Consider the following 110,936-nt stretch of genomic DNA (forward strand, 5'->3'; position numbering starts at 1 on the left):
ACCTCCTGTTTTTTTCCAGAAAGGGTAAAACCTATTCATATTTTTCATCTTTTTTGATTCTGGCTAAAAAGGTCCCGAAGATAAATCACGACTTCTCTACATTTTCAAGCTAAACGATTGATGCATTGCGAAATGCACATTAATACTTTTGTTGTAGAAAACATTGAATAGGAAACGTCCAGAGACTGATGCTGTGGAGAAGAGTTGGTTATTGATGGGACACGGCTAGCGTTGTATGACCCCAAACGTACTGGCGACTGAAGTGCACACACCTCAGCTGCTCTCAACCTCACGCTAATAGTATCAGAGCTCCCTCTACCGGACCCTTTAGCAAATAGCAATACAAAGATCCCCCATATAGCCTAACAGACTGTTGGTGCAAGTGCTCTTAGCTAGCACCTATGAAAGCCGGCATTGTGGCACACGAAGGAGTGGATGGTGAAAAAGCTATACCAACTGGCAAGCATAACATTTTCAGGAAACACGAATCAATAGTTTCGTTGGTTCATTGGACATGTGTAGTGACGCCAACACATGTGGTGACTTCTTAAGAGCCTTTTATTCAGACACAGCACGAACGATGGCCAGGCTTGGTTCATGAGACGAGCTCCGTGTTCTTTCCAACGTTCCCTCTCCTTGTGCTGTCTCCTTTTATACCTCCCAAGCCCCCCTCTCTGGAAGCTTCAACCACCCCACTCCCTTTGGCCAATCCTGACCCTTCCCCACCAAAGGTTCTCAACTGTTCTTCTGCAGTCTACCCTTGCTTCCCGCTTTTTTACCTTTAAAATCTTTCCTCCAATCCCTTTCAATTTTTGCTCCCGACCAATCACTGTGAAGGCGTCTTTGCACCAATGGGAGGCCTTGGACTACTTTCTGATTGTTTGTCTGACCGTACGCTTGTGTCAGGTAAGCGGTCTGTTATCTCGGTTATTACATATGTATAAAACATCCGGAGCACATCAGTGGCATAGATGCCGATACAAATGTTTTATTTTTATTTAAAAAGCAGAATATCGGGGATCTACAATCCAACCCTGCACCGTCCTCCATCACTCGCAACTCGACTTGGAACTGGCCAAGCCCAGGACCTATATCATGTATTGTTCAGTTAATAATAATGATAAATAGTTACATTTACAAGACACATTTAATCTGTATACATATCCCAATTTGGCCATGTATGGAAAGGAGGAAATAAAAACAAAATTAGGGGGTGGAGGCCAGTTTGAAAAGTGAGTTTTCAATACAGACTCAAATACAGCTGATCACCGATAATTACATGTCTGTGTGTGTCTGTGTGTTACAGGGAGTAATTACATGGGTGAATATTAACATAGGGGAGTTATGAGAAGAAGGGAACCATCTGGGAAGTTCTAGAGAGGTCGAGAATGGCGTTGTGGCCGGGGGCGGAGTGAGGGCCACGCCTTGGATAAAAAGGGAAGATAGGCGAGGTTCGGGGCTGCCGTGGGATCGGGGTCGACTGTCTTCACGCCGTCACTGTCTTCGCATCGTCGCTGTCTTTGCGTCATCACTTTCGTCGCTTTCGTCGCGTCTACGCTGTCTTCGCCTCGTCACCACTTGCGTGTCATCCCTGACCAAGTAATCCGCGTGAAGCGAAATAAAGCAACCCTCTACAGTTCGTGTTGTCCGAGAGTCATTAAAGTTGTAACACGCGCTGTGCTGGTCTACCTGCATCTCAAACTGCTTACAAGTGATGCTCGCATAGTTCTGCTTGAGATGTTTAGCAAATTTGAGTACATTTTATTTTCATGATATGGGCAAAAAATTGGAGAGCCAGAATAAACCCACCACGTACACAAGGAGTTCCATGCCCAAAGTCCACACGGATAAGCCTAGATTTAAAACGCATTTCTTTAGAACTGCTTTTCGTGTTTTTATTTTATTGTCCTTCCCCGGTACCTCACTTTGGACGACTTAAAGATAGAACCATCACCGAACACGATCCTATTGTATGCACCAATTCCACCTCCAAAGTGCTTATTACGTGGGCACGTCACAATTCTCGAATAAATTAAACTCCTAATTAACTCGTGTACATTGGTTTTAAACGTGTTGTTTTAGTGCAATGTGCTGAAAGTGCTCAGTCTCATACATTCTCGTATGTGTGATGGTTTAATTTATCGTAAGTTTTCTCTGTGGACGGCTTCAGAGGCTGTGAAATGAAAAGGAGAGATAATTGCATTTTTGTTGATTAATTTGAGTTCATCGCTACAGGTATAATGTACAATTTCGTACTGAAATCAAGTTCCATTTTCTCCCAGCTCAAATGTGGGTGGCATGGTTCTACTCTTCTCAATTGGTTTGTCCCGAACCATGGCTATTATTCCCCACAAAAGCAAAGTTTGTGGGGAATAATATAAATTTTCTATACTTTTTACGCATAAGCAATTAAAAAATAACACTTACTACTCGGGACAAAAATCGTGTTACATAGTGTATTCACTGGGCAAAGACCCCGAGGCCGGCCCAGGACACTCTGGCGAGATTATATCGCTCGGCTGGCCTGGGAACACCTGGAAACTATCCAGGAAGAGCTAGATGCTGTTTATAGTAGTGTATATTAGTGTATTGTGTAGTAGTGTTTTGTAATATGTAGTCGTGTATGCTAGTGTATAGTGTCGTAGCGTATAGTAATGTATAGTAATGTATAGTGGAGTACTGTATGGTAATGTATAGTAGTGTAGTGTATAGTATTGTATAGTGTAGTGTATAGTGTAGTAGTGTATAGTAATGTAATGCTCGAGTCTGTCGCCAGGGAAATGGAGGTCTGGACCAACCTTACTTAACACGCTGCCTACGGGACCCTCACCAGGACAAACGGATTGAGACACGAATGAACGAAATAATATTCAACGAAGGCATCCTTACTTAGCGTGAGGCTTACCTGGTAGTGATCGCCCTCTTGGTTTTGTGGGTTCTGCAATGGCGTAGGTATTAGGTGGAAAAACGCACGCAATTAGATGTTGAATGTCGGTACAAATTACTCAAATGTTATGAGTGGATGATTATTTTCCCCCTGTGTGTCTGTGCCGGTGGTGCAAATGGTTTGCAGCACTGAAATCTGTTTGGCCATGGTTCAATTGTTCGCGGTGAAATCTGAAACTGTCCTGGACCTCCCCTAGGTCAACGCTGCCATAAAATAAATTAGTGCATATTTCTATTTTACCACTGGGGAGCTGATTGTGGTGCTAATCACCACTTGCACCTCATCCCAAATAGATGCTCACTTTACAGCTCTCTCCATGGCTATCTATGATTACTAAACAGGGAATTTTTATGCATGCATAAGGACAAAGATTCCCAAGTGTCGGCTTCACAGATTGTTGTAGCAAGTGCTGTTAGCGAGCAGCACCTATGAAGGCCAGCACAGCACACGAGCGGATGGGTGGCCAGCACCACACTCGGCCGCCTTTTACTCCCTAGCGGTGATGTTCAAACACCCCTGCACCAGGTACTCATTTGACGCCAAGTAAACATAGAGGAGGCCAAGGACTGGTACAGATAATCGTTACCGGTGTTCGCTGCGAGCGGAGATCGGATGGTCGGGTTCATAGAGTAGCGCGCTAACCGCCACACTATAGGAGTGTGTTCAGTAGATGGCCGCCGATAATTCAAAATCGTGGTTAATCCAAAAAATATATACAATTTTCAGCGGATCTCTATGCTAAAATCCACTAATATAGGTAAAGTTAAGAAAATACTCTTTCATTTAAGAAGGAATATCGACCCGATCGATGCAAGTGCTCAGTAATAACACTTTCCTGCTCCCACCCAGCAGAAGACTTGACCCACTAAGTGCCCCTAGAACCACGCCTATCAACATCAATCAACCTCCGCCCACTGTTGTAAAGATATGCAACGACTATAGTGTTGGTGTGATTACATGAATTTCGGATTACTCAGAGCAGATATTTTTGTTCAGTCTAAGCACGTGAAATGTAATAAACATTTCCAAGAATGACAATGTATAACTGGTTTTTAGATTATTAATGTAGGTATTAATGGAAAATCCACGCGTTATTAATGTATGTCAAAATCTCAGGGGCGTGGTTAATCCGCAAATCAGATAAACCACACGCGGATAATCGAGTCTACTGTATGTACGAACACGCACACATGGATATCACATTGCTCAGACACTGTTCATGGCCGAGGCAGGGAGTAAGTTTAGCTTATAAATTCACCCACCGATTCAGTAGAATTCAGGTTGTTCTCATACAGATGTTCTCTGTGGTTGTTCCTAAAAAGAGTTGATATATTTTTTTCGAAGATTAATGCACAAAAATGGAAAACCTTTAAGTAATTGATCATTAGTTATCCGGCTTCCAACATTATCAGGTGGTCCGTGGGCCGATCCGGTGAACCCGGCAAAACCGCTCCAAAGGCTGGAACCAGACTGGCCATCAGCACCGTGCGCATGACAAAAATGTAGTTTTGCTTGATTTCAGTGTCAAATATTATATATGGTACATTATACACTACATACCACTTCAACAATTAAAATGCTGTAGGTTAAAAAAAATTATCTGACTAAGCAAAGCGCCCACGCTTCGCTTCTTTTGTGAGCCCTCAAGATTTGGAACTCTCCCTTGCTCGAAGAAACTGCTCCTAATCGCTGAGATCATTTCCCATTTAGATATAGAGAACTATAACAAGGTGGAACGGGGGGTGGGGAAATACCACCCCCCCCCCCCCGCGCAAAGCTGGACACCTTTATACATTTATTTTCAGTAGTTTACAATTAAGATTTTAAAAAAAAAATTACATGTAGCCACAATTCCTTATGTGGGGGACAAAGCGAAACCCTGTCCACCCCTCCCTCCAAATATAAAAGTCAAACTCCGTCTATACTAAAAACCTACTCACTTCGCCATACGTTAAGATAAACTTAGAGATTTTTTTTTTATTTGTACTGCACTCAGAAGCCCCTTTCTGTTGGATCTACTGTGCCTCTTAAAAAAGAAAACGTAAAATAAAAAAAGAATAATAACAATAATAGATCAGAGTAAACCCATAACAGGATTTCTCCACAACTCTGACTGTCCCCTGATGATGCTGGTTGTTGTTGTAATTACCAGCAAAACGGTACTCGAATTGTATTTGTAGTGGGTTTATTCTCTAACACACAACCGATTAGTGCCAAACTAGTAACGAATTGGCATGTTTTGTTTACGTCACAAACCTTACCTAATTGGCTGTGTCGTTGGTGGCGGGTTTAACGACACATTTATATTTATGCTAAATATAACCCTAAAAAAACCTCTATCATAGATAAAAGTCTGATATTTCAATCGACATAACACTGTTTGGAATGCTTGTACATACCAGTTGGAAGTGATTTCTGCATGCGCATTGTAGAATTCGGCACTGCCAGGGGGTGACTGTTGTGACTCCAGATTGTGGGATGGGAATTTCTCGTCGATGTATTCGTACTGATGATGGTCGTCCTGCTGCTGATGTTGCTGCTGCTGCTGAGAATAGGCATAGGGTGGTGGGGTTAGAAGGGTCAGCATTAAAAGGAAAACATAGTTTAAAATTTTAAACATGCTTTCCCAACGATGTTGGTTCACTTCGATGCGACAGATGAAATCTGCTTTTGTACAATAAACATTTGTTGTACTTATCTATAACTGTTCAACCCGAGCTTATTGATACTTTGATATTGGCATTCCTTCATGCCATTACACCTTTTTGTATTCTCTGGCCTAACACTGGTGAGACGACACCATGAAGGAGTCCATCTCTGGCGTAGGCCAATCATTTGATCCCATTAATCTCCTCTAAGACGGTCACCAACCGAACCCCCTAAAAATTCCATTCAGTTTTCCCTGACAACCAATCCGATTTGAACGTTCTCCACCTTCAAATTCCATTGGGCATGCTCGAAGTCAGCTCCTCCCCCCTCTGACATTTCCTCTCCAATGAGAGTTTAGCATTTGCGGTGGCGAGATTTTAACTACCTCGCCTGGTATACAGGAGTTCATGGGTTAGATTTGGACCCTGACACCAGCTGTGTATTTGGAGTTTGCATGGATTTTTCTCCGCGTTCTCTGTTTTTTTCCTCCACAGTTAGAAACGTGCGTTTAGAATATTTGGCTGCTATAAATTTACACAATGATGATAAATCACTTCTTTGAGCTATTATTTGTGATAGCCAAGTCGCTTCTGAAAAAAAGCTATAAAGCTCAGTGGTCCTTACCTGGTAATATAAAAAGTTTAGCTAGTTTACAGTCGAGCGCTATTTGAAATCATACAGAGCTGTTAAACTGTATAAGTAGATGCTTATTTATTTATTTATTCCTGAATAGGATTTTCTTCTCGGCAACCCTTACAAATGTTAAGCTACTATAGGAAAGGAAAAGTTTATGATGATGAAGGTGGTGGTGTACGTTTTTTACTGATTGAATGTCACCAGAACATTTTGCAGGTACTTATTCATGTATGTATGTTGAACTTCTTTCGCACCATAAATAGCCAACCATGCTAATCGGAGGTGCGGGGGAAGGACAACAAACTACATGAAAAAAGAAGTCCCAAAGAAATGAGTGTGTCAATCTAGATTATTTACAAGTGTCATAGCGCCCAGTGGCTTCCGTATATCAGTTCATGGTGTTCGTGCATCACAGCCCCAACCTAATTCCCACCAGTTTATGGATGATATTCATGCCGGTTTTATCTTGTTGTTTCACTGCTTAATGTGTCTCCTGAAAGTGAGACTGATCGAGCACCACACCAAGGTATATTGGGAGTGCATCACGGGCGATGATTTTAGCACAAAACTCAATCTTAAGTGTACCATTTGCCTCCGCATTGTTGAGATGGAATGGTGAGGATGCTGTCCTCTTTGGGTTTGGCTTAAGTCGCCAGGAGTAGAAATAATCTAGATTTGAAGCTTTCGTGACTCCAAGAATTCATACTCTTTGGTTTTATTCGGTAAAGTCACGTAGGTAAAAACTAATTAAAATAAAATAAAATAAACAATTAAAACACGACGTTTCGGAGGCAACACAAGCTTCCGTCTTCAGGTGGAAACAGTCACAGCAAAAAATCGCTGCACCAAGTGGCGAGGCTCTGGGAACTTTGGGCTTAAATACAGCACATTTTTGCCGATCTTTAATTTTTCTATTTTTCCGTTTCTATTGCACACACACAGTGACCCATCCCCCGCACCCTCTACACAACAAAAGACGGATTAACTCAGCCCCGCACCCCACCAAGGTCCCCCTACATGGCTCCTCCCACTCCCCCTCCCTTAACCTGTATTTAAGCCCGAGGTTCCCAGAGCCTCGCCACTTGGTGCAGCGATTTTTTGCTGTGACTGTTTCCACCTGAAGACGGAAGCTTGTGTTGCCTCCTAAACATCGTGTTTTAATTGGTTATTTAATTTTATTTTCATTTGTTTTTACCTACGTGACTTTACCGAATAAAACCAAAGAGTAGAAATAATCTTCCAATTTCTTGAGGTCGGTGTTCAAGATGTCTTGAGTGTCGTTGCTTGGCTGACCAGTGCTAGATCATCAGCGTAAATGAACTTGCTGCTTAATGTGACCGGCATGTCGCTACTATATAAGAAGAGAGATTGGCCTATAGTTGTGCGGGTCATCATCAGGTTTTCTTTGCTTAAGGAGAACAATGACTTTTGCTTTTCTCCAAAATCTTGGTAGCCTGCTGGTGGCAGTGATTTTTGAAAAAGGGTTTGCCAGCCAGGTTCTTCCTTTGCTGCTGAGGTCTTTTAGGAATTGCGGGTAAAAAACATCTATTCCTGTGGCTTTACCTGCCGCTTGTGCGGCATCTATTTCTTCTGGAAGTACAGCTGCAGACACTGGAGAGTTTTGGTCACTGGTGGAGAGTGTATCTTTTGTGGCTTGTTTTACGGCACATTCTTGTATTTGACTTTCGATTGTTTTTGCATTATCGAGAAGCGCACAACTATCCCATTAGCTGTTTCCTCCAATATCCCTGCAGAATCGCATCTCTGGCAGCTTTCTTCACGAGCATGATGAACTGCTCAAAAGTTCAGGGTTAGTAAGATGTGGTGGATATTATTTTCCACAGCAGCCGTAAAACCAGGCCATTTTGCCCACCCAAAGTTCCAGCAGGGTCTTAGTGTGATTGGTTATTACTGGGATGTCGTCACCAACATGGATGACTATTGGCTTGTACTGGTAGGAAGCAAGGCAGAACTTTTCAAGTGGTGGGCAAAGGCTGAGCCATTCTTAATCTGTAGTTACAAAGCACATGTCTGAGTTGTATTCCCTATTCCATTGTGCAGAGTGGAATTTGCCTTGTTGCTTGGCATCACAAATGAGGAAGAGCTCTTTGCGCAGATGCCCAATCAAGGATTTGTTCACCTGCCAGGTCGTTCACCGGGTAGCCCCACATCGTGTGATGGCTAATGAAGTCACCTATGTAGATTACGGGATGTTGTACCGCTGGCAATGGTGGTAGGTGCCAGGTTGTTGTTGGCGATTTATAGACATTGTACACAGTAACACCAGCGATTATTGTACCAATTGTGAAGTCGTTGTCTGTCTAAATGACTTCCCTTGCGTCTTTGATGTGATGCGCGATGTAAGTAACCAGACCATCTTTAGCGTGGCTCTTAGAAGCAGCGACGATGTACCCTGGAATCTGCAATCGAAGAGAACTTCTTTCCTCCACATGTGTCCCATTGATAGTAAGGATGTCGATGTTTTCTTGCTGAAGGACCTTTGCGAGGACATCTGTCTTCGCTCGGGATAGACCCTCAACATTTAGTTGACATAGACAAACCAAGGGGCCGATAGATCGGCTTGTTTGGCCCTGAGGAGGACCTTTGTTGCCAGGCTTCTTGTTTCTACTATAACCCAGAGGCCGACGGGTGACAAATGGTTTCCTTAGTGATGTCATTCGTGATGAACTTCCTGTAAACTTCGTTCACACAACAGGGTGGGCCACGAGAAGGTTGACATCACCCACCCCACTGGACATCTGTGAAAAATAGCTTCAAAGCTCATCGGATTTTTCCAAGATGAATAATGATTATGATTTTCTATCAGAGTGCACTGGCAGTCTACACATAGCCAGCTTCAAACTGGGTCTGTCTCTGGATTTTTCGAACCCAGGGGTCAGCAACATGCGGCTATTTAAGGACTGCTGCTTCGTGACGTTATTAAGGATCACTGTCTCGTATTCACCAAATACATTGCAGCTCTTGAAATAGGGAGTTTTTATTTACCAAATTCGAAAAAAAATAGTCTCTGATTGTTATTTTTGTTGCCGACCCCTCGCTTAACCAACCGATTAGCACGGTTGGCTGCATACGGTGAGAAAGTAGTTCAATATACAAACATGCATTGAAGGCCTTGCGTTCAATGGGGCGTGCAACAAAAACACTTTCATTTTTTATTTCTATTATGGCGAGAGAAATATTGGAAGGAGAATAACCGTTAGATTATTTATTTAAATTTATAGTCTCGAATTTTTCAGCAGGGTTGTAAAAACGGGCGGCAAGCATCGCGACATTTCGACGCTCGTTTTTCAGCGATTGGGAATCGCTGCGGCTGGGAATCACTCTGGCTGGGAATCATCGTGGCTTGGAATCATTCCGGCTCATCGTCGTTTGTGCCGAGCACGGACGGCCGCTTACCGGTTGGTGTGCGGAACCTACTGGAGCGTCCCGGCCATGTTGTCGCTTGTTCCTGCAGATAAACATTAGACATCGATGACAACAATAACTCGAGCCGATTCGTCCACAGTGAAGCTTAGCGGTGTGCGGGACCGTCATGGTTAATACACTCGCACCTGCCAAGGTACTAAAAATATGGGAGGCCGCTGGATTCAAACTATGAACCTCTGCAATAGGAAGCGACGAATTCGCTACCTGCTGGGACACATCGCCGCCCATAGCATCATTGACGGATGTGCACCGATGGGTGCAGATGTCAACATTAATGACTTTTCTGATATTGTGAACTCTTCTTATTACTTTAGAAAGCCTTTTTGACCTCCTGTATACCAGGAGGTTGTGGGTTCAATCCCGACCCTGACGCCTGCTGTATATTTAGAGTTTGCGTTCTCTCCATCTCCCCGTGGTTGCGTGCAATTTTTTTCCATGTCCTCCGATTTTTCCTTCCACATTTTAAAATCAACATGACGCGTTTAGAGTTTTTGCCTGCTGTAAATTTCCACGTGACAAGCCACTTCATTTGTGATAGCCAGGTTGCTTCTGAAAAAGAGCTATATAGCTCAGTGGGCCTTACCTGGTAAAATACAATTAATCGGTGGCAACACTGCCCTAGCGACCATCCGGCACCTTTTTCGGGTTCGTTTTGCTACATTCTGCTTCAAGAAGTTGACAACACTGGCCCAACCAACCCCTCTTGTCCATGAGCAGTACCATACTCATCACCTCGATCTAAATCAATCATTGGGAACTCACGTTTCTTGAGTCCCCTTCTTCTTGCAAAATAAAAAGACGAATCCAGCCACTGCAGCCAAAACCAACAGTGGCACAATGACGGCGACAGCTATGACCCAGGGCTCAACACCGCCATCATCACCACCATTATCACCACCACCTACAAAAGACACACACATTTGCGGGCAATTGTTAATATTGCCTGAAGGTTAAATCGGGTAATGGTGCAGCCATGCAATTTGCTCGCCCACGCCACGGCTGGCGGAAGCGCCTCCCTCCCCCCGCCACTTGAGAGCCCCTTCCGGTAAGTACGTTGGCCTAGTCTTCGGTGCCGGTGAGACGTCTTGGTGGACAGGTGGGGAGTACCCACACTTTGCCTCTCCGCACGTGATGTTGCCAATCGGTTACCCATTTGTACTGCTGCTGGGTTGACAGAGGTGGGCGGGGAGGCGGGGATTTAACTTGCCCCCCGGTTTCAACTGCCGAGCTGGATTGCAAGTCCAAGTGTGGCTCGCCATTACAACATGCCAGCTCCACCTTTTTTTATAAATAGCTTAAAACAATGCTATAGACTAACCTCGACTTATGAACACCTGCGCTTACGAACACCCACAGTTGCTGCTTTAAATGTCCACATGATAAACCACTTCATTGAGCTATCATTTGTGGCCAGGTCGCTTCTGAAAAAGAGCGACATAGCTCATGGTAAAAATTTTAAAAAGTTTTTTATTTACTTACGAATACTCGCACCGACGAACCAGCTTCCATGATTTTTTTTAAAGATTGACTTAAAACGCGACCTCGCATTTGCAAATTAAACCGCAAAACTATTTGTTCAGCAGAGCAATCCTCTGCAAGGTGTAATGAGTCAGCCTCGCATTGGGAGTAAGTGTTTGGCAGGGGCAGATCGCCTATTGAGCTGTATAGCTATTTTTCAGAAGCGACATTGCCACAAATGATAGCGCAATGAACTGGCTTATCATGTGGAAATTATAGTAGCCAAATATTCTACCAACGCACACCGATTTTAAATGTGGAGGGAAAAACCGGAGGACCCGTAGAAAATGTCACAACCATGGGGAGAGACACACGAAAATTCCAAATATACAGCAGGCATCAAGGGTGGGGATCAAACCCACGACCTCCTGTATACCAGGCAAGGTAGTTAACGTATCCTAGCCATCGTGGCGTCCCTATTTTAAATAGATCCGTGACGTGCGCCGATTTATCTCGTCTTAAGGTTGACACTCGTTCACCTGTGTTTGCTGAGCGGCCTCCCACAGCAGATTGGAGATGCGAGTGTCAAAGTCCACCTTTGAAATAGCCGTTTGTGAGCTGTGGGTTTTACCATCAGTTATCAGTTTACTATGGTTACACGTACACACGAGAGGGCTCGTTTAAGCTAACTTTTCTCATACTCGCATCAAAAATATGTCATCTGGCTCAGAGCTCAGAACTGATCACCCGATCAGCGGGGGCGCGGAGAGAGACGGCCGGAGAGGAGGAGGGGGGAATGGAGGGGGTTGACGTCGTGCCCCGCACGCTCACGGGGAGCGGGGAGGTGGACGTCAGCCCCCACACCGCCATCACCCGACACAGCCAATTAGTAAGGTTTGTCAGGTAAACAACATGCAAATTTGCACGAAATGGGGGGGGGGGGGGTGATTAATGATTGGCTGTGTCGGGTGGTGGCGGGTTTAATGACACATTTATATATTTACACGATCTCTCCCAAAAAAATCTGATTTATGGATGATATTGGTCGCGAAAGCCTACGTGTTAAACTAGTATATTGTTTGACGTTTTTGCGCGTGAAATGAATAAGATGGCGTCGGCTTCGTAGCAAGCTACCTAATTACACGATTTTTGTCCCTGGGTAGAAAGTGTTATTTTCTAATTGCTTATGCCTCAAAAGTATTGAAAATTGCTATTATTCCCCTCCCCACAAACTTTGCTTTTGTAACCAGGACTTTTATGTGAAGGAGTGACACAAATGCACACGTTTTCTCATTCAAATTTCTAAATATCACTGTCCTGGTCACAAAAACAAAGTTTGTGGGGAATAGCCATTTTCTGTACTTTTGAGGCATAAGCAATTAGGAAATAACACTACCCAGGAAAAAATATATACATTTGTTACACAGTGTTATTAATGGAGTGGATTATTCACTTTGCTTTTGTGTCCTGGTCACAAAAGCAAAGTTTGTGGGTAATAATAGCCATTTTCTGTACTTTTGAGTCATAAGCGATTCGAAAATAACTCTTACTACCCAGGAACACGTTTTGTTGTTGTTACACAGTGTTTTATATATGCTAGTGTTAATAACTTATTTATTTTGATTAATCCAACTCGAATCAATCGATATAGCAGAGTTGGAAGATGATAATAGTGTTTTGGTGTTGAAAATCGAGGATGTTTTTGTAATAGTTGAAAACATTTGCCATCATTGCGTTGTGCTGTTCATTAGGACGGCACAAAATGGCTGACTTAGAGCTTGATTTTAACATTAAGCTAACGGGGTGAGCAGAATAGGTGTTTTGCAGAGGTTTCGTTGCATAGGAAAGAATAATCGTGTTTATGTTTACCATCAGTAAAATATGACATATCTAATTTACATATTCATATAATTCGATGTAAAATTTGAATTTATTATACGAGTACGTATTTGTTCGTTTAAGTAGTATTATCAGGAACTAGGAAATTTAGAAGGTATTACAGATATTTTGGGTAGATGTTTGTACTTTAAATGTTATTCGATATGATAAGCGGCTGTATCATTATTGAGATTTGAGCAGACTTCATGCTGAGAGATTGAGCTGCGCTATGACACGGAGGGTCTTTATTATTTCTATAGCAGATATGCAGTTGTCCTTCTGTGAGCCCTTCACGTATGAAGGAGGAAATTAATGTTTGCATATAAGTTACAATGGGTGTTCATTTTTGTTTGGGTTATTCATATGGTAATCAACGTACATTATGCAAGTACATTATGCATATGCATTATTCTTGTACCTCCTGTCGTTTGTGTGCAATACAGGTAATTGTCTGCATACAAGTGTAGTGTTCGATTTCACTCGGACAACTTCTGTCTTTCTTCGAACACCGCTTTATTTACAACTCTCAGCATGTCCTCCACATTCCACAGTATCCTGGTCGCCACGGCTCGCTCGCCGTGCTTCACTCGACTCGCTCGCCACCTTTGTCTCTCCACTCCCCACGATTACTTCGCTTACTCCGCCACTAACTTCTTCGTCTCCGCTCTCTGCTATCACCATCGCTATGCTCACTCCACTGCTAACTGGTTCGTCTCTGTTCACTGCTATCACCGTCACTATGCTCACTCCACTGCTAATTGCTTCGTCTCTGTTCACCGCTATCACCGTCACTATGCTCACTCCACTGTTAACTGCTTCGTCTCTATTCTTAGTTTTTTCGGTAAAGTCACGTTGAAGAGAAACAACAAAATAACAAAATATATATAAAACAATAAAAAATTCTCACGACGTTTCGACCATAACTCAAACGGTCATCATCAGGTGTGTCGGTTTGCATAAATTTATTTTGAAAACGGCATATTTATTTATATATATAAAAAATAACGTTTGCGTCACGCGCAGCGATTGGCAGTTTGCCCAGGACTAGTCCATCTATTTTTTGAAAAGAGGAGGGGGGAGACGAAATTTGTTTTTATGTATGCTGTCTGAAAGCCACTGTAAGCGTGAACAATCAATCAAGAACTGAAATGATTTATCAAATCTTTCCAATGATTGCTAAGATAGAATCCATCTTCTCGGTTGAAATTGTCTCTGTGCTTGTATATGTGGATAGCCTCATGAACGAATCTCTCATGGAAGCCAGATGGCTTACAAAGAACCTCCGTCTTGGAAAAGTCAATGGCATGTGAGCCTACTGAATTAGAACAATGATCTGCTACGGCCGAGGTGTTGGTCCTACCGTGTTTAAGGTCTGCTTTATGTTCACGAATGCGGTCCGAGATATGGCGTTTGGTTTCTCCAATGTAACTACTACCACAGAGGCAACTTAGTTTGTAGACACCAGGGTATTGTATGTCCGGAATCACATCTTTTACAGACGGAACCAGATCACGGATTTTATGTAATGTGTTGAAACGGACCTGGATCTTGTGTTTATTCAAGATTTTGGAGATCTTTTTTGTGATCCCAGCAATGTAGGGTAAAGTGATGGTTTTGAAAGGCTCCTCAAGAGGGTTCTTCTTCATGGTTTGAGTGATAGCTTTGCGGATTGTATAGTCGGAGTAACCATTAGCCCTAAGAGCTTGGTGTACGTGCTTGAGTTCACTGCTTATATGTTCCTGGTCGGATATGCATTGTCGTGAGAATTTTTTATTGTTTTATATATATTTTGTTATTTTGTTGTTTCTCTTCAACGTGACTTTACCGAAAAAACTAAGAATATGAATTACTGCAGTCACGAAAGCTTTAAATCAAAATTTAATCGCCTCTACGGGGGGGGGGTTTTCACATAACTTTAAGATCCTTCAACAAACTCCGGGATAAGAAAGCTCAGCTGATCGAGTCTCTCACCTTCCTGAAGAGATGCCGCGACTCTGGGGTAATACCAATCGCATTTACACTCACCTCTGCTACTGTAACTTCTTCTAATGCGAAACGAATTCTTTTCAAAACTAGCTTAGCTCTTATCTCAGAAAAAATCAGACTTATACGCACAGAACTAGATCAGTTAGACAAGACACTCTACAAATCACACTTATCATTGACGGCAATAATGTCCACATCGGATTGGGAACATGTAGACAATATGACTGCCTCTTCAGCTGCTACTATGTCGACCAAATGTAAGGAAAACCTGATTTCCAAATTTAACCTCCTCTTCAACAAAAGACCGGACCGACACACCAAAAAGTTAGACGTTAATAAAGTCGTAATTAATCGCAGTAACAGTTCTATTTCCGATGGTCTGAAATCCGTTTTAGCTAAAGGTCTAAACTTTGCAGTCACACCTAAACACATACCAGTTAATGATATAATTGCCCAAGTAGACGTTGCTCTCAGGGGCCTGGGTCACATCGCTGCAGACGTAGCAAGATCTGAAATCGCTGCAACCCTCAAAAACGCTAAGATGCCAGCTAGCAACCTCAGCAAAGATGAGCGTTTTGAATTATATAAATTAAAAAAGAGGAATGATATTGTAGTTCTCTCAGCTGACAAAGGCAATGCTACTGTCATCATGGATAAAATAGAATACAACAACAAAATTAAAGAATTACTCGACGATGGTAGTTATACAAAAATAAAAAGAGATCCCACCAACAGCCTCGTCACACAAACCAACAAAATAATTTCTGATTCAACCGCATTAATTGATCAATCTAAACAGTTTTCGTTGAAACCTTCTGCTGCCAGGCCACCAAGATTATACGGCTTACCAAAAATACATAAAGTTGATACACCTCTTCGTCCCATAGTCTCTACTATCAGCTCCCCCACCTACAAACTAGCTCGTTTTTTGTCTGAAATCCTGCGTCCTTTCACTGGAAAGACCACCTCTGCGGTACAAAATTCTACTCACCTGGTATCAACAATCAAGGGTATTTCCCTGTCCCCAGACGACCTGCTTGTCAGTTTTGATGTAGTTTCCTTATTCACCAAGGTTCCTGTACCTGACACCATTGCAATCATTGAAGACTTGGTTCATCAAGGACTAAACACTGAGGTACCCCCCCTGGTGAGACACTGTTTAACCAATACATACTTCACTTGGAATGGAACTTTCTACAAACAAACTGAGGGCACCCCAATGGGCTCCCCCCTTTCTCCAGTTATAGCTAACATTTTCATGGAGAAATTTGAGACTGACGCCATCCAGACTGCCACTCTGCGCCCAACCTTATGGAAGAGGTACGTGGATGACACTTTTGTCATCTGGCCACATGGCCGGCCTGCTCTAGACCAATTCTTCGACCACATCAATTCCATACACCCAGCCATCAGATTTACCATGGAAGTCGAAATAGATGGCAAGATACCTTTTTTGGATGTCCTAATTAAAAAGAGACCTGATGGTTCAATGAGCCACTCTGTCTACAGGAAAGCTACCCATACGGATGCTTATCTGAAACCGGATTCCCACCACCATCCATCACAGAAGAATTCTCTCATCAAGACTCTGTATCATAGAGCCCAATGCATATCCGACCAGGAACATATAAGCAGTGAACTCAAGCACGTACACCAAGCTCTTAGGGCTAATGGTTACTCCGACTATACAATCCGCAAAGCTATCACTCAAACCATGAAGAAGAACCCTCTTGAGGAGCCTTTCAAAACCATCACTTTACCCTACATTGCTGGGATCACAAAAAAGATCTCCAAAATCTTGAATAAACACAAGATCCAGGTCCGTTTCAACACATTACATAAAATCCGTGATCTGGTTCCGTCTGTAAAAGATGTGATTCCGGACATACAATACCCTGGTGTCTACAAACTAAGTTGCCTCTGTGGTAGTAGTTACATTGGAGAAACCAAACGCCATATCTCGGACCGCATTCGTGAACATAAAGCAGACCTTAAACACGGTAGGACCAACACCTCGGCCGTAGCAGATCATTGTTCTAATTCAGTAGGCTCACATGCCATTGACTTTTCCAAGACGGAGGTTCTTTGTAAGCCATCTGGCTTCCATGAGAGATTCGTTCATGAGGCTATCCACATATACAAGCACAGAGACAATTTCAACCGAGAAGATGGATTCTATCTTAGCAATCATTGGAAAGATTTGATAAATCATTTCAGTTCTTGATTGATTGTTCACGCTTACAGTGGCTTTCAGACAGCATACATAAAAACAAATTTCGTCTCCCCCCTCCTCTTTTCAAAAAATAGATGGACTAGTCCTGGGCAAACTGCCAATCGCTGCGCGTGACGCAAACGTTATTTTTTTTATATATAAATAAATAAATATGGCGTTTTCAAAATAAATTTATGCAAACCGACACACCTGATGATGACCGTTTGAGTTATGGTCGAAACGTCGTGAGAATTTTTTTTTATTGTTTTATATATATTTTGTTATTTTGTTGTTTCTCTTCAACGTGACTTTACCGAAAAAACTAAGAATATGAATAACTGCAGTCACGAAAGCTTTAAATCAAAATTTAATTGCTTCGTCTCTGTTCACCGCTATCACCGTCACTATGCTCACTCCACTGCTAACTGCTTCGTCTCTAACTCCATCTCAGCAACTCCGCACACAGCGACTTAACACCCAGCGTCTTCGCACACAGCGACTTTGCACTCAGCAACTCCAACCTCCAACTCTTCACTCCAGCTCCCCTAAGCTCTCCAACGTCAACCCATCTCCAAGCTCAACTCCTTCAACTCAACTCTCTTCAACTCCACTCCCTTCAACTCATCTCCCCTCTGTTGACTCCGACTCCTACTCTTATACCCGCTCTCATTACACCCCCAATTAATTAACCCGCGTCCCAACGGCGCTCCGCGTGACCGTCGCACCTGTTTCTCGCCAGACTTCCAGACGCCTCTCCAACCCCGGCAACAGCACCAACCAATCGCAGCCGTCCACGGCTACCCCAGCTTAATTGCCCCAACATAACCTGCACTGTAGTCGCCTTCACTACAGACTGACCCAAGATAACTCGTACTGTCTGTGTGATCATGTAATCACGCTGTTTGTGCTACGCACCTTCCTACTCCACTACATCACCCCCACCCCCCCGTGATAAAAAAAATCTAGCCGTCCCGGCTACGACGACACTTCGACCTCTGGGTGGTGGAGTACCTCTGACATAACAATGAACAACAAAATAACAACAACAACACCAACGCATCGCGGAAACATATTTACAACAGCCGTACGAGGCGTAAAAGTCAATAGAAAGTTCTTCATCGGGAGCAAGTTCCAGCGGCCAGTCTTCAATGAGTTCGCGTGGCCGAGCCCCCAGGGGAGGCGAGCACGTGCTCCACTCCCCCCTTCAAGTCCACATCCAGCCAGCACAACCGGCGACTCCAAGGACGGCAGGCGCAGGAATCCTGTGACGAGAGAAACCAACCCTCCTGAGGCATCACTCGACGAACACTCGCCTCGGCTCGTCGGACACAACAGTCACCTGGCCAGGGAAGTGGAGATGATCAATTCCGCCCGGCGGAAGGAACCAAATACACATTCTACAATCAGCCCAAAATCACACAAATACCCATGCATACACAAAATGGCAGCCGCATGCTTGGACGGCAATGCCGCAATCCCCGCGCACCCGCATGTCTCCGCGGTTCTCCCCGCATATCTCTGTGGTTCTCCCCGCACTCCCATCCCAGTATACTGCTCTGGGAATTATGACAGACAGCGCATTTCGCACCCTCCGACGCCTCTGCGCGTCGCCGCCATTCATCGCACGAATCGGCCATAGCGGGAGAATTTTAAACCAGTGTTTCTCCAAGACTCGCGTTGCCGTAATCAGCTGCCCCAACCGAGTTGAGAAGACACATCGTTACCTCACTGCACAACATGCACCCTGACAACTGAGGGATACATCTCCAGCCCACTGTTTCAACGCACCTCGGAGTGTCTCGAACTCCGGGCCGCCGGGGCGTGCCTATAGCTCCATCGTATAGTTTCAGACGCACCACGGAGGGCCTCAACCTCCGGGCCATCTGGTCAAACCATCATTCATAGCATGATGGGACCACATACCCGTGTTAGACACTCAACACGTACTGGGCCATCCTGGTCAGGATCTGCCCCCCAAGAGATTTGACAGCTAGCACAATACCAAATCAATGGCAGCATGTCACCATCGCCAATGTCGAACAGGCACGCACAATTTGTGACGATCTCAAATACCCAACGGTCACCACAATACACTTCACATCCCGCATCAGTACTCATAATGTCAGATACTCGCATTGCAGCACACAGCTGTACCAACCGAGTTGAAAGCAAAACAACTATACACAATCCCACGAATCGCCGAATGAGGTAATACAGTACACGCAGCATATACAGTCCGATACAATCTATACCTTGGCAACAATAACGATCAAAGTTTCTCACAGTCTCACATAACCAATTGCAAGTGAAGCTCCATACAGTATAAACAATAACAATCGCGCTCGACACACGAATTAATCATTAACATCCCCATCAGATAACACTCCCGATGCCGTAACCACACACACGAACACAGACATTGCGTTCATCCTACATTCACACAGCCAGAACCTCGTTCAGCAGCCCAGCGGTCAACAAAACCCCATATGCAAAAACAGTAACCCGGCACATGCAAGATGGGTGAGGTGTGTGTTTAGGGCCGGGTGCGTTGTGTCACGACTCGCCTGAGAGGCTGTGAGGAACTTGAACCATGGCATCCTCTTGCGACAGGATGCCACCAAGATGGCTGAACATCTTCCTCCACAGGCGTTGAGAATAGCGGGAACGGTGTTTCGGCGGGAACCATGTCCCGACCGGCCGCCACGATGGCGGTCGCACGCGCACGATGCGCACAATTTTCCCGCCCCAGCACCCACATTAGTGGTGGCGGCATTCTCTCTCCTCCAGCTTCGGTGCTCTCCCTCGCGATGGCGGCGAAGCAGCGGCGTGCTGTGCGTCCTGCTGCCCCGCCTGCAGCGCCGTGGGAGGTGCGGCTCTGTCGTCGACGTTTCCCGGCAGCGCGAGAACGGCAGCGGGCTGGCTTAGCCCCGTCGGCAACGCTCGTTCCGCCCGCCGGGGGAGCGGCACCCACTTGCCCCGATGCGGCAATCACGTTCACCTCGTTGTTGTCGGATAAGTCCGTCAGCACGTCCATTCTCTTGGCCGACGTCTTCCACATGTCGGCGTGGTTCGTAGACATTCTGACACCAAATGTAGTGTTCGATTTCACTCGGACAACTTCTGTCTTTCTTCGAACACCGCTTTATTTACAACTCTCAGCATGTCCTCCACATTCCACAGTATCCTGGTCGCCACGGCTCGCTCGCCGTGCTTCACTCGACTTGCTCGCCACCTTTGTCTCTCCACTCCACACGATTACTTCGCTTACTCCGCCGCTAACTTCTTCATACTCTTTAGTTCTATTCGGTAATGTCACGTAGGTAAAAAATAAAACAACAAAAATCACGACGTTTCGGCCACAACACAAGTGGCCTTCATCAGGTGAAGGGACCGTACTGTCCAGAGGACAGCGTTGGATTGAAGACAGCCAAGCCCAGGTCGCGTCCTTTAAGCTGATTTCTAAATTCAACCACCTATCAAAGAAGAACACAGTTCCACATATAACAAAACTAGACGTCAACAAAATCGTCATTAATCAGAGTAGCACCCCAATTTCGGACAATCTGAAAACAGTACTGGCTAGGGGGCTAAATTTTGCTGTCACCCCAAAACACATACCAGTAGATGATATCATCTCTCAGGTCGATGTAGCCCTCAAAGGCGTAGGACACATCCAAGCAGATGTTGCGAGAGCTGAAATAGCCACTATTCTTAAGAATGCTAAGAAACCCATTAGCAACATCAGCAAAAATGAACGCTCTGAACTCGCGAATTTAAAAAAACAGAAGTGACATAGTCATCCTCTCAGCCGATAAGCGCATCGCTACTGTAATTATGGATAAAGATTCATACAACAACAAAATCCAGAATCTGCTCAACGATGGAAGTTACTCAAAAATAAAAAAATGACCCTACTAATAGCCTACCGATAAAAACCAACAAGATCATCACAAGTTCGACCTCCCTAATCGACCCAACTTAACGTCCCTCCCTAAAACCTTCTAATGCAAGACCCCCTAGATTCTATGGTCTTCCCAAGATTCATAAAGAAGGCACCCACTACGACCCATCATATCCACGATCAACTCCCCTACCTATAGACTGGCCCGTTTTCTGTCAGATACCTTGCTACCTTTCACTGACAAGACGCCCTCAGCAGTACTTAACTCAGCCCAATTGGTCTCTATGGTCAAAGACGTTGTACTGTCCCCTGACGATATCCTTGTCAGCTTCGATGTGGTCTCTTTGTTCACCAAGGTCCCAGTACCTGATACCATTGAAATAATTGAAAATTTGGTCCAACATGGACTAGACCCCGATACACCTGCACTGGTTAGGCACTGCCTCAACAATACCTACTTTACTTGGAATGGCTCCTTCTACAAACAGAATGAGGATACCCTCATGGGATGCCCTTGTCACCAGTGATAGCCAATATTTTCATGGAGAAATTTGAATCAGATGCCATCCAGACTTCCACCCTCAGACCTTCCCTGTGGAAGAGATATGTAGACGACACTTTCGTCATTTGGTCACATGGCCTCCCAGCTATGGACCTTTCCCTAGACCACATTAAATCCAGACACCCCGCTATCAAATTCACCATGGAAGTGGAGAAAGATGGCAAGCTGCCATTCTTGGATGTTCTGTTTGAGAGGAGACCTGATGGCTCATTGGGACATTCTGTCTAAAGGAAACCCACCCACACAGATTCATACTTGAAACCTGATTCCCACCACCACCTGACGCAAAAGAATTATCTCATCAAAACGTTATACCACAGGGCTCATTGCATTTCGGACCAACACCACCTGACCAGTGAATTAAAACATGTACATCTGGCCCTCAAAAGGAATGGATACTCTGACCGTACCATCCGCCAAGCTGTTTCTCCCTCCATACAGAAACAACCACCTGATACTCTGATCAAAACCATCACACTTCCATATATAGCAGGCGTTACTAAAAAGATCTCCAAAATTCTAAACAAACACAAGATCCTGGTCCGGTTCAATACAGTACACAAAATCCGTGACCTGATCCCTTCTGTGAAGGATGTCATTCATGACTTACAGTACCCCGGGGTTTACAAATTGATCTGCACCTGTGGTGACTGCTATATCGGGGAGACGAAACGACATGTCTCTGACCGAATTCGCGAGCACAAATCAGATTTGAAACACGGCAGAACGAATTCTTCTGCCGTAGCTGATCACTGTTACAATGCTGTGGGTGATCACGATATAATTTTCCCCGATACCAAGGTCCTCTGCAAACCCACGGGTTTTTATCAGATATTTATCCACGAGGCAATTCAGATTTACAAACACAGACACAATTTCAACCGAGAAGATGGTTTCAAATTAAGCAATCATTGGAAAGATGTTCTAAATCATACCAAACATTAAACTAATTTTCAATGGTACAGTATATTTATTCAGGTAGTGTATCCCAAACTTTCACAGCAGCTTATTTCCCTTCACACCAACATTTGTAAACTCCCCCCCCCCCGTGCCGGTCCTCGACAGCATTTTATGCTAATTCCTTTGTCAAGGCGTTTGTTTCCTCTCACACAGCTTAAAGGATGCGACCTGGGCTTGGCTGTCTTCACTCCAACGCTGTCCTCTGGACAGTATGGTCCCTTCACCTGATGAAGGCCATTTGTGTTGTTGCTGAAACGTCGTGATTTTTGTTTTATTTTTTACCTACGTGCCTTTACCGAATAGAACCAAAGAGTATGGATCCTTGCAGTCACGAAAGCTTCAAATCTAGAATTAACTTCTTCATCTCCGCTCTCCGCTATCACCGTCGCTATGCTCACTCCACTGCTAACTGCTTTGTCTCTGTTCACCGCTATCACCGTCACTATGCTCACTCCACTACTAATTGCTTCGTCTCTGTTCACCGCTATCACCGTCACTATGCTCACTCCAATGCTAACTGCTTTGTCTCTGTTCACCGCTATCACCATCACTATGCTCACTCCACTGTTAACTGCTTCGTCTCTAACTCCGTCTCAGCAACTCCGCACACAGCGTCTTCGCACACAGCGACTTCGCACACAGCGTCTTCGCACACAGCGACTTCACACACAGCGTCTTCGCACACAGCGACTTCGCACACAGCGACTTTGCACACAGCAACTCCAACCTCCAACTCTTCACTCCAGCTCCCCTAAGCTCTCCAACTTCAACCCATCTCCAAGCTCAACTCCTTCAACACAACTCCCTTCAACTCCACTCCCTTCAACTCAACTCCCCTCTGTTGACTCCGACTCCCGCTCTTATACCCCACTCTCATTACACCCACAATTTATTAATCCGCGTCCCAACGGCGCTCCGCGTGACCGTCGCACCTGTTTCTCGCCAGACTTCCAGACGCTTCTCCAGCCCCGGCAACAGCACCAACCAATCGCAGCCGTCCACGGCTACCCCAGCTTAATTGCCCCAACATAACCTGCACTGTATTCGCCTTCACTACAGACTGACCCAAGATAACCCGTACTGTCTGTATGATCATGTAATCATGCTGTTTGTGCTACGCACCTTCCTACTCCACTACACAAGTATAGTGACATAGAATTGGTCATTGGCAGCATAGTGCTTGTTGCTGGAAGGGAAGGGGATCTGCAGTTACAGCAGCCCTGACTGACAGCAGGTCACGTGATAGACCAGAGAGAGGAATGTAGGGGAAAGGTTACAGAAGGGGCACATGAGGGAAGCCCGGGAACACGCTAGTAGGTTCTAGAAAAGTTGCGTGGCCGGGGCAGATTGAGGCAACGCTGGGAGGATAAAAGGGGGCCCCGAGCAGGAGCTCGGGGCTGTCATTTGAAGTGTGATCCCGTCTTGCTGCTGCAGTCTTCGTTGCCGTCTCTGTCTTCACCTTCTCGGCATCGTCAGTCAGGCAGTCTGCCAGCTGTCCTGACTGGGAGCTGTAGTTACTAAGTGTGAACTGTTAAGGCTGTTAATAAACAGAGTGCCTCCTACTCTTAGTGTCTCTGAGTGAGTCACTACACATGTAATCCCCATTGATGTATGGTGATCTGTATAGGCATGCATTTAAATTGCAGCATTTCTTGTTTAACATGTTTAATTTCACTTCTCAGACCTCTCACCATCTGACAGTTTCTTATCTCGATGTATGAGCATCTTGATAAGAGCGGATTTCTGTGCAGAGTGATGGTGTGATTCTGCATTCAGATAGGCATCATTGTGCATTTTCTTTCGGTTTAAGCTGTGTATTATTTTGCCCGTGCCCGAGCAGAATATCCAGAAATCGGGGAGTTCTGTCAACTTACACTTCCATGGTGAACTAGATGGGTGGGTTTGCAAGTTGAGATGATTTCGAATTTCGTTAAGTGTATATTTGCCGTGTCGTCAGACCACCAGTGTGTCATCCACATATCTAAACCAAGCAAAGAGTTTTAGTGTGCTTGAAGCTATTGCTTTTGCTTAAAAAAACTCCACGTATAAATTTGCAATCACAGGAGACAAAGGAGAGCCCATTGCTGCTCCTTCCTTTTGTTTATGGAAATAATCTTTCCACAAGAAATAGGTGTTCGTAAGACGGTGTTCAGCTAGTCGTGGGATATCTTTGGCAAAACTAGTGTTCGTTTCCAGAGTATCGAGTAATTTAATTTACTTGTTGACCGGAACTCTGGTGAACAAAGAAGTCACATCAAAACGTACAAGATTTTCATTAAGGTTAAGCGTAATATCTTGAATTATATTTAAGAGATGCTCTGAGTTTTTAAAGCCCAAAAATGTGAATTGTATGTATAAAAGCTCTCAATGCATGATGCGAAACCACAGGTTCAAAAGAACTGAACGTGTGGCCATTTTGTCTCGAATACGTTTTTTGAGAGCCTTTGTACATGCAACACAGTGCTCCGTGTGTGTTTGTTTTGTTAAATCTATTTGCTTTTCTGGCCTGCCGTAATGCTTGTTATTGGTTCTCATGATTGAAAGACTTCACAACAAATAAAAAAAACCTACCTCTTATTGCATTTCACAGTTGCGAGCTTTTTCTGCCCGTATGTCTTTAAAATGTGGCTACTGTTTTAAAAACGGTGACATCAGTTTTTGGGCAGCAATTCGTTTCTTTGGTTATCAACGCATCTTTTGTAACAGTGGGGGCCCAATGGGAAGTCAAAAAAGGAAAGCAGCTGCTGATGTATCTGCGCTGATACCTGGTGTTGTGGCTGCCATGGGCGTAGTGGATGTAGTTGTTGTAGTAGCGGTGGTTGTAGTAGCGGTGGTTGTAGTAGCGGTGGTTGTAGCGGTGGTTGTAGCAGCGGTGGTTATACCTGACCGGATGGTAATGATAACCACCGCCTCGCCGTAGCCCACAGAGTTATTGGCCCAGCAGGAGAAGGACCCAGAGTCTGACTCCACTAGCGGCCGCTCAAAGGACAGGGAGTTGCCGCTCACAACCGTCCCGTTGGGCAGGGAGCCGTTTTGCCTAAGAGCAACCACACCACAACACAAGGAGCACAACACGTGGTCATTATCGCGTGATTACACTGCTGCAAAAACTGCGAAGAGAAATGTAATTAGATGTACAGTATGTATGTTGAACTTCTTTTGGCCCATATTGGTAGCCAACGGTGGTAATCTGAGGTGCGGGGAAAGGAGAACAAACTAAACACAAGCAGTTCTAAAGAAATTATTTTTCAATCTAGCAGTATGGCAAAACATGTTGCATAACAGCCACGGAATAGGGGATGGAAGAACTACATCTAGTCACTGTTTGAGAAAGGGCTGTAACAATGGCAACTACAGTCGCCTCGCGTTTTATGCGCGTTTATGTAACGCGATTGTGAAATAGCGCGTTTGATTAATTTACACTTATTTTAGTTTTTCGCGCACTATCATTGAAATGACGTGCTTTACCGGGTTGGCTATGGTGTACGGGACACGCTTGCGAGCTCATCGTTAGTCAGGCAGCAAAGTTCAATAGCAATGCTGCCTGAGGTGCAGCAGTATGACAACCACAAGCATGGGAAGCGGCATCAGCATCTCATTCTCGCGTGCTATTTTGAAGATCTTGTCCACGTGAACTTTTCCTGATGCACACATTCGAACATGCCATCATCTCCATTACCATCATCTCAATTACCATCATCATCCTGCCCTCTCTCTCTCCAGTAATCCCACCAATTTTCTCAACTCCTACCCTCCACAAGGCCCAGTTACGCCACCACATTCAAACGTCTCACTACGTGTACGAAAAATTTTGTTTAATTTTTTATTTATTATTTAAATAGGATGTTGCTATCTGTAATACATGTATGGTAGTATTGCAAATATAATGTATGGTAACCGGTGAAATATGTGGATGTGAGAATGGGGTTCGATAGTCTGCTCTATCCTTAACTCCAACCGATTTTGAGTTACACGCCATAAAACAAGAGGTAGCTGTATTGACAGTTTCTTGCGGTCCCTTACCTGTCCCACAGGTAGTGCATGATGTTAGGGTTCGCGTCTGCTTCACAAGTCAACGAGGCTGCTTCCTTATCCACGTACCAATCGCCATCATAGCCAGCGATACTCACATTTGGTTTGTCTGCGAATGGAGGCACATGCACGAGTCCATACACGTTGCCCTGGTCGCATTCACGAGCAAACTTCGGTTATAAAAGTGGCGAAAAATCAATTGAGGGATATTCAGAACAAAAAATAAACTAATTTTGATGAACTCTTATCAGAGGCAACTGTAGATTTCACAAAAACTTAGCCAGGGGGTTATCCACTGCTACAGGACGTTACATCATTACTCCAATGTATCCGCGTTTTTTTCTTCAGCAAACACCTCACGTCCCAAAGGTCTGAGGGCAGGGGGCAGTCATGGTGCAGCGCACTCATCACAGTGTCATTCTCCAACATTATCATGGTCATTGTTACTCTTGCATGATGTACGTATGTATGTTGAACTTCTTTCTCACCGTACATAGCCAACCGTGCAATTCTGAGATGCGGAGGAAAAGACAACAGACTAAACACAAACATATATTCGAAATAAATTAGTTTTCAATCTATAAAAAGAACGTGGAACCTTTAGAATTGACTCAGGGATGCCAGTGGAGATGACCACCAATCTAAGCTCATTCAAACACATTCCTGCGGAGGGAGCTGGTAGGAACGTTGGGTTGCTTGGTCAATGGACAGGGTCAACGGCGGCGTGGTGTATTTCGCAAATATGCCCGACTGTGAGGGTGGGCACAAGCCGGAGTGAGTAGGTTAAACGTTGCGTTTTATAAGGGCACCACGGGGTGACCAGCTCCTCCCCAGCCAGCCCCACCCCTCCCACCCCCCACCCAGCCCCACCCTCCCCACCCAGCCCCTCCACACCCTCCCCACCCAGCTCCTCCCCACCCTCCCCTCTCCACCCAGCCCCACCCCTCCCATTTTTGCATGCACGACGGACAGACGGACACAATAATCCCCTGTGGGCTGGTTGAACCAGGAGGTTCCTTCCAGTAGCAAAACGCGACAACCAGACTTTCTGACATTATTCATTTATAATGCCCACCACTCACAATGGATGTCGAGGGTGGTTAAGAGCTCTACTAGAGGTGGCTCCAGGGCCGGGTGCTCCACCCCGCAGGTGAGGGTCCGCCCCTGGCTCTCGTGCATGGGATCCATCCGGTACTCGCTCCTCACCGTCACCTTGCCGTCCAGCTCCGTCTCTGTGGTCTCATTGGAGCTGCCCTGATGGAGGCCACTCCAGGTGATGGTGGCTGCGGGATGTCCTTCCCGAGCAACGCACGTGGCCACGATCACCAGCCCCATGCCCTCGACCAACTGGGATGGGTTCAACTCCAGGGAGACGTTCGGGGGAACTGGGGCACAGAGACATAGAGACACAGAGACGGTTAAATAACAGTTAAGCGCTGCCCTCTAATGTGTGGAGCAGAGGTCACTTAAAGTAGCCTGATCTCTAAGAAGGGACACAATAACTGTGGGAGATACAAACTGATTCTTAAAAACTATATTATGGATCACCTTAGCCAGAGATGCCACGCCCCAATAGTACACAAAGACCGATGGACAAATGGATTACTGAATCTATCTGTGTGGAACTTTGAGCATTATCCCCTTGTATGTGTGGGTATTCCCCAGGTACTCTGGCTTCCTCCACACAAATACAAACACTCACTACGGGAAATGGCCAAGCATGCCTGCACAGGACCCTCCCTAAACAGACGCCTAAGAATGAAAGAGACTTTTCTGGGTAAATAATGGGCATTGTTACTCTTGCATGATATATTCGTGTAAGTTGAACGTCTTTCGCACCATATGTAGCAAACCGTGATAATTGGAGGTGCGAGGGAAGGACAACAAACTAAATACAAAAGCAATTCTAAAGAAATTATTTTTCAATCTATATTAACGTGGAATGTTTAAAATGGACTCATGGCTGCCAATGGAGACGACCACCAATCCAAGCTCATTCAAACATCGCGACAACCGGACTTTCTGACTTTTTTTTAACATGTCCACTACTCACAGTAGATGTTGAGGGTGGTAGGGAACTCCACTGGAGACTCGAGGGCCGGGTGCTCCACCCTGCAGGTGAGCGTCCGCCCGTGGCTCTCGTACGTGGGATCCATCTGGTAGCGGCTCCTCACCGTCACCGCGCCGCCGGGCTCCATCTCTGTGGTCTCATTGGAGCTGCCCTGATCGAGGCCACTCCAGGTGATGGAGGCTGCGGGATGTCCTTCCTGAGCAATGCACGTGGCCACAGTCACCAGCCCCATGCCGTCTATCAACTGGGATGGGTTCAACTCCAGGGAGACCTTCGGGGTAACTTGGGCACAGAGACACGGAGACGCGGAGAGACAGAGACGGTTACATAGTTAAGTGCTGCCCTCTACTGTGTGGTGCAGAGGTCACTTAAAGGAAGCTCAGAGGTCGCTCTGTTATCTGCTTCCATGGACTGTTCTCGAACAAGAAGGGATGAAGGTTATATTCGCCGTGCCACCAAACGGGAATTTAGCAAAGCAATGGCAACACTCATGGAAGTGAACAGGAATCAGAGGATTACTGAGAAAAATGTGGACTGTTGGAGTGGAGTAGGAGCCACTGGAATGGAGAGGAATGACATGGATTCATCAGCCGCATATAATGATGATGATGGCCAACAGTGGAGGACTTCTATGGGAAGTTGGTGGACTCAGTGGCCTCTATGAAGAGTGGGAGGGTTGTGAGTCTATGAAGGGTGAAACGGTCTCCCAGCTCCAATGAACGTGGGGCTTTGCTCAACTTGAATGGCATCTTTAGCCAGTAGTGGTCATTTTCCATTCCTATGGCGATAGCCTATCTCTAGTAGGCCGATTCGACTTCCAATCTGGATTTGAACAAGAAACCTTCTGGTTGTGGGTCAGGCAGTCGAACCACAGCATGAAAACGGGTTATAGTGTGAACGCCACCATGTGTTAAGCCAGCTGCCAGAGTTTTGAGTGAGGGGCTGGGGGTGGTGATAGCCCACATGCCTAGGGTTCTACCACTGTTACCATCATTATGCTAGTATGAGCAAGGACAGACTTGGACTTTATTAAGGTTTTGTTCAGAACAGCGTCGTCAGAACAAGGGAACTTTTCACGGAGCTTTTCCTCCTGAGAGATACAGTTTCAGTTTTCAGTTTCTTTATTTTGGTATAGCCCTGTGAGCCAGTCGGCTCTTGAATCGGATGCAACCAAAACAAACAAAAAAACAAAAACACGAACAAGAAAAACATCTTAAAGTGACTATGTGACTATGCAAACAGAAAATCCATGAAAAAAAAACGGCAAAATATTCCTGAAAAAAGCACCGTACACCAACGCTGTGTGCAAAAAATTCCAGTGGGATGCAAGTCAAATACGCTTGCAGTAAAATGAGTCATTATTTTAAAAAATGTGGAACTGATACGTAGTGTATATGATAAAAAAAAACGCCTCACCAGTCACAGTGAGGCTGATTGTTGCTTCAGGTGGAGGGTTATCAATAGTGACAAAGGCGCAGGTGAAGTCTCCCTTGTCCCCCAGACGCAGGTCCTCAATGCGGATGGATCCGTCCATCAATTGAGAGTTGAGGTTCGTGAAGTTCAGTCGCCCATATAAGTCGCTGGTATCGTAAATTATGTAACCACTTTGAAGGGCAATGGCGACATTCACTGAGGAGTCTCCGTTTCCTTTCTTCCAGGATATACTCACAGGTATGTGTGTCCCCGTGTAGATGCATCTCAGAGTGACCTCTTTCCCCCTGCTCCCATTCACGAACTGCTCCACGTCTACTTGGGAGGATCCCACGGTCACCAGACCTGCAGGGATATAATGGAGAAAGTGGAGTCGATTATTATAGGGTTGTGAAGTACACAGCAGTCTGAAATTCTATTGTCTAAAGACCCCACGAGCGACCAATCCATCAGACTGTTGTCTTCAGACCCCCAAAACGTACCAGTATACATTTAAAATTGCATACCATGCAATGCCCATCTGGTAAAAGCATTGTATTGTGCAAAACTGGCAATTTGTAGCATCTGCTCATCATTTCTACCCTGACATGAGCACACTTATACCTTTATTCAACTTTCCTTCAGACTGCATTGCAATTGTAAAGTAACACAATATCATAGAGCACTGTTAGGATGACTGAAAAACAGTATAATGGCCTCATATACGCCGTTGAGCAAATAACACGGCATGCGCCTGACCCTATCAAATCATAAAAGCCAAGCAGGTTAGAGCCTGGATAAGTGCTTGGATGGGTGATCACCATCTCGCCATTTTGGGCGTCACAATGGCAAAATGATAATGACCTTGTCTGGTATACAGGAGCTCGTAAGTTCGTTCCTGACACTGACGTTTGCAGTATATTTGGAGTTTGCATGTTCTCCCCGTGGTCGCGTGGATTTCACCTCCGGGTCCTCTGATTTTTTCCTCATTTAGAAAAATGCTTTTATGGTATTTGCCTGCTATAAATTTCCACGTGATATGTCCACTTCGTTGAGCTCTCATTTGTATTCAGGTCACTTATGAAAAAGGGCTACATCGCTCAGTGTGGCCTTACCTGGTAAAATAAAACGTTTATAGTTTTGCCATGCATGACAATCTGGTGTTGTAGGCAGTGGTTGGCAGAGGGCAGTGTAGCAAATCCATTGTTATCCTGTACATCCCCCCACCTTCACCAACCCGTACTGACCAGCGTGGTGAAGTATGGTCAAATAACCATCACGACCCGCAAAGCTTAGGAAGAGCCTCATCCAGCAGTGGATCGAGAGACAGGTTGTATGTTAACTCCTACACACATGGTAATGTTGTCCCTTCTCCCGGAAAGCACATCGCATCACATGATTCCAGATGCACTTCTGTGGCCATCTGGAACCCTCTTCCAATATTAGGAAGCCACTGGAGCTATGCACTTTTAAATCAAAATGGAAAACTAATTTATTCATAACTGCTGTTTGTGTTTAGTTTGTTGTCCTTCTCCCGCACCTCCAATTAGCACGGTTGGCTTTGTACAGTGCGAAAGAAGTTCAACATAAATTAGTTTTGTTGTATAATTTAGTTTAGTGAGCCACGGTATGTCGGTTCGACACCCATGGGTAGTGAATTTCACATCACAACGTTTCTGTGATCCACCAACCCTCGCCCCCTCTGCAGTGCTGGATTGCACGTGCATAGCCACCACCATCGCTTTGGGATGTTTGGTCAATGCTAATTAATGGGAGTTTTGGCTTCATGCGGCAGCAACGAGCGAACCAGGAGATGAGCCCCATCGCACATTACGAGTGGGCGACACTTAGGAATGTGTATAGCTGGGTCATAAACCAAGATCCTTTACAAATATGGACTATCCATCTCGTAATCTGCGGGGAGGGAGAAGGGATTTGAGTTAGCACCTGGGTGATTTCTGTGTGATCTAAATACAGCTGTGTTCTCCTATAACGCGGTAGCAGTTGCGTTCCTGCAGAATATGGCGTTATGGTAAAGTCGCGCTATAATATATAATATAGGTGGTAAAGCACAGTCCGCGATAACATGTGAGATGCGTACACAGGCATCTCACAAAGACTGAGGCGCTTGGGTAGCATCTAGAAGCATCCAGCAGCATCCCACCTTGTGTGATGCTACACCGAGGGAGTCGTATGACCACTTATTCCTCCTCGTGCGACATAGTTCCATTCACTTAATTGCGTGATATCCAATTCGCATCTGCGTTATAAGAAAACAATGTTCCCGAATACATTAATTGCGTTATATCCAATTCGCGTAATGAAAACATCACAGGTTATAGGAGAACGGACTGTACTTTGATTATAAAGCTTCATCACAGTCAGTATTTGGCACTCCATGAAATCTTAACGTAATCAGCTATGATAAATCCACTTCTGGATGAACGCCTTCCCAAGCCACCACCATCTGTCATGGTCCAGAGATGGAACAATCCACCTTTAATAGATTAACCAGATGCACACGTTATAACATAGACACTACAATGCCGATGAAATGTGAACAACAGGATTTAGCTTTTAAATAAAAATTCGGTAAAAGAAGGTTACAAAGTTGGGGTCGGGATCCATTTTAGAACAGCTTAGTAATAATCATTTACATTTGTAAATTGGCGCATTTAATCCATAAATCCCAATGCGCCACCACCGTGTATGGAAAGCAGGAAATAAACAAAACCTGCAGGGTAACCAGCCAGGACTCGGCGGTAGAGTACAGGCGAGTTGAAAGAGGTGAGATTTCAAGACAGACTTAAATATATTTAAATATATTTCACGACTCTGATTGTCTTACTAGCTAAAGCAAATCGTTCCAATGTTTGGGAGCTGCACTGAAAAAAGCCCCATCACCCCAGTACAATAAGTTCACTAAAACACCGATATCTGTTGGAGGGCCTAAACTGTAGAGCCACGCAAAATGAAAATCCTATGGAGTCGTGAGTTTATCAAAGCAGGCTTACCGTAAAGCACCAATAGCCGAAACGGCCCTTTCATATTTCACACGGGCAGCACCAAGTTCTTGAATTTCCACTCATCCGGCCTGCCTGGAGGTCCACTGGTTTTCACGACGCGCACCACCCGAGCTCACTCGGACTCATAGCAGCGCCGTGGACTTGGGACTGTGTGATTAACCACGCACCTCCTTAATTGATAAACCCTCGTCACTCATTAACCAGGGAGACACGGAAAACATCGTTCAAGAGATGCGCTGGGCTAGTGGGGGTGGTCAGAAACATATGGGCGGAACAGTAAAGCACACTTAGCGGTTTGATTAATTGTCGCTACCAGGGTTGTGGCTTTTATTTGAGATTCAGCTGTCGTTTGTCTCGTTGTTTTACGATCTCCAAATAAGGTTGAACGTGTTAAATTCCATATCTCTGTCCGTCTGTAATGGGAGAAAGGCATGATAATGCTTGTAAAGATGATCCATACTTAAGTATTAAGTTGTTTCCGTCTTATGTTTAGGGGTTTAACTTTTAAACAACCGGCTAAGTTAATCAAATAGTTTGCCTAAAACTGTCCTGCCACTTAGTGGTAGATCTTTAGTTTATCATGGACCCGATTTAAATATACACTTACAGATACACTTAATTAATTTCCTAAATCATCTCAACTCGCAAAACCCATCCATCCAGTTCACCATGGAAGTGGAGGTGAATAAAACTCTCCCATTCCTGGATATTCTGCTTGGGCATGACCAAAATGGTAAAATAACGTGCAAATCCTCTCATAAAGATGCTCATATATCGGGCTAAGAAAGTGTCAGATGGTGATAGTCTGAGGAGTGAGATTAAACATGTTAAAGAAATGCTGCAATTTAATGGTTGCAATGATGCACATATCAATAGGGCAGTGAATGCCAAAATGAAATAAAATAGCACAAGTGCTGAAATTGATCAAACAATATTTTTTTAAATACTGTTCAATTTGAGAGTAACTAATAAACTCGCCATATTTGTGGGAAAAAATGAACATCCGATTGAGATTCAGCACGGTGCATAAAAATACAAAACCTAATATCTGGTACTGAAGCTTACAACAGAAGATGTGTACCGGATTAATTTATGCTGTGAAAAATTATATGTTGGTCAGACGGGACGAATGATAAGCATGAGAATAAAAGGACACCAAACAAATATTAAATATACTCCCAAACACAACTCTCGGCAGTTGCAGAACACTCATGCCAACTGGGGCACTCAATTAATTTTGATAATGTTGAGGTTTTATGCAAAACTAGTTTTTTGGCCAAGACTAATTACGGAATTTACGGAAATTAAAGGCAGCGTGATAGACGTAGCACTAGCGTTATATTCTAAAAATAGATCTTCGGTTGACGAATGACGACCGAAAGTCAATATCAGTTTCGGCCGAAACCGAAATCAGACCGAATGTTATAAAGTTGTCTTTCGGCTGAAACCAAAAAAATGCCGAAAGAGGCCATTTGCCAACTTTTGGCGCCGAAACCGAATTTCGGTCGGTCTCTATCCCACCTGATTGGTTCATAAGTTCCGACATCAAATTTACCCCCTCCATTTAAGGTCGCAACACAATTCTTGCTGTCGCCTGATGAGGCTGGTTATAATTACCGGTGAAACGTCATATTCGAATTGTAAATGTGGATTTCCTCTCCTCACCGGTGTGCTGAACTCATAACTTATTGGCACGTTTTGTTTACGTGACAAACTATATTAATCATGCTGTGTCGGGTGGTGGCGGGTTTAACGACATTCATATTTACGCGATCTAACTCAATCAAAAAGATATATCATGGATCATGGTGCAGGGTTATTGTGGCCACGTGTGTCCCTCAGGAAGGACAACCCGCATCCTCTATCACCTGCAATGGCTTAATTAATGGCAGTTCAAATGAGACTACAGATTAGGTGGAGTTCGGTTGTCTAGTACTGCCACTCAGGCAGCGGTAGATTGTAGCAAAGAAAACACCGCTTAAGAATAGGTTTTAATTTTTCGTGCAATAAAATAGGTGTTAAGATGTTCAACCACTAAATAGATACCTTTTGCAAGGCATCAAGTTTACATTAATCACACGTACTTGTGGCAAAACATGCAAACAAACACGCTCTAATAATATACGCATTGTCCTTGAAACTGATTGGCCTACACAAGAGACAGCCTTATTTATGGCCTTGTCTCACCACCAGTGTCAGCAGACCAGAGAACATGAAAAGGCGAACAGTACGAAGGCAATTCAAGTGAAGAGGAGATTTTAGATGGTTAAGCAGGATCTTTATTTGCAAGGCAACTCACACCATACTTCCACTCATCATCGTAAACCAACTCCAAACCCTCCAAATGCTCTCCTTATAGAGTTCGACTTCCCCCCCTTTTTTAACACTCATTCCTTTCTTGGGCTTTTCGCCCTTGTTAACCCTCCCAGGGTTTTCCCCCCCTTGCCAATCCTTCTCGGGTTTTCCCCACTGCTAATCCTACTGGGGCCAATCCGATCAGACTTCCTCCACTCAATAATTGGATTGCGTGTCGAACACGGCAGCCCTCCCGTGACCCGTAATCCGTGGTTGTGTGATGTTTGTGTGTGAGGATGTCCCGAACATCCTCTACACAAGTATCAGAACACTTATAACTCGAGTGATTAATGCAGACTTCTTTCCTTGCAAAATTTATATATATTTGGTGTTTGAACATGTTAACACCTGTTTTTTTCCAGAAAGGGTAAAACCTATTCTTATTTTTGATCATTTTTGATTCTGGCTAAAAAGGTCCCGTAGATAAATCATGGCTTCTCTACATTTTCAAGCTAAACGCTTGATGCATTGCGAAATGCACATTAATACTTTGTTGTAGAAAACATTGAATAGGCTACGTCCAGAGACTGATGCTGTGGAGAAGAGTTGGTGAGGTATTGATGGGACACGGCTAGCGTTGTACGACCCCAAACGTGCTCGCGACTGAAGTGCACACACCTCAGCTGCTCTCAACCTCACGCTAATAGTATCAGAGCTCCCTCTACCGGACCCTTTAGCAAATAGCAATACAAAGATCCCCCGTATAGCCTAACAGACTGTTGGTGCAAGTGCTCTTAGCTAGCACCTATTGAAGCCGGCACAGTGGCACACGAGGGAGTGGATGGTGAAAAAGCTATACCAACTGGCAAGCATAACATTTTCAGGAAACACGAATCGATTGTTTTGTTGGTTCGTTGGACCTGTGTAGTGACGCCAACACACGTGGTGACTTCTTAAGAGCCTTTTATTCAGACACAGCACGAACGATGGCCAGGCTTGGTTCATGAGACGAGCTCCGTGTTCTTTCCAACGTTCCCTCTCCTTGTGCTGCCTCCTTTTATACCTCCCAAAACCCCCTCTCTGAAAGCTTCAACCACCCCACTCCCTTCGGCCAATCCTGACCCTTCCCCACCAAAGGTTCTCAACTGTTCTTCTGCAGTCTACCCTTGCTTCCCGCTTTTTCACCTTTAAAATCTTTCCTCAAATCCCTTTCAATTTTTGCTCCCGACCAATCACTGTGAAGGCGTCTTAGCACCAATGGGAGGCATTGGACTACTTTCTCATTGTTTGTCTGACCGTACGCTTGTGTCAGGTAAGCGGTCTGTTATCTAGGTCATTACATATGTATAAAACATCCGGAGCACATCAGTGGCATAGATGCCGATACAAATGTTTTATTTTTATTTAAAAAAGCTGAATATCGGGGATCTACAATCCAACCCTGCACCGTCCTCCATCACTCGCAACTCGACTCGGAACTGGCCAAGCCCAGGACCTATGTCATGTATTGTTCAGTTAATAATAATGATAAATATTTACATTTACAAGACGCATTTAATCTGTATACATATCCCAATTTGGCCATGTATGAAAAGGAGGAAATAAAAACAAAATTAGGGGTGGAGGCCAGTTTGAAGAAGTGAGTTTTCAATACAGACTCAAATACAGCTGATCACCGATAATTACATGTCTGTGTGTAAATGTGTGTTACGGGGAGTAATTACAGGGGTGAATATTAACAGAGGGGAGTTATGAGAAGAAGGGAACCATCTGGGAAGTTCTAGAGAGTTCGAGAATGGGGTTGTGGCCGGGGGCGGAGTGAGGGCCACGCCTTGGATAAAAAGGGGAGATAGGCGAGGTTCGGGGCTGCCGTGGGATCGGGGTCGACCGTCTTCACGCCGTCGCTGTCTTCGCATCGTCGCTGTCTTTGCGTCATCACTTTCGTCGCTTTCGTCGCGTCTACGCTGTCTTCGCCTCATCGCCACTCGCGTGTCATCCCTGACTAAGTAATCCGCGTGAAGCGAAATAAAGCAACCCTCTACAGTTCGTGTTGTCCGAGAGTCATTAAAGTTGTAACACGCGCTGTGCTGGTCTACATGCATCTCAAACTGCTTACAAATGATGCTCACATAGTTCTGCTTCAGATGTTTAGCAAATTTGAGTACATTTTATTTTCATGATATGGGCAATAAATTGGAGAGCCAGAATAAACCCACCGCGTATACAAGGAGATCCATGCCCAAAGTCCACACGGATAAGCCTAGATTTAAAACGCATTTCTTTAGAACTGCTTTTCGTTTTTTTTATTTTATTGTCCTTCCCCCATACCTCACTTTGGACGACTTCAAGATAGAACCATCACCGAACATGATCCTATTGTATGCACCAAACTCCACGTCCAAAGTGTTTATTACGTGGGCACGTCACAATTCTGGAATAAATTAAACTCCTAATTAACTCGTGTACATTGGTTTTAACCGTGTCGTTTTAGTGCAATGTGCTGAAAGTGCTCATTCTCATACATTCTCGTATGTGGGATGGTGTAATTTATCGTAAGTTTTCTCTGTGGACGGCTTCAGAGGCTGTGAAATGAAAAGGAAAGAAAATTGCATTTTTGTTGATTAATTTGAGTTCATCGCTACAGGTATAATGTACAATTTCGTACTGAAATCAGGTTCCATTTTCTCCCAGCTCAAATGTGGGTGGCATGGTACTACTCTTCTCCATTGGTTTGTCCCTACCATGGCTATTATTCTCCACAAAAGCAAAGTTTGTGGGGAATAATGTAAATTTTCTATACTTTTTAGGCATAAGCAATTAAAAAATAACACTTACTACTCAGAACAAAAATCGTGTTACATAAGTGTATTCACTGGGCAAAGACCCCGAGGCCGGCCAAGGACACTCTGGCGAGATTATGTCACTCGGCTGGCCTGGGAACACCTGGAAATTATCCAGGAAGAGCTAGATGCTGTGTATAGTAGTGTTAGAAATGTATAGTGTCGTAGTGTTTTGTAATGTATAGTAGTGTATGTTAGTGTATAGTGTAGTAATGTATAGTAATGTATAGTAGTGTATAGTGCAGTAGTGTATGGTAATGTATAGTAGTGTAGGAAATAGTATTGTATAGTGTAGTGTATAGTGTAGTAGTGTATAGTAATGTAGTGCTCGAGTCTGTCGCCAGGGAAATGGAGGCCTGGACCAACCTTACTTTACACGGTGCCTATGGGACCCTCACCAGGACAAACGGATTGAGACACGAATGAACGAAAGAGTATTCAACGAAGGCATCCTTACTTTGCGTGAGGCTTACCTGGTAGTGATCGCCCTCTTGGTTTTGTGGATTCTGCAATGGGGTGGGTATTAGGTGGCAAAACGCACTCAATAAGATGTTGAATGTCGGTACAAATTACTCACATGTTATGAGTGTATTATTATTTTCCCCCTGTGTGTCTGTGCCGTTGGTGCAAATGGTTTGCAGCACTGAAATCTGTTTGGCCATGGTTCAATTGTTCGTGGTGAAATATGAAACTGTCCTGGACCTCCCCTAGGTCAACGCTGTCATAAAATAAATTGGTGCATATTTCTATTTACCACTGGGGAGCTGATTGTGGTGCTAATCACCACTTCCACCTCATCCCAAATAGATGCTCACTTTACAGCTCTCTCCATGGCAGTCTATGATTACTAAACAGGGATTTTTTATGCATGTATAAGGACAAAGATTCCCCCGTGTGGGCTTCACAGATTGTTGTGGCAAGTGCTGTTAGCGAGCAGCACCTATGCAGGCCAGCACAGCACACGAGCGGATGGGTGGCCAGCACCACACTCGGCCGCCTTTTACTCCCTAGCGGTGATGTTCACACATCACTGCACCAGGTACTAATTTGACGCCGAGTAAACATAGAGGAGGCCAAGGACTGGTACAGATAATCATTACCGGTGTTCACCGCGAGCGGGAATCGGATAGTCGGGTTCATAGAGTAGCGCGCTAAACGCCACACTATAGGAGTGTGTTCACTAGATGGCCGCCGATAATTCAAAATTGCGGTTAATCCAAAAAATACATTCAATTTTCGCGGATCTCTATGCAAAAATCCACTAATATAGGTAAAGTTTAGAAAAAACTTTCATTTAAGAACGAATATCGACCCGATCGATGCGCATGCTCATTCATAACACTTTTCTGCTCCCACCCAGCAGAAGACTTGACCCACTAAGTGACATCAGAACCACGCCCTTCAACATCAATCAAACTCCGCCCACTGTTGTACAGATTTGAAACTATTGTAGTGTTGGTGCGATTACATGGATTTCGGATTACTCAGAGCAGATATTTTTGGTCAGTCTAAGCACGTGAAATGTAATAAACATTTCCAAGAATGACAATGTATAACTGGTTTTTAGATTATTAATGTAGGTATTAATGGAAAATCCACGCGTTATTAATTTATGTCAAAATCTCAGGGGCGTGGTTAATCCGCAAATCAGATAAACCACACGCGGATAATCGAGTCTACTGTATATACGAACACACACACACATGCATATCACATTGCTCAGACACTGTTCATGGCCGAGGCAGGTAGTAAGTTTAGCTTATTAATTCACCCACCGATTCAGTAGAATTCAGGTTGTTCTCATACAGATGTTCTCTGTGGTTGTTCCTAAAAAGAGTTGATATATTTTTTTCGAAGATTAATGCACAAAAAAGGAAAACCTTTAAGTAATTGATCATTAGTTATCCGGCTTCCAACATTATCAGGTGGTCCCTGGGCCGATCCGGTGAACCCAGCAAAACCGCTCCAAAGGCTGGAACCAGACTGGCCATCAGCACCGTGCGCATGACAAAAAATTAGTTTTGCTTGATTTCAGTGTCAAATATTATATATGGTACATTATACACTACATACCACTTCAACAATTAAAATGCTGTAGGTTAAAAAAAAATATCTAAGCAAAGCACCCACGCTTCGCTTCTTTTGTGAGCCCTCAAGATTTGGAACTCTCCCTTGCTCGAAGAAACTGCTCCTAATCGCTGAGATTATTTCCAATTTAGATATAGAAAACTATAACAAGATGGAACGGGGGGTGGGGAAATGCCAACCCCCCCCACCCCCGCGCCAAACTGGACACCTTTATACATTTATTTTCAGTAGTTTACAATTAAGATTAAAAAAAAATTACATGTAGCCACAATTCCTAATGTGAGGGACAAAGCGAAACCCTGTCCACCCCTCCCCCTAAATATAAAAGTCAAACTCCGTCTATGCTAAAAACCTACGTTAAGATAAACTTAGAGATTTTTTTTCTATTTATACTGCACTCAAAAGCCCCTTTCTGTTGGATCTACTATGAATCTTAAAAAATAAAACGTAAAATAAAAAGAATAATAACAATATTAGATCAGAGTAAACCCATAACAGGATTTCTCCACAACTCTGACTGTCCCCTGATGATGCTGGTTGTTGTTGTAATTACCAGCAAAATGGTACTCGAATTGTAAATGTTGTAGTGGGTTTATTCTCTAACATACAACCGATTAGTGCCGAACTAGTAACGAATTAGCATGTTTTGTTTACGTGACAAACCTTACCTAATTGGCTGTTTCGTTGGTGGCGGGTTTAACGACACATTCATATTTATGCTAAATATAACCCTAAAAAACCTCTATCATAGTAAAAGTGTGATATTTCAATCGACATAACAATGTTTGGAATGCTTGTACATACCAGTTGGAAGTGATTTCTGCATGCGCATTGTAGAATTCGGCACTGCCAGGGGGCGGCTGTTGTGACTCCAGATTGTGGGATGGGAATTTCCCGTCGATGTATTCGTACTGATGATGGTCGTCCTGCTGTTGATGTTGCTGCTGCTGCTGCTGAGACTAGGCATGGGGCGGTGGGGTTAGAAGAGTCAGCATTAAAAGGAAAACATAGTTTAAAATTTTAAACATTCTTTCCAACGATGTTGATTCACTTCGATGCGACGGATGGAATCTGCTTTTGTACAATAAACATTTGTTGTACTTATCTATAACTGTTCAACCCGAGCTTATTGATACTTTGACATTGGTATTCCTTCGTGCCATTACACCTTTTTGTATTCTCTGGCCTAACACTGGTGAGACGACACCATAAAGGAGTCCATCTCTGGCGTAGACCAATCATTTGATCCCATTAATCTCCTCTAAGTCGGTCACCAACCGAACCCCCAAAAAATTCCCTTCAGTCTTCCCTGACAACCAATCCAATTTGAACGTTCTCCACCTTCAAATTCCATTGGGCATGCTCGAAGTCAGCTCTTCCACCCTCTGACATTTCCTCTCCAATGAGAGTTTAGCATTTGCTTTGGTGAGATGTTAACTACCTCGCCTAGTATACAGGAGGTCATGGGTTCGATCTGGACCCTGACACCTGCTGTGTATTTGGAGTTTGCATGGATTTAGAATATTTGGCTGCTATAAATTTACACAATGATGATAAGTCACTTCTTTGAGCTATTATTTGTAATAGCCAAGTCGCTTCTGAAAAAAAGCTATAAAGCTCAGTGGTCTTTACCTGGTGATATAAAAAGTTTAGCTAGTTTACAGTCGAGCGCGCTATTTGAAATCATACAGAGCTGTTAAACTGTATAAGTAGATGCTGATTTATTTATTTATTCCTGAATAGGATTTTCTTCTCGGCAACCCTTACAAATGTTAAGCTACTATAGGAAAGGAAAAGTTTATGATGATGAAGGTGGTGGTGGTGTACGTTTTATATTGATTGAATGTCACCAGAACATTTTGCAGGTACTTATTCATGTATGTATGTTGAACTTCTTTCGCGTCATAAATAGCCAACCATGCTAATCGGAGGTGCGGGGGAAGGACAACAAACTACACGAAAAAAGAAGTCCCAAAGAAATGAGTTTGTCAATCTAGATTATTTACAAGTGTCATAGCTCCCAGTGGCTTCCGTATATCAGTTCATGGTGTTCGTGCATCACAGCCCCAACCTATTTCCCACCAGTTTATGGATGATATTCGTGCCGGTTTAATCTTGTTGTTCCACTGCTTAATGTGTCTCCTGAAAGTGAGACTGATCGAGCCCACACCAAGGTATATTGGGAGTGCATCACGGGCGATGATTTTAGCACAAAACTCAATATTCAGTGTACCATTTGCCTCCGCGTTGTTGAGATGGAATGGTGAGGATGCTGTCCTCTTTGGGTTTGGCTTAAGTCGCCAGGAGTATAAATAATCTAGATTTGAAGCTTTCGTGACTGCAAGAATTCATACTCTTTGGTTTTATTCGGTAAAGTCACGTAGGTAAAAACAAATTAAAATAAAATAAAAGAAACAATTAAAACACGACGTTTCGGAGGCAACACAAGCTTCCGTCTTCAGGTGGAAACAGTCACAGCAAAAAATCGCTGCACCAAGTCGCGAGGCTCTGGGAACCTTGGGCTTAAATACAGCACATTTTTGCCGATCTTTAATTTTTCTATTTTTCCGTTTCTATTGCACACACACACAGTGACCCATCCCCCGCACCCTCTACACAACAAAAGACGGATTAACTCAGCCCCGCACCACACCAAGGTCCCCCTATATGGCTCCCCCCCCTCCCTTAACCTGTATTTAAGCCCGAGGTTCCCAGAGCCTCGCCACTTGGTGCAGCGATTTTTTGCTGTGACTGTTTCCACCTGAAGACGGAAGCTTGTGTTGCCTCCTAAACGTCGTGTTTTAATTGTTTATTTTATTTAATTTTCATTTGTTTTTACCTACGTGACTTTACCGAATAAAACCAAAGAGTAGATATAATCTTCCAATTTCTTGAGGTCGGTGTTCAAGATGTCTTGAGTGTCTTTGCTTGGCTGATCAGTGCTAGATCATCAGCGTAAATGAACTTGCTGCTTAATGTGACCGGCATGTCGCTACTATATAAGAAGAGAGATTGGCCTGTAGTTGTGCGGGTCATCATCAGGTTTTCTTTGCTTAAGGAGAACAATGACTTTTGCTTTTCTCCAAAATATTGGTAGCCTGCTGGTGGCAGTGATTTTTGAAAAAGAGTTTGCCAGCCAGGTTCTTCCTTTGCTGCTGAGGTGTTTTAGGAATTGCGGGTAAAAAACATCTATTCCTGTGGCTTTACCTGCTGCTAGTATGGCATCTATTTCTTCTGGAAGTACAGCTGCAGACACTGGAGAGTTTTGGTCACTGGTGGAGAGTGTATCTTTTGTGGCTTGTTTTACGGCGCATTCTTGTATTTGACTTTCGATTGTTTTTGCATTATCGAGAAGCACACAACTATCCCATTAGCTGTTTCCTTAGCAGTCCAGGTGCCGCTCCGAGCTTCCGCAGTAACCCCCATTCTCTGTGACTGGAGGGCGTGAAGTCAAAAGACTCCATCAACGCTGCCCACTTTGCTCGTCTGGCAGAATCTAGCCACTCCAGAAGGGCTGTTACAATCTCGTACTTTGATGTTCTCGGAGAAGGTTTTCACTTTCTGCAGTCCAGCCGGGGGTGTAGGACCTCCAATATCCCTGCGGAATCGCATCTCTGGCAGCTTTCTTCACGAGTATGATGAACTGCTCAAAAGTTCAGGGTTAGTAAGATGTGGTGGATATTATTTTCCACAGCAGCCGTAAAACCAGGCCATTTTGCCCACCCGAAGTTCCAGCAGGGTCTTAGTGTGATTGGTTATTACTGGGATTTCGTCATCAACATGGATGACCATGGGCTTGTACTGGTGGGAAGCAAGGCAGATCTTTTCACTTGGTGGGCAAAGGCTGAGCCATTCTTAATCTGTAGTTACAAAGCACATGTCTGAGTTGTATTCCCTATTCCATTGTGCAGAGTGGAATTTGCCTTGTTGCTTGGCATCATGAACGAGGAAGAGCTCTTTGCGCAGATGCCCAATCAAGGATTTGTTCACCTGCCAGTTCGTTCACCGGGTAGCCCCACATCGTGTGATGGCTAATGAAGTCACCTACGTAGATTACGGGATGTTGTACCGCTGGCAATAGTGGTAGGTGCCAGGTTGTTGTTGGCGATTTATAGACATTGTACACAGTAACACCAGCGATTATTGTACCAATTGTGAAGTCGTTGTCTGTCTAAATGACTTCCCTTGCGTCTTTGATGTGATGCGCGATGTAAGTAACCAGACCATCTATAGCGTGGCTCTTAGAAGCAGCGACGATGTACCCTGGAATCTTCAATCGAAGAGAGCTTCTTTCCTCCACATGTGTCCCATGGATAGTAAGGATGTCGATGTTTTCTTGCTGAAGAACCTTTGAGAGGACATCTGTCTTCGCTCGGGATAGACCCTCAACATTTAGTTGACATAGACGAACCAAGGAGCCGATGGATCGGCTTGTTTGGCCCTGAAGAGGACCTTTGTTCCCAGGCTTCTTGTTTCTGCTGTAACCCAGAGGCCGACGGGTGACAAATGGTTTCCTTAGTGATGTCATTCGTGATGAACTTCCTGTAAACTTCGTTCACACAACAGGGTGGGCCACGAGAAGGTTGACATCACCCACCCCACTGGACATCTGTGAAAAATAGCTTCAAAGCTAATCGGATTTTTCTAAGATGAATAATGATTATGATTTTCTATCAGAGTGCACTGGCAGTCTACACATAGCCAGCTTCAAACTGGGTCTGTCTCTGGATTTTTCGAACCCAGGGGTCAGCAACATGCGACTATTTAAGGACTGCTGCTTCGTGACGTTATTAAGGATCACCGTCTCGTATTCACCAAATGCATTGCAGCTCTTGAAATAGGGAGTTTTTATTTACCAAATTCGAAAAAAATAGTCTCTGATTGTTATTTTTGTTGCCGACCCCTGGCTTAACCAACCGATTAGCACGGTTGGCTGCATACGGTGAGAAAGTAGTTCAATATACAAACATGCATCAAATGCCTTGCGTTCAATGGGGCGTGCAACAAAAACACTTTCATTTTTTATTTCTATTATGGCGAGAGAAATACTGGAAGGAGAATAACCGTTAGATTATTTACTTAAATTTATAGTCTCGAATTTTCCAGCAGGGTTGTAAAAACGGGCGGCAAGCATCGCGACATTTCGACGCTCATTTTTCAGCGATTGGTAATCGCTGCGGCTAGGAATCACTCCGGCTGGGAATCATCGTGGCTTGGAATCATTCCGGCTCATCGTCGTTTGTGCCGAGCACGGACGGCCGCTTACCGGTTGGTGTGCGGAACCTACTGGAGCGTCCCGGCCATGTTTTCGCTTGTTCCTGCAGATAAACATTAGACATCGATGACAAACAATAGCTCGAGCCAACTCGTCCACAATGAAGCTTAGCGGTGTGCGGGACCGTCATGGTTAATACACTCGCACCTGCCAAGGTACTAAAAATATGGTAGGCCGCTGGATTCAAACTATGAACCTCTGAAATAGGAAGCAGCGAATTCGCTACCTGCTGGGACACATCGCCGCCCATAGCATCATTGACGGATGTGCACCGATGGGTGCAGATGTCAACATTAATGACTTTTCTGATATTGTGAACTCTTCTTATTACTTTAGAAAGCCTTTTTGACCTCCTGTATACCAGGAGGTTGTGGGTTCAATCCCGACCCTGACGCCTGCTGTATATTTAGAGTTTGCGTTCTCTCCATCTCCCCGTGGTTGCGTGCAATTTTTTTCCATGTCCGATTTTCCTTCCACATTTTAAAATCAACATGACGCGTTTAGAGTTTTTGCCTGCTGTAAATTTCCACGTGACAAGCCACTTCATTTGTGATAGCCACCTTGCTTCTGAAAAAGAGCTATATAGCTCAGTGGGCCTTACCTGGTAAAATACAATAGGTGACAACACTGCTCTAGCGACCATCCGGCACCTTTTTCAGGTTCTTTTTGCTACATTCTGCTTCAAGGGCAACACTGGCCCAACCAACCCCTCTTGTCCATGAGCAGTACCATACTCATCACCTCGATCTAAATCAATCATTGGGAACTCACGTTTCTTGAGTCCCCTTCTTCTTGCAAAATAAAAAGACGGATCCAGCCACTGCAGCCAAAACCAACAGTGGCACAATGACGGCGACAGCTATGACCCAGGGCTCAACACCGCCATCATCACCACCATTATCACCACCACCTACAAAAGACACACACATTTGCGGGCAATTGTTAATATTGCCTGAAGGTTAAATTGGGTAACGGTGCAGATATGCAATTTGCTCGCCCACGCCACGGCTGGCGGAAGCGCCTCCCTCCCCCCGCCACTTGAGAGCCCCTTCCGGTAAGTACGTTGGCCTAGTCTTCAGTGCCGGTGAGACGTCTTGGTGGACAGGTGGGGAGTACCCACACTTTGACTTTCCGCACGTGATGTTGCCAATCGGTTACCCATTTATACTGCTGCTGGGTTGACAGAGGTGGGCGGGGAGGCGGAGATTTAACTTGCCCCCCGGTTTCAACTGCCGAGCTGGATTGCAAGTCCAAGTGTGGCTCGCCATTACAACATGCCAGCTCCACCTTTTTTATAAATAGCTTAAAACAATGGTATAGACTAACCTCGACTTATGAACACCTGCGCTTACGAACACCCACAGTTGCTGCTTTAAATGTCCACATGATAAGCCACTTCATTGAGCTATCATTTGTGGCCAGGTCGCTTCTGAAAAAGAGCGACATAGCTCATGGTAAAATTTTTAAAAAGTTTTTTTATTTACTTACGAATACTCGCACCGACGAACCAGCTTCCATGATTTTTTTTAAACATTGACTTAAAACGCGACCTCGCATTTGCAAATTAAACCGCAAAACTATTTGTTCAGTAGAGCAATCCTCTGCAAGGTGTAATGAGTCAGCCTCGCATTGGGAGTGTTTGGCAGGGGCAGATCTTTCAGAAGCGACATTGCCACAAATGATAGCCCAATGAACTGGCTTATCATGTGGAAATTATAGTAGCCAAATATTCTATCAACGCACACCGATTCTAAATGTGGAGGGAAAAACCGGAGGACCCGTAGAAAACAACCATGGGGAGAGACACACGAAAATTCCAAATATACAGCAGGCATCAAGGGTGGGGATCAAACCCACGACCTCCTGTATACCAGGCAAGGTCGTTAACGTATCCTAGCCATCGTGGCGTCCCTATTTTAAATAGATCCGTGACGTGCGCCGATTTATCTCGTCTTAAGGTTGACACTCGTTCACCTGTGTTTGCTGAGCGGCCTCCCACAGCAGATTGGAGATGCGAGTGTTAAAGTCCACCTTTGAAATAGCCGTTTGTGAGCTGTGGGTTTTACCATCAGTTATCACTTTACTATGGTTACAGATACACACGAGAGGGCTCGTTTAAGCTAACTTTTCTCACACTCGCATCAAAAATATGTCATCTGGCTCAGAGCTCACAGCTGATCACCCGATCAGCGGGGGCGCGGCGAGAGACGGCTAAAGAGGAGGAGGGGGGGAATGGAGGGGGTTGACGTCACGCCCTGCACGCTCACGGGGAGCGGGGAGGTGGACGTTGGCCCCCACACCGCCATCACCCGACACAGCCAATTAGTAAGGTTTGTCAGGTAAACAACATGCAAATTTGCACGAAATGGGGGGAGGGGGGGGGTGATTAATGATTGGCTGTGTCGGCTGGTGGCAGGTTTAATGACACATTTATATATTTACACGACCTCTCCCAAAAAAATCTGATTTATGGATGATATTGGTCGCGAAAGCCTACGTGTTAAACTAGTATATTGTTTGGCGTTTTTGCGCGTGAAATGAATAAGATGGCGTCGGCTTCGTAGCAAGCTACCTAATTACACGATTTTTGTCCCTGGGTAGAAAGTGTTATTTTCTAATTGCTTATGCCTCAAAAGTATTGAAAATTGCTATTATTCCCCTCCCCACAAACTTTGCTTTTGTAACCAGGACTTTTATGTGAAGGAGTGACACAAATGCACACGTTTTCTCATTCAAATTTCTAAATATCACTGTCCTGGTCACAAAAACAAAGTTTGTGGGGAATAGCCATTTTCTGTACTTTTGAGGCATAAGCAATTAGGAAATAACACTACCCAGGAAAAAATATATACATTTGTTACACAGTGTTATTAATGGAGTGGATTATTCACTTTGCTTTTGTGTCCTGGTCACAAAAGCAAAGTTTGTGGGTAATAATAGCCATTTTCTGTACTTTTGAGTCATAAGCAATTCGAAAATAACTCTTACTACCCAGGAACACGTTTTGTTGTTGTTACACAGTGTTTTATATATACTAGTGTTAATAACTTATTTATTTTGATTAATCCAACTCGAATCAATCGATATAGCAGAGTTGGAAGATGATAATAGTGTTTTGGTGTTGAAAATCGAGGATGTTTTTGTAATAGTTGAAAACATTTGCCATCATTGCGTTGTGCTGTTCATTAGGACGGCACAAAATGGCTGACTTAGAGCTTGATTTTAACATTTAGCTAACGGGGTGAGCAGAATAGGTATTTTGCAGAGGTTTCGTTGCATAGGAAAGAATAATCGTGTTTGTTTACCATCAGTAAAATATGACATATCTAATTTACATATTCATATAATTCGATGTAAAATTTGAATTTATTATACGAGTACGTATTTGTTCGTTTAAGTAGTATTATCAGGAACTAGGAAATTTAGAAGGTATTACAGATATTTTGGGTAGATGTTTGTACTTTAAATGTTATTCGATATGATAAGCGGCTGTATCATTATTGAGATTTGAGCAGACTTCATGCTGAGAGATTGAGCTGCGCTATGACACGGAGGGTCTTTATTATTTCTATAGCAGATATGCAGTTGTCCTTCTGTGAGCCCTTCACGTGTGAAGGAGGAAATTAATGTTTGCATATAAGTTACAATGGGTGTTCATTTTTGGTTGGGTTATTCATATGGTAATCAACGTACATTATGCAAGTACATTATGCATATGCATTATTCTTGTACCTCCTGTCGTTTGTGTGCAATACAGGTAATTGTCTGCATACAAGTGTAGTGTTCGATTTCACTCGGACAACTTCTGTCTTTCTTCGAACACCGCTTTATTTACAACTCTCAGCATGTCCTCCACATTCCACAGTAACCTGGTCGCCACGGCTCGCTCGCCGTGCTTCACTCGACTCGCTCGCCACCTTTGTCTCTCCACTCCCCACAATTACTTCGCTTACTCCGCCGCTAACTTCTTCGTCTCCGCTCTCCGCTATCATCGTCCCTATGCTCACTCCACTGCTAACTGCTTCGTCTCTGTTCACTGCTATCACCGTCACTATGCTCACTCCACTGCTAATTGCTTCGTCTCTGTTCACCGCTATCACCGTCACTATGCTCACTCAACTGTTAACTGCTTCGTCTCTGTTCACCGCTATCACCGTTACTATGCTCACTCCACTGCTAACTGCTTCGTCTCTAACTCCATCTCAGCAACTCCGCACACAGCGACTTCACACACAGCGTCTTCGCACACAGCGACTTTGCACACAGCGACTTTGCACTCAGCAACTCCAACCTCCAACTCTTCACTCCAGCTCCCCTAAGCTCTCCAACTTCAACCCATCTCCAAGTTCAACTCCTTCAACTCAACTCCCTTCAACTCCACTCCCTTCAACTCAACTCCCCTCTGTTGACTCCGACTCCCGCTCTTATACCCGCTCTCATTACACCCCCAATTAATTAACCCGCGTCCCAACGGTGCTCCGCGTGACCGTCGCACCTGTTTCTCGCCAGACTTCCAGACGCCTCTCCAACCCCGGCAACAGCACCAACCAATCGCAGCCGTCCACGGCTACCCCAGCTTAATTGCCCCAACATAACCTGCACTGTATTCGCCTTCACTACAGACTGACCCAAGATAACCCATACTGTCTGTGTGATCATGTAATCACGCTGTTTGTGCTACGCACCTTCCTACTCCACTACATCCCCCCCCCGTGATAAAAAAATCTAGCCGTCCCGGCTACGATGACACTTCGACCTCTGGGTGGTGGAGTACCTCTGACATAACAATGAACAACAACATTACAACAACAACACCAACGCATCACGGAAACATATGTACAACAGCCGTACGAGGCGTAAAAGTCAATAGAAAGTTCTTCATCGGGAGCAAGTTCCGGCGGCCAGTCTTCAATGAGTTCGCGTGGCCGAGCCCCCAGGGGAGGCGAGCACGTGCTCCACTCCCCCCTTCAAGTCCACATCCAGCCAGCACAACCGGCGACTCCAAGGGCGACAGGCGCAGGAATCCTGTGACGAGAGAAATCAACCCTCCTGAGGCATCACTCGACGAACACTCGCCTCGGCTCGTCGGACACAACAGTCACCTGGCCAGGAAAGTGGAGATGATCAATTCTGCCCAGCGGAAGGAACCAAATACACATTCTACAATCAGCCCAAAATCACACAAATACCCATGCATACACAAAATGGCAGCCGCATGCTTGGACGGCAATGCCGCAATCCCCGCGCACCCGCATATCTCCGCGGTTCTCCCCGCACTCCCATCCCATTTTCCTGTCTGGGAATTATGACAGACAGCGCATTTCCACCCTCCGACGCCTCTGCGCATCACGGCCATTCATTGCACGAATCGGCCATAGCGGGGGAATTTTAAACCAGTGTTTCTCCAAGACTCGCGTTGCCGCAAGCAGCTGCCCCAACTGAGTTGAGAAGACACATCGTTACCTCACTGCACAACATGCACCCTGACAACGGAGGGATACATCTCCATCCCACTGTTTCAACGCACCTCGGAGTGTCTCGAACTCTGGGCCGCCAGGGCGAGCATATAGCTCCATCGTATAGCTTCAGACGCACCACGGAGGGCCTCAACCTCCGGGCCATTTGGTCAAACCATCATTCATAGCATGATGGGACCATACACCCGTGTTAGACACTCAACACGTACTGGGCCATCCTGGTCAGGATCTGCGCCCCAAGAGATTTGACAGCTAGCACAATACCAAATCAATGGCAGCATGTCACCATCGCCAATGTCGAACAGGCACGCACAATTTGTGACGATCTCAAATACCCAACGGTCACCAGAATACACTTCACATCCCGCATCAGTACTCATTATGTCAGATACTCGCATTGTAGCACACAGCTGTACCAACCAAGCTGAGAGCAAAACAACTATACACAATCCCACGAATCGCCGAATGAGGTAATTCAGTACACGCAGCATATACAGTCCGATACAATCTATACCTTGGCAACAATAACGATCAAAGTTTCTCACAGTCTCACATAACCAATCGCAAGCGAAGCTCCATACAGTATACACAATAACAATCACGCTCGACACACGCGAATTAATCATTAACATCCCCATCAGATAACACTCCCGATGCCGTAACCACACACACGAACACAGACATTGCGTTCATCCTACATTCACACAGCCAGAACCTCGTTCAGCAGCCCAGCGGTCAACAAAACTCCATATGCAAAAACAATAGCCCGGCACACGCAAGATGGGTGAGGTGTGTGTTTAGGGCCGGGTGCGTTGTGTCACGACTCGCCTGAGAGGCTGTGAGGAACTTGAACCACGGCATTCTCTGCGACAGGATGCCACCAAGACGGCTGAACATCTTCCTCCACAGACGTTGAGAATGGCGGGAACGGCGTTTCGGCAGGAACCGCGTCCCGACCGGCCGCCACGATGGCGGTCGCACGCGCACGATGCGCACAATTTTCCCGCCCCAGCACCCACATTAGCGGCGGCGGCATTCTCTCTCCTCCAGCTTCGGTGCTCTCCCTCGCGATGGCGGCGAAACAGCGGCGTGCTGTGCGTCCTGCTGCCCCGCCTGCAGCGCCGTGGGAGGTGCGGCTCCGTCGTCGACGTTTCCCGGCGGCGCGAGAATGGCAGCGGGCTGGCTTAGCCCCGTCGGCAACGCTCGTTCCGCCCACCGGGGGAGCGGCACCCACTTGCCCCGATGCGGCAATCACGTTCACCTCGTTGTCGTCGGACGAGTCCGTCAGCACGTTCCTTCTCTTGACCGACGTCTTCCACATGTCGGCGTGGTTCGTAGACATTCTGACACCAAATGTAGTGTTCGATTTCACTCGGACAACTTCTGTCTTTCTACGAACACCGCTTTATTTACAACTCTCAGCATGTCCTCCACATTCCACAGTATCCTGGTCGCCATGGCTCGCTCGCCGTGCTTCACTCGACTCGCTCGCCACCTTTGTCTCTCCACTCCACACGATTACTTCGCTTACTCTGCCGCTAACTTCTTCATACTCTTTGGTTCTATTCGGTAAAGTCACGTAGGTAAAAAATAAAACAACAAAAATCACGACGTTTCGGCCACAACATCAAGTGGCCTTCATCAGGTGAAGGGACCGTACTGTCCAGAGGACAGCGTTGGAGTGAAGACGGCCAAGCCCAGGTCGCGTCCTTTAAGCTGATTTCTAAATTCAACCACCTATCAAAGAAGAACACAGTTCCACATAAAACAAAGCTAGACGTCAACAAAATCGTCATTAATCAGAGTAGCACCCCAATTTCGGACAATCTGAAAACAGTACTGGCTAGGGGGATAAATTTTGCTGTCACACCAAAACACATACCAGTAGATGATATCATCTTTCAGGTCGATGTAGCCCTCAAAGGCATAGGGCACATCCAAGCAGATGTTGCGAGAGCTGAAATAGCCACTATTCTTAAGAACGCTAAGAAACCCATTAGCAACATCAACAAAAATGAACGCTCTGAACTCGCGAATTTAAAAAACAGAAGTGACGTAGTTATCCTCTCAGCCGATAAGGGCATCGCTACTGTAATTATGGATAAAGATTCATACAACAACAAAAATCCAGAATCTGCTCAATGATGGGAGTTACTCAAAAATAAAAAAATGACCCTACTAATAGCCTAGCGATGAAAACCAACAAGATCATCACAAGTTCGACCTCCCTAATCGACCCAACTAAACGTCCCTCCCTAAAACCTTCTAATGCAAGACCCCTTAGATTCTATGGTCTTCCCAAGATTCATAAAGAAGGCACCCACTACGACCCATCATATCCTCGATCAACTCCCCTACCTATATTCTGGCCCGTTTTCTGTCAGATACCTTTCTACCTTTCACTGACAAGACGCCCTGAGCAGTACTTAACTCAGCCCAATTGGTCTCTATGGTCAAATGCGTTGTACTGTCCCCTGACGATATCCTTGTCAGCTTCGATGTGGTCTCTTTGTTCACCAAGGTCGCAGTACCTGATACCATTGAAATAATTGAAAATTTGGTCCAACATGGACTAGACCCCGATACACCTGCACTGGTTAGGCACTGCCTCAACAATACCTACTTTACTTGGAATGGCTCCTTCTACAAACAGAATGAGGATACCCCCATGGGACCCCCCTTGTCACCAGTGATAGCCAATATTTTCATGGAGAAATTTGAATCAGACGCCATCCAGACTTCCACCCTCAGACCTTCCCTGTGGAAGAGATATGTAGACGACACTTTCGTCATTTGGCCACATGGCCTCCCGGCTTTGGACCTTTTCCTAGACCACATTAATTCCAGACACCCCGCTATCAAATTCACCATGGAAGTGGAGAAAGATGGCAAGCTTCCATTCACGGATGTTCTGTTCGAGAGGAGACCTGATGGCTCATTGGGACGTTCTGTCTACAGGAAACCCACCCACACAGATTCATACTTGAAACCTGATTCCCACCACCACCTAACACAAAATAATTATCTCATCAAAACGTTATACCACAGGGCTCATTGCATTTCGGACCAACACCACCTGACCAGGGAATTAAAATATGTACATCTGGCCCTCAAAAGGAATGGATACTCTGACCGTACCATCCACCAAGCTGTTTCTCCTTCCATACAGAAACAACCACCTGATACTCCGATCAAAACCATCACACTTCCATATATAGCAGGCGTTACTAAAAAGATCTCCAAAATTCGAAACAAACACAAGATCCTGGTCCGGTTCAATACAGTACACAAAATCCGTGACCTGATCCCTTCTGTGAAGGATGTCATTCATGACTTACAGTACCCCGGGGTTTACAAATTGATCTGCACCTGTGGTGACTGCTATATCGGGGAGACGAAACGACATGTCTCTGACCGAATTCGCGAGCACAAATCAGATTTGAAACACGGCAGAACGAATTCTTCTGCCGTAGCTGATCATTGTTATAATGCTGTGGGTGATCACGATATAATTTTCTCCGATACCAAGGTCCTCTGCAAACCCGCGGGTTTTTATCAGATATTTATCCACGAGGCAATTCCGATTTACAAACACAGACACAATTTCAAACAAGAAGATGGTTTCAAATTAAGCAATCATTGGAAAGATGTTCTAAATCATACCAAACATTAAACTAATTTTCAATGGTACAGTATATTTATTCAGGTAGTGTATCCCAAACTTTCACAGCAGCTTATTTCCCTTCACACCAACATTTGCAAACTCCCTCCCCCCCACCCCCCCCGTGCCGGTCCTCTACAGCATTTTATGCCAATTCATTTGTCAAGGCGTTTTTTGTTTCCCAGCTTATTTCCCTTCACACCAACATTTGTAAACTCCCCCCCCCTCCGTGCCGGTCCTCTACAGCATTTTATGCTAATTCCTTTGTCAAGGCGTTTGTTTCCTCTCACACAGCTTAAAGGATGCGACCTGGGCTTGGCTGTCTTCACTCCAACGCTGTCCTCTGGACAGTACGGTCCCTTCACCTGATGAAGGCCACTTGTGTTGTGGCTGAAACGTCGTGATTTTTGTTTTATTTTTTTACCTACGTGACTTTACCGAATATAACCAAAGAGTATGGATCCTTGCAGTCACGAAAGCTTCAAATCTAGAATTAACTTCTTCATCTCCGCTCTCCGCTATCACCGTCGCTATGCTCACTCCACTGCTAACTGCTTTGTCTCTGTTCACCGCTATCACCATCACTATGCTCACTCCACTGCTAATTGCTTCGTCTCTGTTCACCGCTATCACCGTCACTATGCTCACTCCACTGCTAACTGCTTCGTTTCTGTTCACCGCTATCACCATCACTATACTCACTCCACTGCTAACTGCTTCATCTCTAACTCCGTCTCAGCAACTCCGCACACAGCGTCTTCGCACACAGCGACTTCGCACACAGCGTCTTCGCACACAGCGACTTCACACACAGCGTCTTCGCACACAGCGACTTTGCACACAGCGACTTTGCACTCAGCAACTCCAACCTCCAACTCTTCACTCCAGCTCCCCTAAGATCTCCAACTTCAACCCATCTCCAAGTTCAACTCCTTCAACTCAACACCCTTCAACTCCACTCCCTTCAACTCAACTCCCCTCTGTTGACTCCGACTCCCGCTCTTATACCCGCTCTCATTACACCCACAATTAATTAACCCTCGTCCCAACGGCGCTCCGTGTGACCGTCACACCTGTTTCTCGCCAGACTTCCAGACGCTTCTCCAGCCCCGGCAACAGCACCAACCAATCGCAGCCGTCCACGGCTACCCCAGCTTAATTGCCCCAAACTAACCTGCACTGTATTCGCCTTCACTACAGACTGACCCAAGATAACCCGTACTGTCTGTGTGATCATGTAATCATGCTGTTTGTGCTACGCACCTTCCTACTCCACTACACAAGTATACTGACATAGAATTGGTCATTGGCAGCATAGTGCTTGTTGCTGGAAGGGAAGGGGATCTGCAGTTACAGCAGCCCTGACTGACAGCAGGTCACGTGATAGACCAGAGAGAGGGATGTAGGGGAAAGTTTACAGAAGGGGCACATGGGGGACGCCCGGGAACACGCTAGTAGGTTCTAGAAAAGGGGCGTGGCCGGGGCAGATTGAGGCAACGCTGGGAGGATAAAAGGGGGCCCCGAGCAGGAGCTCGGGGCTGTCATTTGGAGTGTGATCCCGTCTTGCTGCTGGAGTCTTTGTTGCCGTCTCTGTCTTCACCTTCTTGGCATCGTCAGTCAGGCAGTCTGCCAGCTGTCTTGACTGGGAGCTTTAGTTACTAAGTGTGAACAGTTAAGGCTGTTAATAAACAGAGTGCCTCCTACTCTTAGTGTCTCTGAGTCAGTCACTACACATGTAATCCCCATTGATGTATGGTGATCTGTATAGGCATGCATTGAAATTGCAGCATTTCTTGTTTAACATGTTTAATTTCACTTCTCAGACCTCTCACCATCTGACAGTTTCTTATCTCGATGTATGAGCATCTTGATAAGAGTGGATTTCTGTGCAGAGTGATGGTGTGATTCTGCATTCAGATAGGCGTCATTGTGCATTTTCTTTCGGTAAAAGCTATATATTATTTTGCCATTTTGACCGTGCCCGAGCAGAATATCCAGAAATCGGAGAGTTCTGTCAACTTACACTTCCATGGTGAACTAGATGGGCGGCTTTGCAAGTTGAGATGATTTCGAAATTCGTTAAGTGTATATTTGCCGTGTCGTCAGACCACCAGTGTGTCATCCACATATCTAAACCAAGCAAAGAGTTTTAGTGTGCTTGAAGCTATTGCTTTTGCTTAAAAAAATTCCACGTATAAATTTGCAATCACAGGAGACAAAGGAGAGCCCATTGCTGCTCCTTCCTTTTGTTTATAGAAATCATCTTTCCACAAGAAATAGGTGTTCGTAAGACGGTGTTCAGCTAGTCTTGGGATATCTTTGGCAAAACCAGTGTTCGTTTCCAGAGTATCGAGTAATTTAATTTACTTGTTGCCCGGAACTCTGGTGAACAAAGAAGTCACATCAAAACGTACAAGATTTTCATGAAGGTTAAGCGTAATATCTTGAATTATATTTAAGAGATGCTCTGAGTTTTTAAAGCCCAAAAATGTGCATTGTATGTATAAAAGCTCTCAATGCATGATGCGAAACCACAGGTTCAAAAGAACTGAACGTGTGGCCATTTTGTCTCGAATACGTTTTTTGAGAGCCTTTGTACATGCAACACAGTGCTCCGTGTGTGTTTGTTTTGTTAAATCTATTTGCTTTTCTGGCCTGCTGTAATGCTTGTTATTGGTTCTCATGATTTAAAGACTTCACAACAAATTAAAAAAAACCTACCTCTTATTGCATTTCACAGTTGCGAGTTTTTTCAGCCCGTCTGTCTTTAAAATTGGGCTACTGTTTTAAAAACGGTGACATCAGTTTTTGGGCAGCAATTCGTTTCTTTGGTTATCAACGCATCTTTTGTAACACTGGGGGAGCAGTGGGAAGTCACAAAAGGAAAGCAGCTGCTGATGTATCTGCGCTGATACCTGGTGTTGTGGCTGCCATGGGCAAAGTGGATGTAGTTGTTGTAGTAGCGGTGGTTGTAGCAGCGGTGGTTGTACCTGGCCGGATGGTAATGTTAACCACCGCCTCGCCCCAGCCCACCGAGTTATTGGCCCAGCAGGAGAACGACCCAGAGTCTGACTCCACTAGCGGCCGCTCAAAGGACAGGGAGTTGCCGCTCACAACCGTCTCGTTGGGCAGGGAGCCGTCTTGCCTACGAGCAACCACACCACAATACAAGGAGCACAACACGTGGTCATTATCGTGTGATTACACTGCTGCAGAAACTGCGAAAAGAAATGTAATTAGATGTACAGTATGTATGTTGAACTTCTTTTTGACCGTATATGTCGCCAACCGTGGTAATCTGAGTTGCGGGGAAAGGAGAACAAACTAAACACAGGCAGTTCTAAAGAAATTAGTTTTCAATCTAGCAGTATGGTAAAACATGTTGCATAGCAGCCACGGAATGGGGGGGGGGGGGAAGACCTACATCTAGTCATTGTTTGAGAGAGGGCTGTAACAATGGCAACTAAAGTCGCCTCGCGTTTTATGCGCGTTTATGTAACGCGATTGTGAAATAGCACGTTTGATTAATTGACACTTATTTTAGTTTTTCGCGCACTATCAATAAAATGACGTGCTTTACCACGTTGGCCATGGTGTACGGAACACGCTGCGAGCTAATCGTTAGTCAGGCAGCAAAGTTCAATAGCAATGCTTCCTGAGGTGCAGCAGTATGACAACAACCACAAGTGTGGGAAGCGGCATCAGCATCTCATTCTCGCGTGCTATTTTGAAGATCTTGTCCACGTGAACGTTTCCTTGTGCATACATTCGAACGCGCCATCATCTCCATTACCATCATATCCATTACCATCATCATGCCCCCCTCTCTCTCTCCAGTAATCCCACCAATTCTCTCCACTCCTCCCCTCCACAAGCCCCAGTTACGCTGCCACATTCAAACATCTCACTACGTTTACAAATGTAGTGCCGTGAATTCACTCGGATGACAACCGTCTCTTTTTCCGCCGTCACTTTTAGTCCATCGTTCCGTACACACAGTAATTCTCTCCGTGCTCCGCCAACTCGGACACTCCGATTTACTTCAGCATCGTCCGTGGATCCCCTTCCACACACAGTGTTTCTTCGGCTATCTCTTCCCACACAGTGTCTTCCCTTCCACACACAGTGGTTCGTCTTCAATCTCCTCACACACAGTATCGCCGCTATCTCTTCACACGCAGTGACTTCCCTTCCCCTCACACACACAGTATCGCCGCTATCTCTTCACACGCAGTGACTTCCCTTCCACAGACAGTGGTTCGTCTTCTATCTCCTCACACACAATATTGCCGCTATCTCTTCACACGCAGTGACTTCCCTTCCACACACAGTGGTTCTTCTTCTATCTATTCACACACAGTATCCTGTCTGTCTATTCACACACAGTGACTTCTATCTATTCACACACAGTGACTCCATCTATCTATTCACACACAGTGACTCTATCTATCTCCGCTAACGCTGACTCTCCCTATCGCTATTTACTGTCTTTGGGGTCCGGCCCTCTTTCTATTCTTCCCTAACATTTCCAGCTGTCTTCTTCGTATCTCTTCACCTCTCGCCAACAACTGCCCAGCAACAACGCTCCAACAACAACTCCCCAGCAGCAACTCCTTTCCGTTCAAACCACCTCGCGTTTTATCCCCTCTCGCATTAGCCTTAATTAATTGCCACGTGGCTCGTTGGCCGTTTTCCGCCAGCTCGCACCTGTCCCCCTCATCAGACATCCAGACGCCACCACCTCATTGGACCCGTTCTCCTTGTATGTCTGTATGTACTGTATATGGCCAATTCCTATGCGTATTATTTACTCCACTACATCACCCCTCCCCCCGTGATGAAAGAACCTAGCCGTCCCCGGCTATGATATACTTGAATTGGAGTAGTGGAGTGAAGCGGACGGAACGATGACAACATATATACATAACGCATTTGCAATATACAACCATTCTGTACAATCATGCAACGACACGCACACAACACCTTTATACAGAATTCCCAACCCCCAAAGTCAATGTATTGTATTCCTCCTGGAACGGGTTCCCGCTGCCGGTCCATCTCCCCTGCACGGGCTACCCTGCCGTAAGGGAGGGCCTCGCTCGTCTTGCCAATGAACCCTGCGCCCATCCCTGTCCCAGGGACACTCAGCTGGCGGGGCTGTCCGTCGTTCACGGTCGGGACGGCCATTGGTCCGGATCTGTGGCTGTTCAATCGGCGTCCGGTCGGTAACCCTGCCCAAAAAGGGCGATCCTGCAGGCACACGGGGGGCAGATCTCTGGGACACGCGCACTTGTGACCTCCCCACAGGTTCGTCGGACACATCCAATACAGGCCGCTCTCGGATGGGGGATGACGCATCATATGGTGACACAAATTTCTTCAGGCGCGACGAGTGAACAAACCATGTCCGACGACCGAATTTTATTCGCACACTCTGATCCCGTAAAACCTCCACAATATCAACGGGCCCCTGCCAGAGGTGGTGAAATTTCGGGGACGTTCCCACCGGCACCATGGGGCAGTGCAACCAGGCTTTATCTCCAACACTCCACGGCTCTCGTGGCCGCTGCCTGCCGAACAATCTTTCGTTAGCGGCTTGTCGTCGTGCCGTATTTTGCAATGCAGCCTCTCGAGCTTCCCTTAGATGGTACAAAGCCACCTGCATCAGAGCAGGCACCGTCGTAGATTTCTCCCGTTTTCGAATTCCCAATTTCACAATAGCCGGCGCTTCCGGTTCCCGTCCATACATTAAAAAAAATGGCGAGTACTCCATTGAGGCATGCGGGGCCAATCTATACGCGGCCAGCGTCGCTGCAACATGCAGATCCCAATCATCTTGAGCGGTGTTTACTTGGTGACAAAGCATGGACGTCAGCGTCCTATGCAGCCGCTCGACCATCCCGTCAGTCTTCGGGTGGTACGGGGACGTCCAAATCTTTTTGGTCCCCAGCGAGTCACACACGTCCTTAATCAATTTCGATGAAAAATTTCTGCCTTGGTCAGTAAGCAAATGTTCCGGGGCCCCCTTATCTAATACGGATCCATTCAAGAAAGCCTCAGCGATCGACGTCGCTGACTAGTCTACTAGCGGCCATGCCATCGGCCAACGAGTTAAGTATTCCACCCCGATGAGCAAATATCTGTGCCCTCGGGGGGTGACGGGAAATGGACCCAAAATATCCAGTGCCACAATTTCGTTCACTCTCGAAACTTGAATCGATTGCAAAGGGACACGATATGGCCGTGCCGGCGCTTTCCTCCGTGCACATTCCTGGCACGCTTTTACATGCTGTTTCACATCGTTAAACATTCCCGGCCAGTAAAATTCACTCCCCACCATCAACGCGGTCTTCTCCCCCAGATGCAGCAATTTCTCATTTACCTCGTTAATCAGTTTCCCCCGCAACACCTTCGGGACAACAATACAACATTTTTGTGCTTCCACATCCCAGCGAACAAGCAACCCCTCCGTTAACATCAAAAATGGGCGATCCTCCAATCCCCTTGAACGAGAGGCACGCAGCCTCATCCTGGTCAGCGAGGAATCTTCCACCTGCAGTTACTTCCACTGCTTCAATGACAACCCCAACAGTCCAATTTCTGCTCCAGGGATTATCCCTGGCACCCCCGAACCCGCTGCAGCGACCGTTTGCGGAACCTCCTGCAGCGGCGGGCCGCAACGCAGCGAGCCCTCTTTGCCCCGACACGTCTCAGCCGGTCGCGGCAACCTCGACAAAGCATCCGTGTTTACATGGTGCATTCCTTTCCTATACTGGATCGTGAAAGAGTACTCCTGGAGGGTCTCAATCCAGCGAGCCATTTGCCCCGATGGCTGATCCACGCGCAGCGAGTACTGTAGCACCGCGTGATCAGTGCGGATCAAAAATTCCCTGCCGTATAGATACGGTCGGTACTGGCGCACAAAATGGACAATCGCCAATAATTCCCTACGCGTCACACAGTATTTTTGCTCCGCCAGCGATAACACCCGGCTGCCATATGCCACCACTCTCTCGACGCCATCAACCATTTGTGACAAAACCGCGCCTATGCCCGTATCACAGGCATCCGTGTCAAGTATAAATTGCTTCGTAAAATCCGGGTATCCCCACGGCGGTGCGTCCGCCAGTGCGGCCCGCAACGCTTCAAGCGATTTTTGTTCAGCAATCCCCCATTGAAACTTTACACCTTTCCCGGTCAGCGTATGCAATGGTCGAGCAATCGTGGCAAAATCCTTAACGAACCGCCGATAATATGACGCAAAGCCCACAAAGCTATGCACTTCCCCTGCTGTTTTCGGCACTGGCGATGTACGCACACAACTCGTCTTTTCCGGATCAGTGGCAACTCCTGATGCACTAACGACGTGCCCCAAATACTTCACCGATGTTTTCAACAATTGGCACTTCTGTGGTTTAAATTTCAATCCAGCGCGCCGCACTCTGCCAAAAACGGCGCGCAGCCGTTGCAAATGTTGATCGAAATTCCTACTGAAAACAATCACATCATCTAAATATATCAAGCATGACTCCCACTGCAGGCCCGACAACACGAGTTCCATTAATCGCTGGAAGGTCGCCGGCGCTGAGTGGAGTCCCATCGGGAGCACGTTAAATTGATACAATCCTTGTGGTGTCCGAAATGCCGTTTTAGGTCTTGATTCTTTATCCAGGGGCAATTGCCAAAAGCCCGACAACAAATCGAGGGTCGAAAAGATTCTGGCGCCAGACAGGGCGTCCAGCGAATCATCAATTCGTGGAAGTGGGTACGCTTCCGCCACCGAAACTTTATTCAATTTCCGATAGTCAACACAAAATCGCATGGTTCCGTCACGTTTTTTAACGAGGACAATAGGGGCTCCCCACGGGCTGGACGATGGGGCGATAATATCCTGCTCTAGCATTTCATCAACAGATCGCCAAATACATTATTTCTCAAGAGGACCTACACGATGCGAATTTAACCTGATCGGGGGTGCATTCCCCGTGTCAATACGATGCTGCAACAACTTCGTTCGACCCACGTCATATTTCCATGAACTGAACACATCCTTAAATTCCACTAGCAACGCATGCAAACTCGACCGTTGCACAGGCGATAACTCTGGGTTTTGTTTGTAAAGATCCCTTAACCATTCCGGATCGTCCTCCTCCCTCGAGAACATTTCATCCTGCCCCATAGCAAAACATGTTTTTGCTTCTGGACCCGGCGCACCCGTTGCGTGCGCCAACGTAGTGCCCCCTTGAATAACAACCTCTTCGTGCCCCGCGTTTACAATTTGAATGAAGGGATCACAATAAGTTGGTATTATGGTCAAAGCTCCTACCACGGTGGGCATTCTCGACACAGCATTTGAGGGTGTCAACAGCACTCCCTCCTGTAGCTCATCCCAAGGCAATTCCTTCTTTAACCGTAGCGGTACCAATATTTGCGATGCAGGCGGGACGCGCACGGTGCGGCTCACCACGGCCTGCACCACAGCGTTCGCCACCGCAAATTTCGAAGGCGTCCCCAAAAATTTCATACATTTCCCCGACGGTAATTCCAAACAACCTTTTTCCACTGAAATCTTAATTGGCATCTTTTGCAAAAAATCCGTGCCCAACAAACACGGTACCACCAAGGCTGTTGAAACCAAAACACTTCCTGTCACAATAACCTCCCCAATTTGAATTGCCACAACCAAGCAGCCCATAATGCCCAAACTACCCCCGTTTGCCACTACACATGGCCCTTCCACTGGCGCTAACGATCCAGGCGACGTCGGCAGCGACTGAAAAGTTTGCAACGAAATGAGAGTTGCCGACGCCCCGGTATCCACAATAACCCATACCATAACACCTTGAATACATGCCATCACATCCGACGATCCCGGCGCGGCCCCCAACACACGATGTACCAACGCGCCCCACATATCCCAGCCATGCGTACTATCCGAACCTGATGAATACGGTTGAGATGACACAGATGAGTGATGTGGATAGGGCGGCCGTGTATTGAATGCATCTCGACTCACCCGGGATCCTTGGTCTTGGGGGAACCGCCCGCCGTAGTTGTTCGGCGCCCACGGAGGACCACCTCTTCGTCTCCAGCAGTCGCGGGCGAGATGACCCCTCGGCCCGCACTCGTAGCATGTCCGATGCACGCCGTCTCCATATGCCCCGGGACGACGCCGTCGGTCTCCGGTCGACACTCCGGCCGCCGCTGCCATCGGCGGCGCCTCGTCCACCACCACCGCCACCGTGCTCGCAGCCCCGGCAGGGGTCATCAGCGATGGCTGCGCTACCGCCGCCGCTGGTTCGTCTCGTATATCAAGGTTGACTTATATGTTCCTGGCGATCAGCAACGATGACACGTTGTCGTCATCATCCTTGTCCGGGAGCGACAAGATGACTTTCAGTTCCTTCGCCAGCTGTAACATCTTCTCTTGCAGCAGGGAGTCCCAGCCCTCCTCGTCCATCGCCGGGTACGCAACCTGGGCGAGGGCCAGCAAGGCGCTGCGAAATGCCAGGGGGGACTCCATTGCCTCCCGTTTCCTCTGTTGAAATCGACGTTTGGCGACCGACCGCGGCTCGTAGACCTTCCTCATTGCCGCAATAGCACCGTCCAGTGTTTTTCTGACAGCGGCAGGGAGTCCCTTAAAAGTCGCCAAGGAGTCATCATCCAATGCCGTCGGCAGTGCTCGTAACGCGGCACTCTCCGTCCACTTCAGAGACTCGTAAGCCGCACGGAATCATCGTATGAATGCCGTCCAATCTCCCACTTTGGCCTCAAATCGTTGTACGTGTAGCCATCGTGGCGGTCCCTCCAACTGGTCGTCTTCGTCGTCAGAATCTTCCAACCGCTCCGGCTGAGCGGCAACCTCCGGCGGTGGACCCGGTACGGGTAGTTGAATGCGGTTCTCCGTCAAGAAGTTCTGGAATTCCTCCGACAACTTCTCCATTCTGGCCTCCCACTGGGTCATGAGGACTCGCCAATCCTCCGGCGATCCCGGGCCTTCAGCACCACCCGAACCGCTGTCACCGTCCGGAGTACTGCCGGCCATCTAGCCGGGCTGCAAATCGTCATTGTCGCTGTCGACGCCCGAGTCCACTGGCACATTTCTTTTCTTTGCGGCGTTCCTTGACATTGTGGCGTGTTCCGTACTTTTTCTGACACCAAATGAAGTGCCGTGAATTAACTCGGACGACAACCGTCTCTTTTTCCGCTGTCACTTTTATTCCATCGTTCCGTACACACAGTAATTCTCTCCGTGCTCCGCCAACTCGGACACTCCGATTTACTTCAGCATCGTCCGTGGATCCCCTTCCACACACAGTGTTTCTTCGCCTATCTCTTCCCACACAGTGTCTTCCCTTCCACACACAGTGGTTCGTCTTCAATCTCCTCACACACAGTATCGCCGCTATCTCTTCACACGCAGTGACTTCCCTTCCACACACAGTGGTTCGTCTTCTATCTCCTCACACACAGTATCGCCGCTATCTCTTCACACGCAGTGACTTCCCTTCCACACACAGTGGTTCTTCTTCTATCTATTCACACACAGTATCCTGTCTGTCTATTCACACACAGTGACTTCTATCTATTCACACACAGTGACTCCATCTATCTATTCACACACAGTGACTCTATCTATCTCCGCTAACGCTGACTCTCCCTATCGCTATTTACTGCCTTTGGGGTCCGGCCCTCTATCTATTCTTCCCTACAATTTCCAGCTGTCTTCTTCGTATCTCTTCACCTCTCGCCAACAATTGCCCAGCAACAACTCTCCAACAACAACTCCCCAGCAGCAACTCCTCTCCGTTCAAACCACCTCGCGTTTTATCCCCTCTCGCATTAGCCTGAATTAATTGCCACGTGGCTCGCTGGCCGTTTTCCTCCAGCTCGCACCTGTCCCCTTCATCAGACATCCAGACGCCACCACTTAACGCTAACAGCCTCTCGACCAATCACAGCCCTCGTGCCACGACTCCCTTAATTACTTCAGGTTGTTTATGCCACCCGCGACTCGACCACCTGTTCGACCTCATGTGACCCGTTCTCCTTGTCTGTCTGTATGTACTGTATGTGGCCAATTCCTATGCGTATTATTTACTTCACTACACAAATATTTTAGTTTTGCTTGAATTTCCTTTATTTAAATAGGATGTCACTATCTTTAATACATGTGTAGAGGTGTTACGGGAGGGTGACACACGGTTGTATAACGGTGGCCACAAACACGTCCGCTACGGCCACCACCCTGGGGGGCTGTGGGGGATGCTGTGATCCCTCTCAGCCCCACCCCTCAGTGAGGGAAGTATAAAAGGTGGGACCCGGGGAGCTGAGAGTTAGTTCGATCAGTCAAGATGAAGAGCCAGTGAAGAATGAAGATCGACTCGCCAGATCGGGAGCTGCGCCGAAGCTGGGCCATGTCAGATAGCCTCCTGAGAGAGGACTAGGATAGAGGGAACTAGGGAGCTAGCGTGGGCTAAAGCTCGGCGAACGTTCCCTCTATAGAGTACGGGTGAAGAGGCCATTGGCTCTTCAAGTATCAGATTCGCCACTGTAATTGAAGCGTCTGTAATAAATACATGTTGCCTCAAGTGAAGAGTCTCCGACGTAAAAAAGGCTACTACACATGTATGGTAGTATTGTCAATATAATATGTATGGTAACCAGTGAAATATGTGGATGTGAGAATGAGGGTCGATAGGCTGTTCTATGCTTAACTCCAACCGATTTTGAGTTACGCGCCATAAAACAAGAGGTAGCTGTATTGACAGTTTTTTGTGGTCCCATACCTGTCCCACAGGTAGTGCGTGATGTTAGGGTTCACGTCTGCTTCACAAGTCAACGAGGCTGCTTCCTTATCCACGTACCAATCGCCATCGTAGCCAGCGATACTCACCCTTGGTTTGTCTGCGAATGGGGGCACATGCATAAGTCCGTACACATTGCCTTGGTCGCATTCACGAGGAAACTTCAGTTATAAAAGTGGCGAAAAATCAATTGAGGTCTATACAGGACAAAAACGTAACTTATTTTGATGAACTATTATCAGAGGCAACTGGAGATTTCACAAAAAACTTAGCCAAGGGGTTATCCACTGCTACAGGGCATTTCATCATTACTCAAATGTATCCGCGTTTTTTTCTTCAGCAAACACCTCACGTCTCAAAGATCTGGGGGCAGTCATTGTGCAATGTGCTAATCACAGTGTTACCCCCCAACATTACGATGGTCAACCTAGATTTGAAGCTTTCGTGACTGCAGGAATCCATAGTCTTTGGTTCTTTCGGTAAAGTCACGTAGGTATAAAACAAAATCAATCACGACGTTTCGATCACAACACAAGCGGTCGTCCTCAGGTGGAAAAAATACAATCCAGCAGTGGAACTGCTGGACTAGCGAGACAGCAGCTACAACAAGACTATATATGTGGCGATGGGCAAGCAAGCGGGGTCTGAGCTGGAAAGGAATTCCACCCCCCGACGGCAGCATCTAAGTTGTGTTAATGGGGGATTCGGGACAGAGAGATTATGGATGGAGATTAGCATGAATGAGCTTCCGTCGCCGCATAAGAGTATCATGCCCGCATATGCGCACAGCACATTAACACTGCAATGCACGTAACCACGGTCACCAGCCCCATGCCCTCGATCAACTGGGATGGGTTCAACTCCAGGGAGACTTTTGGGGGAACTAGGCCACGCAGACACAGAGACACAGAGAAATGTAGACAGAGAGACAGACACACAGATGGTTAAACAACAGTTAAGTACTGCCCTCTACTGTGTGGACCAGTGGTCACTTAAAATGATCTTGGAGGTAGCTCTGTGTTATCCGCTTCTGTGGCCTGTTCTCCAACAAAGGACACAATAAGTGTGGGAGATACAAACTGATTCTTAAAAACTATATAATGGATCACCTTAGCGAGAGATGCCATTCCCTAACAGTACAGAAATACCCATGGACAGATGGATTACTGAATCTATCTGTGTGGAACCTCGAACATTATCCTCTTAGTATGTGTGGGCATTTCTCGGGTACTCCGGCATCCTCACACACAACTCCAAACACTCACTACGGGAAACGGCCAAATATCCCTACACAGGCACCTCCCTAAACAGACACCTAAGAATCAAAGACTTTTCCGGGTAAATAATGGGCATTGTTACTCTTGCACGATGTATGCATGCAAGTTGAACTTCTTTCGCACCATATGTAGCCAACCATGCAAATTGGAGGTGCGGGAGAAGGACAACAAACTAAACACAAAAATTCGTTCTAAATTGAGTTTTCAATCTATAGTAAAAACGTGGAATGTTTAGAATGGACTCATGGTTGCCAATAGAGATGACCACCAATCCAAGCTCATGCATGCCCACTACTCACAGTGGATGTCGAGGGTGGTGGAGAGATTTACTGGAAACTCGAATGCTGGGTGCTCCACCCTGCAGGTGAGCGTCCGCCCGTGGCTCTCGTACATGGGCTCCATCTGGTAGCGGCTCTTCATGGTCACCATGCTGTCGGGCTCCGCCTCTGTGGTCTCACTGGAGCTGCCCTGATGGAGGCCACTCCAGGTGATGGAGGCTGCAGGTTTTGCTTCCTGAGCGACGCACGTGGCCACGGTCACCAGCCCCATGCCGTCTACCAACTGGGATGGGTTCAACTCGAGGGAGACGTTCGGGGGAGCTGGGGCACAGAGACACAGAAACACAGAGATGGTTAAATAGCAGTAAAGTGCTGGCCTCTACTGTGTGGAGCAGAGGTTACTTAAATGGATATCAGAGGTGGCTCTGTTATCTGCTTCCGTGGGCCGTTCTCTAACAAGAAGGGACACACAACCCTTTCCCATTCCGATGTTGTACGTGTAGGTCATTATGGAACAATTACATTCTGATGATGTATATGTACATATTCGGAAGAAAAACTAAATAAAAATAACTATCAGTTCTGAGGCTTCCACAAGGCCATGAGGGAGGGTGTGTGGCACAGTTTGGCACCATCTATCATACGGTTCTCTGCAGTGAGTACAATGTTTGAAAACAACGGGACTATGGCTTTGAAAATCAAATGAGCACTAACCCGCTTGCACGTTCCAAGATTCAGTGGTGAACGGGACCTCACCCTGCAACTTGCAGACGTCTCGGAATGGGAAAGGGTTAACTGTGGGAGATCCAAGCTGATTGTTCATCTCATGACACTATTAACACAATTGAGATAACATTTGGGGGGGGGGATGAAAATGGATGAAGGTTATGTTTGGTGTGGCTGATTCCTGGTAACATTTTGTCCATCTAACATTTGATTTAACTGGGTGGAGTTGGAAGGTTGTGAGTTTAAATAGTGGTCAGTGGTGGACTAAAATTCATAATTATTTATGGCTTGAGATCATCCTCATCCTTATTTGCCGTTGTAAATCCACCCTCATGATCTCGTGACACAACAATCCGAGACTAATGGTGGAGTGGTAGCCAAGGAAGAGAAAGTGTCCGAGATGCCTCCACCGTGAAGATGGAGCCGTTAACATCAGATCATGTGCGGGTGTGCCAAGGTGGGCTTGGTGTATAAGTATCACTTTTTTTTAGGTCATCATTGGTCTCCCTCTAGAGAGACTGGTTCCACAGCAGATAAATATGTTCACTGGTGTTTTCGGGTATCACGTAGAGGCGGATCTCCAATCTACCTAAGGTGGCGTTGCCATGGCGCGCAATCCGCGTTGTGCGAAAAATGTTCCCGAATGGTAAGCCACGTTATGGCGGCAATGCGTCGTGTTAACACCACCACGCGTTATGCGAGGACTGCCCTATACTGGTTTCTCGTGGTCGAGTGGGGGACGGGGAGGGACGATAGCCCACATCCCTTAGGTCCTACCACCAGTACCACCATCATGCTCGTGTCAGCTGGGTGAGCCTCGGACTTTATAAAGGATTTGTTTAGAACAGCGTCATAATAACAAGGGAACTTTTCACGGAGCTTTTCCTCCTGGGAGATACAAATACGCTTGTAGTAAACGGAGTAATTGTTTAAAAATGTGGAACTGCTAAGTAGTGGAGTATGGTTGAAAAACGAAACCCCCTTCCCTCTGTCCCTGGTCTCCCCTTAGTAAGTTAGTTATCTCCCCCCCGCCCCCCTACGTGGGGTCCCCACTTGGCTGGGGCTGCCGGCCCAAGACCCCCTCCCCCCTACGTACAGTCCCGTTGCGCTGAAGTGAAATTCTCGCGGATTTTATATCCCCACCCCCCCTCCAATATTCGTCAGCGCATTGTACCAGGCTCACGTTTTGTCGCATTAAAAAAAAACTGCCTCACCGTTCACAGTGAGGCTGATTGTTGCTTGAACTTCGTCATCAAAAGTGGCAAAGATGCAGGTGAAGTCTCCCTCGTCCCCGAGACGGAGGTCTTCAATGCGGATGGATCCGTTCCTCAGTTCAGAGGTTAAGTTTGTGAAGTTGAGTCGCCCGTAGAAGGTGCTATTGTTAATTCTGTAACCGCTGGGAAAGGCAACCGCGATTCTCACTGAGGAGTCTCCGATTACCTTCCACCAGGTTATACTCCCAGGCGTCTGTGACCCCGTGTAGACACATCTCAGGGTGACCTCTTGGCCACGGTTCACATTCACAAACTGATCCACCTCCACTTGGGAGGTTCCCAAGGTCACAAGACCTGCAGGGATAGAACAGAGAAAGCGCAGTCTATTTTTAAAGGGTTGTGAAGTACACAGCAGTCTGTAATTGTTATCTAGAAACCCCATTAGAGACCGGTCCATCATACTGTTGTCTTCAGACCCACAATAAGTAACTGTATACATTTTGCTTCGTATAGTTGAAAAATAAAAATTGCATGTCATGCAATGCCCGTATAGTAAAACCATCGTATATATTTTTGGTTTAAGAGTAGTATGTGGGTAAAACAAATACCAATTGTACTTTGTAATATTGGAAATTTGCAATATCTGCTCATCTTTGCTTCACAGACACGACCACACTAATACTTTAATTCAACTTTTCTTCATACTGCATTGTAATTTTAAAACTTACACTATAATATATATCATTGTTAGTATGACTAGAACGCTATATTGAGCTCCTATACCCCTATGAGCAGATAACACGGCATGCTCCTGACTCTATAAGATCATGAAAGCCAAGCTGATTAGAGCCTGGATAAGTGGGTTAGAGCCTGGATGGGTTATCACGATCTCGCCATGGAGGACGTCGCGGTAGCGAGATGTTAACTACCTCGCCTGGTATACAGGAGATCGTGGGTTTGATACCGACCCAGACGCCTGCTGTATATTTGGAGTTGGCATGTTCTCTCTCTCTCCCCCCATGGTCGCATGGATTTTACCTCTTGGTCCTCCAGTATTTCCCTTCACATTTGGAATCAACATGCGTTTAGAGTATTTGTCTGCAATAAATGTCTACTTGATACGCCATTTAATTTAGCTATCATTTGTTAGCAGGTCACTTCTAAATAAGACCTACACAGCTCAGTGGGCCTTACCTGGTAAAATAAAAAGTTTATAGTGTTAGCTTGCGTAACAAACTGTTGTTGTAGGCAGTGGTTAGCAGAGGGCAGTACAGCAAATCCATTGTTGCCCTGTATTTCCCCCACCTTCACCAACCCGTACTGACCAGGGTGGTGAAGTATGGACAAATAACCATCACGACCCGCATGGCGTAGGAACAGCCTCATCCAGCATTGGATTGAGAGACAGGATGTATGTGAACTCCTACACACATGGTAATGTTGTCCCTTCTCCCGGAAAGCACATCACATCACGTGATTTGAGATGCACTTCTGTGGCCATCTGGAACGCTCTTCCTTCCAATATTAGAAAGCCACTGGAGCTATGCACTTTAAATCAAAATGGAAAACTAATTTATTTATAACTGCTGTTTGTGTTTAGTTTGTTGTCCTTCTCCCGCACCTCCAATTAGAACGGTACGTACAGTGCGAAAGAAGTTCAACATAAATACAAGAAGTTCAACATACAGGTCGCTACTAAATAAGAGCTCAGTGTGACCTGGTACAGTCCAATTAAATTAGTTTCGTAGTGTTATTTAATTTCTAGTGAGCCAGGGTATGTCGGCTCGACACCCATGGGTAGTGAGTGTCACATCACAACATTTCTGTGATCCACCAACACTCGCTCCATCCACAGTGCTGGATTGCACGTGCATAGCCACCACCACCGCTTTGGGATGTTTGTTCAATGGCAACTCATGGGAGTTTTGGCTTCATGCGGCATCAAAGAGAGAACTAGGAAATGAGCACCATCGCACATTACGAGTGGACGACACTTAAGAATATGTACAGCTGAGTCATAAACCAACATCCTTGACAAACAGCGACTATCCACCTCGTAATCTACGGTGGGGAGGCGGGGGATTGGAGTTAGCGCCCAGGGTGATCTCTTTGTGATCTAAATGCAGCTGTGTTCTCCTATAACGCGGTAGTAGTTGCGTTCCTGAAGAACACGCCGTTATGGAAAAATCGCGCTATAATATATAATATAGGGGGTAAGGCACAGTCCGCGATAACATGTGAGATGCGTACACAGGCTGAACAAAGACTGAGGCACGTGGGTAGCATCTAGAAGCATCCAGCAGCATCCCACCTTGTGTGATGCTATGCCCAGGGAGCCGTACGGCCATTTATTCCTACTCATGCGACGTAGTTCCATTCACTCAATCGGGTGATATCCACTCTTTGTTTTTTTCGGTAAAGTCACGTATAAATAAGAAATAATAAAATACATAATAGCGTACGACGTTTCGGTTGCAACACAAGCAGCCATCATCAGGTACAGAAGAGCTACATTTATGAGAGAGGGGAAACATATAACCTCAGATGTATATACAGACACCCAAGTATGGGGAACTGACACAGATAGAACAGGGGACACAGAGAGAGAAGCATACCAGACAAACAGGGTTTAGCAAAATTTTGGAAACCATGTAAAGCAACACAGACGGTCGGTCAAAACACAATTAACGCATAGTCCGGTTGATCACGCTATTTCAAAGATTGCTAAATTGCAAGCTAAGTATGAAACTCAAAATACAGACTGCACACACACATCTGCGTTATTAAAATGTGTTCCCGAATATATTAATCGCGTTATATCCAATTCGCGTAATGAAAACAACACAGATTATAGGAGAACGGACTGTACTTTGATTATAAAGCTTCATCACAGTCAGAAATTGGCACTCAATGAAATCTTAACGTAATCAGCTATGATAAATCCACTTCTGGATGAACGCCTCCCCAAGCCACCACAATCTGTCACGGTCCAGATATGGAACAATCCCCCTTCAATAAATTAACCAGATACACACGTTATAACAGACACTACAATGCCGATGAAATGTGAACAACAGAATTTAGCTTTTAAATAAAAACTCGGTAAAGAAGGTTACAAAGTTGGGGTTGGGATCTATTTTAGAACAGCTTAGTAATAATCATTTACATTTGTAAAGTGGTGCATTTAATCCATAAATCCCAATGCAGCACCACCGTGCATGGAAAGCAGGAAATAAACAGAACGTGCAGGGTAAACGGCCAGGACTCGGCGGTAGAGTAGAGGCGAGTTGAAAGAGGTGAGATTTCAAGACAGACAAATATATTCAAATATATTTCACGACTCTGATTGTCTTACTAGCTAAAGCAAACCGTTCCAAAGTTCGGGAGCTGCACTGAAAAAAGCCCCATCACTCCAGTACAATAAGTTCACTAAAACACCGACATCTGTAGGAGGGCCTAAACTGTAGAGCCACGGGAAATGAAAATCCTATTGAGTTGTGAGTTTATCAAAGCAGGCTTACCGTAAAGCACCAATAGCCGAAACGGCCCTTTCATATTTCACACGGGCAGCACCAAGTTCTTGAATTTCCACTCATCCGGCCTCGCTGGAGGTGGACTGGTTTTCACGACGCGCAGCACCCGAGCTCACTCGGACTCATGGCAGCGCCGTGGACTTGGGACTGTGTGATTAACCACGCGCCTCCTTAATTGATAAACCCTCGTCACTCATTAACCAGGGAGACACGGAAAACATCGTTCAAGAGATGCGCTGGGCTAGTGGGGGTGGTCAGAAACATATGGGCGGTACAGTAAAGCACACTTAGCGATTTGATTAATTGTCGCTACCAGGGTTGTGGCTTTTATTTGAGATTCAGCTGTGATTTGTCTCGTTGTTTGACGATCTCCAAATAAGGTTGAACGTGTTAAATTCCATATCTCTGTCCGTCTGTAATGGGAGAAAGGCATGATAATGCTTGTAAAGATGATCCATACTTAAGTATTAAGTTGTTTCCGTCTTATGTTTAGGGGTTTAACTTTTAAACAACAGGCTAAGTTTATCAAATGGTTTGCCTAAAACTGTCGTGCCACTTAGCGGTAGATTTTTAGTTTGTCATGGACCCGATTTAAATATACACTTACAGATACACTTAATTAATTTCCTAAATCATCTCAACTCGCAAAACCCATCCATCCAGTTCACCATGGAAGTGGAGGTGAATAAAACTCTTCCATTCCTGGATATTCTGCTTGGGCATGACCAAAATGGTAAAATAACGCGCAAATCCTCTCTCATGAAGATGCTCATATATCGGGCTAAGAAAGTGTCAGATGGTAATAGTCTGAGGAGTGAGATTAAACATGTTAAAGAAACGCTGCAATTTAATGGTTGCAATGATGCACAAATCAATAGGGCAGTGAATGCCAAAATGAAATAAAATAGCACAAGTGCTGAAATTGATCAAACAATATTTTTTAAAAATACTGTTCAATTTGGGAGTAACTAATAAACTCGCAATATTTGTGGGAAAAAATGAACATCCGATTGAGATTCAGCACGGTACATAAAAATACAAAACCTAATATCTGGTCCTGAAGCTTACAACAGAAGGTGTGTACCGGATTAATTTATGCTGTGAAAAATCCTATGTTGGTCAGACGGGACGAATGATAAGCATGATAATAAAAGGACACCAAATAAATATTAAATATACTCCCAAACACAACTGTCGGCAGTTGCAGAACACTCATGCCAACTGGGGCACTCAATTAATTTTGATAATGTTGAGGTTTTATGCAAAACTAGTTTTCTGGCCAAGACTAATTACGGAATTTACGGAGATTAAAGGCAGCGTGATAGACGTAGCACTAGCGTTATATTCTATAAATAGATCTTTGGTTGACGAATGACGACCGAAAGTCAATATCAGTTTCGGCCGAAACCGAAATCAGACCGAATGTTATAAAGTTGTCTTTCGGCTGAAACCGAAAAAATGCCGAAAGAGGCCATTTGCCAACTTTTGGCGCCGAAACCGAATTTCGGTCGGTCTCTATCCCACCTGATTGGTTCATAAGTTCCGACATCACATTTACCCCCTCCATTTAAGGTCGCAACACAATTCTTGCTGTCGCCTGATGAGGCTGGTTATAATTACCGGTGAAACGTGATATTCGAATGGTAAATGTGGATTTCCTCTCCTCACCGGTGTCCTGAACTCATAACTTATTGGCACGTTTTGTTTACGTGACAAACTATATTAATCATGCTGTGTCGGGTGGTGGCGGGTTTAACGACATTCATATTTATGCGATCTAACTCAATCAAAAACATATTATGGATCAATGTGCAGGGTTAATGTGGCCACGTGTGTCCCTCAGGAAGGACAATCCGCATCCTCTATCACCTGCAATGGCTTAATTAATGGCAGTTCAAATGAGACTACAGATTAGGTGGAGTTCGGTTGTCTAGTACTGCCACTCAGGCAGCGGTAGATTGTAGCAAAGAAAACACCGCTTAAGAATAGGTTTTAATTTTTCGTGCAATAAAATAGGTGTTAAGATGTTCAACCACTAAATAGATTACTTTTGCAAGGCATCAAGTTTACATTAATCACACGTACTTGTGGCAAAACATGCAAACAAACACGCTCTAATAATATACGTAGATACACCCCTTCGTCCCATAGTCTCTACTATCGGCTCCCCCACCTACAAACTAGCTCGTTTTTTGTCTGAAATCCTGCGTCCTTTCACTGGAAAGACCACCTCTGCGGTACAAAATTCTACTCACCTGGTATCGACAATCAAGGGTATTTCCCTGTCCCCAGACGACCTGCTTGTCAGTTTTGATGTAGTTTCCTTATTCACCAAGGTTCCTGTACCTGACACAATCGCAATCATTGAAGACTTGGTTCATCAAGGACTAAACACTGAGGTACCCCCCCTGGTGAGACACTGTTTAACCAATACATACTTCACTTGGAATGGAACTTTCTACAAACAAACTGAGGGCACCCCAATGGGCTCCCCCCTTTCTCCAGTTATAGCTAACATTTTCATGGAGAAATTTGAGACTGACGCCATCCAGACTGCCACTCTGCGCCCAACCTTATGGAAGAGGTACGTAGATGACACTTTTGTCATCTGGCCACATGGCCGGCCTGCTCTAGACCAATTCTTCGACCACATCAATTCCATACACCCAGCCATCAGATTTACCATGGAAGTCGAAATAGATGGCAGGATACCTTTTTTGGATGTCCTAATTAAAAAGAGACCTGATGGTTCAATGAGCCACTCTGTCTACAGGAAAGCTACCCATACGGATGCTTATCTGAAACCGGATTCCCACCACCATCCATCACAGAAGAATTCTCTCATCAAGACTCTGTATCATAGAGCCCAATGCATATCCGACCAGGAACACATAAGCAGTGAACTCAAGCACGTACACCAAGCTCTTAGGGCTAATGGTTACTCCGACTATACAATCCGCAAAGCTATCACTCAAACCATGAAGAAGAACCATCTTGAGGAGCCTTTCAAAACCATCACCTTACCCTACATTGCGGGGATCACAAAAAAGATCTCCAAAATCTTGAATAAACACAAGATCCAGGTCTGTTTCAACACATTACATAAAATCCGTGATCTGCTTCCGTCTGTAAAAGATGTGATTCCGGACATACAATACCCTGGTGTCTACAAACTAAGTTGCCTCTGTGGTAGTAGTTACATTGGAGAAACCAAACGCCATGTCTCGGACCGCATTCGTGAACACAAAGCAGACCTTAAACACGCTAGGACCAACACCTCGGCCGTGGCAGATCATTGTTCTAATTCAGTAGGCTCACATGCCATTTACTTTTCCAAGACAGAGGTTCTTTGTAAGCCATCTGTCTTCCATGAGAGATTCGTTCATGAGGCTATCCACATATACAAGCACAGAGACTATTTCAACCGAGAAGATGGATTCTATCTTAGCAATCATTGGAAAGATTTGATAAACCATTTCAGGTCTTAATTGATTGTTAACGCTTACAGTGGCTTTCAGACAGCATACATTATAAAAAATTTCGTCTCCCCCCTCCTCTTTTCAGAATATATATGGACTAGTCCTAAATAAACTGCCAAATCGTTGCGCGTGGCGCTAACGTTTTTATAAATAAATAAATGCGCCGTTTAAAAATACATTTATGCAAACCAACACACCTGAAGACGACCGTTTGAGTTATGGTCGAAACGTCGTGAGAATTTTTTATTGTTTTATATTTATTTTGTTGTTTCCCTTCAACGTGACTTTACCGAAAAAACTAAGAATATGAATTACTGCAGTCTCAAAAGCTTTAAATCAAAATATACGCATTGTCCTTGAAACTGATTGGCCTACACCAGAGACAGCCTTATTTATGGCCTTGTCTCACCACCAGTGTCAGCAGACCAGAGAACATTAAAAGGCGAACAGTACGAAGGCAATTCAAGTAAAGAGGAGATTTTAGATGGTTAAGCAGGATCTTTATTTGCAAGGCAACTCACACCGTACTTCCACTCATCGTAAACCAACCCCAAACCCTCCAAATCCTCTCCCTTATAGAGTTCGTCTTCCCCCCCTTTTTTAACACTCATTCCCTTCTTGGGCTTGTCGCCCTTGTTAACCCTCCCAGGGTTTTCCCCCCCTTGCCAATCCTTCTCGGGTTTTGCCCACTGCTAACCCTTCCGGGGCCAATCCGATCAGACCTTCTCCACTCAATAATTGGATTGCGTGTCGAACACGGCAGCCCTCCCGTGACCCGTAACCCGTGGTTGTGTGATGTTTGTGTGTGAGGATGTCCCGAACATCCTCTACACAAGTATCAGAACACTTATAGCTCGAGTGATTAATGCAGACTTCATTCCTTGCAAAATTTATATATATTTGGTGTTTGAACATGTTAACACCTCCTGTTTTTTTTCCAGAAAGGGTAAAACCTATTCTTATTTTTCATCATTTTTATTCTCGCTAAAATGTCCCGTAGATAAATCACGGCATCTCTACATTTTCAAGCTAAACGATTGATGCATTGCGAAATGCACATTAATACTTTTGTTGTAGAAAACATTGAATAGGCTACGTCCAGAGATTGATACTGTGGAGAAGAGTTGGTGAGGTATTGATGGGACACGGCTAGCGTTGTACGACCCCAAACGTACTGGCGACTGAAGTGCACACACCTCAGCTGCTCTCAACCTCACGCTAATAGTATCAGAGCTCCCTCTACCGGACCCTTTAGCAAATAGCAATACAAAGATCCCCCGCATAGCCTAACAGACTGTTGGTGCAAGTGCTCTTCGCTCGCAGCTATGAAAGCCGGCACTGTGGCACACGAGGGAGTGGATGGTGAAAAAGCTATACCAACTGGCAAGCATAACATTTTCAAGAAACACGAATAAATTGTTTTGTTGATTCATTGGACCTGTGTAGTGACGCCAACACACGTGGTGACTTCTTAAGAGCCTTTTATTCAGACACAGCACGAACGATGGCCAGGCTTGGTTCATGAGACGAGCTCCGTGTTCTTTCCAACGTTCCCTCTCCTTGTGCTGTCTCCTTTTATACCTCCCAAAACCCCCTCTCTGGAAGCTTCAACCACACCACTCCCTTCGGCCAATCCTGACCCTTCCCCACCAAAGGTTCTCAACTGTTCTTCTGCAGTCTACCCTTGCTTCCCGCTTTTTCACCTTTAAAATCTTTCCTCAAATCCCTTTCAATTTTTGCTCCCGACCAATCACTGTGAAGGCGTCTTAGCACCAATGGGAGGCATTGGACTACTTTCTCATTGTTTGTCTGACCGTACGCTTGTGTCAGGTAAGCGGTCTGTTATCTAGGTCATTACATATGTATAAAACATCCGGAGCACATCAGTGGCATAGATGCCGATACAAATGTTTTATTTTTATTTAAAAAAGCAGAATATCGGGGATCTACAATCCAACCCTGCACCATCCTCCATCACTCGCAACTCGACTCGGAACTGGCCAAGCCCAGGACCTATGTCATGTATTGTTCAGTTAATAATAATGATAAATATTTACATTTACAAGACGCATTTAATCTGTATACATATCCCAATTTGGCCATGTATGAAAAGGAGGAAATAAAAACAAAATTAGGGGTGGAGGCCAGTTTGAAGAAGTGAGTTTTCAATACAGACTCAAATACAGCTGATCACCGATAATTACATGTCTGTGTGTGTATGTGTGTTAGGGGGAGTAATTACAGGGGTGAATATTAACATAGGGGAGTTATGAGAAGAAGGGAACCATTTGGGAAGATCTAGAGAGGTCGAGAATGGGGTTGTGGCCGGGGGCGGAGTGAGGGCCACGCCTTGGATAAAAAGGGGAGATAGCCGTGGTTCGGGGCTGCCGTGGGATCGGGGTCCACTGTCTTCACGCCGTCGCTGTCTTCGCATCGTCGCTGTCTTTGCGTCATCACTTTCGTCGCGTCTACGCTGTCTTCGCCTTGTCGCAACTCGCGTGTCATCCCTGACCAAGTAATCCGCGTGAAGCGAAATAAAGCAACCCTCTACAGTTCGTGTTGTCCGAGAGTCATTAAAGTTGTAACACGCGCTGTGCTGGTCTACCTGCATCTCAAACTGCTTACAAATTATGCTCACATAGTTCTGCTTCAGATGTTTAGCAAATTTGAGTACATTTTATTTTCATGATATGGGCAATAAATTGGAGAGCCAGAATAAACCCACCGCGTATACAAGGAGATCCATGCCCAAAGTCCACACGGATAAGCCTAGATTTAAAACACATTTCTTTAGAACTGCTTTTCGTGTTTTTATTTTATTGTCCTTCCCCCGTACCTCACTTTGGACGACTTCAAGATAGAACCATCATCGAACATGATCCTATTGTATGCACCAAACTCCACGTCCAAAGTGCTTATTACGTGGGCACGTCACAATTCTCGAATACATTAAACTCCTAATTAACTCGTGTACATTGGTTTTAACCGTGTCGTTTTAGTGCAATGTGCTGAAAGTGCTCAGTCTCATACATTCTCGTATGTGGGATGGTGTAATTTATCGTAAGTTCTCTCTGTGGACGGCTTCAGAGGCTGTGAAATGAAAAGGAAAGAAAACTGCATTTTTGTTGATTAATTTGAGTTCATCGCTACAGGTATAATGTACAATTTCGTACTGAAATCAAGTCCCATTTTCTCCCAGCTCAAATTTGAGTGGCATGGTACTACTCTTCTCCATTGGTTTGTCCCGACCATGGCTATTATTCCCCACAAAAGCAAAGTTTGTGGGGAATAATGTAAATTTTCTATACTTTTTAGGTATAAGCAATTAAAAAAATAACACTTACTACTCGGGACAAAAATCGTGTTACATAGTGTATTCACTGGGCAAAGACCCCGAGGCCGGCCAAGGACACTCTGGCGAGATTATGTCACTCGGCTGGCCTGGGAACACCTGGAAATTATCCAGGAAGAGCTAGATGCTGTGTATAGTAGTGTATAGAAATGTATAGTGTCGTAGTGTTTTGTAATGTAAAGTAGTGTATGTTAGTGTATAGTGTAGTAATGTATAGTAATGTATAGTGCAGTAGTGTATGGTAATGTATAGTAGTGTAGGATATAGTATTGTATAGTGTAGTGTATAGTGTAGAAGTGTATAGTAATGTAGTGCTCGAGTCTGTCGCCAGGGAAATGGAGGCCTGGACCAACCTTACTTTACACGGTGCCTATGGGACCCTCACCAGGACAAACGGATTGAGACACGAATGAACGAAAGAATATTCAACGAAGGCATCCTTACTTAACGTCGCCCATTGAGCGTGAGGCTTACCTGGTAGTGAACGCCCTCTTGGTTTTGTGGGTTCTGCAATGGGGTGGGTATTAGGTGGCAAAACGCACTCAATTAGGTGTTGAATGTCGGTACAAATTACTCACATGTTATGAGTGGATTATTATTTTCCCCCTGTGTGTCTGTGCCGGTGGTGCAAATGGTTTGCAGCACTGAAATCTGTTTGGCCATGGTTCAATTGTTCGCGGTGAAATCTGAAACTGTCCTGGACCTCCCCTAGGTCAACGCTGTCATAAAATAAATTAGTGCATATTTCTATTTACCACTGGGGAGCTGATTGTGGTGCTAATCACCACTTGCACCTCATCCCAAATAGATGCTCACTTTACAGCTCTCTCTATGGCAGTCTATGATTACTAAACAGGGATTTTTATGCATGTATAAGGACAAAGATTCCCCCGTGTGGGCTTCACAGATTGTTGTGGCAAGTGCTGTTAGCGAGCAGCACCTATGCAGGCCAGCACAGCACACGAGCGGATGGGTGGCCAGCACCACACTCGGCCGCCTTTTACTCCCTAGCGGTGATGTTCACACACCATTGCACCAGGTACTCATTTGACGCCGAGTAAACATAGAGGAGGCCAAGGACTGGTACAGATAATCATTACCGGTGTTCACCGCGAGCGGGAATCGGATAGTCGGGTTCATAGAGTAGCGCGCTAACCGCCACACTATAGGAGTGTGTTCAGTAGATGGCCGCCGATAATTCAAAATTGCGGTTAATCCAAAAAATACATTCATTTTTCGCGGATCTCTATGCAAAAATCCACTAATATAGGTAAAGTTTAGAAAAAACTTTCATTTAAGAACGAATATCGACCCGATCGATGCGCGTGCTCAGTCATAACACTTTTCTGCTCCCACCCAGCAGAAGACTTGACCCACTAAGTGACATCAGAACCACGCCCTTCAACATCAATCAAACTCCGCCCACTGTTGTACAGATTTGAAACTATTGTAGTGTTGGTGCGATTACATGGATTTCGGATTACTCAGAGCAGATATTTTTGGTCAGTCTAAGCACGTGAAATGTAATAAACATTTCCAAGAATGACAATGTATAACTGGTTTTTAGATTATTAATGTAGGTATTAATGGAAAATCCACGCGTTATTAATTTATGTCAAAATCTCAGGGGCGTGGTTAATCCGCAAATCAGATAAACCACACGCGGATAATCGAGTCTACTGTATGTACGAACACACACACACATGGATATCACATTGCTCAGACACTGTTCATGGCCGAGGCAGGTAGTAAGTTTAGCTTATAAAGTCACCCACCGATTCAGTAGAATTCAGGTTGTTCTCATACAGATGTTCTCTGTGGTTGTTCCTAAAAAGAGTTGATATATTTTTTTCGAAGATTAATGCACAAAAAAAGAAAACCTTTAAGTAATTGATCATTAGTTATCCGGCTTCCAACATTATCAGGTGGTCCCTGGGCCGATCCGGTGAACCTCGCAAAACCGCTCCAAAGGCTGGAACCAGACTGGCCATCAGCACCGTGCGCATGACAAAAATTTAGTTTTGCTTGATTTCAGTGTCAAATATTATATATGGTACATTATACACTACATACCACTTCAACAATTAAAATGCTGTAGGTTAAAAAAATTATCTAAGCAAAGCACCCACGCTTCGTTTCTTTTGTGAGCCCTCAAGATTTGGAACTCTCCCTTGCTCGAAGAAACTGCTCCTAATCGCTGAGATTATTTCCAATTTAGATATGGAAAACTATAACAAGGTGGAACAGGGGGTGGGGAAATGCCAACCCCCCCCACCCCCGCGCCAAACTGGACACCTTTATACATTTATTTTCAGTAGTTTACAATTAAGATAAAAAAAATTACATGTAGCCACAATTCCTAATGTGGGGGACAAAGCGAAACCCTGTCCACCCCTCCCCCTAAATATAAAAGTCAAACTCCGTCTATGCTAAAAACCTACGTTAAGATAAACTTAGAGATATTTTTTTCTATTTATACTGCACTCAGAAGCCCCTTTCTGTTGGATCTACTATGAATCTTAAAAAAGAAAACGTAAAATAAAAAGAATAATAACAATATTAGATCAGAGTAAACCCATAACAGGATTTCTCCACAACTCTGACTGTCCCCTGATGATGCTGGTTGTTGTTGAAATTACCAGCAAAACGGTACTCGAATTGTAAATGTTGCATTGGGTTTATTCTCTAACATACAACCGATTAGTGCCGAACTAGTAACGAATTAGCATGTTTTGTTTACGTGACAAACCTTACCTAATTGGCTGTTTCGTTGGTGGCAGGTTTAACAACACATTCATATTTATGCTAAATATAACCCTAAAAAACCTCTATCATAGTAAAAGTCTGATATTTCAATCGACATAACAATGTTTGGAATGCTTGTACATACCAGTTGGAAGTGATTTCTGCATGCGCATTGTAGAATTCGGCACTGCCAGGGGGCGGCTGTTGTGACTCCAGATTGTGGGATGGGAATTTCTCGTCGATGTATTCGTACTGATGATGGTCGTCCTGCTGTTGATGTTGCTGCTGCTGCTGAGACTAGGCATGGGGCGGTGGGGTTATAAGGGTCAGCATTAAAAGGAAAACATAGTTTAAAATTTTAAACATTCTTTCCCAACGATGTTGATTCACTTCGATGCGACGGATGGAATCTGCTTTTGTACAATAAACATTTGTTGTACTTATCTATAACTGTTCAACCCGAGCTTATTGATACTTTTACATTGGCATTCCTTCGTGCCATTACACCTTTTTGTATTCTCTGGCTTAACACTGGTGAGACGACACCATGAAGGAGTCCATCTCTGGCGTAGACCAATCATTTGATCCCATTAATCTCCTCTAAGACGGTCGACAACCGAACCCCCAAAAAATTCCATTCAGTCTTCCCTGACAACCAATCCAATTTGAACGTTCTCCACCTTCAAATTCCATTGGGCATGCTCGAAGTCAGCTCTTCCACCCTCTGACATTTCCTCTCCAATGAGAGTTTAGCATTTGCATTGGTGAGATGTTAACTACCTCGCCTAGTATACAGGAGGTCATGGGTTCAATCTGGACCCTGACACCTGCTGTGTATTTGGAGTTTGCATGGATTTTTCTCCGCGTTCTCTGGTTTTTCCCTCCACAGTTAGAAACGTGCGTTTAGAATATTTGGCTGCTATAAATTTACACAATGATGATAAGTCACTTCTTTGAGCTATTATTTGTGATAGCAAAGTCGCTTCTGAAAAAAAGCTATAAAGCTCAGTGGTCTTTACCTGGTAATATAAAAAAAGTTTAGCTAGTTTACAGTCGAGCGTGCTATTTGAAATCATACATAGCTGTTAAACTGTATAAGTAGATGCTGATTTATTTTTTTATTCCTGAATAGGATTTTCTTCTCGGCAACCCTTACAAATGTTAAGCTACTATAGGAAAGGAAAAGTTTATGATGATGAAGGTGGTGGTGTACGTTTTATACTGATTGAATGTCACCAGAACATTTAGCAGGTACTTATTCATGTATGTATGTTGAACTTCTTTCGCGTCATAAATAGCCAACCATGCTAATCGGAGGTGCGGGGGAAGGACAACAAACTACACGAAAAAAGAAGTCCCAAAGAAATGAGTTTGTCAATCTAGATTATTTACAAGTGTCATAGCTCCCAGTGGCTTCCGTATACCAGTTCATGGTGTTCGTGCATCACAGCCCCAACCTATTTCCCACCAGTTTATGGATGATATTCGTGCCGGTTTAATCTTGTTGTTCCACTGCTTAATGTGTCTCCTGAAAGTGAGACTGATCGAGCCCACACCAAGGTATATTGGGAGTGCATCACGGGCGATGATTTTAGCACAAAACTCAATCTTCAGTGTACCATTTGCCTCCGCGTTGTTGAGATGGAATGGTGAGGATGCTGTCCTCTTTGGGTTTGGCTTAAGTCGCCAGGAGTAGAAATAATCTAGATTTGAAGCTTTCGTGACTGCAAGAATTCATACTCTTTGGTTTTATTCGGTAAAGTCACGTAGGTAAAAACAAATTAAAATAAAATAAAAGAAACAATTAAAACACGACGTTTCGGAGGCAACACAAGCTTCCGTCTTCAGGTGGAAACAGTCACAGCAAAAAATCGCTGCACCAAGTGGCGAGGCTCTGGGAACCTTGGGCTTAAATACAGCACATTTTTGCCGATCTTTAATTTTTCTATTTTTCCGTTTCTATTGCACACACACAGTGACCCATCCCCCGCACCCTCTACACAACAAAAGACGGATTAACTCAGCCCCGCACCACACCAAGGTCCCCTTACATGGCTCCCCCCCCCTCCCTTAACCTGTATTTAAGCCCGAGGTTCCCAGAGCCTCGCCACTTGGTGCAGCGATTTTTTGCTGTGACTGTTTCCACCTGAAGACGGAAGCTTGTGTTGCCTCCTAAACGTCGTATTTTAATTGTTTATTTTATTTAATTTTCATTTGTTTTTACCTACGTGACTTTACCGGATAAAACCAAAGAGTATAAATAATCTTCCAATTTCTTCAGTGTCTTTGCTTGGCTGACCAGTGCTAGATCATCAGCGTAAATGAACTTGCCGCTTAATGTGACCGGCATGTCGCTACTATATAAAAAGAGAGATTGGCCTGTAGTTGTGCGGGTCATCATCAGGTTTTCTTTGCTTAAGGAGAACAATGACTTTTGCTTTTCTCCAAAATCTTGGTAGCCTGCTGGTGGCAGTGATTTTTGAAAAAGAGTTTGCCAGCCAGGTTCTTCCTTTGCTGCTGAGGTGTTTTAGGAATTGCGGGTAAAAAACATCTATTCCTGTGGCTTTACCTGCTGCTAGTACGGCATCTATTTCTTCTGGAAGTACAGCTGCAGACACTGGAGAGTTTTGGTCACTGGTGGAGAGTGTATCTTTTGTGGCTTGTTTTACGGCGCATTCTTGTATTTGACTTTCGATAGTTTTTGCATTATCGAGAAGCGCACAACTATCCCATTAGCTGTTTCCTTAGCAGTCCAGGTGCCGCTCCGAGCTTCCGCAGTAACCCCCATTCTCTGTGACTGGAGTGCGTGAAGTCAAAAGACTCCATCAACGCTGCCCACTTTGCTCGTCTGGCAGAATCTAGCCACTCCAGAAGGGCTGTTACAATCTCGTACTTTGATGTTCTCGGAGAAGGTTTTCACTTTCTGCAGTCCAGCCGGGGGTGTAGGACCTCCAATATCCCTGCGGAATCGCATCTCTGGCAGCTTTCTTCACGAGTATGATGAACTGCTCAAAAGTTCAGGGTTAGTAAGATGTGGTGGATATTATTTTCCACAGCAGCCGTAAAACCAGGCCATTTTGCCCACCCGAAGTTCCAGCAGGGTCTTAGTGTGATTGGTTATTACTGGGATTTCGTCATCAACATGGATGACCATGGGCTTGTACTGGTGGGAAGCAAGGCAGATCTTTTCACGTGGTGGGCAAAGGCTGAGCCATTCTTAATCTGTAGTTACAAAGCACATGTCTGAGTTGTATTCCCTATTCCATTGTGCAGAGTGGAATTTGCCTTGTTGCTTGGCATCACAAACGAGGAAAAGCTCTTTGCGCAGATGCCCAATCAAGGATTTGTTCACCTGCCAGTTCGTTCACCGGGTAGCCCCACATCGTGTGATGGCTAATGAAGTCACCTACGTAGATTACGGGATGTTGTACCGTTGGCAATAGTGGTAGGTGCCAGGTTGTTGTTGGCGATTTATAGACATTGTACACAGTAACACCAGCGATTATTGTACCAATTGTGAAGTCGTTGTCTGTCTAAATGACTTCCCTTGCGTCTTTGATGTGATGCGCGATGTAAGTAACCAGACCATCTTTAGCGTGGCTCTTAGAAGCAGCGACGATGTACCCTGGAATCTTCAATCGAAGAGAGCTTATTTCCTCCACATGTGTCCCATGGATAGTAAGGATGTCGATGTTTTCTTGCTGAAGAACCTTTGAGAGGACATCTGTCTTCGCTCGGGATAGACCCTCAACATTTAGTTGACATAGACGAACCAAGGGGCCGATGGATCGGCTTGTTTGGCCCTGAGGAGGACCTTTGTTGCCAGGCCTCTTGTTTCTGCTGTAACCCAGAGGCCGACGGGTGACAAATGGTTTCCTTAGTGATGTCATTCGTGAAGAAACTTCCTGTAAACTTCGTTCACACAACAGGGTGGGCCACGAGAAGGTTGACATCACCCACCCCACTGGACATCTGTGAAAAATAGCTTCAAAGCTAATCGGATATTTCTAAGATGAATAATGATTATGATTTTCTATCAGAGTGCACTGGCAGTCTACACATAGCCAGCTTCAAACCGGGTCTGTCTCTGGATTTTTCGAACCCAGGGGTCAGCAACATGCGACTATTTAAGGACTGCTGCTTCGTGACGTTATTAAGGATCACCGTCTCGTATTCACCAAATGCATTGCAGCTCTTGATATAGGGAGTTTTTATTGACCAAATTCGAAAAAAATAGTCTCTGATTGTTATTTTTGTTGCCGACCCCTGGCTTAACCAACCGATTAGCACGGTTAGCTGCATACGGTGAGAAAGTAGTTCAATATACAAACATGCATCAAAGGCCTTGCGTTCAATGGGGCGTGCAACAAAAACACTTTCATTTTTTTATTTCTATTATGGCGAGAGAAATATTGGAAGGAGAATAACCGTTAGATTATTTATTTAAATTTATAGTCTCGAATTTTCCAGCAGGGTTGTAAAAACGGGCGGCAAGCATCGCGACATTTCGACGCTCGTTTTTCAGCGATTGGTAATCGCTGCGGCTGGGAATCACTCCGGCTGGGAATCATCGTGGCTTGGAATCATTCCGGCTCATCGTCGTTTGTGCCGAGCACGGACGGCCGCTTACCGGTTGGTGTGCGGAACCTACTGGAGCGTCCCGGCCATGTTTTCGCTTGTTCCTGCAGATAAACATTAGACATCGATGACAACAATAGCTCGAGCCGATTCGTCCACAATGAAGCTTAGCGGTGTGCGGGACCGTCATGGTTAATACACTCGCACCTGCCAAGGTACTAAAAATATGGGAGGCCGCTGGATTCAAACTATGAACCTCTGCAATAGGAAGCGGCGAATTCGCTACCTGCTGGGACACATCGCCTCCCATAGCATCATTGACCGATGTGCACCGATGGGTGCAGATGTCAACATTAATGACTTTTCTGATATTGTGAACTCTTCTTCTTACTTTAGAAAGCCTTTTTGACCTCCTGTATACCAGGAGGTTGTGGGTTCAATCCCGACCCTGACGCCTGCTGTATATTTAGAGTTTGCGTTCTCTCCATCTCCCTGTGGTTGCGTGCAATTTTTTTCCATGTCCTCTGATTTTTCCTTCCACATTTTAAAATCAACATCACGCGTTTAGAGTTTTTGCCTGCTGTAAATTTCCACGTGACAAGCCACTTCATTTGTGATAGCCAGGTTGCTTCTGAAAAAGAGCTATATAGCTCAGTGGGCCTTACCTGGTAAAATACAATTAATAGGTGGCAACACTGCTCTAGCGACCATTCGGCACCTTTTTCAGGTTCGTTTTGCTACATTCTGCTTCAAGGGCAACACTGGCCCAACCAACCCCTCTTGTCCATGAGCAGTACCATACTCATCACCTCGATCTAAATCAATCATTGGGAACTCACGTTGCTTGAGTCCCCTTCTTCTTGCAAAATAAAAAGACGGATCCAGCCACTGCAGCCAAAACCAACAGTGGCACAATGACGGCGACAGCTATGACCCAGGGCTCAACACCGCCATCATCACCACCATTATCACCACCACCTACAAAAGACACACACATTTGCGGGCAATTGTTAATATTGCCTGAAGGTTAAATTGGGTAACGGTGCAGATATGCAATTTGCTCGCCCACGCCACGGCTGGCGGAAACGCCTCCCTCCCCCCGCCACTTGAGAGCCCCTTCCGGTAAGTACGTTGGCCTAGTCTTCGGTGCCGGTGAGACGTCTTGGTGGACAGGTGGGGAGTACCCACACTTTGCCTCTCCGCACGTGATGTTGCCAATCGTTTACCCATGTGTACTGCTGCTGGGTTGACAGAGGTGGGCGGGGAGGCGGAGATTTAACTTGCCCCCCGGTTTCAACTGCCGAGCTGGATTGCAAGTCCAAGTGTGGCTCGCCATTACAACATGCCAGCTCCACCTTTTTTATAAATAGCTTAAAACAATAGTATAGACTAACCTCGACTTATGAACACCTGCGCTTACAAACACCCACAGTTGCTGCTTTAAATGTCCACATGATAAGCCACTTCATTGAGCTATCAATTGTGGCCAGGTCGCTTCTGAAAAAGAGCGACATAGCTCATGGTAAAATTTTAAAAAAGTTTTTTTATTTACTTACGAATACTCGCACCTACGAACCAGCTTCCATGATTATTTTGAACATTGACTTAAAACGCGACCTCGCATTTGCAAATTAAACCGCAAAACTATTTGTTCAACAGAGCAATCCTCTGCAAGGTGTAATGAGTCAGCCTCGCATTGGGAGTAAGTGTTTAGCAGGGGCAGATCGCCTATTGAGCTGTATAGCTATTTTTCAGAAGCGACATTGCCACAAATGATAGCGCAATGAACTGGCTTATCATGTGGAAATTATAGTAGCCAAATATTCTATCAACGCACACCGATTCTAAATGTGGAGGGAAAAACCGGCGGACCCGTAGAAAATGTCACACAACCATGGGGAGAGACACACGAAAATTCCAAATATACAGCAGGCATTAAGGGTGGGGATCAAACCCACGACCTCCTGTATACCAGGCAAGGTCGTTAACGTATCCTAGCCATCGTGGCGTCCCTATTTTAAATAGATCCGTGACGTGCGCCGATTTATCTCGTCTTAAGGTTGACACTCGTTCACCTGTGTTTGCTGAGCGGCCTCCCACAGCAGATTGGAGATGCGAGTGTTAAAGTCCACCTTTGAAATAGCCGTTTGTGAGCTGTGGGTTTTACCATCAGTTATCAGTTTACTATGGTTACACGTACACACGAGAGGGCTCGTTTAAGCTAACTTTTCTCATACTCGCATCAAAAATATGTCATCTGGCTCAGAGCTCAGAGCTGATCACCCGATCAGCGGGGGCGCGGAGAGAGACGGCCGGAGAGGAGGAGGGGGGAATGGAGGGGGTTGACGTCGTGCCCCGCACGCTCACGGGGAGGGCGGAGGTGGACGTTGGCCCCCACACCGCCATCACCCGACACAGCCTATTAGTAAGGTTTGTCAGGTAAACAACATGCAAATTTGCACAAAATGGGGGGAGGGGGGGTGATTAATGATTGGCTGTGTCGGGTGGTGGCAGGTTTAATGACACATTTATATATTTACACGATCTCTCCCAAAAAAATCTGATTTATGGATGATATTGGTCGCGAAAGCCTATGTGTTAAACTAGTATATTGTTTGGCGTTTTTGCGCGTGAAATGAATAAGATGGCGTCGGCTTCGTAGCAAGCTACCTAATTACACGATTTTTGTCCCTGGGTAGAAAGTGTTATTTTCTAATTGCTTATGCCTCAAAAGTATTGAAAATGGCTATTATTCACCTCCCCACAAACTTTGCTTTTGTGACCAGGACTTTTATGTGAAGGAGTGACACAAATGCACACGTTTTCTCATTCAAATTTCTAAATATCACTGTCCTGGTCACAAAAACAAAGTTTGTGGGGAATAGCCATTTTCTGTACTTTTGAGGCATAAGCAATTAGGAAATAACATTACCCAGGACAAAAAACATAATACATTTGTTAGACAGTGTTATTAATGGAGTGGATTATTCACTTTGCTTTTGTGTCCTGGTCACAAAAGCAAAGTTTGTGGGGAATGATAGCCATTTTCTGTACTTTTGAGTCATAAGCAATTAGAAAATAACTCTTACTACCCAGGAACACGTTTTGTTGTTGTTACACAGTGTTTTATATATACTAGTGTTAATAACTTATTTATTTTGATTAATCCAACTAGAATCAATCGATATAGCAGAGTTGGAAGATGATAATAGTGTTTTGGTGTTGAAAATCGAGGATGTTTTTGTAATAGTTGAAAACATTTGCCATCATTGCGTTGTGCTGTTCATTAGGACGGCACAAAATGGCTGACTTAGAGCTTGATTTTAACATTTAGCTAACGGGGTGAGCAGAATAGGTATTTTGCAGAGGTTTCGTTGCATAGGAAAGAATAATCGTGTTTATGTTTACCATCAGTAAAATATGACATATCTAATTTACATATTCATATAATTCGATGTAAAATTTGAATTTATTATACGAGTACGTATTTGTTCGTTTAAGTAGTATTATCAGGAACTAGGAAATTTAGAAGGTATTACAGATATTTGGGTAGATGTTTGTACTTTAAATGTTATTCGATATGATAAGCGGCTGTATCATTATTGAGATTTGAGCAGACTTCATGCTGAGAGATTGAGCTGCGCTATGACACGGAGGGTCTTTATTATTTCTATAGCAGATATGCAGTTGTCCTTCTGTGAGCCCTTCACGTGTGAAGGAGGAAATTAATGTTTGCATATAAGTTACAATGGGTGTTCATTTTTGGTTGGGTTATTCATATGGTAATCAACGTACATTATGCAAGTACATTATGCATATGCATTATTCTTGTACCTCCTGTCGTTTGTGTGCAATACAGGTAATTGTCTGCATACAAGTGTAGTGTTCGATTTCACTCGGACAACTTCTGTCTTTCTTCGAACACCGCTTTATTTACAACTCTCAGCATGTCCTCCACATTCCACAGTATCCTGGTCGCCACGGCTCGCTCGCCGTGCTTCACTCGACTCGCTCGCCACCTTTGTCTCTCCACTCCCCACGATTACTTCGCTTACTCCGCCACTAACTTCTTCGTCTCCGCTCTCTGCTATCACCATCGCTATGCTCACTCCACTGCTAACTGGTTCGTCTCTGTTCACTGCTATCACCGTCACTATGCTCACTCCACTGCTAATTGCTTCGTCTCTGTTCACCGCTATCACCGTCACTATGCTCACTCCACTGTTAACTGCTTTGTCTCTGTTCACCGCTATCACCGTCACTATGCTCACTCCACTGCTAACTGCTTCGTCTCTAACTCCATCTCAGCAACTCCGCACACAGCGACTTAACACCCAGCGTCTTCGCACACAGCGACTTTGCACTCAGCAACTCCAACCTCCAACTCTTCACTCCAGCTCCCCTAAGCTCTCCAACGTCAACCCATCTCCAAGCTCAACTCCTTCAACTCAACTCCCTTCAACTCCACTCCCTTCAACTCATCTCCCCTCTGTTGACTCCGACTCCCGCTCTTATACCCGCTCTCATTACACCCCCAATTAATTAACCCGCGTCCCAACGGCGCTCCGCGTGACTGTCGCACCTGTTTCTCGCCAGACTTCCAGACGCCTCTCCAACCCCGGCAACAGCACCAACCAATCGCAGCCGTCCACGGCTACCCGAGCTTAATTGCCCCAACATAACCTGCACTGTAGTCGCCTTCACTACAGACTGACCCAAGATAACCCGTACTGTCTGTGTGATCATGTAATCACGCTGTTTGTGCTACGCACCTTCCTACTCCACTACATCACCCCCACCCCCCCGTGATAAAAAAAAATCTAGCCGTCCCGGCTACGACGACACTTCGACCTCTGGGTGGTGGAGTACCTCTGACATAACAATGAACAACAAAATAACAACAACAACACCAACGCATCGCGGAAACATATTTACAACAGCCGTACGAGGCGTAAAAGTCAATAGAAAGTTCTTCATCGGGAGCAAGTTCCAGCGGCCAGTCTTTAATGAGTTCGCGTGGCCGAGCCCCCAGGGGAGGCGAGCACGTGCTCCACTCCCCCCTTCAAGTCCACATCCAGCCAGCACAACCGGCGACTCCAAGGACGGCAGGCGCAGGAATCCTGTGACGAGAGAAACCAACCCTCCTGAGGCATCACTCGACGAACACTCGCCTCGGCTCGTCGGACACAACAGTCACCTGGCCAGGGAAGTGGAGATGATCAATTCCGCCCGGCGGAAGGAACCAAATACACATTCTACAATCAGCCCAAAATCACACAAATACCCATGCATACACAAAATGGCAGCCGCATGCTTGGACGGCAATGCCGCAATCCCCGCGCACCCGCATGTCTCCGCGGTTCTCCCTGCATATCTCTGCGGTTCTCCCCGCACTCCCATCCCAGTATACTGCTCTGGGAATAATGACAGACAGCGCATTTCGCACCCTCCGACGCCTCTGCGCGTCGCCGCCATTCATCGCACGAATCGGCCATAGCGGGAGAATTTTAAACCAGTGTTTCTCCAAGACTCGCGTTGCCGTAATCAGCTGCCCCAACCGAGTTGAGAAGACACATCGTTACCTCACTGCACAACATGCACCCTGACAACTGAGGGATACATCTCCAGCCCACTGTTTCAACGCACCTCGGAGTGTCTCGAACTCCGGGCCGCCGGGGCGTGCCTATAGCTCCATCGTATAGTTTCAGACGCACCACGGAGGGCCTCAACCTCCGGGCCATCTGGTCAAACCATCATTCATAGCATGATGGGACCACATACCCGTGTTAGACACTCAACACGTACTGGGCCATCCTGGTCAGGATCTGCCCCCCAAGAGATTTGACAGCTAGCACAATACCAAATCAATGGCAGCATGTCACCATCGCCAATGTCGAACAGGCACGCACAATTTGTGACGATCTCAAATACCCAACGGTCACCACAATACACTTCACATCCCGCATCAGTACTCATAATGTCAGATACTCGCATTGCAGCACACAGCTGTACCAACCGAGTTGAAAGCAAAACAACTATACACAATCCCACGAATCGCCGAATGAGGTAATACAGTACACGCAGCATATACAGTCCGATACAATCTATACCTTGGCAACAATAACGATCAAAGTTTCTCACAGTCTCACATAACCAATTGCAAGTGAAGCTCCATACAGTATAAACAATAACAATCGCGCTCGACACACGAATTAATCATTAACATCCCCATCAGATAACACTCCCGATGCCGTAACCACACACACGAACACAGACATTGCGTTCATCCTACATTCACACAGCCAGAACCTCGTTCAGCAGCCCAGCGGTCAACAAAACCCCATATGCAAAAACAGTAACCCGGCACATGCAAGATGGGTGAGGTGTGTGTTTAGGGCCGGGTGCGTTGTGTCACGACTCGCCTGAGAGGCTGTGAGGAACTTGAACCATGGCATCCTCTTGCGACAGGATGCCACCAAGATGGCTGAACATCTTCCTCCACAGGCGTTGAGAATAGCGGGAACGGTGTTTCGGCGGGAACCATGTCCCGACCGGCCGCCACGATGGCGGTCGCACGCGCACAATGCGCACAATTTTCCCGCCCCAGCACCCACATTAGTGGCGGCGGCATTCTCTCTCCTCCAGCTTCGGTGCTCTCCCTCGCGATGGCGGCGAAGCAGCGGCGTGCTGTGCGTCCTGCTGCCCCGCCTGCAGCGCCGTGGGAGGTGCGGCTCTGTCGTCGACGTTTCCCGGCAGCGCGAGAACGGCAGCGGGCTGGCTTAGCCCCGTCGGCAACGCTCGTTCCGCCCGCCGGGGGAGCGGCACCCACTTGCCCCGATGCGGCAATCACGTTCACCTCGTTGTTGTCGGACAAGTCCGTCAGCACGTCCCTTCTCTTGGCCGACGTCTTCCACATGTTGGCGTGGTTCGTAGACATTCTGACACCAAATGTAGTGTTCGATTTCACTCGGACAACTTCTGTCTTTCTTCGAACACCGCTTTATTTACAACTCTCAGCATGTCCTCCACATTCCACAGTATCCTGGTCGCCACGGCTCGCTCGCCGTGCTTCACTCGACTCGCTCGCCACCTTTGTCTCTCCACTCCACACGATTACTTCGCTTACTCCGCCGCTAACTTCTTCATACTCTTTAGTTCTATTCGGTAATGTCACGTAGGTAAAAAATAAAACAACAAAAATCACGACGTTTCGGCCACAACACAAGTGGCCTTCATCAGGTGAAGGGACCGTACTGTCCAGAGGACAGCGTTGGAGTGAAGACAGCCAAGCCCAGGTTGCGTCCTTTAAGCTGATTTCTAAATTCAACCACCTATCAAAGAAGAACACAGTTCCACATATAACAAAACTAGACGTCAACAAAATCGTCATTAATCAGAGTAGCACCCCAATTTCGGACAATCTGAAAACAGTACTGGCTAGGGGGCTAAATTTTGCTGTCACCCCAAAACACATACCAGTAGATGATATCATCTCTCAGGTCGATGTAGCCCTCAAAGGCGTAGGACACATCCAAGCAGATGTTGCGAGAGCTGAAATAGCCACTATTCTTAAGAATGCTAAGAAACCCATTAGCAACATCAGCAAAAATGAACGCTCTGAACTCGCGAATTAAAAAAAACAGAAGTGACATAGTCATCCTCTCAGCCGATAAGCGCATCGCTACTGTAATTATGGATAAAGATTCATACAACAACAAAATCCAGAATCTGCTCAACGATGGAAGTTACTCAAAAATAAAAAAAATGACCCTACTAATAGCCTAGCGATAAAAACCAACAAGATCATCACAAGTTCGACCTCCCTAATCGACCCAACTTAACGTCCTTCCCTAAAACCTTCTAATGCAAGACCCCCTAGATTCTATGGTCTTCCCAAGATTCATAAAGAAGGCACCCACTACGACCCATCATATCCACGATCAACTCCCCTACCTATAGACTGCCCCGTTTTCTGTCAGATACCTTGCTACCTTTCACTGACAAGACGCCCTCAGCAGTACTTAACTCAGCCCAATTGGTCTCTATGGTCAAAGACGTTGTACTGTCCCCTGACGATATCCTTGTCAGCTTCGATGTGGTCTCTTTGTTCACCAAGGTCCCAGTACCTGATACCATTGAAATAATTGAAAATTTGGTCCAACATGGACTAGACCCCGATACACCTGCACTGGTTAGGCACTGCCTCAACAATACCTACTTTACTTGGAATGGCTCCTTCTACAAACAGAATGAGGATATCTTCTTTGGTTCTTTCGGTAAAGTCACGTAGAATGAGAATAAAATAATAAATTGATAAAATAAAATAACACAATAATATTCTCACGACGTTTCGGCCACAACACAAGCGGCCTTCATCAGGTGAAGGGAGCGAGACTGTCTGGTAGGACAGCGGCCTTGTCTGGTAGGACAGCGCTGTCCTACCAGACAGTCTCGCTCCCTTCACCTGATGAAGGCCGCTTGTGTTGTGGCCGAAACGTCGTGAGAATATTATTGTGTTATTTTATTTTATCAATTTATTATTTTATTCTCATTCTACGTGACTTTACCGAAAGAACCAAAGAAGATGAATCATTGCAGTCACGAAAGCTTTAAATCGAAAAAGAATGAGGATACCCTCATGGGATGCCCTTGTCACCAGTGATAGCCAATATTTTCATGGAGAAATTTGAATCAGATGCCATCCAGACTTCCACCCTCAGACCTTCCCTGTGGAAGAGATATGTAGACGACACTTTCGTCATTTGGTCACATGGCCTCCCAGCTATGGACCTTTCCCTAGACCACATTAAATCCAGACACCCCGCTATCAAATTCACCATGGAAGTGGAGAAAGATGGCAAGCTGCCATTCTTGGATGTTCTGTTTGAGAGGAGACCTGATGGCTCATTGGGACATTCTGTCTACAGGAAACCCACCCACACAGATTCATACTTGAAACCTGATTCCCACCACCACCTGACGCAAAAGAATTATCTCATCAAAACGTTATACCACAGGGCTCATTGCATTTCGGACCAACACCACCTGACCAGTGAATTAAAACATGTACATCTGGCCCTCAAAAGGAATGGATACTCTGACCGTACCATCCGCCAAGCTGTTTCTCCCTCCATACAGAAACAACCACCTGATACTCTGATCAAAACCATCACACTTCCATATATAGCAGGCGTTACTAAAAAGATCTCCAAAATTCTAAACAAACACAAGATCCTGGTCCGGTTCAATACAGTACACAAAATCCGTGACCTGATCCCTTCTGTGAAGGATGTCATTCATGACTTACAGTACCCCGGGGTTTACAAATTGATCTGCACCTGTGGTGACTGCTATATCGGGGAGACGAAACGACATGTCTCTGACCGAATTCGCGAGCACAAATCAGATTTGAAACACGGCAGAACGAATTCTTCTGCCGTAGCTGATCACTGTTACAATGCTGTGGGTGATCACGATATAATTTTCCCCGATACCAAGGTCCTCTGCAAACCCACGGGTTTTTATCAGATATTTATCCACGAGGCAATTCAGATTTACAAACACAGACACAATTTCAACCGAGAAGATGGTTTCAAATTAAGCAATCATTGGAAAGATGTTCTAAATCATACCAAACATTAAACTAATTTTCAATGGTACAGTATATTTATTCAGGTAGTGTATCCCAAACTTTCACAGCAGCTTATTTCCCTTCACACCAACATTTGTAAACTCCCCCCCCCCCCCCCCCGTGCCGGTCCTCGACAGCATTTTATGCTAATTCCTTTGTCAAGGCGTTTGTTTCCTCTCACACAGCTTAAAGGATGCGACCTGGGCTTGGCTGTCTTCACTCCAACGCTGTCCTCTGGACAGTACGGTCCCTTCACCTGATGAAGGCCATTTGTGTTGTTGCTGAAACGTCGTGATTTTTGTTTTATTTTTTACCTACGTGCCTTTACCGAATAGAACCAAAGAGTATGGATCCTTGCAGTCACGAAAGCTTCAAATCTAGAATTAACTTCTTCATCTCCGCTCTCCGCTATCACCGTCGCTATGCTCACTCCACTGCTAACTGCTTTGTCTCTGTTCACCGCTATCACCGTCACTATGCTCACTCCACTACTAATTGCTTCGTCTCTGTTCACCGCTATCACCGTCACTATGCTCACTCCAATGCTAACTGCTTTGTCTCTGTTCACCGCTATCACCATCACTATGCTCACTCCACTGTTAACTGCTTCGTCTCTAACTCCGTCTCAGCAACTCCGCACACAGCGTCTTCGCACACAGCGACTTTGCACTCAGCAACTCCAACCTCCAACTCTTCACTCCAGCTCCCCTAAGCTCTCCAACTTCAACCCATCTCCAAGCTCAACTCCTTCAACACAACTCCCTTCAACTCCACTCCCTTCAACTCAACTCCCCTCTGTTGACTCCGACTCCCGCTCTTATACCCCACTCTCATTACACCCACAATTTATTAATCCGCGTCCCAACGGCGCTCCGCGTGACCGTCGCACCTGTTTCTCGCCAGACTTCCAGACGCTTCTCCAGCCCCGGCAACAGCACCAACCAATCGCAGCCGTCCACGGCTACCCCAGCTTAATTGCCCCAACATAACCTGCACTGTATTCGCCTTCACTACAGACTGACCCAAGATAACCCGTACTGTCTGTATGATCATGTAATCATGCTGTTTGTGCTACGCACCTTCCTACTCCACTACACAAGTATAGTGACATAGAATTGGTCATTGGCAGCATAGTGCTTGTTGCTGGAAGGGAAGGGGATCTGCAGTTACAGTAGCCCTGACTGACAGCAGGTCACGTGATAGACCAGAGAGAGGAATGTAGGGGAAAGGTTACAGAAGGGGCACATGAGGGAAGCCCGGGAACACGCTAGTAGGTTCTAGAAAAGTTGCGTGGCCGGGGCAGATTGAGGCAACGCTGGGAGGATAAAAGGGGGCCCCGAGCAGGAGCTCGGGGCTGTCATTTGAAGTGTGATCCCGTCTTGCTGCTGCAGTCTTCGTTGCCGTCTCTGTCTTCACCTTCTCGGCATCGTCAGTCAGGCAGTCTGCCAGCTGTCCTGACTGGGAGCTGTAGTTACTAAGTGTGAACTGTTAAGGATGTTAATAAACAGAGTGCCTCCTACTCTTAGTGTCTCTGAGTGAGTCACTACACATGTAATCCCCATTGATGTATGGTGATCTGTATAGGCATGCATTTAAATTGCAGCATTTCTTGTTTAACATGTTTAATTTCACTTCTCAGACCTCTCACCATCTGACAGTTTCTTATCTCGATGTATGAGCATCTTGATAAGAGCGGATTTCTGTGCAGAGTGATGGTGTGATTCTGCATTCAGATAGGCATCATTGTGCATTTTCTTTCGGTTTAAGCTGTGTATTATTTTGCCCGTGCCCGAGCAGAATATCCAGAAATCGGGGAGTTCTGTCAACTTACACTTCCATGGTGAACTAGATGGGTGGGTTTGCAAGTTGAGATGATTTCGAATTTCGTTAAGTGTATATTTGCCGTGTCGTCAGACCACCAGTGTGTCATCCACATATCTAAACCAAGCAAAGAGTTTTAGTGTGCTTGAAGCTATTGCTTTTGCTTAAAAAAACTCCACGTATAAATTTTCAATCACAGGAGACAAAGGAGAGCCCATTGCTGCTCCTTCCTTTTGTTTATGGAAATAATCTTTCCACAAGAAATAGGTGTTCGTAAGACGGTGTTCAGCTAGTCGTGGGATATCTTTGGCAAAACTAGTGTTCGTTTCCAGAGTATCGAGTAATTTAATTTACTTGTTGACCGGAACTCTGGTGAACAAAGAAGTCACATCAAAACGTACAAGATTTTCATTAAGGTTAAGCGTAATATCTTGAATTATATTTAAGAGATGCTCTGAGTTTTTAAAGCCCAAAAATGTGAATTGTATGTATAAAAGCTCTCAATGCATGATGCGAAACCACAGGTTCAAAAGAACTGAACGTGTGGCCATTTTGTCTCGAATACGTTTTTTGAGAGCCTTTGTACATGCAACACAGTGCTCCGTGTGTGTTTGTTTTGTTAAATCTATTTGCTTTTCTGGCCTGCCGTAATGCTTGTTATTGGTTCTCATGATTGAAAGACTTCACAACAAATAAAAAAAACCTACCTCTTATTGCATTTCACAGTTGCGAGCTTTTTCTGCCCGTATGTCTTTAAAATGTGGCTACTGTTTTAAAAACGGTGACATCAGTTTTTGGGCAGCAATTCGTTTCTTTGGTTATCAACGCATCTTTTGTAACAGTGGGGGCCCAATGGGAAGTCAAAAAAGGAAAGCAGCTGCTGATGTATCTGCGCTGATACCTGGTGTTGTGGCTGCCATGGGCGTAGTGGATGTAGTTGTTGTAGTAGCGGTGGTTGTAGTAGCGGTGGTTGTAGTAGCGGTGGTTGTAGCGGTGGTTGTAGCAGCGGTGGTTATACCTGACCGGATGGTAATGATAACCACCGCCTCGCCCCAGCCCACAGAGTTATTGGCCCAGCAGGAGAAGGACCCAGAGTCTGACTCCACTAGCGGCCGCTCAAAGGACAGGGAGTTGCCGCTCACAACCGTCCCGTTGGGCAGGGAGCCGTTTTGCCTAAGAGCAACCACACCACAACACAAGGAGCACAACACGTGGTCATTATCGTGTGATTACACTGCTGCAAAAACTGCGAAGAGAAATGTAATTAGATGTATAGTATGTATGTTGAACTTCTTTTGGCCCATATTGGTAGCCAACGGTGGTAATCTGAGGTGCGGGGAAAGGAGAACAAACTAAACACAAGCAGTTCTAAAGAAATTATTTTTCAATCTAGCAGTATGGCAAAACATGTTGCATAACAGCCACGGAATAGGGGATGGAAGAACTACATCTAGTCACTGTTTGAGAAAGGGCTGTAACAATGGCAACTACAGTCGCCTCGCGTTTTATGCGCGTTTATGTAACGCGATTGTGAAATAGCGCGTTTGATTAATTTACACTTATTTTAGTTTTTCGCGCACTATCATTGAAATGACGTGCTTTACCGGGTTGGCTATGGTGTACGGGACACGCTTGCGAGCTCATCGTTAGTCAGGCAGCAAAGTTCAATAGCAATGCTGCCTGAGGTGCAGCAGTATGACAACCACAAGCATGGGAAGCGGCATCAGCATCTCATTCTCGCGTGCTATTTTGAAGATCTTGTCCACGTGAACTTTTCCTGATGCACACATTCGAACATGCCATCATCTCCATTACCATCATCTCAATTACCATCATCATCCTGCCCTCTCTCTCTCCAGTAATCCCACCAATTTTCTCAACTCCTACCCTCCACAAGGCCCAGTTACGCCACCACATTCAAACGTCTCACTACGTGTACGAAAAATTTTGTTTATTTTTTTATTTATTATTTAAATAGGATGTTGCTATCTGTAATACATGTATGGTAGTATTGCAAATATAATGTATGGTAACCGGTGAAATATGTGGATGTGAGAATGGGGTTCGATAGTCTGCTCTATCCTTAACTCCAATCGATTTTGAGTTACACGCCATAAAACAAGAGGTAGCTGTATTGACAGTTTCTTGCGGTCCCTTACCTGTCCCACAGGTAGTGCATGATGTTAGGGTTCGCGTCTGCTTCACAAGTCAACGAGGCTGCTTCCTTATCCACGTACCAATCGCCATCATAGCCAGCGATACTCACATTTGGTTTGTCTGCGAATGGAGGCACATGCACAAGTCCATACACGTTGCCCTGGTCGCATTCATGAGCAAACTTCGGTTATAAAAGTGGCGAAAAATCAATTGAGGGATATTCAGAACAAAAAATAAACTAATTTTGATGAACTCTTATCAGAGGCAACTGTAGATTTCACAAAAACTTAGCCAGGGGGTTATCCACTGCTACAGGGCGTTACATCATTACTCCAATGTATCCGCGTTTTTTTCTTCAGCAAACACCTCACGTCCCAAAGATCTGAGGGCAGGGGGCAGTCATGGTGCAGCGCACTCATCACAGTGTCACTCTCCAACATTATCATGGTCATTGTTACTCTTGCATGATGTACGTATGTATGTTGAACTTCTTTCTCACCGTACATAGCCAACCGTGCAATTCTGAGATGCGGAGGAAAAGACAACAGACTAAACACAAACATATATTCGAAATAAATTAGTTTTCAATCTATAAAAAGAACGTGGAACCTTTAGAATTGACTCAGGGATGCCAGTGGAGATGACCACCAATCTAAGCTCATTCAAACACATTCCTGCGGAGGGAGCTGGTAGGAACGTTGGGTTGCTTGGTCAATGGACAGGGTCAACGGCGGCGTGGTGTATTTCGCAAATATGCCCGACTGTGAGGGTGGGCACAAGCCGGAGTGAGTAGGTTAAACGTTGCGTTTTATAAGGGCACCACGGGGTGACAAGCTCCTCCCCAGCCAGCCCCACCCCTCCCACCCCCCACCCAGCCCCACCCTCCCCACCCAGCCCCTCCACACCCTCCCCACCCAGCACCTCCCCACCCTCCCCTCTCCACCCAGCCCCACCCCTCCCATTTTTGCATGCACGACGGACAGACGGACACAATAATCCCCTGTGGGCTGGTTGAACCAGGAGGTTCCTTCCAGTAGCAAAACGCGACAACCAGACTTTCTGACATTATTCATTTATAATGCCCACCACTCACAATGGATGTCGAGGGTGGTTAAGAGCTCTACTAGAGGTGGCTCCAGGGCCGGGTGCTCCACCCCGCAGGTGAGGGTCCGCCCCTGGCTCTCGTGCATGGGATCCATCCGGTACTCGCTCCTCACCGTCACCTTGCCGTCCAGCTCCGTCTCTGTGGTCTCATTGGAGCTGCCCTGATGGAGGCCACTCCAGGTGATGGTGGCTGCGGGATGTCCTTCCCGAGCAACGCACGTGGCCACGATCACCAGCCCCATGCCCTCGACCAACTGGGATGGGTTCAACTCCAGGGAGACGTTCGGGGGAACTGGGGCACAGAGACATAGAGACACAGAGACGGTTAAATAACAGTTAAGCGCTGCCCTCTAATGTGTGGAGCAGAGGTCACTTAAAGTAGCCTGATCTCTAAGAAGGGACACAATAACTGTGGGAGATACAAACTGATTCTTAAAAACTATATTATGGATCACCTTAGCCAGAGATGCCACGCCCCAATAGTACACAAAGACCGATGGACAAATGGATTACTGAATCTATCTGTGTGGAACTTTGAGCATTATCCCCTTGTATGTGTGGGTATTCCCCAGGTACTCTGGCTTCCTCCACACAAATACAAACACTCACTACGGGAAATGGCCAAGCATGCCTGCACAGGACCCTCCCTAAACAGACGCCTAAGAATGAAAGAGACTTTTCTGGGTAAATAATGGGCATTGTTACTCTTGCATGATATATTCGTGTAAGTTGAACGTCTTTCGCACCATATGTAGCAAACCGTGATAATTGGAGGTGCGAGGGAAGGACAACAAACTAAATACAAAAGCAATTCTAAAGAAATTATTTTTCAATCTATATTAACGTGGAATGTTTAAAATGGACTCATGGCTGCCAATGGAGACGACCACCAATCCAAGCTCATTCAAACATCGCGATAACCGGACTTTCTGACTTTTTTTTAACATGTCCACTACTCACAGTAGATGTTGAGGGTGGTAGGGAACTCCACTGGAGACTCGAGGGCTGGGTGCTCCACCCTGCAGGTGAGCGTCCGCCCGTGGCTCTCGTACGTGGGATCCATCTGGTAGCGGCTCCTCACCGTCACCGTGCCGCCGGGCTCCATCTCTGTGGTCTCATTGGAGCTGCCCTGATCGAGGCCACTCCAGGTGATGGAGGCTGCGGGATGTCCTTCCTGAGCAATGCACGTGGCCACAGTCACCAGCCCCATGCCGTCTATCAACTGGGATGGGTTCAACTCCAGGGAGACCTTCGGGGTAACTTGGGCACAGAGACACGGAGACGCGGAGAGACAGAGACGGTTACATAGTTAAGTGCTGCCCTCTACTGTGTGGTGCAGAGGTCACTTAAAGGAAGCTCAGAGGTCGCTCTGTTATCTGCTTCCATGGACTGTTCTCGAACAAGAAGGGATGAAGGTTATATTCGCCGTGCCACCAAACGGGAATTTAGCAAAGCAATGGCAACACTCATGGAAGTGAACAGGAATCAGAGGATTACTGAGAAAAATGTGGACTGTTGGAGTGGCGTAGGAGCCACTGGAATGGAGAGGAATGACATGGATTCATCAGCCGCATATAATGATGATGATGGCCAACAGTGGAGGACTTCTATGGGAAGTTGGTGGACTCAGTGGCCTCTATGAAGAGTGGGAGGGTTGTGAGTCTATGAAGGGTGAAACGGTCTCCCAGCTCCAATGAACGTGGGGCTTTGCTCAACTTGAATGGCATCTTTAGCCAGTAGTGGTCATTTTCCATTCCTATGGCGATAGCCTATCTCTAGTAGGCCGATTCGACTTCCAATCTGGATTTGAACAAGAAACCTTCTGGTTGTGGGTCAGGCAGTCGAACCACAGCATGAAAACGGGTTATAGTGTGAACGCCACCATGTGTTAAGCCAGCTGCCAGAGTTTTGAGTGAGGGGCTGGGGGTGGTGATAGCCCACATGCCTAGGGTTCTACCACTGTTACCATCATTATGCTAGTATGAGCAAGGACAGACTTGGACTTTATTAAGGTTTTGTTCAGAACAGCGTCGTCAGAACAAGGGAACTTTTCACGGAGCTTTTCCTCCTGAGAGATACAGTTTCAGTTTTCAGTTTCTTTATTTTGGTATAGCCCTGTGAGCCAGTCGGCTCTTGAATCGGATGCAACCAAAACAAACAAAAAAACAAAAACACGAACAAGAAAAACATCTTAAACTGACTATGTGACTATGCAAACAGAAAATCCATGAAAAAAAACGGCAAAATATTCCTGAAAAAAGCACCGTACACCAACGCTGTGTGCAAAAAATTCCAGTGGGATGCAAGTCAAATACGCTTGCAGTAAAATGAGTCATTATTTTAAAAAATGTGGAACTGATACGTAGTGTATATGATAAAAAAACGCCTCACCGGTCACAGTGAGGCTGATTGTTGCTTCAGGTGGAGGGTTATCAATAGTGACAAAGGCGCAGGTGAAGTCTCCCTTGTCCCCCAGACGCAGGTCCTCAATGCGGATGGATCCGTCCATCAATTGAGAGTTGAGGTTCGTGAAGTTCAGTCGCCCATATAAGTCGCTGGTATCGTAAATTATGTAACCACTTTGAAGGGCAATGGCGACATTCACTGAGGAGTCTCCGTTTCCTTTCTTCCAGGATATACTCACAGGTATGTGTGTCCCCGTGTAGATGCATCTCAGAGTGACCTCTTTCCCCCTGCTCCCATTCACGAACTGCTCCACGTCTACTTGGGAGGATCCCACGGTCACCAGACCTGCAGGGATATAATGGAGAAAGTGGAGTCGATTATTATAGGGTTGTGAAGTACACAGCAGTCTGAAATTCTATTGTCTAAAGACCCCACGAGCGACCAATCCATCAGACTGTTGTCTTCAGACCCCCAAAACGTACCAGTATACATTTAAAATTGCATACCATGCAATGCCCATCTGGTAAAAGCATTGTATTGTGCAAAACTGGCAATTTGTAGCATCTGCTCATCATTTCTACCCTGACATGAGCACACTTATACCTTTATTCAACTTTCCTTCAGACTGCATTGCAATTGTAAAGTAACACAATATCATAGAGCACTGTTAGGATGACTGAAAAACAGTATAATGGCCTCATATACGCCGTTGAGCAAATAACACGGCATGCGCCTGACCCTATCAAATCATAAAAGCCAAGCAGGTTAGAGCCTGGATAAGTGCTTGGATGGGTGATCACCATCTCGCCATTTTGGGCGTCACAATGGCAAAATGATAATGACCTTGTCTGGTATACAGGAGCTCGTAAGTTCGTTCCTGACACTGACGTTTGCAGTATATTTGGAGTTTGCATGTTCTCCCCGTGGTCGCGTGGATTTCACCTCCGGGTCCTCTGATTTTTTCCTCATTTAGAAAAATGCTTTTATGGTATTTGCCTGCTATAAATTTCCACGTGATATGTCCACTTCGTTGAGCTCTCATTTGTATTCAGGTCACTTATGAAAAAGGGCTACATCGCTCAGTGTGGCCTTACCTGGTAAAATAAAACGTTTATAGTTTTGCCATGCATGACAATCTGGTGTTGTAGGCAGTGGTTGGCAGAGGGCAGTGTAGCAAATCCATTGTTATCCTGTACATCCCCCCACCTTCACCAACCCGTACTGACCAGCGTGGTGAAGTATGGTCAAATAACCATCACGACCCGCAAAGCTTAGGAAGAGCCTCATCCAGCAGTGGATCGAGAGACAGGTTGTATGTTAACTCCTACACACATGGTAATGTTGTCCCTTCTCCCGGAAAGCACATCGCATCACATGATTCCAGATGCACTTCTGTGGCCATCTGGAACCCTCTTCCAATATTAGGAAGCCACTGGAGCTATGCACTTTTAAATCAAAATGGAAAACTAATTTATTCATAACTGCTGTTTGTGTTTAGTTTGTTGTCCTTCTCCCGCACCTCCAATTAGCACGGTTGGCTTTGTACAGTGCGAAAGAAGTTCAACATAAATTAGTTTTGTTGTATAATTTAGTTTAGTGAGCCACGGTATGTCGGTTCGACACCCATGGGTAGTGAATTTCACATCACAACGTTTCTGTGATCCACCAACCCTCGCCCCCTCTGCAGTGCTGGATTGCACGTGCATAGCCACCACCATCGCTTTGGGATGTTTGGTCAATGCTAATTAATGGGAGTTTTGGCTTCATGCGGCAGCAACGAGCGAACCAGGAGATGAGCCCCATCGCACATTACGAGTGGGCGACACTTAGGAATGTGTATAGCTGGGTCATAAACCAAGATCCTTTACAAATATGGACTATCCATCTCGTAATCTGCGGGGAGGGAGAAGGGATTTGAGTTAGCACCTGGGTGATTTCTGTGTGATCTAAATACAGCTGTGTTCTCCTATAACGCGGTAGCAGTTGCGTTCCTGCAGAATATGGCGTTATGGTAAAGTCACGCTATAATATATAATATAGGTGGTAAAGCACAGTCCGCGATAACATGTGAGATGCGTACACAGGCATCTCACAAAGACTGAGGCGCTTGGGTAGCATCTAGAAGCATCCAGCAGCATCCCACCTTGTGTGATGCTACACCGAGGGAGTCGTATGACCACTTATTCCTCCTCGTGCGACATAGTTCCATTCACTTAATTGCGTGATATCCAATTCGCATCTGCGTTATAAGAAAACAATGTTCCCGAATACATTAATTGCGTTATATCCAATTCGCGTAATGAAAACATCACAGGTTATAGGAGAACGGACTGTACTTTGATTATAAAGCTTCATCACAGTCAGTATTTGGCACTCCATGAAATCTTAACGTAATCAGCTATGATAAATCCACTTCTGGATGAACGCCTTCCCAAGCCACCACCATCTGTCATGGTCCAGAGATGGAACAATCCACCTTTAATAGATTAACCAGATGCACACGTTATAACATAGACACTACAATGCCGATGAAATGTGAACAACAGGATTTAGCTTTTAAATAAAAATTCGGTAAAAGAAGGTTACAAAGTTGGGGTCGGGATCCATTTTAGAACAGCTTAGTAATAATCATTTACATTTGTAAATTGGCGCATTTAATCCATAAATCCCAATGCGCCACCACCGTGTATGGAAAGCAGGAAATAAACAAAACCTGCAGGGTAACCAGCCAGGACTCGGCGGTAGAGTACAGGCGAGTTGAAAGAGGTGAGATTTCAAGACAGACTTAAATATATTTAAATATATTTCACGACTCTGATTGTCTTACTAGCTAAAGCAAATCGTTCCAATGTTCGGGAGCTGCACTGAAAAAAGCCCCATCACCCCAGTACAATAAGTTCACTAAAACACCGATATCTGTTGGAGGGCCTAAACTGTAGAGCCACGCAAAATGAAAATCCTATGGAGTCGTGAGTTTATCAAAGCAGGCTTACCGTAAAGCACCAATAGCCGAAACGGCCCTTTCATATTTCACACGGGCAGCACCAAGTTCTTGAATTTCCACTCATCCGGCCTGCCTGGAGGTCCACTGGTTTTCACGACGCGCACCACCCGAGCTCACTCGGACTCATAGCAGCGCCGTGGACTTGGGACTGTGTGATTAACCACGCACCTCCTTAATTGATAAACCCTCATCACTCATTAACCAGGGAGACACGGAAAACATCGTTCAAGAGATGCGCTGGGCTAGTGGGGGTGGTCAGAAACATATGGGCGGAACAGTAAAGCACACTTAGCGGTTTGATTAATTGTCGCTACCAGGGTTGTGGCTTTTATTTGAGATTCAGCTGTCGTTTGTCTCGTTGTTTTACGATCTCCAAATAAGGTTGAACGTGTTAAATTCCATATCTCTGTCCGTCTGTAATGGGAGAAAGGCATGATAATGCTTGTAAAGATGATCCATACTTAAGTATTAAGTTGTTTCCGTCTTATGTTTAGGGGTTTAACTTTTAAACAACCGGCTAAGTTAATCAAATAGTTTGCCTAAAACTGTCCTGCCACTTAGTGGTAGATCTATAGTTTATCATGGACCCGATTTAAATATACACTTACAGATACACTTAATTAATTTCCTAAATCATCTCAACTCGCAAAACCCATCCATCCAGTTCACCATGGAAGTGGAGGTGAATAAAACTCTCCCATTCCTGGATATTCTGCTTGGGCATGACCAAAATGGTAAAATAACGCGCAAATCCTCTCATAAAGATGCTCATATATCGGGCTAAGAAAGTGTCAGATGGTGATAGTCTGAGGAGTGAGATTAAACATGTTAAAGAAATGCTGCAATTTAATGGTTGCAATGATGCACATATCAATAGGGCAGTGAATGCCAAAATGAAATAAAATAGCACAAGTGCTGAAATTGATCAAACAATATTTTTTTTAATACTTTTCAATTTGAGAGTAACTAATAAACTCGCCATATTTGTGGGAAAAAAATGAACATCCGATTGAGATTCAGCACGGTGCATAAAAATACAAAACCTAATATCTGGTACTGAAGCTTACAACAGAAGATGTGTACCGGATTAATTTATGCTGTGAAAAATTCTATGTTGGTCAGACGGGACGAATGATAAGCATGAGAATAAAAGGACACCAAACAAATATTAAATATACTCCCAAACACAACTGTCGGCAGTTGCAGAACACTCATGCCAACTGGGGCACTCAATTAATTTTGATAATGTTGAGGTTTTATGCAAAACTAGTTTTTTGGCCAAGACTAATTACGGAATTTACGGAAATTAAAGGCAGCGTGATAGACGTAGCACTAGCGTTATATTCTAAAAATAGATCTTCGGTTGACGAATGACGACCGAAAGTCAATATCAGTTTCGGCCGAAACCGAAATCAGACCGAATGTTATAAAGTTGTCTTTCGGCTGAAACCAAAAAAATGCCGAAAGAGGCCATTTGCCAACTTTTGGCGCCGAAACCGAATTTCGGTCGGTCTCTATCCCACCTGATTGGTTCATAAGTTCCGACATCAAATTTACCCCCTCCATTTAAGGTCGCAACACAATTCTTGCTGTCGCCTGATGAGGCTGGTTATAATTACCGGTGAAACGTCATATTCGAATTGTAAATGTGGATTTCCTCTCCTCACCGGTGTGCTGAACTCATAACTTATTGGCACGTTTTGTTTACGTGACAAACTATATTAATCATGCTGTGTCGGGTGGTGGCGGGTTTAACGACATTCATATTTACGCGATCTAACTCAATCAAAAAGATATATCATGGATCATGGTGCAGGGTTATTGTGGCCACGTGTGTCCCTCAGGAAGGACAACCCGCATCATCTATCACCTGCAATGGCTTAATTAATGGCAGTTCAAATGAAACTACAGATTAGGTGGAGTTCGGTTGTCTAGTACTGCCACTCAGGCAGCGGTAGATTGTAGCAAAGAAAACACCGCTTAAGAATAGGTTTTAATTTTTCGTGCAATAAAATAGGTGTTAAGATGTTCAACCACTAAATAGATACCTTTTGCAAGGCATCAAGTTTACATTAATCACACGTACTTGTGGCAAAACATGCAAACAAACACGCTCTAATAATATACGCATTGTCCTTGAAACTGATTGGCCTACACAAGAGACAGCCTTATTTATGGCCTTGTCTCACCACCAGTGTCAGCAGACCAGAGAACATGAAAAGGCGAACAGTACGAAGGCAATTCAAGTGAAGAGGAGATTTTAGATGGTTAAGCAGGATCTTTATTTGCAAGGCAACTCACACCATACTTCCACTCATCATCGTAAACCAACTCCAAACCCTCCAAATGCTCTCCTTATAGAGTTCGACTTCCCCCCCTTTTTTAACACTCATTCCTTTCTTGGGCTTTTCGCCCTTGTTAACCCTCCCAGGGTTTTCCCCCCCTTGCCAATCCTTCTCGGGTTTTCCCCACTGCTAATCCTACTGGGGCCAATCCGATCAGACTTCCTCCACTCAATAATTGGATTGCGTGTCGAACACGGCAGCCCTCCCGTGACCCGTAACCCGTGGTTGTGTGATGTTTGTGTGTGAGGATGTCCCGAACATCCTCTACACAAGTATCAGAACACTTATAACTCGAGTGATTAATGCAGACTTCTTTCCTTGCAAAATTTATATATATTTGGTGTTTGAACATGTTAACACCTGTTTTTTTCCAGAAAGGGTAAAACCTATTCTTATTTTTGATCATTTTTGATTCTGGCTAAAAAGTCCCGTAGATAAATCATGGCTTCTCTACATTTTCAAGCTAAACGCTTGATGCATTGCGAAATGCACATTAATACTTTGTTGTAGAAAACATTGAATAGGCTACGTCCAGAGACTGATGCTGTGGAGAAGAGTTGGTGAGGTATTGATGGGACACGGCTAGCGTTGTACGACCCCAAACGTGCTCGCGACTGAAGTGCACACACCTCAGCTGCTCTCAACCTCACGCTAATAGTATCAGAGCT

General features: G+C 45.4%; 2 protein-coding genes and 1 long non-coding RNA gene across 8 annotated transcripts; all 3 read right to left on the reverse strand.

Annotated features, from left to right (window-relative positions):
• Positions 1-540: 540 nt before the first annotated feature.
• On the reverse strand, positions 541-73,746 carry LOC142906245 (nephrin-like). Its single transcript, XM_076053646.1, has 12 exons — positions 73,635-73,746; positions 70,114-70,467; positions 68,195-68,494; positions 27,751-28,053; positions 26,660-26,777; positions 25,402-25,673; positions 10,442-10,580; positions 9,650-9,701; positions 5,347-5,492; positions 4,210-4,261; positions 2,906-2,938; positions 541-2,173 (listed from the first exon to the last, which is right to left on the reverse strand). Exons 1-12 carry the CDS (start codon positions 73,666-73,668, stop codon positions 2,108-2,110), a joined length of 1,869 nt encoding a protein of 622 aa, XP_075909761.1. The 5' UTR covers positions 73,669-73,746; the 3' UTR covers positions 541-2,107.
• Positions 73,747-78,589: 4,843 nt separating this feature from the next.
• LOC142906247 (uncharacterized) lies at positions 78,590-88,135 on the reverse strand. Its single transcript, XR_012930074.1, has 5 exons — positions 87,853-88,135; positions 83,368-83,519; positions 82,253-82,304; positions 80,952-80,984; positions 78,590-80,215 (listed from the first exon to the last, which is right to left on the reverse strand). It is a non-coding gene; the product is annotated as an uncharacterized LOC142906247 (long non-coding RNA).
• A 485-nt stretch (positions 88,136-88,620) lies between these two features.
• On the reverse strand, positions 88,621-108,622 carry LOC142906246 (nectin-3-like). Of its 6 annotated transcripts, none has more exons than XM_076053647.1 (7): positions 107,913-108,619; positions 104,905-105,264; positions 103,474-103,773; positions 102,503-102,805; positions 101,412-101,529; positions 100,154-100,425; positions 88,621-88,778 (listed from the first exon to the last, which is right to left on the reverse strand). In XM_076053647.1, exons 1-7 carry the CDS (start codon positions 107,944-107,946, stop codon positions 88,636-88,638), a joined length of 1,530 nt encoding a protein of 509 aa, XP_075909762.1. In that variant the 5' UTR covers positions 107,947-108,619; the 3' UTR covers positions 88,621-88,635. The 6 variants fall into 6 exon arrangements, with proteins under 6 accessions (XP_075909762.1, XP_075909763.1, XP_075909767.1 ...); XM_076053648.1 differs by having other exon boundaries at positions 100,271-100,425; positions 107,913-108,614; XM_076053652.1 differs by having other exon boundaries at positions 105,158-105,264; positions 107,913-108,024.
• Positions 108,623-110,936: the final 2,314 nt, after the last annotated feature.

Source organism: Petromyzon marinus, chromosome 62 (assembly GCF_048934315.1).
Source record: "Petromyzon marinus isolate PM22_M1 ecotype Great Lakes invasive population chromosome 62, UKy_Petmar_22M1.pri1.0, whole genome shotgun sequence".
Lineage (NCBI taxonomy): Eukaryota > Metazoa > Chordata > Hyperoartia > Petromyzontiformes > Petromyzontidae > Petromyzon > Petromyzon marinus.

What these genes read in the sequence shown, in the direction of transcription:
- LOC142906245 (XM_076053646.1), bottom strand. Translation starts at nt 73,668, where the DNA reads ATGAAAGGGCCGTTTCGGCTATTGGTGCTTTACG. An exon ending in TAGGTTCCGCACACCAACCG is followed by an intron (nt 5,493 to 9,649) that starts GTAAGCGGCCGT and finishes GCCTATTCTCAG; the next exon opens with CAGCAGCAGCAACATCAGCA. An exon ending in AAGAGGGCGATCACTACCAG is followed by an intron (nt 2,174 to 2,905) that starts GTAAGCCTCACG and finishes TTCATTTCACAG; the next exon opens with CCTCTGAAGCCGTCCACAGA.
- LOC142906246 (XM_076053647.1), bottom strand. Translation starts at nt 107,946, where the DNA reads ATGAAAGGGCCGTTTCGGCTATTGGTGCTTTACG. An exon ending in AATCAGCCTCACTGTGACCG is followed by an intron (nt 103,774 to 104,904) that starts GTGAGGCGTTTT and finishes TCTGTGCCCAAG; the next exon opens with TTACCCCGAAGGTCTCCCTG. An exon ending in CATGGCAGCCACAACACCAG is followed by an intron (nt 88,779 to 100,153) that starts GTATCAGCGCAG and finishes TGTCTTTTGTAG; the next exon opens with GTGGTGGTGATAATGGTGGT.